A 142,772-nucleotide genomic window follows, 5' to 3' on the forward strand; every position below is an offset into this window, starting at 1 on the left:
AGTGAGAACTTTTGATTTCATTTTCTACCTGTGTAGGGAGGGGCCTGTATACCTCAAATACTCCGTCGTCCTAATTTTAAATAAGGCTTTTTTGGAAGGAAATCTTCATGAAAGCAATGAGCTCCTTGTGAGGGGACAATGCTAAAAAAATTTTTAAAAAAATGCTGAGAGAATCTGCTGTTTTATGTGCTCATTTCTTTATACAGAAGCAATGCCAGCTGCACTGAAATTTTGATTTCTTTGATGATGTCCATGGATAGCTTTCTTCCATTCCATTGAACTTAAAAAAAGTTTGTGTGAACCAGAAAATGATCTATCCAGCCAATAAGAAGGTTCTTGCTACATATTCAGATCTATTTGTCTGTTGTTCCATTTTCAGCAATTCCATTGATTTTTTTTATCCCCCAGCAGTAGCCAGGCAGCATCTTGTGCCCATTGAGCATATTCCGTTACCTTTGGGTTGCTTGGGTGGACACACTTGAAATCCTTGATACATAGAAATCCTTTATTTTTCTGTTGATGTCTATTGACAGCATTCTCTTCTAGCCCTATGAGCATTTAAAAATAGCTTCTTTATATGAACCAGTAAATGAGATCCCAACAATGAGATAGTTCATTCTATATTTTTTATATCTGTCTCTCCCTCCTTTTTTAGACACTCTTCCCTATTCCTTCCTCTCATGTGGTTGCCAGGGCTTTATTGTTAATCAGCATTCAACACAACTGAGTATGGGGTGGTTTTTGAACCCACAACTGCAAAGTCTCTAAAGGTTGCATAATCCTTGATGATGTTCGACCTGGCACACTTACGAATTTTAAAGTTAAAACAGTGAAACTAGTTTTATATTGTATTGGTTTTGATTGCACCAATGAAAGAATTCAAAAACTTTATTGACCTATAACCTGATTAGAATATGCCAGATGAGAACCAATATTGTACAGAAAGTTGTACAGAATTTACATAGAAAACTTTACAGAGCTGTACCATATACATTTTTCCATCTGAAATTTTTTTCTACATCCACTGTAAGACAGAATGCTTGACAATCTTTTCTTTAACCATCAGAGCACAATTCACAGTATGAATACATTTCCAATAAATTTAAAACCATCCCCAAACCATGCCAGATTCGTTACTTGAATATATTCAACATTAAATTCTGTACACAGAGTGAAATCTACATCAAACAACGCCCCCCCCCCCAAAGTGACAGCAGACAAAACTTAGACTTGTTTGCAGTGATTCAAGTTCCAGTCCTGAAGGATCATTGCGATGGCTTATTATATTTAAAAGCCCTATCACAGGTATATATTACAAACAGTTAAGTCAATTGTGACATTTTCAGTCTCTCCTCATGACCAAAGTCAGCAAGACTAACTTTTAGGATACAGACCAAAACCATCACAACTCAATCCCAGACTAGTGCATTTGGTAAACAAACCCATGGGTCTCTAGGAAATACAAGAAATAAAAGAATGCAGGAAAAACTGTATAGTGTTTAGAACTTTATATTACAGACCTGCATCTCTGTACATTTTTTCACAGAAGGATGATTACCTCAGACAGCCTGAGTGTGCAAATTTTTTTCCAGAATAAGAATTCCACATAGTTGCTAGATCTCTTACCTTGAGCAATATTTCCATTTCTTTTACTATGAATATTACTTTCAATATACAACTCTCCTGAGTTGTACTTCTGTAAAAGTTCTAACTTTTTAAATGTGTTAGTTCTTTGGGTACATCTTCACACCCATCATAAACAGCTTTTGACATATATCACTGCCGAGGAAAGTAAGGGGATATCACAGTCCAGGCTGGCAATAAGACTGTGTTAAAACTGGCTCTATGCTTAACACAAGCCAGGAGAGGGTGAGAGAAAAATCCACTGGAGAACTAGAGTGTTGCAAGCCTAAATTACAGTTTTAATCTGTATTGTGAACCCGTAGATGCACACTGCGGTATAAAGAAAACTTTTTTATGGACATCCAGTGCAAGTTTACTTGGTCCTTGGTTTCCTTAGCCATGCTTCTATTTCTTGGCTGTTCCCACCTCTTGATCTGGTAGCTGAGATATTTGAAAAACTACTCCAATCCGTAGAAAAAACCTTCGCAAAACAGCTCGCAGTTCAGGAATCAGATCAAATTGCATTATTTCACACAACAGAGGATAGTAAAATGATGCATGAGCTTTGAACTGTTGGGGGGGAAGAGGAAATGTGTTAGGCATCAACTTCTTGGCATGAGGAGATGCACTAAATCAGTAATTCTAGCAAGAATTAGTGAGATTAAAGACTATGCAATGGGTGTAACACAACTTCTCCAAAGTGAAAATAAAGGTAATAGTGGAACTGAAACAAGAAGGGAGGAGTCTCAAACTGGTTTTAATTTGGGTGGTTAATTCTTACTGAATAAATCCTGAAAAGATAAAAGCAATTCTATCAGTCTTTCACAGAGGTTCTTTACACTTCTTTACTCTCATTTTAAGATGAACACATAAGAACTTCTCCCAATACTCTTATTTTATTACAGTGTCCTTATGTTTCTCATCACTATCATAACCTTGCGTTTTGATGGCTTGTGGTAATTCTTAGTGCACATTTTATGTTCCTTATGAACAGGATACCAATTAACAGCCAGAATGTTGACAAATAGCAGAAGTTATGTGCTATTTTATCATTTATATCTGTGTTACATTTTCACTAGAGTTGCTGCAAAAACCTGATTTCCAGCACTGAATTGCAAAGTCCATTTTTCAGTGCCATTTCTAAAATCAGTGAAAAATGAGTCAAATGCAAAATGGGTCTGGAAAAGCTACCTAGGCAAGCTGAAATCAATCACGATGCAATCCTCCATACCAGATGAATAGCTGAAAAGGGCTTGATTAAATGTCACAAAGGCCTGAGGTTGCACATAGATCCTAAACAGTCCCTTGTATGCATCATACACTCAGGATTCTTGAACATAATGAGAACAACATTTCTCCCGGCAGCTCTAGAATCTAGAGTATTTGGGAATAATGGGAAATATATGGCCCATTTTGCCCAAGTATCCTGGATGCAATGTGCATGTGGGATAGTATATGAGGCCTACATGTATGCTTAGGTGTTCAAGAAATTTATTGGACCTCTCTGCTATCGCCATTGTCTTCAAGAAATCAAATGATCATCCAGGAGGTGGCAGGGAGGGACTGATCTATGCTGGGAAGGCAACGTCCAAACCAGTCACAAACCTCCTGATGTGGGGATCCAATCCACAATAAAACTAGGAGAACTGAGTTAATAAGCAGACTGGAGAAGGCCCACCCCTCTCTATTTCCACAAAGTGTCCCAATACAAGACCTTCAAAATTCCCTACTCATTCAGGAATCTTACTTACCCTATCATCACTTATCTTTAGGACCTTCGTTAAGAACAAAAGTAGCAGGCTAGTCCATGCTTCTCTGTGACTTTCTGATGTCAAAGTAAGGAAGTAACTGAGAGCTTCACTGCAAACACTGCAAAAAATATGTCGACAGGAGATGAAAGTTTAGCTTTGTGAACAGTTTGCTACAGAAGATGTGACTTGTATTATAGTCAGAATAAATGGTAAAAGAAGTCTATATTAGAAAAGCTGCACGTTCAAAAAGAGGATCCAAGTAGTCCCCTCCATAAAGAGACATTCAAGACAACTTCATAAGAAAACATGCTTTGTAGATTCCACATGGTTTAATTAAAGATGGGAAGTGGGTTTATTTAGTGGGCAGGTACAAAACAGCACAGCACATAACACAATCTTCATGTACTGGGATTTAAAGCAGCCACACTACGGAGCCACTGATCCTATGAAACAACTGTAATTGAATGATTTTGCAATTACATAAAATGGGTAGTTACATCTCAAAAGGGGCAGTGAGATTGAGAAAATCAGAGGGGAAATATGTGGAGAATGCTGGCAACCAAAGATTTTTAGAAATAGCTAGGTAATGGGAAACAAGAGAAGAAGCTGATTCATAGAATCACCAAAGAAACCAGCTGAATGGCAATTCCAAATCACTGCTAAGAAACAACAAAGGCTTGAACCCGGGGAAAAGCCCGTGGAAGATGACTCCCTATCTTTTCTCCCTGAAAAGCCTCTCTCAAGGGACTCCGCTGAATGGGAACGGCTTAGCCTCTGTCTGACTTTCAATTATCTCCCCACAACACAACCCACTCCATTCAGCGGGGTCCCCCAACCCTTGGGAATGGTTTTTCACAGGGATTGCCGGGAGGAAGAAGGGGGCAGGAAATTCACCTCCCCCACTCCAGCCCCTACAACCAGTACTTTTCTAGATCCAACCCAAACTCTATAATTCTTATAATTATAAGAATAACATGGAATTACAACCATAAATATATAATGCACATTATATTAGTCAAGGGAAGGTGAGAATCCAGAATAACTTCTGTGCTTGGACTACTATGGCCTCCATAATCTCCCCATGGAAGGGAGCTGAAGGGAGCACAGGCTATCTCACCTTCTAAGCACATTAGCTAGAAATTCAAATATTTATGCTACATTTATCCCTTTGATATAAATATTCAAGACATTTATATACCACAAAATTCAGCAGTGTGCTTTTTATTTAGAAAATACTATATGGGCCAACCCAGTCTACGCACAGGTCCTTACTTTAGTAGACGCCGCTGCACTTCCTCCCATGCGTCTTTACGACTTTCATCCATGTACATACGGAACAGAATGCGTAACCCACAGGCGAGGCTGCTTGTCTCCTGTTTCAACAGGTTGGGCTTAGATTTTCCTTTGAAACCTTCCAAAAAAGTATAACTATTTAGATGTAGGTAGCCGTTTCTAAAAGCCTGCTTCAGAATAATGTGCGTGGACATGAGAAAGAAAGGGATAAAAACGCTATTTATTTCATCAGGGTGCTTCCTAAACCCTAAAGGATTGGGAATAATCTTATATTGATACCCCGAGTTTTTAAAAACCACAAAAGTTTGTATCCAGTTGTGTTATTCCACTAGCACAAAGCTTCTACCACTTGTGGAAGCTCCAATGTCATCCTTGCATAAGGGTCAAAACTAATACTTTGATTCTGCTTGTGCAAGCTGTTCCACAACTCATTACTTCTTTAATCTCTGTGTTGCTTGTTTCGATAACAACTGTGCAACTGCTAGCAGAACAACACTTACTCTTGTAGTTTCTCCACTACTGTAGTGTTGGATACAACCCAAAGAGTCTTGTGGCACCTTAAAGACAAATAAATTTATCATGGCTTTCGAGGGCTATAGTCCACTTCACCCAATGCATGAAGTGGGTCAGTATATGTGTATTTGTCTGTCTAGAGAGATGGATAGACAAACACACAGAACAAACATGCATGTATTGAAAGCTTATGCCATAACAAATTTATTAGACTTTGAAATGCCAAAGGATTCTTCAGGATTTTTGCTGCTACAAACTAATAGGGCTACCTCTCTAGAAATTGTTGCTCCTTTAAAATCTTTGACCACTAACAGTAACAGGATATTGAATAATAAAGGCCAATGGCTAATCCAGAATATATGTTCCTGTAAAATCTGAGCAGAGGCAATCCTTGGGCTGTATACACTCAAAGGCATGAGTTCTAAGAGGAGCTTCACAGCTATGGCTGTAGTCAATGTTGTACTTGTTGTTTCTATGCAATGTTTCTTTTCCGCAGCCATATCAAAACACATTATTGTAACATTCATTTGAAAGCCCTTCAAAAAGACTTACCTGCTTTCCACAGAGCAGTTCTTTGCTCATTATTTGAATTGAAAGCTTTAGCAAATTTGTGAGATTCCAACAAACAATCCAGCAGCTTGAAAAGCTGCTGTGATGTTAAAAAGCAATACATTCCTTGATCTTGTGTATCCACATGAACATTAAAGTCTACTGCATCCCTCTAAAGGAAAAGAAAGGGATAAGCATTTACTATAGCAAGCCGTTTTTAGTAAAATTATGATTCCTATCAATCCCTGTCATTATCTAAGTAGCTTATAACAATGAAATGGTAAAACTGTTTACAGTTTTATCACTCTTTTTCTCTGAAGTCTCACCAGTCTGAACTATACTGTTACTTGATGTCTACCCACATTTTGTTAGATACTCAAAGCATAAGGAGTGCTTTTCACAGGTAGCCACTGCCACTTGGAAGCTGTATATGAATGACACAACCACATGGGTGGGGTTGATCATATGGGTGTTTCCCATAAATCTTTACCATTGGCTCCCATGGAGGGCATGTTGACTGGTTATAAATAGCAGAAACGAAATTCCTATCATATATAAAGCTTGAATTGGGTCTCAATAAGATAGGAATTTCCCCACAGAAAGTATAGACTTTATGAGACATACCATTAAACCCCAAATCAGAGAAGGAAAATATTTCTCCAAACATTGATACAAGCCAACTGTACTTACCTGTGCTGCAGCTAAATTCTCGGCATCTTCCTTTTTGCTAGTTGCTGGGAAGAACACAATGTTGTCGATGGTTTGAATGAGTTCCAATTGTACCACACATTTAATCAACAGAGCACCAAACAGTTTCTGATCTGGAAATTCTTTTAAAAAGGAAAACAGAAAAATAAATTTAGTAATTTGAGAAATTGTAAAAGCTTATTTATTATTTATTTATTACATTTTTATACCGCCCAATAGCTGAAGCTCTCTGGGCAGTTCACAGCTGCTATAGGTCTAAGCAAAATGTAAAAAGTATTCTGTTAAAATTATTAAGATACATACAGTGGATATATAGCAATTGTAAAGACATATTATGATATATTAAGTAACCTAAAGTATCCAATACTATCTCTTAATCATTAAACTCATCATGGGCTGCCATTTATATAACTAAACTTGAAAATTACTCAACCAAGCTGGCATCCATCTGATCTGGGCACTACTAAGCTTCACTTAAGAATTAAAGTCCAAAAAGGCATGGACTTTTTAATACACCAAGTACAAAGTTAAAAGTACCGTATTTTTTCGATTCTAAGACGCCATCGATTGTAAGACACACACTAATTTCAGTACCACCAACAGAAAAAAAGCTTTGATTCTAAGAAATAATAAACACACCCGTGATTCTAAGACGCACCCCATTTTTAGAGATGTTTATATGGGGAAAAAAGTGTGTCTTAGAATCGAAGAAATAGGGTATGATCATCTAAGAGTGTAAAACTGTGTTATGGGCAGCCTGAATGAAAAATATTCTATAGCAACCCTGCACGCATTATTATTCTCATTTTAAATGATCATGGCAATTTAAAATGAGGGGGCTATTGCACTCATGTTCTGCTTGTGGGTTCCTGGTCTACAGTAGTCGTCCACTGTGTGAACAGAATGCTTGACTAGATGGACCCTTGGTCTGATCCAGCAGGGCTCTTCTTAGGTTCTTATGGCCAAGACCCGAAAGGCTGTGAAGATACCATCTGCACTGAGATTTGGCCTTGGGCGGTATAGAGCTTCAGCTATTCGACAGTATAAAAATGTAATAAATAAATAAATAGTGTTTATTTACCCATTATCTACCCATTTTCAGACAACAGCATCTAAAAGTTATTCCCAAAGCTTCAGGGAATGTTAGGGGTGGTCTATAACACTGTATAAAGAGGTGCAGGTCAGAAAGAAAAAATGATGAAGACCTACTTCATAAAAAGAAGTGTTACGACTCAACCACACTATTTGAATCTGAGCTTACATCTATCTGTTCAGATGATTATGTTTTATCAAACACCTCTACTTATGGAACTTTCTTTCTTAAAGAAAACGCTCACTTGTTGTAGGTTTGTTTTTGCTGAGCTCCTCGCTTGCTGATGGCCCTACAATAGGCTGAAATTGACGTCTGTCTGAAGATCTTGGTAGCACAGAGTCATGGATATCTACAGATTTCTGTGATATTGAATCCTGAGAAGAGGAAACAGATGAAAAGACCTAATCATAACTAAGTGCGCATACCGTTAATTAACTAAATCAATTAACTTCAATTCTATTTCAGAACATTTATGCCTTTATTTAGTTGTATCATAAGCACACTCAACCCACCCATAAACATTATTATATTTTAGATTTACATATCAAACATGCTGGACAGAAATGCTGTTTGTTTATAAATGTATTAGATAAAGAGCCCAATAGTCTAATAGAATCCATCTACAATTTATTTATTTATTTTAAAAAAACCTGTAATACTTGTTTACAACAACAAAAATCCATCCAGAAATACCCCTCTTGTTTTTACAAAAGTACCTTTAATTCATACATTTGAAAGTATTTCCCCTGACATTTTCACTTTGCAAACATACCAACTGTTTCTCCCTTCCAGAAGATGGAGATGGAGGAGCAGTATCGCCCCCTATGGGTCGCCAAGTTAAAAGCCTTGGAAAGAGAAAAGAACATGGTTTAGTTCTGAAACAGAAGTAACATTTCAATGTTTGAAGATAAAAACAATGCTAATCCGATTGGAGTAGCATTATGAACAGAAAATGGGGCTCAAAAGTTATACAAAAGCAATTTGAACAGGGCTATGGTATAAAATGAAATTTTACCAACATGGAAATCAATTTTTTAAATCAGCACATTTTCCCATAGACTGCCTTCCCTTTCTTATTTAATTTTAAGATGCCTTTTAATAATGTGCTGCTTTTTAATAATGTATTAGTTTTATATGTTTTAATTAGTTATATGTATTTTATGGTGCTTTGCATTTGTGTTGTACCCCGCCTCGATTCAGAGAGAGAGAGAGGCAGATAATAGAATTATTATTATTATTCAGAGAACTGTGATGTCATCACAGCCTTCTCCTAGGCACAAGACAACGCCTATGATGAATGGATTAGGCAATCATACCCTATCACTCAACTCTAAAAAAAACCCCAAGGCTTAATTGGGCTATTAAGCAAAATGCTACAACTGAAAGTCACCTGCACAAATGAAACGTAAGACAAATATAGATATTCTCATATTACCACAAGGATGTACATACAAGCATTGTCCTCCTCCCAACTATTCAAAAGAGGGAAAATATCTTACGCATGGGGGATAGTGGTTTTGAAGATATCCAGCATACAGTTGCAAGTCTTATCCCAGATTTCAAGGGTAAACTTCTCACCATTTAGAATGACAACATTCTCTAAACAGTTTGTACCAGACCGTGCTAGTTGTTCATTGTCTGAAACACAAAACAAGGCATTGGTTTGTACTGCACAGAGTAAATCGTTAGCATTGTCTATTACAATTTGGTACACTCTTACCTTGCTGAACACACCAGTACAGCTGGGCAAATATATCATCCAAAAGGACACCACTAAGTACTTCCAAATACTGTGTGAATACATCACATATTGCATAAAGTGCATGATTGCAAGTTGTGGTCATCCACTCGGCTTTCTAGGAAAAAGGAAGAGGAAACTTCTCAACATCAAGGATATAGGTTAAAAGGAGGGCAACTTCTGGGGTCAGGGGCCATATTGCTCTCCTGGAACTTCCACCCCATCAAAATTGCTGCAGTGATAGCACCTTCCCCGCTCCGTGTTTTCTGAAGCAAATAAAGTGCACAGGGAGTGCATGCCTTGCTTACAAGCAGAATCGCACTGCTGGAAACACCATTTTGTTTCCAAATAAATTACGCACTCCCCACGCACCTTGTTTTCTTATACAATCGTGTGCGCGTGGGTTGCTAATGTGGCAATTTCACCTGTGTGGTCAAGGACTCTGCAAAAACAGCCATGACCTATCCCTGATCTGAAATAATACATTCCTGGGTTTAATAAATTCAAATGGTATTTCTTCAGTTCTCTGATTCAAATTGGCTTTAAGTACATTAATTCAGGTGCTTACACTGCTGTTTATTGTGCAGATGTCGACGCCATCTGTCTGACCATCACAAGTCTATCAATAAAGACTGCATGTATAAGTGCATGGATTGGTATGAAAAATAAGGGGGGAATTAAATACAGTAATGACTATTCTACAATATAGCCTGTGGGTACAGCACTTTATTTGAAGAGAACAGAAGATGCTATTAAGGTAATAAAAACAAACAAACCCATTTTGCTATATTTACCTCTGTTTGCTGTTCCGGTAACTTCATGTTGTCAAATATCCGAAAGACAATTCGAAACAAATCCTGCCACCAATGCTTTTCATAGGTATTACCATATGTTTTCATTATTTCAAACATAACAGTTAAGCCTCTGGAATAAAAAGCAAATACTAAACTAGAATTTCCCAGTGACAAGTAACATCTATTTTGAAACCTGAAGGAGCATTCTGAAAGTAATAACTTTGGGCATTCCCTTCATGGAAAAAGTAATAAAGATAGGGCAGGAATAAAAAGCCGTGATTTTAAGCAAGTACACAAATTCTACCAACGTGATCACCTTCTAAAGTTGAAAGCAAATTGTTATGAATTATTGCAAGTAAAAAGTAGTTTGCAACAGAAATCAGTTCTGCCAAACATTAGCAGTATTTTTAAAAGACTGAAAAACAGTAATTAATTTTGATTTTACTTCTTTATAAAGCAATGAATGTCCAAAAGTTCCTATTTTAACTAAAGCAAACGAAATAGGAACAGAATATTCAGTACTGAAATGCTATCTGGTGGGGTAGAGCTATGAGGCATTGTTTGTTATATTAGAAATTAAATTCTAAATGGCATTTTACTTGTTTTCCAGTATTATGGGTAACTAGAGAACTGGGAATGTGGATGAAACGTTTTGCCAACACACACACACACACACCCTATAGACACACAAATTCCATCTTTTCCTGGATACAGAGGAATACCCATCTAAAAAAGTTTCACATTTTCATTTAGAAACAGTACAAAAATAATTGACTCTATATATTATTAAAAGGGAAAGACCAAAATTTCTAAGATTTGAACCTACCAGAAAAAAAAATGCATTGCCATAGAATTGCAAGAGCTTCCTAACATACTATTAGTACAATCCAGGAAATGTTTGACACACCATAATTGAAATCTAAGGAACATAGAGTGCTTAACTTTCACTTATGTGCCATTGTCCTGATGGAACATGAGTCCATTGATTTAATGGAACATGAAAATAATCTTCTCTGGATTGTGCCCTATAACTACTGAATGTTTCACCAGGTTGTTGATGTTTGCTTCAACTACAAAAAGCAATTGTACAAATCTTCCTTGAAAACCCACACAAATAACTTGACTCCAAAACTTTACAGAATACATTTTGCCCTCCCACATAATTTTGCCACAAGGACTGCACCATTAGATATAAAGTTAGGGAGATAATGAATGTTAGTATGCAGTCTCCATTTGTACTGGAGTCTTGCATGTATCTATCCATGCATTTATACCTCCAATACAAATAGGGACTGTCCACTGTGAGTCTATACACTACTACAGCCTACAATCTGGATCAGATATTTACCACTGCAGTAGTAGAGTTCTAGTGAAGTGTGATACCACCATATGTGGTCAGATGAAACATGCATACATGCTCCTGCCCAAGTCATCCATGCTTTCCTGTAGAAAGACGTGATTCTCAGAATTGGACACGCATGTACACTCTGGGTTCAAATGATCACAGTGGGGGAAGAAGCAATCGTGGTTGCTCCCCTGGCCCTGAGCGTGCTCTGTGTGTGACTGCCATTTGCATTACTCCCCTTGCTGTAGAGTGGAGGCTGGCATGTCGTCCAAATACAGCATGGGGTGTGTGTGTGTGTGTGTGTGTGTGTGTCGTACCCACCCTACAACCCACAACATGCAGCAGAAGTTGTAGAGTGGGTATGAAGCCACTGTGGGATAGGTTTAGATGCCAAACCAAACTGTGCTGCAGTGCAGTGAATAATATAAATAGCTGTTGCGTGTGCACCCCATATGTAGACTATTGGTGGAATGGCAAACATCTCTAAACCAAAGGACTATTTATATTATATCTTGACTTTTCACTAAAACATGGCCCTCAAGGCTATCTGCAAGGCTGTGTCCAAAAGCGCAAAACTGAAGAATATAAGCCAGAGTGGTCAACTTATGGCCCTCCAGATATTTTGGCCTACAACTCCCATCAGACAACACCCATCAGACTTAGCCAGCAGAGCTAATGGTGAGGGATGAAGGGAGTTGTAGTCCAAAACATCTGGAGAGCCACAAGTTGCCCACAACTGACTTAAGCTTCAGTTGCTTTCTTGGCAGCTCCACAGTATTGTTCAGTTCATAACAGGTTCCTCAACTTGAATTAGACTGCTTACAGAGCTGGCAGCCTTCCATATTTCAAGCCCAGGAGGTGGCTTCATCAGATACCATCACAAATATTCTCTACCAGCTAAGAAAGAGGTTTTGGAACCTGTGCCAGCAGAGGGTTTTTTTGTTTTTTTAAAAAAAATATTATATAAATAATTTGAGTTTACTATCTGAAGACAGCCTTAAAATGCTGTTGCTGTGGCCAACTTTCTACAAAAGCTGCAAGAAATCCACACCGACATATCCTAGATTTGCTATGCCAGATATTTACCTCTAACAAAAACATGCATATAATATATATATTCAATGCATTTCCACAAATTTGCTAAGAGGAAAAGAAGTCCTCACAAAAAATATATGGGCCACTACTTGTTAAAAGGGCCTTCTCTGTAGCGGCACCCACCATCTGGAAAACCCTCCCTTGTGCGGTTCACGAGGTGGAAAATGTAACATCCTTTAAATGTCTCCTGAAAACACAACTTTTCACAAACACTTTCCCTGAGTTGTAACTGCTGCTGGGTTTATTTTGGATTTACATGGCACTTTTAATTTTTAAAGCTTTATATTAGAATCATAGAATAGTAGAGTTGGAAGGGGCCTATAAGGCCATCGAGTCCAACCCCCTGCTCAATGCAGGAATCCAGCCTAAAGCATACCTGACAGAGGGTTGTCCAGCTGTTTTGATTTTTTGTATTTTATGGTTTTAATTCTGAATTGCCCAGAGAGCTTCAGGTATTGTGCAGTTCAAAAAATTAATAAATAAATACATACATACATAAAAGGGCCTGCATTTTCAATGTTTCTGTTTCTTACAGAATGTTGTGTCCTGATGATTGATTGCCATCTCCCACTCATCACTTCTTTGAAGACTTACAAATGAACAGAATGTTTTAAAATATGAATTACAAATATGGATTGTTACCTGGTTCTTACATCTAATTTGCATCTATTGATGATACAGGATAGCTCAAAGAGAATTGGAAACCATCCTCTCACCCACACTCTGTCTTCTGGAGCTACATTCATATCATCACTGGTGTATTCTTTGAAAGCCTTTAGAAGTAAGCAGAAGTAGAATTAACGCAGCAGAAAACCAATATCAAATGCAATCTCTACTTTCTACTCCCAGAAAATGACCAACCCAGCTGGTACTACATAATAGTATCACATCTTCCTTCTACTGCCCAAAGAGTACCATCAAAGGAGATGGTATTCAGTAGTACTGCAGAGTAGGAACATCATGGGTATTGCCAGAGGTGCTGGATGAAAATCCTCCCTTGCTGCTTTGGTGCAAAGGCAGCCTGATCCAAAAGGCCACTGTGTACAACATAGAAGCCTCCTTCTAAGCACTGATCACTCATGCTGGATTAGTGTTCAGCCATGGAAAAATGTCCACAAATTCCCAGTGTTTGATATACTGAAGGTATGATTAGCTTTAAAGCAATTCTTCAAACAAAAGTTTCAGTACATTCACACTAGATTACCTTTTGGATTACAAAAGCCCTGTTACATGTATCTCAGAGCTCACAAGACCATTAATATCTTTAGAATGAGGTTTTATTATTTGTGGTGGTGGGGAGTGTTCCAAAAAGTCAAAGTCTCCAGAAAAACACACAATAGTTTTAGTCTTTAACAAATGGTTGCAACTGGTTCACATCAACTTCTAAAAGCATATGCTACCCCATGCACTGCTCAAATACAATTTCCACCACAACATTTAAAGTCAAGACTTGGCAGATGATGCTGTACATAAATACTAGGGCTGTTCTCCGCTTCTCTTCGGTTCGGAGAAGCAGGAGTGAGGCGGCCTGATTCGCATCCAGAAAAGGCGGAGGTGAAGAGAGTTGGGGTGCTGCGGATCGAGGCGAAGAAGATTGCCTCAATCCGGAGCGCTGGACGCAGGTAAATGGGGGGGGGGGCAGGGGACTCATTTGGCGGCGGCAGCGGCGCAGACCCTGTGGCAATGGCAATGGAGTCAGGTAAGGGGGCAGAGAGGAGGGAGGCTTACCTGCGTCTGTTGCAGGCTTCAATTGAGGCCCCGGTTGAAGCTGGAAGTGAAGGCCAAGGCCTCTTCTGGCTTCAAGCCAGGGCCTCAATTGAAGCCTGCGACGGACACAGGTAAGGGGACAGGGGGGTTGGCCTACCTGGCGCCGCCATCCATGCGGCAATGGCGGCGGCGGTGGAGCCAGGTAAGGGGGCAGGGAGGAGGGAAGCTTACCTGCGTCTGTCGCAGGCTTCAACTGAGGCCCCGGTTGAAGCTGGAAGTGAAAGCCGAGGCCTCTTCCGGCTTCAAGCTGGGGCCTCAATTGAAGACCGCGATGGACGCAGGTAAGGGGGCGGGGGGGGTTGGCCTACCTGGCACCGCCGGCGCTGCCATCCATGCAGCAACGGTGGCGGTGGAGCCAGGTAAGGGGGCAGGGAGGAGGGAGGCTTGCCTGCGTCCCCAGTATGAGCCGGGTCTCAATTGAAGCCCGCGACGACAGACACAGGTAAGGGGGTGGGGTCTGTGGCTTACCTGGCGCCGCTGCTGCCACCGCCATCCATGTGGCGACGGCGACAAAGCCGGATCTCGCTCCGCGGAACGGCGCAAAGAGGATCGGGCCCGATCCAGATTTTCCAGATCGGGCCATGAAGCGGATCGGGTGGGGGGTCCGTGCAAAGCCCTAATAAATACTACGACTTAATACCTACGAACTATACCTGAGGCCTTTCTGATACGTATTTTGCGCAATGGCGAATGAGGCGAATTGCTTCCATACTTGTGTCTGGAAAAGCTGCATTGCATGCAAATTCTGACAAGCACTTTACTGCATCCTGGAAAGAATCTATAGTTGCTGGGAAATGTTTCTCAAATACAATTGCTGGAAGAAATAATATGAATAGTTAAAAGTTTTGTCCATCAAACTGCATTAAACAATTTCTAAATTCATTTTTAAAAGGCACATGTTTTCAACCGGGAAAAATATGTTATAACATAAAAATTAACAAACAAAATAGCTAGAGAAGTGTTCTTTATTAATAAAAAAAAATTTTTAAAATTTTTTTACTCTACAATAAATTCTGAAGCTAAAAAGTAACACGAAAAAGCAATAAAGTAACATACCTCCTGGTGATATTCTATAAATTATACTTGAGTACTTACTGACAATGTGGCCTGTAGTTTGAAATGCAAGTTCCACTATGCTTTCATCCTGATCAGATGCAGCCAAATGAAATACTGAGAAAATGTTCTTCCACCCTGAGCGGATGTTTGCTGCTTGGGAATTTACCATCTGGGCTATGCAGCGGACAACCATGTCACGAATGGTTGGAGATCTATAAGAGACACAAGTTGCACAAAGAAAGAAATTAAAGGTGCAATCATATACATGTTTAGACAGGAAAAAGTCATACAACTCCCAGCAGTGTAGGAATTGTAGGACTTTTTCTGTCTAAACATGCATAGCAGTGTGGTGTAGCAGCTAAAGTGCCGGACTGAGAGTCGGGAGATCTGGGTTCTAGTCCCCACTCGGCCATGGAAACCCTCTGGGTGACTTTGGGCCAGTCAGACTCTCAGCCCAGCCTAACTCACAGGGTTGTTGTTGTGAGGATAAAATGGAGAGGATGAGGATTATGTATGCCACCATGGGTTCCTTGGAGGAAAAAAGGTGGGATATAAATGTAATAATAATAATAATAATAATAATAATAATAATAATAATAATAATAATAATACACCCACACTTTAAATTTATGCATCCAGGTGCAAGAGAATGGTTCTAAATAATTTTCATTACATATGTTTTACCTGTTTCTCTTCATGATATGTTCAAATGGTCTTAAGAAGTCCTTCTGGAATCGGAAATTAGCAAGTTCCCCTTTTTCTAAGAACTTCATTGATAACTGTCTTAAGGAGTCTACTGCAAATATAGCAACATCTTCATTGGGATTACAGCCAACCTAGCAAGCCCAAGTTTAAAAATCATATGCAATGTTAACAGTAACACACATGCGCACAAATACTATTTATATATTTTTTAAAACTATTTAGCAAAAACAGTAGGGAATTTCCTCACAATATTTAGTAGCCTAATTATTTCCCCAAAACATTTCTTGATGCCTAACCTTCAGAAACTAATTCATGGATCTTTCCCCAAATATTTGCACTTTCTAAAAATAAACAGGAAATTAATTGATTCAGCACTCCAAAATGCTAATATTAAATAATTCAACATTCAAAATGCTAATTTTAAAAACAAAGAAGAATGAAAAATAAAATTAAATCAGCTTAGTACAATACTACTTATGTACTGCATACTAGTGGAGTGTATTCTGGCAGTTCAAATACTGTTTTAGCACTACAAAACTACAACTTGCTGAGATTTGGTCCAGTGGCTTCATATTTGCTTATTTTCTATTAATACCATCCAAATAAAGGGTAAGAATTAAATAGGCATTTGTATTACATGTATTTCATGTGAAGTTTTATACTTGTTCCCATTTTGTTTTGACGAATAGCTGGTGAAGAATATGTGATTATACTCAAACATACCTTATTGAAATGATCTCCAATAACTTCCCAGATTCTAGACCACTGTAGCCTTATTCGCCCCATGTTATAGTACGAGATTTCTACTATCTTTTGCAAGCTAAACATCCGAGGATGGGTGGCAGACAGCAATTCATCCATAGACACCGCACAAAGCCATCGGACAAAATCCACTGTTAAATCCAAAGGAAATCCACTTAGTATTCTTTTTTCAAAAAAATGTTAATATATTAATTACGTAAACTGTGACTAAAACATACCAATAGCGTTTCCATCTAGCCTTGTAGATCCTGTAAATATTCTGTCAAAGACATAATTTAATAGAATTATGAAAGAATTTTTCCATGATACATTTCCTTCAATATATATCTAGATTAAAGTTAAACAGCTCTAACACTGAAAACACCCACAATATCTATCCATCTACACACACATGGCTCCCCTTGAAGACAGTCTGGAAGCTGCAGCTAATGTAGAATGCTACAGCCCAACAGCTGGTAGGAATTGTTAAAAGGGATCATATTATATCTTTTCAGAATGTATTGCACGGGATACCAGTGAGTTACTGAACCCAATGTAAAGTCTTGCTTTTAGAATATAAAGACCTTAAGTAGTTAGTAGCCAGGTACCTGAGAGAATGCTTCATCCATTACCAGCCAACTAGGGCCTTTCAATCTGCAGGAGACGCCCTCCTTGCTGTCCTCCCGCCCATCTCATAAATAAGATGAGAAAGGCAGAAACAAAAAATAGGGCATCCTCCCACCCTCCTAGGGCAGATGCAATTAGCTCCACTGTAAGTACTTTCAAATGTATGCTAGGGCACAATCTTATGGATGTTTAGAGAGGAAAAAATTGAAAACTCCCAGCATACCCTTGCCAACATGGCGGGCTGGGGAATGCTAGGAGTTGTAGGATTTTTCCTCTCTAAATAGGCATAGGATTGCAACCTATGCCTATTTATTTTTTGAAAGCATTTGGCTCCTGATGTGATGATTTTGTGTTTTTTAAAAAAGAAAAGATAGGGATCTTTTACTAGTAAAACACACGACTTACATGAAATTTGGATCTGCTATGTAACTACTTGTACCCCTTAGTCCTTTCCATCAAATGTTACTAGGGGTGATGGCATAATCCTATCTTTTCTTTCTTTTAAAGGTGCAGTCGTATGTATGTTTAGACAGAAAAAAAAGTCCTACACCTCCCAGCATTCCCCAGCCAGCAAATAAAGGGAGTTATAGGGCTTCTTTCTGTTTAAACATGCATAGGATTGAACCTTAAAATGTAAAACAAGTAACATATCTACACTGCTCTTTCAAATTTAATAGAGGCATTGATATTATCTAAGCATCAAACACAATACTGTACCTGTCTACAGCAACAACAACACTTTGCGAACTAGTTTCTCCAATAGATTCTTGAATACTTGCAATCTGCTTCCAGTCCATATTTCCGCCAACTACCAGATGCACCATTTTGGAAAGTATGGATGTGGGAGGAAAAAATAATAATTTTGAGTAAGTTAAAGTAGTCAAGTTTGTTAATGCTATTAAAAAGACGATGTTAAAAATGGCTATAATATTTTTTCTTTTTTCTAAAGCTTTTAAAACTTGATTTTGTTCTGACTTTTATACTGTTAGTTTTACTCTACCCTGTGCCTGTTTGGTGCATTCTCTTCCCCTCCTTATTGTTTTATTATGATTTTATTAGAATGTAAGCCTATGCGGCAGGGTTTTGCTATTTTACTGTTTTACTCTGTACAGCACCATGTACATTGATGGTGCTATATAAATAAATAAATAAATAATAATATTAGAACTACATGCTAAAAAGATGATGGATGCATTTGTAGATTCCCCAGCCTGTTGCTGAGACTTGCTGCCTGGAAATGCTATGAATAAAGACCAAAGTATACATGTAGTTCTTCTCCACCCAAACACTTTGGGATCATAGCTGGTGAAATGTTTATTAACAGCATATTTATTTATTTATTTATTTATTTATTACCTTTTTGTGTCTCTAGTTTGTGAAAACCCCAGTAGGAACAGGACAAATCATGGTAGCTGGTAGAGGAAGAGCAGATGGAGCAATGAGATGGTTCTCCCCAGTCTGAAATTCAACTGAAGTGACTTATGGGAGGACCCAGAGGCCACTTCCACTGCTGGGCCAACAAAACCAGCAAACAAGGCTCAGTGGCAGAGTTCAATTCCCATGTTCCATGTTTGATTCCTGGCATCTCCAAGTAGGGCAGGAAAAACTCCTACCTGAAACTCTGGGGAGCTGCTGCCAGTCAGTGTTGACAATATCGGGCTAGATGGACCAGTGGTTTGACTCAGTATATAAGGCAGCTTCCTATGTTCCTATGTCATCAGTTGGGTGAACTAGTTACTAGTTACGCTTCTTCCCAACCTGCCCAGACAGAAAGCTGGTTGGTGATGTAGAGTCTTTACAACAGTGATTAAAGAGGCTCTCCGGCTGGGTGGTTGAGGAAAAAACTGGTTGCATCCATCCACTTTTCCTAGCTTGAGGTGCTCCACCCAAGCCTACAAATTATTATTATTATTATTATTTATTTATATAGCACCATCAATTATTCACTATCATATGAAACACATGCAAAACTCATTTTATAATTTTAAAATATTGTACTGAAGTCTTCAGCATTTTGCAGAGAGCCTCATAATGCTGCTACCTAAACCCCTCCCTTACCCCACCATTCATAGCGGATTGAAGCACATGCTAGTTAAAGGATGAGGACAGTGAGAGGAAGGTAGTATAGGAGTTGGTTTCCCCTCCCCTTTTTTTTTATAGAAAAGGTGGAATGAGAAGCAAATACTCCCTTCCCCCTATGTGCAATACTATTGCAAAGTAAGATACAAATATTAAAATCATTAAGAGATCAAATCAAGAACGTAGAATTTATAAATGCTGTAATTATGACATTATTAAAAACATAGGATGTACATGGATAAAACAGCTCTCCCCCTCCCCAAATTAGTACCCTCCAATGTTTTGGACTTCAACTCCCATCAGCCCCAGCCAACATGGCCAATGGTCAGGAATGCTGGGAGTTGCAGTCTAAAACATCTGGAGAGCACCAGGTTGGTAAAAACATTACATTTGCATAATCTTCTCTCTTTGTTCTATAGAACTATCACTGACAAATCTAAGCTAAGAACAAGATAGGTACAATATTTTCCAAACAATTCCATCACCCAGTAGTTGATATTTACAGTACTCACCTAGCCCCAGACTTGCAAATTCATCTGGTGCTTGATCTTTTGTTCCTGTAAAGGAACCTTCTCGGCCTCTCATGGTCCCAGAAATGTAACGTGGCTTTACTCCAGTACCTATTAGTTGTGCCAGTTCAAGCTGACTGATGCATTTCAAAATCTTGAATTAAAAACAGAATACTACTAAATGAACTAAACCAATCCACCAAAACAGATTACGTTTTATTATAGCCTAACTGCAGTTACCCATCCAGTTTACACTCATATACCTCAAGTACAGGAGTAAAATTCACGAAATCCTTTATGTCTTTTGTGCTAGCACTGTATAATATATATTCCTAAAAACTTCAATTTTAATTTAGTTTTTACTATACATCCTTACCAATTAATTGTTTGGAAAAATATGTATGCATAATGTAAATGTATATACCAAGAATGTAAGAAAAGTCCAGTATATTATGCATATTCAGTTATTGTATAGCAATTAAAAAAATAATCTACCTCATGCCAGGAATTTCCCAAGTAATTTCCATCAGTATGAGCCACAGTAATGAGTGTTTTTATTGTGTCAATGTTCTTCTGCTTCATTTCAGTAATACCAGAACTCACTGTAAGTAAAGTAAATCTTGCTAGTGCTTGGACGTAAGCATCCCTTTCAAGCTATAGGAAGAAAAAAACAAGTATTTTTACTAAATCAGTATTTATTTGGTTCATCTGCTTGTAGAAATTGCATCCCTTCTTTTAAATACCATGGCATTGCATTGATATAGAAGCAATGAGTACTCAAACCAGTACATAAGAAAATTGGGGGGAGAAGACTCAGACTTCTTCCTTGCTGTATTCCAACACATAATAAGAACATAAAGAAGTGACATGCTAGGTCCGACCAAGGATCTATCCAGTCCAGAATTCTGTTCACACCCTGGCCAACTAGCTGTCGACAGGAAACCCACAAACAGCTTCCCAGTCAGGCTCCCAAGCAACTGGTGTACACAGGCATACTGCCTTTGTTACTGCAGGTAGCATATAGCTATCAGGACTAGTAGCCACTGATAGCCTTCTCCTCCAGAAATATCTCTAAACCCTTTTAAAGCCATTCAAATTGGTGGCCATCACTACATTTTGTGGAAGTTAATTCAATAGTTTAACTACTGTATGTGCTGTGTGAAATGTGAATGTTTTGCTCATTCTCAAACACACACACACAAACAAAAAAACAACCTGCCTGTTATATCTCCATTTTACCCACTGTACAGTATCATATGCTGAACCCCACCACTAGCCCAACATAGAACTATCACTTCATAAAAGAACCAGAAACAAGTGTCTCCTTTTATAACAAAAACATTTATGTCGAGTAGAGATCATCAGCACCAAGGTTCACAAACGATTAAGCCTGGAACCTATTCTAAAATACCAAATCTAAGCCCTGAAATAAAAAGGATGATTTCAAAATTTGTACAGAAAATAACCACAGCCACCTTCACATATCTGGGGTTTCTGCTAAAATGCTATGGCTTTCAGGCAGGTTTATATCCCTTGCAAATTAGGCAGGTTTGCACTTTTTACAAATTAAATACTGAAGTTAATGGTATCTTCCATATTGCAAAAATTAAACTGCACCTTTAATTTTTGGCAAACACATCATCATTAGCAATGTGAAGACACGGATTTCTTCAAAAGGGCCTCTCCCATTAGTTTGCAAAGACAATTATATATAATATGCGTTGAGGGAGCTTGATAAGTACTAACATATATATGACACATATACTCATTTGAATTATGAACCAATTTAAGGCAAAACGTTTATTATGGATTCCTGCATTGAGCAGGGTTGAACTCGACAGCCTTATAGGCCCCTTCCATCTCTACTTTTCTATGATTCTAACTTAATGACATAAACAGTAATCTGTAACACTTGTTTATTCTGGTATGATTCCCACTGAACTCAACAGAACATTGGAAAAAAACTGCATCGTGACCTATTACTGCGCAGTTTTTCAGTAACATAATGTAACTGATGTCCAAGCTTAATCAGTACTGATTACTCCCTAGCGCTAGCAGCTTTAGAATTCCTTACAGGCAATGTAATAAAAGATACAGTGATACATTTTACTAAGGAAGCTTTTCCTGTACCAATGCAATAAGTAAACTCGAGTTGAACTCAAAATTAAGTTTTCGAAAACACTACTTGCCATCTGTTCCATATATGAGGAACTTACTTATTTTGGTAAACTATTAATTACAAAAATGCAAAATGCTGGCATGTTGCCTGAAGACAAGCTTATTTCCACTTTGTAGTCACATGCATAAGTTAATCTCAGTTAAAGTTTGAAATCTAAAGTTATTTCCAATTTTTAAAGTTAGTTTTCACAAGAACTCCAAACTGTTGGTAAATTGCACCAGGTATTTTATTATGTAGTGCTACTACATAATGGTGTGCTTTTACAATATTCTTTGTTTCTTATGAAACCATAAAATTCAATATTACCTGGATGGTAAAAATGCAGGCTATCCTGATTGCACATCGTATGCCTTCCAGGCAAAGAGAGGCAACTTCTGTATCATCACAATCTTGTAAACCCACACTGAATGCAGCTAAGAATGGCGTCCATGCTAACTAGAATACAATATTCATGCAAACAACAGAACACATATTAAGATGCAGTACTGGTAAGTATGAACTGCATCATAAAACCAAATATAGAGACACAATTCATATGTTCATTTCTTTTAAATATTTATTAGGTCTATTTCTGTTTTCCTCCAAGAAACATGGTTACACTTGCCCTTTTATCCTCAGAACAATTCTGTGAGGTAGGCTGTCTAAAAGACAGCACTGATCCAAGGTTACCCAGTGAGCTTTGTAGCCAAGTGGGGATCTGAACCTTGGTATCCCCAGTTCTTGACCAACACTCTAATCACTACACAAATTGTAGTTTAACTTTAGGTGGTGAACATGGCTGTATTACTTTCTACAGAAGAGAAAAAAGAAGCCACAGTACATAAAATAATAGATGGTGGCTTTTACAACCATTTTATCACATACTTTACTACTGAAAGGTAAGCTCTTTCTAATTTAATCCTAGATCATCAAACTTTACTATACTGTTAAAACATTTAGGTTGGCCATATATGTGAAGGTAGTACAAGCTGTAATGCTGACAACATTAGAAAATAAAGACATCAGTTTTCAAAAATGTTTTAAAATATAAATATTTACCTACTCAAATGAAACATTTAGTGATAGTAAAAGAAAGAGATAATATTTAACAAGACGTACCTTAAACATGGGTCTTACATGCTCCAAGTGTGTTGCACTTGTGAAAGGAGCTTGAACATGACTCACAGCTTCCATCAGTGCTTTAGCTGTTTTAGCCATCTGCTCCATTTCTAAATTATAAAGCAGTCGTCTCTGCTTTTCACTAGCTACACCTGTAAGCAAGTTTTTCCTATTAATAATTCCCACCATCCATGTCTCAAAGAGAAGAAAAAACTATCTATTTTAATATATTGCATAATCATGTCCTGTATACAGGGATAATATATTGGGTAGAATCCAGTGGTGTCCCAGCTCTGGGGCTAATGACATTGTGCTAGTGTAAACCAATAATTGTACAACCTATCTAGAGCAACAGGAAAAACCACCACTTTTCTCTAGTGCGCTAGTTACTTTGGGCAGTATACAATGCTGCCCATCTGCATGCAGGGCCCACTGCCACTTTCATTCCACATGTGGTCAGCCCCGCTGATTCCATTGTGCAAGCGACACCCACTGCTTATGCAATAGAGGCTTAGCACTTCCAAGGGCAAGCCCCCAAATGAACAAAAACACCATTTCTGGATGAATGGCAGGTAGCAAAGCTCCCTTATATGAGTTCTGCTGGTCTGCCCTGTTTCAGAAACACACATTTCCATTTCCCCAGAAGCACTAAATGTGCCCATATGCAACCAGCCCTACTAATCTCCCGCAAGCAGTGGGCCCGGCTTGCAAAACACAATCGGTAGGACTGACTGCACATGTGTGGTCAATTGTTGGATTTTGCCCCTTGTGCAAGCACTGGCTTAGCGTTGCCCTATGCTAGTGCAACTTCATTGGCACTAGTGCTGGAATACCATTAGATAATATCTTCTGAAACTAATTATATTAAATGCTCTATATTTTGTTTTTCAGTTTTAACATATTCTTGAAACAAGTATTTGTGTTGCCAATAACAGAAAGAAGTTAGCTTTTAGGGATTTGTTGTCCAAATATTCATCATGGAAATAATTTATAGAGATTTGTCATCCATATTTCAGCCAAGCACGTAGATCTTTACTTAATGGAGCTTAAACACCCTTCTTAAAAAAACAAATACAGCTGAAAATAAACTAGCATTAAAGGATTAAGAAAATAATAATTTGCTACCCTGAATAACTGCCTATTCCTTTTAAATTATCAGCCCAACTTAGACTTCTTTGACATTCAAAAGAACTTGTAAAAAGAAGTGTCTCAGATTTCATGAATAGTATCAATCTAAGGAGAGGAGGAAAAGCCAAGTGGTTGAAACATGCCTTGGCAACTAGAGATTTAATGAAAAATAGTTTTAGCCCCAATAACATCATAGCTGCAATCCAAAAAGCAATACAATTTTTGCATTGGCTTCAATATGGAGTACATTTAGTAATAACTACATTGAATACATCTACTGCTACACAAATATAAAAGGTGAAACAAGTACATATTTTAGCTTTTCTTCTAAAATGAAATGTAGTGCTATTTTTGCTGTTGTAATTTCTTCATACCCACCTTTAGAGATATCTATATAAAGAGACAAATTACTGGAATGACCAGATGAATACGTATAATATAGCACTGGCAAATTACTGATACTTAAAAAATGATAATTGTAACAACTTTAGGCAGTTTTATTAATCTGTCACTATCACAAAAGAGAGAACCAGCAATTATCTTGTGAATCTGACTATGCTGTGGACACATACTTTGTTTACTTGTTTTTGTGGGTATCGTTAATTCTTTTGTTTCCTTCATTGATATCTTCTTCCCCGCTATTTCATTATAGATAGCAGATAGATATTCTTCAGGGAGATCCTTACTATCGTTGATACCTCTATTCATCTTAATATATTGCTCTTTTGTCATTTTATTCTTTACCTAGAAATTAGGAAAAACTTTTTAGTATTACCTACGGAAGCAAAATTAACGGCATTACACTAGGACTGCCTTCCCAAAGCTGGTACCCTCCTGATGCACTGGACTACAACTCCAAGCATCAGGTGCTGTAGTCCAACACATTTGGGGGGCACCAAGTTGGGGAAGTATGCAGTAGGATCTATGACTGCTAGTCAGAGTCTATTGAGAGGTCAATCACTGGTAGCTTCAAGATAAAGAAGGATACTAGCCAGTCTGTACAATCCCTCTCCTCCATTGTTCACCAGTTCTTGCCACCACAGCTTAACTTTCCTGTCAGCTTTCTACTACCATAAAGTTGACTACTCTGGTTTCTCTTCAGGTCATAAAGTCGTCTATAAAAATCAAAATTACAATGGTAGCACCCACATACTGTCATCACACGGTGCATTAGGCTAGCCTGCCATGCAGGATTCTACAAACCCAGCTCATCTATGATGTATCTGAGTAATATGCTACATTAGGGTTATCTAAGAACCAGTGTGTTTTATTATGCCGTCTCCCTTTCCAAAACCCTATAACACAATCATGTTCTGACACATCCTTTCTGTGATAAAATTTAACTCATCAGCAGACTTTATTTATTTGTTCAAGTGTTTATATCCCACCTTTCAGCCATCAAAAAAGCCCCAAAGGTAGCTTACAACATTAAAATGATACAATTCAAAAACTAAAAGACAAACAGGGAACATTAAAACAAAGCGGCACACACACCTCCAAAACAATTAGCAGGCAAGAATTTGAAGACATGGTGAAATAAGAAAGTTTAAACACCTAATTAGAAGTCGTCAATGAGAGAGCCAACTGGAATTCTCTTGGGCTAAAGTTCTAGAATTAGAGTGCTGCAACCAACTCTTAAGATACAGGAGGAAAAACTTCAAGTTCAGCAGAACTAGTTTCGCCACTCCATATTTTTAAATGTTCAGCTGTTGGACTGACCCCCATTTTAGATGAACAGGCTAAAAGTAAAGTCGAGGTAAAGTTGGCACTAGTGGCACTAGTTTGGAAAACCTCAGGGCATAATTTGGCAGATACCCTCACAAAAATTAATTATATGCCAGATGTTACAAAATATGGCTGATAATCTATCAAGAATAAGGGTAGGACTAGCTGTTATGTTGATATTAGGCCAGTGCTTTATGATCTGTCCTTATTTCCAGTCCAATTACGAGCCCAATTCAAAGTATTGGAATTAATCTTTAAGGCTAACTTGTATGAAGGAGTATCTCCTTTCATATATACCCAGATCATAAAGTCATTTTTGAACCCCTTCTCCAGGCACTCTTGCCAAGAAAGGTGATGCAGATAGCTACTAGAGAAAGGGTGTTTTCAGTGGTGGCTGTCTACATACAGAATGCCCTCTCTGGAGAGGCTTCCCTGGTACCTACTTTGTAATCTTCTTGGCACCAGGTAAGGCCTTTTTTATTTTCCCAGGATTTTAAGCATTCCAGTTGTTAAAATGATTTTGAGATCTTTGTACTGTTGCTGTCCTCTGCTGTTAGTTTTACTTTGGTTTTATTCTGCAACTGTTTAAATTGTGTTTTAGATTTTACAGTTTATTACATTGCTATATATTACAATGTTAACTTTTACTTTTCTGAACCGCCCAGATAAGTTTGACTAGTGGGTGATAAAGAAATGTAGAAAGAAAATAAAGAAATAATTAGTTCAGGTGCACCAATTCACCTTGGCACCTTATTAATTTTGCCTGTTATCTTTCAGCAAATCTAAAGCTGGCTTCTCAATTATCCACGTTCATGGTTTTCTCCCCACCCCACTCCCATTGTTGTCTTGGCTAATCTGCTTCAAATTTATGGATGCAATTGTGAAAATTCAAGGCATTAAAAAAACCTTTCAACACCTCGTAAGTCTGCAATTCCTGAGGGCAGATGACTTTGCTGTTGAAGATTAGTAGTAGTGGATGAAAATGGAGTAAAATGCCACAAGAATGGTAGTATGGATGTACTATTAGGCTTGGTTTGCATGTTAGCAACACAGTGTATGGGGTGAGTAAGGGTTGTTGTTGAATCACGGGTGGTTGTTGAATTGTGGATTAGCATTACATGCGGATCCTGCACTATGGTTTACCTATGGATTGTTAACCACAAACAACCCAGGAAGAGAGCTCATGGTTTGTGAACTCAATTCAACAACTACCCATACTCAATTCATATTCTGGGGTTTTATTACATGTGAACTAGGTCTATATGACTTGAACAGAAGGAAAAATTAAGCAATAAGTCAAAGATCGTGGAATGTGAAATTCTACACTGTGTGTTAAATTATTTTATTAAAATGGCATGAAAATTTAAGCCTCTCAAATTATAATGTCTAGCATTAAGAAGAGAATAACATACCTGTGGGCTATGGAGATCTGTTGTCAACATGATAATTGAATAAGCTAAGACATATGCAGTGTCTGCACTAGCAAAGAGAGTTTGCCTGAAACAAACAAGACAATATATAATCACTTTTCTCCATTATCTAGTTTCACAAATAGACAAAGGCAAGAAAAAGCTGCTCACCCTTGGTTACACTCTAAGTATCTAGCAGCAAATTTCTCCATTAATCTGTCAATTTTCTGAGCCTCTCCTGGCAGACGGAAGCCTTCTAAAAACATGCGTAGAGCTGAAACAAAATCCTTTGCTGAAAAGTCGTGTTGGTCCACATATGCATACATAACTTCCTTATTAAACTTATCATTGTCTCCTAGGAACTCTCCAACTTGAGTCTAAATTGAAAATAAGGACAGAAAAATCCATCAGTTCAACCCACATATAGGTATGCAAACAAAGAAAATAATCAAAATATTACTTTTAAATACTGAAAAATAGACATTGTAAACCTCTGAAACACATTGTGGCACTGGTTATCGATTGATACAATCCCCACTAAAGTATAAGAAGATTTATTAGAGCTGTTGAAATGCTTGACAGGGCAAGGAAATTGACTTTCACTTCATGAGGACAAGAAACTATAGTTAATTGCCAATATAGGGAGCAATCTTGTCCAGTTTACTGCACTCTCTTTTTTCCTCCATTGTGGGGACATTCCAATTCATGAAACGTTGCACATAATATCTGAAACAATTAGATCCTGCCACCGAATAAACCTACATCATTCTAGCTCCAAGCTCCCCTTCTCACCCATCTTTCTAGATAAGGTACCTCACCTCTAAACTTACTAAAACTTTTATTACCCAACCACCACCCCCAGAAAAAAATAAATAGTATTTGTCTTTTTCCTTTTCTTTTTTTTAAGAAAGGATCCTAGATCACTGCCCCAGAGAAATTGAATTCTGCATCCTACATAAATTATTCTCATTTTGCATTTTTAGTTACGATTCTTCTGGCCAAGGAGAGAAGAAGGAAAGGTGAGGAAGGCACTGGAGACCCTCTCCTTCATCATTTCCTAAGGCCTGCTCAGCTTCCTTCTCTTGCTTCTGAGACTCCAACAGATATTCTTCGCACATTTTAAAGCTTTCCTTTGCTGCTTTAAATGTTAGAAACTTCCTTTTTACGGAAAGGAAACTTTCAGATTCTCAGAATGCTGCTTTCCAAAGTCATTTCCATCCTTTTGCTTTTCAGTCACGTTGGGAGTTGGGGAGGATTTTACATTGCTGAAGCCAGTAAAAGCTCTACCACCAACTGTCTAGAAAGGGGAGGGGTTATAGTAGATAACACCAAGAGGCAATCTTCCTTTTATTTGCCCTGAAACCCTTGATCAGAAGGACTAAGGTGTGCATGCTGCAGATAGCCAGTGGAATTCTTCTTAGACAGCAGTCTTTTGCTCCATATGCCAAACGACTTTGGTGACTCAAGGTAGCCTCCAAAGTATTAGGAAATTTGGCATGCTCAATTTGTTTTGTCACAAGTCCCACCAGATATACAAGCCCTTGGGTGTGCCTAATGAACTCTCCGGATTATAGCCATAAGCACTTATTCCCATTACATAGCATGATCAGCACATAAAGTTAATAAGCAGTCTAGCTCGAACCACTGTAATCGTATTTATAAAGTAAATATTAAAACTACTGAAAATGAACAATAGTTTTCTTACAGAGTCTAATCTTTCTTCTTGATGCAAGAACTGGGCAATGTCTTCAGGAGTAGTACCAAGCATCCCTTGTTCTTGTAGGTACTGAATTCCTCTCTTTGGCTTCTTATTAAACCTGCATGTTAAATCTTACATTAATTAAGTACAGAAAATCACATGTACAATACATACACATCTGCATGTAGAGGGGAAATATGAACTTAGCACCATAATTTTTCCAAAAGCAGTTTTTTAAAAAACAAAATAGATTCGATAGGATCCTCTGGATTCAGCCTATCATTTGAAAAGCAAGAAACCTACCCCCAAGCAATAGTCTGGTAATAAAAGTTTCCATTTTCCTTACTGTTAAAATGTTTGAATGCATTTGTGGGGGGAAATCATGACAGGAAGTGGAAAAGGATTAATATACAGAGCTTCAAATACTATTTTGATGTCAGATCTCAATTTTTCTACCCAGAATGCCCTGTTGTTTCTTATGAAATTTTCAACACATACCTGAATAAAATCACAGTAGTGAGCCTTCCAATTTTCTTATTTAGTATACTATGCTGCTTCTCCTTGTATTTGTATGCATTGCAGAAACAGCTTCACTGGTGTTTCTATCTGTGATGAGGTGGCCGCAATGGGGAAGAGGAATCAATGGAAATTGCTTCCCCTCACTTCCTCTAGCAGAACTCTACTCATGGGAAGTCTGGATTGCTCCCATTTATAATTGGCCTGTAAGACTGCAGTTCTCGTTAGTATTGTGGAAGTGCAACTCCATTAATTATAGTGAAGTTTGCACTGCGACAAACTGCACTTTCAGCATTAGGTGCTATGGAACACTGCCAAGAAATTAAAAAAGTGGTAAATGAAAGAAGGTGGTAACTGAAGGAATGGATAAACAGAGGTCCCCTCTGCATTCTTGAATTCACCCTATGGGTAAAGCAAATACACTTACAAATCTATTCCTTGTTCTATTATTTCTTTTTGTTGCTTTAGGACCTCAAATTGCTCTGGATTGTCAGTACCAGACATCTGTGTGCTGTAGCTACCAATTCCAGATGAGGCTGTGGAGTCTAGGGAATTTAAACTTCCATATCTGTTAATTGTCTCGGGATGTTTGGTTTCAGTGCTGTCTTGCTCTGTGGGTTTCTCTTGTCCTGCACAAGGAATGCAAAGGAAAGTTACCTTTATATTCTTTAGGTTAGTATGCAAGTTACAATTCGAGACAATCTGGATCTGTGTAGAACATTGTATTACGGAATCTCTTGAAAACTCCAGATTCTATGAGTTGGATTCAGAAGTGCCCTTCTGAAACTGGAAGAGCTTTTCCCAACTTAGTGCGAGACTCTTGCATGAGAAAAGAGAATTGAATTCCGGCTTTGTACTTCTGTTAGCACAAGCCATTATGCGACCTCTCTCACACAAGGTTTTATACAATGACTTGGTTCCAAGTCCAAGTCAAGTTTATTGTAATTAGCAACCAGCCATTATATAGGGCTCAGCTACACCAAGCAGGATATTCCACTATGAAAGTGATATATAAAAAGCAGGAGCCACACTACTGCTTTATAGCAGTATTGAAGTGCACTGACAACTGTTGTGGCCCATTGACACATACCATATACAGCTTTCAAACCAGTATATCTTGCTTGGTGTGGCTCCTGCCTTTTCTATACCGCTTTCATAGTGGAATATCCTGCTTGGTGTAGATGAGCCCACAGTTTCAAAACAGAGCAGGGCCAGCACAAGAAATTTAGCAGTTCTAAAAATTTCATATCTATTAAAATCATTCAATAAAAAGCACAGCTTTTCAAGGAATGATCTTCCATTCATCTGAACTAGCAAAGGAAGGATATACATTTTCCTAATATCTGAGTAGACTTCACATTCTAAAATAAAGTGAGTGATGTTTTCTAAAATTAAAAGGTTGCAAAGACAACCTCTGGCTTCCTTGGGGATACCCTGGAGGTGCCCCGTACAGTTTGCCAAGGGAAGTACCTTTAGCCATGCCCAGGAAAAGGCTGTTCTCATCTTATTAGAGGGTAAATCAACCAGATATTTCATAAGGATACAGAAAGAAGGGTGCTAAATGCACATATAGCTTATTGGATGCGCAACTTGTGATTTCAGCCATTTGGGACTGTATTTCAATATCTTTAAGATGTTGCAACAGTGGTGACTTTGCTCCATCATAACCCAGTGACAATAAAAAGAGTGCATGTGACTTGGTTCACATGCAATAGCAGTAAATTGCAGGTTTATTAACTCATTATTTGCCATGGTGCATGCTGGCTGTGTTTTGTGGCCGTTTTGAATATTCAGCCGAGATTACTACATGATGTCCAAACTCGGACATTATAGGTTAATCATGGGTTAAACAACACACAGTTAACCTACAATTAGTAATTAGTATGATTTGCCAACATTATGTGCAAACAGCCCAAATGTCTTAAATCATGTACATTGATGGTGCTATATAAATAAATAATAATAATAATGTACTTAATTTAGATGTCTTAAATTAAGTCCATGTTGCTTGGAGTTTTCAACTAGGTTTCACAGAACAACACCCCTACCAGAATTTCTTCCATTGGTTATCTTTGGATCCAACCCTGTTATTTGCAGACTTTACACACACATGCCTAATTGAGGTAACCTTGTGGATCCAATAATTTACTTATGTCAGCAAAGTAAGGTGGCACTCTTAACAAACAGGAATATAAAGTACATCTTATTTCTGAACAACATATCATAAAGGAATACCAATATCAAAGCAACAGCTTACCTAGGGTTGTCTGAGAGTTGGGATTTACATATTGATCTTTACTCCATTCCACCATGCACTTCAATATAGATACTAAGCATTCGAGTCCCTTCTTTCTCAAACTTAACTCCTGCAAGAAGTTGTGTTTACAAAAAGATTTAGAGAAGTTGCAGTTTAACACTATACTGTTTTTACAACTGAAAACGTAAGAAGATATGCCATACTTCCTACCTGAATGTTCGTCATGCCAAGTTCCTGGCTGCCTCTTCCTTGAGCAATCTTGGACAGATCATTAACTAGTCTTTCAAATATGTTTGCAGCATTTAAATCACAATCATAGTTTACATAGATGTCCACTACACTCTGGGCGTCTGTAACCATAACAAAATTATACAATGAAGATCTTTTGTCATATGTATAGGCATAGCAACAAAAAAATTACATAAGAAAAATACTCAAACTAGCAAGATATGTGATCGTAAACCATTTTTACGCATATAGTATGCCCAATGGAGTAATACCTGCGCATATCCTTGTCAGTGTTTGTATAACCATCCATTTATGATCAAAGGAGCTAGTGGATGTTTCTAAGATATACAAAAATATCTCTTTGAAGAAAACCTAGGAAAAATGGTATAAACAGAGAAATTACTTGCATTTCAAAAAACCTGAACTTCATGAATGAACACTTTCACCCCTTATAAACCAACATTTGACTCACATAAAACTTTATACATATTTATAGAACACATATTTCTTTGGGGAAAATACTGTCTGGTAATTCATATTTTAATCTTGCAATATAAATTTACAACTTCCATAGGTTTATAGCCTGATGCCATGAAAATATCTGTTATTCTAGTCATCAGAATAACAGGCAGCCATGTGTTGTACAGTGACATTTTAATTCAAGGGAAATGATTCAGACAGAAGCTCATGATTATATATGACTATGAAGGTCACAGAGTTTAACTTTAACAGTAATTGTATTTATTCCAATTACTACTCTACCAACTCCATTAAATTGCATTTGGATGTCCTGCTAGGCAAAGTTGAAAGAAGTAAAATAATAACAACAACAAACTGGGAACTCTGGTTCTGTGTGCATGAGGGAGAAAAGGTGACAGAGGAGTGCATGGAGCTGATGCTCCTTCCCAAGTTAATACCCATTAAATGTAATGTCTGAACTGGTCCTTAAAGTGCTTTTTTCATTTGGGAAAAAAACACAGGGAAGGGTGAATTACTCAATTAAATAAAGAGGCCCTAGTTATCCCAAGCTCTGATGTCTGTGTCATTATTTCTGAGCTTCCTTCTCTGTCCGCAATGTTCTTTCGTCATCTGGCATAGCAAGCAATCTGGTTGAGACACTATGGCAGGAGTATTCTTTTTTGTTCAGGGATGCATTCCCTTGGTGGTACCAGTGATGGGCAGGGCTGAAACCAAGAGTGGGCAGGGCCGGCCTGTTGCCATGCAACGGACCCATAACTTCACACAGACCCGTAACTTGCATGTGTACACATGGAACAACTAGTGCAGATCTAAAGGGGCCTTTAACCAGAGGTGTGGTGCACACACAGCAGATTTATACACTATGCTCTCAACAAAGTTGGGAATAGCTACTTCTAAATGATGAAATTAGCTCACACATCTGTTAAAGTCCAAACCATAGACTCCCCCCCCCCCAGATGTTTGGGTGTTTATCAGAGCTAAGATAACAATGATTTTCCTTTCACAGATATTTACTTTCAAGCTGAGATTAGGGGTTGGAGCAGAATTTTTTCACCTATCCGACTGGGTAATTATCCTAAATAAGGCATTTAAAATATTGAAGTTTCCATACCTCAATTTGCATTTTCAAGTGAGTCTTAAAATTTGAAAGTAGAGTCAGGAATATAGAGAGAGAAAGTTCAAATACTTCTGGAACAGATGAGACTCCATTTTTAGACAGTGCAACACAAAGATACTGCTTAATAGCATTAATAAACATTTCATTTGTCCTGAAAACAGGCCCTGCATTCTGCAGAATGGACAGCAGCAACTGCAATGAAAGGATCTTCGATCGCAGTTCATGAGACCTAGGAGGAAATAATCACAGTTATTAGAACAGTTTGTGGTGGATTCTTCTCTTTTTAGGAAGCTGCTTATAATTTCTTTAAGCCACTGGGATACAATGGACAATAATAAATACAAAACTATAATAAATATTAAACCAACTAACAAATTATTGAGTTAAACAATAGACATTAGTTAAACTATGGACTGAACTGACTTTCCTGTGACAAGTTATTGTGTAGGACACTCTGCTTTTCATACATAACATATCAAACCAGGAATAGTAGTATAATCACTCTCATTGTTATAGACCGCATCTTGATGTTGTTGTTTTTGAGTAGTAACAATGCTCTAAATGCTAGCATGCCAGTTCCCAAAAAACTCAGTCAGCTCTCCTACTATCTTTTTTCCCCTTCTAGCTCCAAGGGGGTGGGTTCCAACCCGTTCTTTTGGATCCAATTCAGAACAATGATTTCTTACACCACCATTTTCCCTTTCATAAGTTTACACTGTTAATGTCATTTGTCCAATACACCTAACCCCCCTCTATTTTTGCCCAAATAATCTTCTAATATCCTTAAAATTAACAAGTATTTTCCAGTTATATCTATTTTGAGATAAGCGTGAAGACGCCCAGTTCCTATATTACTATATGGTAGTCCAGAGGGAAGATCTTTTTACTTGTCCCTAGTACAGGGACAATCTAGCCCCCACCCCCAAAGCCCAATTGACTTCAGAAATGGTTTCATGTGGGTGGAATGGTCTATCCAAATCTGAACTCTTCCAAATGGAATTATCCACAACCTAATTTTGTTGACTGATTATGTGGCACTAGGTTCCAGCTTTGTTGTTACAAGATTCATGACATTGGATATAAAATATTGAATTTCACAGGCAGTAGGGGGATTAGGGGAAGTGCTACTGTGCATTCAAAGTATTTCACCAATAATAATCTCAACTTACTTTGGGTCAGGTGGCCCATCCGACAGAGGCTTCATAGAGAGTTTACACAGTGACCTGAATACTAGGAAGGCATCCTTTTGTAAGATGTGGGAAAATTTAGCACCAGGGGTAGGTCCTGAAGAATTTCCAGATTCCTAAAGAAGTAAACATATTTTAATACTCCATTTAGCATTAGGAGGGGTGTACTGAATAATCTTCACCTTGTAGGAACAAGAATACAAAATAAATATCCCCTAGTAAGCAATGCAATATTTAATATCGTTTAAGGTTAGCTGTTATGATTAAGAATCACAAGCCTAATATTTTTGAAGGTAATTAGTTCAAAAAGTCAATCAGTACCACACTCTTCTATGTCTGTGATCATTCAGTTAGCAAATCAGGAAGCAATTTTGGGATTGTATGTTCCCCCACCTTGAAGCCTTTTCCCTCATGGAAAGGAATTTCTCCCTTCCCTTCTTAAACATGCTTGAGCATTTTGGTATTGTTACCATAGTTAAGGCTAACCAGCCTTTCCCTTATCCCAGGACCTGAAATCACTTCAAAATGAAGTTTCAAATCCCAAATTAAAGGAAACTATGATTAGCTTTAATTGTGGTTATTATGGGTTCTAACAGTTTACCCATGGTTTAGGAATAGAAACCAAACAATGCTTGGATATTGTCACTAATTACTGCTGTTGTAAATAGTCACCATGGTTGGTTGGTTTTTAATTTGGATATATTTAAGCTTTTATTGTTTTGTCACAGACTGCTTTTTACATTTCATGTCATTTTGACCTTTGACCTCACTTTTATATATAAAAAAATGTCTACAGCTGTGTGTGGAGGAGTGTGTGCATTTAATATAATTGGAAAAGATCTTGGAGATGCATGGGACTGATACATCTAATGAAGTGAACTCTAGCCCATAAAATCTTCTCCTATAGTAAGTCGATTAGTTTTTAAGGTGTCTCAAGACTCCGCTGGTTCTGTTGCAATAGACTTAGTTATCCCTTTGGAAGTTAAGGGACGTAAGAACATGTTCCCAGACATCCTCCTGATTTGCTAACAATGCTAGCATTACATAAATAAAATTACATCTGCAAGAGACAGATGTCCAAGAGACGTGACCCTGAATCTCAAACCACCTCTTATACAAATAATTTACTCAGAGGATAGAATCTTAGCCATAAACAGCATTAGAAGGCATATGAAAATATCTGCAGAATACCAAAAAATCTCAGAACGATAGTTTCAAACTATAATGCATTTTACAAATGTACCATATGTTATTGAAATGATTTAAGCAAAATACTTTGCTATTTTCTAGTATAAATGCCATTAACCCTTCTGAAGATGGTATCAATATTCTTAGGAAGTGCAGCTGAAAGAAAACAGATCCTTTTTCCAATATAGATGTTTGGAAGAATCTATTTTTAAATAACTAGTGGCAATGGGACTCCTTAAGGACCTTTATGAAATGCCCCGGTAAAGTCAAAGAGATACACAAGTGGCTTAGGAAGTGAACGTTTAAAATATTAGTTGCCAACTTATACAAGTTAAAATTCTTGAAATTTTAACTTTTATAAGTTAAATATCAAAAATACCAAATCCATTCTGTTGTACACTAAGAATTAGGGGTTATTCCTACACTTTATGTTGCAATATCACACATAATACTGGGCTGGGACATATCAGCAGTATTGATCATATCTTTGTATCGATTCACATACATAATTCAAAATTAAACCATCTGTACTTCAGGATAAAAGTTGCTGCATTATGCAAGCTTTGTACACAGTGTGCACAATACAATCTTTAACATACTGCAAAATACCCCAAACCACTTTAAATTGTAATTTTCCACATTTATATTCAGAAGGCATATTATGTAAGTATACATTCTTATACCTGAGTGTCATTGGAAGAGACTGATAATCTGTCATCAGGTAAAGATGGTGTATAAACAACAGAAATGGGTGTCCCTGGAATTCCATTTGCCTGGATATTTTCACTGTCACTACCATCTTCTGAAGTCCCCATTGGTCCATCTGCCATACCCTTTTCAGTGGTTCTTTCTCCTACGTCAAAAGGAAAAAAGAATCATGGCATGTAAAGAAAAATCATATGCAAAAGGAATAGTGTATTAATGTTATAAGCAATATAGGACTCCAACTATTGAATACATAGTGTCAAAAACAAGACCCAAAGATTATCAGCTTGTTGCCAAAAGTTCTTGGGGTCATGCCAGATTATAGTTAATACTATTATATTAAATTAATGTCAGGACAATAAATTTTATACACTAAAGACATGACTGTCAAAATATTATGTTCACCATAACATGATGTTCTGCGTTATGTTAGCACTTAAGAACCAAAAGATGGTTGTGATTGCGGTGTCAGGAACTCCAGGTCTTGAACCAGAAAACTACATGGAACTATAAAATGCTTTATAGTATTATTTTATTTCATTGAATTATGACTTGTACATTATTTATGACATTACTTATTGTAAAGACTTTTACAATAAATTTGACTGATTTTTCAACTGGCCCAGAAGCTAGCCATTTGTAATATTTCTCCCATCTCTAATCAAACATTTCAATGAAGTGCCACAACATATAAAGATCTCATTAAGCCTCTCAGGAGAGAAAGAAAACCTGCTGTGAAGAGCTCTCACACATACAAGGAAAAATGGGGAGCTTTAAAAAAACAGAAGTTGTCAAGTCCTGATAACTCAAAACTAGGTCAACTCATTAGCTCAAATACTGCTTAAAATGTCCCTTTTAAGTTTATCAGAAACTTGACTGCCCCAAAATAGTTTTTGGCTTGTCTTAATAGTGTAAGTACCAATTCAGCCAAAAACAGGTGATGCTGAAAGACAGAAATAAAATTCAAGCACCCTTCACCCACTCCAATTTCCATGGGATTTATTTATTTATTAAGCTATAGCCCTATAATCATGTCAGAAATGTTTAAGGAATCAACGATTACTGCAACATAAAATCAACAGCAACTGTCAGACCACTGCAGACATAACTATCTCAATCTAATAACCATGGTTTTATTAAACCTGGTTTCATTTCTTGATTTGTAAACTGTGATTAAACCATAGTTTCCCCTTTCATTACAACAGGACTCTGATTTAAGACTCTCCAAATGTGCTCTATTACAGTGCATGAGAGAGGGGAGCAGGGCATGGATGGGCACAATGCTCAGCCTTATAAACCATAGTTTACTAGTATACTACCTCCTACTACTATGTTCACCATTTCCTGGACTATACTTTGCACAACATCCTGTGCTGTTTCTTCACATTGATTGCTTTCTCCATCACACGGCCCCGCAACGTTTTTTGATAGAGCTACAAAATAAAAACAGGAAATATATTACTCAAAATTTATCAGGATTGCATTCCAGTCAACTTGATAATTCTATAAACCACAAATAACTCTTAAACAGATTATTTGATAGTCATTTCTTGTATTGACTAAATCTTTTAGCAATTACCTAAACACACTTCAAGAAAAGCAACTAAGTAAAAAGCTACTGTAACTACAAAGTACCTTTGTAAAGAAACCGTAAGTCTGGTATCAAGGCCTACTGACAAGCTGCATACTATGTTTAGCCAATTTAAATAGAAATAATCATTCCCTTAGACAGTAAGACTTCATACCCTCTTCAACCCCATTTTGACCAAAGCACCCATTATTACTTTCTGCTGCTGTTGCTTGGTCAGCTTCTGTCTGTTCATTTTCCGCACTGGAAATATCAGACCCATTTTCTGCTTCTATATCTTCTTGAAGGCTCTTGTTTACATCATTTGTATGATGGTCCAAGTCCCCTTCATGATCCTGGGATAACTGATCAACAGTCTGCTCTGAAAGATGTCTCAGTTGAGGCGATTCAGCCTCGTGATGGCTTAAGGGTGACTGCTGCAGATGGTGCTGCTGCCGATGCCTCTCTTTCTCCATTTGCTTGGCTTCTTGAAGCTAGGAACAAATTGAGTATGTCTAAATTAGCCATTAAAGAAAACCTGTTATGGCAGAACAACTGTGCCTACTACTTTACACATCAGAGAGTAGCAACCACAAATACCCATATGTTTTAACCCATATCTTTTTAATTTGGCTTTTTAAATTTTTGTTATGGCGTTTAAGTGTGTTTTTAATGCTTTATTATACGTTATTTGCTTATGATTTGTGTTTTCTACATTTTTGGGAAACCATTTTTGTTGGTTTGATGGCAAAGAAATGTAAATAAATAAATAAAAGATATGTAATTCAGGAAATGGTTCAGCTGTTAGTGTTCCGCTCAATGCCCTTTTATATGTAAAGTCTATATGTTAAATTATGTGATAATAGCTTTTCTGGGTGCTTAGTTCCTCATGTCTTTTTCAGTGAGTGCTATATGAAATGAAAGAACTTGGACAGAGGCTGGCAAACCAATCAAAATGTTGCAGAGGAATACTAGAGATTACAGAAGCATTTAAATCATTCTTAATATCAAATGTAATGATACTTACTGCTTGGTTTTCCATACGTGCAAATATAACATTCAACATTTGTGTGAGAGTGGCCTTGGCTGTGGTTTGATTTATGAGATTTTTGCTTGCAAGGTAGATATTGTAACATGTTCTTACAGCTTGCAGAACGGTCCCTTCATGAATCTCTATATGTTGAGATGTTACTGCTGTTAGTAGAGCCTAAAATATATATATACACATATATATAATGTCAGAACTACTGTCATTAACTACTCAAAAATACTCTACATGCATCTCATTTTTATATGCACTTATCACATGCTCTGGACTATGTGTATACAATGTTAGGATACTAGCGGCAATTCCACTGGCAGACTGCTGTCATGCCATCATCATATACATGCACAAATAATGGCCTGGTTTGCACAATTATCGAAGCCCACCAGCCATGGTGGGTTGCAGTGCATGCTGGTGGCCATTTTTAATATTTAAACCATGGCAGACACCACAGCTTATTGTGATGTCCAAAACCAGCAAGGGTGGGTTGTTGGAGTGGTTAACAAATCACCCACATCCCTAAAATAGCCCATGGCTCATGGGTGGTTTGTTAGCCACACTAACATCATACCACCACCGGGTTCAAAATTCAAGATAAGCCATGGTAACCACCGATGGCTTGAATATTCAAAATAAGCCATGGTAGGCTACAGTGATCATGTGAACCAGATAGGAGCTGTATAGAATGCTCACAAAGTTTTGGTTTGTTTATCCTTAGCCCATATCACATTTCAATGGGGCCTTGGTACATAAGGTAACACACACACTGTTCTCTTCCTGCCAATGCACTTGGCTAGTGATATGGTTTTATATTTAATTATTTTAGTCATTAAAGATTTATCCCAGTATTTCCATTGAATAATAAAAAAAGAGTACAGCTATTAAAAGAAGATATCAACAACCAAAAAAGTTAAATACTATGTTCCAGACAAATTGGAAAATTTATGGCTTGAACAAGTAAATCAAGGCATAGAACATCAAAACAAACTTTACTGAATGACTGCACAGGTATTTCAGTTATACAAACCTTTTTCAGTTCAGATAAATTGTTCAAGTATAGTATTTTTTCCTGGTCAACTCGAACATTCTAGTGGCACCCATTTCAAACATGCAATCATTTGCAATGAAAGGTTCCAGTCAATAAACTTTCTTTTCACTGACATCTGACTTCCAATTACAGGTCAGTTCCAAAACAGTTCCCCTCGACCCATTGTTAACCTTACAAAGACATTTTCAGTCTCCGTGTGAAGTTCCTCACTCTGAACACATGACAAGCTTTGTCAATTTGAAATGCATCAGTCATTTGATAAGAGGAGAAGGAAAGGGATTCTTGGAATTAATCCCCTCATCTTCCAACCAGGTGAATGTTTATGATAGAGTTGACAGCTACTGTAATCTTTCTGCTGGTCCACATGCAGTGTAGTAACACCAAACTTTCTAGATAGGGTCCAAAAACATTTGTTTATTTTCACTCTATTCCAGTTCACTGTAAATTCAGTTCTTGATCAATCTGTTTGAGTCAGAGGGCACTGTCTTGTGCCTGCAACACATTTCAAAAGCAAATTCTGTGCTTACTTCAAAGTCTGATAGATATCACTCTGTTGCCATCAATTACCTTTATAATTTGTAGCTGAACCCCTTCATCTGTCTGAGGACCTTGAAAGCAGCCACATATTGTTTCAATAATTCTATCAATCAATTTTTTCCCAGGAGCTGTACTATCTGGAGCATTGCCAGTCAAATGTCCATAGGCTATAAGTTTCTGGGAGTAAAACAAACGGATAATACATTAACACACTATATCTTGTACCTGCGGTCATGTTAATTCTCATCTAAAGTGCAAGGCGGGTAAGCATCTAAGATGAAGGGGAAAAAAACCAAAAAACAAAAAGGGGGAAGCGTGTCAGGATGCTGTATTAATTTTTTTACAATAAATTTGTCCATAGCATCCTGAGACGTTTCGCCCATTTTTTTAAAAAAAAATCTCATCTAAAATATCCTATTGAAGCAAAATTTAAACTTTGTTTTTAAACTTGTGATAAATTAGTTATGAAAGAAAAATCAGAGCCAAGTACGAACTAGTAAGATGTTGATATATTTCCATCTGTTCAGTTCACGGTAATAATCTTTTCCCATGACATCTGAATTGGAGTAACCGAGGGAAACCATTATTCATAGTTTGTGTCCAAATGAGAATCACAAACTCTAGTTTGAAACAGGTTTCTGATGATGGTTTGTAGTTAAACCTATTGCTAAAGCTAACCATAGTTTGCCTTATCAGAGAAAAGCTGTTGTTACCACAAACCATGAAGTACAGGAAAGCACTGGTGTGTAGGAGGGAAGGTAGGAACATATGTATGAGGGAAGAAGGGAATGCATCTGCAGCATGTTCCTAAAATGTTTTTGGGACTTCTAAAAATAAATCATAAGCAACAAAAGCACTTGTTTCCAGAATGGGGCAGGTCAACGGAACTCGCAGAACGGAGCTCCACTGACCAGCCCCAATTTGGAAATGGGCATTTCCGTTTGTTTCCAGGGATATTTCCAGGGATGTGCCATAGCCCCATTGTGCAAGCGGTGGGTCCCAAGAAGCACAACTGAACCTGCAGAGGCAGAGCAGTCCCATTGGGTACCGCCCTATGTCTTAGCTGTGTCATAAAAACCAGGCTACTGAGAATCCCAACTCTGGGCAGTATCCTATATTTCTGCTATGCCTCTGCTAGTTCTGTTGCACTGGTGGAGCAGATCAGCAGCACAACAGGAACTAGCAGTTCCTGAAATAAGCATGGAAAATTGGAAATGCTCATTTTCAGAATGGGGAAGGTCAGTGTAACTCTCTTCTGTAAGCTCTGCTGACCTGACCAGTTCCAGTAACAAGTGTTGCTGCTTATTTCCGGTTGTTTCAGGAACTGCTAGTTCCTGTTGCGCTACTGGTCCGTTCCACTAGCAAGGAGGCAGTATAGGATACTGCCCTATATCACCCAATAAGAGTTCGCAAAATGTTCTATTTTTAACAAAACTTTTTTCCAAGCTGAAATGTTATGAAACGTCTTAAACCACATTGATGTACCATGTTAAAATAAATAAATAAAATCTAAGAATGCAACTGCCTTCTTTCCTTCCTTAAGATAAAGATACCAAAATAGTAAGTTAATGACATGTAATTCAATACAAACCTGCAAACAATCTAACGATGTACTAACAATTCTGGGACACTTGGACTGGCATGCCAGTTCAAACGGTAAGAAGTACTTGTCTGCCTCGATAAAGCTTGTCTTTGATTTCACTGGTGGAAGAGTGCTTGAACCAGGCTTTGCTTCTCCATGTGGAGGACTGAATAGGATGAATAGTGTCAATAGCAAACAGTTCAAAATGAACACAGAAGTATCTACAGTTGATCACCACATATTTACTTTGTATTCACTTTTGCATATTAAGTTAAACGTTTGCCTTATCTATTAAAACTGATGTTTAAATAAAGACAGAAAGTAGTGAAAGTCAAGTAATGTACAAAGGCATAAGTAGCGCTTTGCGATCAACACAGCAACAATTATTAATTTTACTAGCCCTCTGAAGAAAATCAAGTATTAATGGAATCAGCTAATTAGTTGGTTGGCTGTGCATGCTAGTTTGGATACAGAACAGGGTTTGTCCCCAGTATGGATAAAGAGCAAACACCACCATTATTTTGTATATGGATGCCTCTTAAGATGGACTTAAGATACATAGCATCACTACTTGGGAGAGTGAGAGTGTGGACAGATATATACATGCAGGTGCACAAATATGAGGGAAATGTCACATTTATCTGGTTCGCTGTAAAAATAAGTATTTTGGCAAATATAAATATTGTGTGAGTTTTCCGCAGCAACAATACCTATTGGTATCAGAAGATCCACTTCTTACTATGAGTGAGTCAGGGATCGGCAGAAAGCAGATTTCCAGATGTTTTGGACTTCAACTACCAGCATTCCTGACTACTGGCCAAGTTGGCAGGGCCTTCTTGGAGTTAAAATCTCAAATATATGGAGATCTACTTTCTGCTCATTTCTGATTTAAACGTACACACAGAAGTGACTCTACTAGGTTTCTTTCATCAAGCAAGTCCACATTAAAAAAAGAGTATGCCCATTCTTCGTTCTTTGCATTTCCCTTTGCTTTTTAATCATGCTTCATTAATTGTGGAGAAATTGGTTTAAAAATGTGTTCTTCCCACTGTGTGTTCAAAAGTCTAATGTTTCTTCACTAGGAAGTTCACTGATTCATAGCATGCTGACACTTTCCATTTTTTATTTACTGTAATTTAAAGCCAAAGTGATTAGAATGAGAAAATGGCACTCAGAAAATGTAAGTAACTAAAATACATTTCCCCCTCGTGTTTGTATACTGTATTGACACCCTCAACTTACAGCATGTCTGTATGTGAGGTTTCTGCACTCCAGGAATGTCAATTTAATGCTAGCCAGGTAGATGGGGAAGCCTCACCTTAAAAAGGTGTAATGAACAGCCAACCTAACTGCTGTCTGCTGGGTACATACAATGCAACTAATAGTAATAGGTGAAAGCTATTAATGCTCAATAAAGAAAAGAAGTACCTTTGTTTTCCAGTTTCTGCTTTTATTTCCTCTGGAAAAACAAACAAATAAAAATCTGTTTTACAAGAATTACAAGAATATTAACATAAGGTAAATTTCATATTTAACATAATTTTGTTTTAAGCATTTACCAATATAATTCTACATTTTGAATGTTGCTTAACAGCCTCAGAACGCGAGGATCACTTTTCTACCCACTAATGCACCACAGTATGATTCTGGCCATTCAGAATGTACTTTAAAACATCATATTTGTACTCTTAAGTACTCTTTAAAAAACTGCCTCCCTGCTTACTGACAATAAATGTGGATTGAACCCTGGCGGATCATAAAGATGGAAAACCATCTTTACTTTGAATATGGCAAGTGTGCCAATAACTAATCCATATTACATTATTTTGATGGTGTTTTTTAAGAAAACTGGTCCAGTAGGAGAATAAGTAGATGGGTTTTCCATCTTAGTGTTCCACAATCTCTATAATTAAGTGCATTAAACATTGTGTTTATGAATAAAGAATACTCATAACACAATAAAGATGATCTTGAACAAATATTACCTTTTACACCCACACACTACCCACACAGTTCTTGCCATTCCCATAAGCAGGTATTACACTGAGAAGTTTGTATTCTTCCCCATTTATTAACAATAAGCTTGAAGGTTTGAAGCAACTTTCAGCTCATTAGTGCTGCCAATTTCAGGGTCGTTGGAATTATGACTGAATCTTATATAGACTTCCCAGCTTCTAATAGAACTTGTCTCCAATTGCAAAAACAATTGTTAAAATTGCCAAATATTTATCCTATTGGGTCAAATAATTATAGCAAGCAACTGACTTACCTGCTCAATTATCGAATTTACAAATAAAGCATAGTTTAAGATACAATTCATCCAGAGGAAAGTTTTACTATTGGTTTAATCCTTTCAATGTATTCTAGAAGCCTAGAAACCCATATCGCTCTGCACTTCATACTTAAATAAGCTGAGAATTCTAGGTGATATGATTTACAACAACCTTCCCCAACCTGGTGTCCTCCAAATGTGTTGATCTACATTTCCCAGTATCCCCCCAGCCAGCAGGGAGTTTCTGGGAATTGAAGTCCAACACATCTGGATAACACCATGGTTGGGGAAGGCTGCTTTGCAAATCCCACTTTAAAATGCAAATCATCAGCAGGGTCCTCTATAAATTTAAAAAATATATACTGCAAGTTTTCTTTAGGAAACTCCCACGTCTCCAAAGATGGAACATCAGCTACATCCTCATCGCTGTTAATTTCATGCTCAGGAACATTATATGATTAACTGCCAAGGGAATGTAGATTACGAACACAACAATAAGATTTGTTCTTCAATTAAATGTCAAAAAATCTTAGATCTTTAATAAGGTTCCATCACAAACATAAATCATTCTTCGTGACTGGATTCACCTAATGAACATGATAATGATGTATACAGATTTGTCACATAAATAAATCATTTGTTAACTGCATAAGTCAAGCATGGTTTGAAACTTTCATCCTATCAGGAACTCTAGGGGTTGAAACAGGAATCCCTGGGCAGAGCAGGGCCACTAATCTAATGAGCTACTTAGGACTATATGTTTTCAGGTGTCAGAGCCATTTGGGGCATAGAAGAGAATAGTGATGTGTGACATTGGCCTTTCCAAAGGGCAGGAACCAATGAATCCACAGGATTGGCCAAACTACTATAAACACAAAGAGCCTGAACTTCTACCCTGGTCTAGTCAGGAGAGCAACATCTTCTGCCAGCAGCACTTCAGGCTACAGTTCCACTCATAGCTGCTCTGTGGGGTTCTGAAGAAAGAACAAAATAGTAAGGACTACAACAACAGAACCAACAGTCCTGATCTAAATTCTAGAGCAAATCATAGAATCATAGAATCATAGAATAGCAGAGTTGGAAGGGGCCTACAAGGCCATCGAGTCCAACCCCCTGCTCAATGCAGGAATCCACCCTAAAGCATCCCTGACAGATGGTTGTCCAGCTGCCTCTTGAATGCCTCTAGTGTGGGAGAGCCCACAACCTCCCTAGGTAGCTGATTCCACTGTCGCGCTGCTCTAACAGTCAGGAAGTTTTTCCTGATGTCCAGCCGGAATCTGGCTTCCTTTAACTTGAGCCCGTTATTCCGTGTCCTGCACTCTGGGAGGATCGAGAAGAGATCCTGGCCCTCCTCTGTGTGACAACCTTTTAAGTATTTGAAGAGTGCTATCATGTCTCCCCTCAATCTTCTCTTCTCCAGGCTAAACATGCCCAGTTCTTTCAGTCTCTCTTCATAGGGCTTTGTTTCCAGACCCCTGATCATCCTGGTTGCCCTCTTCTGAACACGCTGATGCTCCCACTGTCAGCAGTGGGAGCATCATCTTGTGAATGGAGCATTGTTGCAGTCTACTTCTTCATGGTTGCATGGAGCGACATTTCAGCATCAGTCATTTTAACACAAGAAATGACTAGCTCCTCATACATGCTGATCAAAAGCTTGATGCAGCTATATTTTGAGATAATTCCTGCAAGGAAATTGAAAAGGTCAGTTCTTTTAATCAATTCTTTAGAAGCTGTGCCACTTGGTAGGTAGCTGTGCTGCGGGTGTCACTGTCTCCCAATTATGTCTTTCTTCACTTGCATATTTTGCTTCAGATTGTCTTTGTGATACATGATGTCAATTCATTTGATAAGGAATTCAATCTAGCATACTTTGGAAATGTTTAAGCAATACCAGAACTGAATGTATTCACCAAGGTAGAACCATCAATAGCTACTGCTTCATACCCAAGACAAGTTTTGATCCATTTATCCATAAAAAACAGACACAATTCATAAGGCCAGACTTGTAGTACATCCAAGTTCTCCAAATGCTGAAATAAATGGCAGACATAAATGCTTTTTGTGTCTGAAGAAGTCTTCGAGATCTCCTGGATGAGCAACCAACAGTCTTGAGAACAGATTCAAGTCATTCTTCAATGCAATGTTGTTTTCATTTAGTACAGAAGCAGCAACTGCTTTTATTTTTCAAATACCAGAAAAATGTATTAATCCTAATTGGTGTGGCTCAGGACTATTAAAAACAGTGACCATAGTGCTATCAAATTTAATTTAAATTTAGGTGGAAGATTGCCAAGGAACTCCAACACAGTTACATTTGACTTCAAAAAAGGGTACTTCTCAAAAATGAGGAAACTGGTAAAATAGTAAGCAGAAAGACGTAGTCAAGAGTGTTAAATCTCTCCAAAATGATTGGAAGTTACTCAAAAGCACAATAACAGAAGCTCAGCTTCAATGTAAGTATAATGCAAGTCTGGTTCCTGACTTGGAGCTGAGCAGAAGCAGGGAAGAACAGCTGGCCCAGCTCAAGTATGAGCTATAAAAGTAAGCCAGATTCCCAGGGAGCGAGCGAACAGGAAGAGCAAACAGGAAGAGCAAACAGGAGTTTGACAGGGGGAGTGTAGGGGAAGAGGAGACCAAGGAAAGGGGAAGAAGAGAAGCCTCAAGGAAACCCAGGAGGCTGCCAATTCAAAGAGGCCGTGTGCTTGCCATGTGCTCCTGAGTGCTGAGTGAGAGGGTCGGTGTGGATAGTTGCAGCAGGAGCTGAAGGGGGAGTGGCCTGATTGTCAGTTAGACTCAGCAATCAGGGCCTAATTGCTGTTGATTGTTGTTGGCCTTTCAGTGACCTCATTCTGGTTCCTGACTGAGCAGAAGCAGGGAAGAGCAGCTGGCCCAGCTCAAGTAGGAGCTATAAAAGTAAGCCAGATTCCCTGGGAGCGAGCAAACAGGAAGAGCAGTTTGACAGGGGGAGTTCGGCAGGGGAGGCCTCTTAAAATAATAATAATAATAATAAAATAAAATAAAAAATAAAAGAGGTGGGAAAAACAAAGAAAAGCATAAAGAGAAAAAAAAAACCCACAAAACCACCACCAAACAAACAAACAAACAAACAAAAAACCCAAAAAATTACTTTCCCTTAAGACATACTCATATAGTTGTGTACCTTCAGAGAGGACACAACAAAGCAAAGGCAATTCTACTATAATCAAAAAGGGAAAAAACCAAAGCAGAAATCAACAATATGGATGGAAAGGAGTCCCTAGAGGTGGTGACCTGCAAAGGGTGTGCAATGTTCGTGTTTCTGCCTGAGCTCAACATGGCGTATACCTGCAACAAGTGCAAGCTGGTGGCACTTTTGGAAGAAAAAGTGAGAGGACTTGAGCAGCGAGTGTCCACCCTCCAAGGAATAAGAGAAGTCGAGGAGTTCTTAGACCGAACGGTGGAACTGCAACAGCAACAAGAAGCACATGAGATTGAAGAACAACAGCCAGCTGAAGCAGAAGTGGAGTATGCTGAGGGGAGGAAAGCCAATGAAGAGGAAACTCCCTGGAAAAGAGTGACAGTTAGGAGAGGAGGAATTAGAGGGCGTTCTGCACCGGTGGGGCCATTGGAGTTAAGCAACCACTTTCAGCTTCTAGAGAATGAGACTGAAGGACAGTTTGCAGAGAAGGAAGTACAGGAGACACCATGCAACAGTGACCAAGAGGCAGAAGGTAGGTCAACCAAGAAGAAGAGAAGAGTAGTCGTTGTGGGAGACTCCCTGCTGCGTGGGATTGAAACCCAAGTATGTCGTGAAGACCCATGGACTCGCCAGGTGTGCTGTCTCCCTGGAGCACAGATTAGAGATGTGACTGAAGGGTTACCGAAGCTCATAAAGCCCACGGACACATACCCCTTTCTTCTCATCCATGCGGGAACAAATGATGTCGCCAAGCAGAGCTACGAAGAAATCATTTCAGACTTTGAAGTTCTGGGAAGGAAACTGAAGAACTTTGGGGCCCAGGTAGTTTTCTCATCCATCCTCCCGGTTCTTGGAAGAGGATTAGAAAGAGAAAGAGAAATACTCCGGATGAATGACTGGCTTCGAAGGTGGTGCCGTCGTGAGAGTTTTGGATTCTGGGACCATGGGCTATGCTACTTGGAACATGGACTGTTGGCAAGGGATGGGTTGCACCTCACAAGGGCTGGAAAGAATGAGTTCGGCCACAGCATGAAGAACTTCATCAGGAGGGCTTTAAACTGAATCTTACGGGGGTGGGAGACGTAAATTTTGAGGCAACAATGGATGAAGGCCAATGCACCACAGTACAGAGAACAGCTCCAAGAGTGTCCCAAAATAGTGTCTGCAACAAGGTAGGAACAAAGCCAGACTATAAATCACATGGTCTTCGATGTCTATATACTAATGCCCAGAGCATGGGAAACAAACAGAATGAACTTGAACTCTTATTACATGAAGGCAAATACGACTTGATAGGTATAACTGAAACTTGGTGGGATGACTCCCATGACTGGAATATAGCAATTGAAGGATATAACTTGTTCAAAAAGAACAGAAGAAATAGAAAGGGAGGTGGAGTTGTACTATATGTTAAAAATACCTATCCCTGCACAGAAATACAGGCGGATGAGACTGGGAGCCCCGTCGAGAGCGTCTGGATTAAAATAAATGGGGCTAGGAATAAAACGAATATGATAATCGGAGTCTACTACCGACCACCCAATCAAGGAGAAGACGAGGACGAAACTTTTGAGAAACAAATTGCCAGTGTTTCAAGGAAGTGTAATGTAGTAGTGATGGGGGACTTCAATTACCCTGATATCTGTTGGGAGACCATTACTGCCAAAAGCGGCCCTTCCAAGAAATTCCTGACATGTATGGGTGATAACTTTCTCCTACAGAAAGTGGTGGAAGGAACTAGAGGATCGGCAATCCTTGACTTGATATTGACCAATAGGGATGACTTAGTGGATAAAGTGGCAGTTACGGGAACTCTGGGGGAAAGTGACCATGTCATACTTGAATTCTTGATTATGAAGGAGACAAAAGTCGAGTATAGCCATACACGTATTCTGGATTTTAGGAAAGCTGATTTTAATAAACTCAGAACTATAATAAGTAAGGTCCCATGGCAAGGGTGCCTAATGAGAAAAGGAGTGCAGGATGGGTGGGAGTATTTAAAAAAGGAAATTTTAAAGGCACAGTTACAAACAATTCCAACAAGGAGAAAAGATAGAAGACAACAGAGGAAACCAATGTGGCTCCACAAAAAGCTTAGAGATGACCTGAAAACAAAAAGGGATACATATAGGAAGTGGAAGGAAGGCCAGGCTACAAAAGAAGAGTACAGACAAGTGGCGCAGAAGTGCCGAAATGGCGTCAGGAAGGCTAAAGCTGTGAATGAGCTGAGATTAGCGAGGGATGCTAAAAGCAATAAAAAGGCTTTCTTCAGATACGTGAGTAGTAAAAGACAGAGGAAAGAAATGGTGGTTCAACTGCTTAATGAGGATGGCAAATTGATAACAGACGACAAAGAAAAGGCTGAAGTGCTCAATTCCTACTTTGCCTCGGCCTTCTCCCAAAAGCGGGTCTATGACTCCCCTGGAAAAAGTGAAGCAGAAGTTGAGGGGGCAAGATTGCAGTTTGAGATTGATAAACAAATGGTCAAAGAACACCTAATTTCCTTGAATGAGTTTAAATCTCCGGGGCCCGATGAACTGCATCCTAGAGTAATGAAGGAGCTAGCAGAAGAACTCTCAGAACCTTTGTCTATTATCTTTGCAAAATCATGGAAGACGGGTGAGGTGCCAGACGACTGGAGGAGGGCTAACGTTGTCCCTATCTTCAAAAAGGGCAAAAAGGAGGAACCTGGGAACTACAGACCAGTCAGTCTGACATCCATCCCTGGGAAAATTCTGGAGCAGATTATAAAGAAGTCAATCTGTAAATACCTTGAAATCAATGCAGTGATTACTAGAAGCCAACATGGATTTGTCAGGAACAAATCCTGTCAGACTAATTTGATCTCATTTTTTGATAGGATAACCTCCCTTGTGGACTGTGGGAATGCTGTAGACGTCATATATCTTGACTTCAGCAAAGCTTTTGACAAAATAACCACATGACATTCTGATTAACAAACTAGCTAAAATTGGGCTAGATGGAACAACTATTAGGTGGATTCACAGTTGGCTACAGAATCGGACTCAAAGAGTACTTATCAATGGAACCTTCTCAAACTGGGGAGAGGCAACGAGTGGGGTGCCGCAGGGCTCAGTCCTGGGCCCAGTGCTCTTCAACATTTTTAGTAATGATTTGGACGAGGAGGTGCAGGGAATGCTGATCAAATTTGCAGATGACACAAAATTGGGTGGGATAGCTAATACCCTGGAAGACAGAAACAAACTTCAAAGTGATCTTGATAGGCTGGAGTGCTGGGCTGAAAACAACAGAATGAAATTTAATAGGGATAAATGCCAAGTTCTACATCTAGGGAATAGAAACCAAATGCACAGTTACAAGATGGGGGACACTTGGCTCAGCAATACTACAAACGAGAAAGATCTTGGAATTATTGTAGATCACAAGCTGAATATGAGCCAACAGTGCGATATGGCTGCAAGAAAGGCAAATGCTATTTTGGGCTGCATTAATAGAAGTATAGCTTCCAAATCACGTGAGGTACTGGTTCCTCTCTATTCGGCCCTGGTTAGGCCTCATCTAGAGTATTGCGTCCAGTTCTGGGCTCCACAATTCAAGAAGGACGCAGACAAGCTGGAGCGTGTTCAGAAGAGGGCAACCAGGATGGTCAGAGGTCTAGAAACAAAGCCCTATGAAGAGAGACTGAAAGAACTGGGCATGTTTAGCCTGGAGAAGAGAAGATTGAGGGGAGACATGATAGCACTCTTCAAATACTTAAAAGGTTGTCACACAGAGGAGGGCCAGGATCTCTTCTCGATCCTCCCAGAGTGCAGGACACGGAATAACGGGCTCAAGTTAAAGGAAGCCAGATTCCGGCTGGACATCAGGAAAAACTTCCTGACTGTTAGAGCAGTGCGACGGTGGAATCAGTTACCTAGGGAGGTTGTGGGCTCTCCCACACTAGAGGCCTTCAAGAGGCAGCTGGACAACCATCTGTCAGGGATGCTTTAGGGTGGATTCCTGCATTGAGCAGGAGGTTGGACTCGATGGCCTTGTAGGCCCCTTCCAACTCTGCTATTCTATGATTCTATGATTCTATGAAAGATAGCATCAAATCCAAGAGGTCACCAACACGGTTAATGAGTGTCAAGAAACCTATTAGAGAAAAGAAGGTTTCATTCAGAAACTGGAAGCCTTGCCTAAATGAGAACAAAAAGGAACACAAAAGGCATGGATTTATCCGTTTATTGGAGTGTCTCTGTGTGTGTGTGTGTGTGTGTGTGTGTGTGTGTGTGTGTGTGTGTGTGTATATAGGCTGGAGGAGCTCCTTACACAGAGTCAGGAGCAGCCTAGGATCAAGCCAACAGCGTTCCTACCAAGAGCACACCAAAAAAGGATGAGTACAAGTATGAAGTCCCAGGGCAACCTGAGGTCTATGCCAGCAAGGATCAAGCAAAGAGTACAGCACCAGGCAAGGAATAGTCCAAATGCAAAGTCACTAGCCAATCCAGGATCTACTCACAGGAAGTCCAGTAGAGGGCATACTAGGTAATGAGAGTCAATAGGAAAGGGACAAGGATTGGTGTAAACACTTTGTTCCAGCTCTCCTCCCTGGTACAAAGTGGCTTATATACTGAAGCTTTCAGAGCCCTATCCAGGGCTCACCTGCAGAGCATCTGGAAGAAGACTGCTGGAAGAAGTCCTCTTTGTGAGGATTGCCCTGCACTCACAAGGAGCCATCCTCTATAATCTGACACTTCTCTTACAGTGATTGCTCTGACTTGCCCCTTGGGATATTTCAGCTCTCAGCAGCTAAAAGGTCACTCAGCCTTTGCCTCAGAGATAAAGCTACCCTCCTTTTCCGGGGATGTGGGCATCTCCCCTTAGGGTTCCTGCTCTGCCTTCCGGTCTCTTGCACTGGGCTGCTTCTCAATGCAGTTTGTCTCCAAGAGCTTTAGCTCCTCCTCTGAAGAGGATTCCTCCAGCAGGGGCATGGCAGGCTCATGGAGGATAAAACTATGAATGCCTAATTCATAATCATGATCACTATATTTTCCTTCCATGCTTCTGTATACCAGTTGCTGGGGAACACGAGCAGGTATGTGTGTGTTACTGCACTCACTTCCTGCTTGTGAGCTTCTCACAGACAGCTAGCTGGCCATATTTATTTATTTATTTATTTATTTACTACATTTTTATACCGCCCAATAGCCGAAGCTCTCTGGGCGGTTCACAAAAATTAAAACCACAGTAAAACACCCAACAGGTTAAAACACAATTATGAAATACAATATAAAAAGCGCAACCAGGATAAAACCACACAGCAAAGTTGATATAAGATTAAAATACAGAGTTAAAACAGTAAAATTTAAATTTAAGTTAAAATTAAGTGTTAAAATACTGAGTGAATAAAAAGGTCTTCAGCTGGCGACGAAAGCAGTACAGTGTAGGCGCCAGGCGGACCTCTCTGGGGAGCTCGTTCCACAACCGGGGTGCCACAGCGGAGAAAGCCCTCCTCCTAGTAGCCACCTGCCTCACTTCCTTTGGCTTTTGGTCTCATTCAACATTGCTCTTATGTTCTTATGATTGTGTGTGCTTTGGATTATAATTTATGCCCTGTTTACAAATAAACAGAGATAAATCCTGGATTCAGCATTGCTCATGGATAGACAGGTGATAGCCATGGCCAGGAATGCTTTTGCTTAACTTTAGATGGTATGGCAGTTGCATCTTTTCTGGAGAAGGCAAATCTGTAACACAGTCTATCTGGGATGGTTACATCCCATAACATGCTTCACTTAAGGCTGTCTTAAAAATGTGTCCAGAAACTTCAATGGAATGAATGGAGCAGCTAGGCTGCTTGTGGGAGCTCATTTCTATGGTATTATAACCAATATTATAACAATTCACTGCCTCCCCAATCTAGTTCCAACTCCAATTCCATGTGCTGGTTTTGACCTTTAAAGCCCTAGGTTTGGGACCTAGATATCTAAAGAGATGCCTCTTCCCATATGAACCTACATATAAACTTCAGTTTTCAGGGAATGCCCTACTCTGTGTTCTACTACTATATAAATTGAGATTTAGTAGGGGTGTGGGGCGGGGCTCTCACTGCTGTGGCTCACTCCAGGGAAGACCTTGCCCTGGGAGAACTGGTTGAGCTTGCTATGTAATTTTCAGGTGCCAGAGAAAAACACTTAGATGCATACTTCTGAAGTTGTTATCAGATAATTGTTGCAGATATTTAATCTGGTTTTTCACTTTTTTATTATTCTATTGGTATTATTTTATAATAATTGTTAGTCTCTATAGAGGTACTTTTTTAGGATGGAAATGTCGGATATAAATATTTTACTAAATATTAATATATGGATTTTCTATGGATAATCACCTAAAAAATACAATTTTAAAACTCCCCAATTTGACTGGCATTGTATCCATTCATTACATAACATTTCTAAACTGCATTTTAGGGGGGAAATGGAATATTTTCTGCAGAAATTTATAGTAGAGGAAAGGTTTACACACACCACATCACTGGTACAAAACAATATGTTTGTGGACATGGTGCTTTAAAGAATAACTATACAAAAACTTCTCAGAATGGTGACATATCCATTTACAAATCCATTTACTACACGTTAGCACTGTTAGGGTGCAATTCTATGCATCTTTGGGCAGAAAAAAGTTCTATAATTCACAGCATTCTCCAGTCTGCAATGCACCCTTAATCGTGCAACAAAAAGATGGTTTGGGTCATGTTTAAATTTTGCTACACCCCAAGAAGTGAACGTGTTGCTTAAATCTTCTAACTAAATGTTCAGTATGACTAAATTCACCCCTATCATAGCACAGCACAGCATAAAATTTAGAATAAACTGAAGACAGGCATTTCCTCATTGTTGGCAGTCATCTTTTGTACTCTCTTGTTGACAGGATTTCTTGTGAAATTATTTTCTCTGATTAGTTTAAATGTTTGACACTACTTAGCTGCTTCATAAATGGGAAAATGGAATTTGAGTAATATTTTTGTTTGATACAATATTATATGTCAAATTTCCATGCAGAAGTCGGAGTAAGAAAGAACGGGGCCTTGGTTAAGTTTTTGCTGCAGCCGGAATATTGTTGTTTGCTCCCTGCCAAAACAGCATAGTGGTCATTTTTGAAAGACACTGGCTGGGTTCACACAATACACTAACCCACCATGGGTTATTGTGTTGTCTGAACACAGGCATTTTCTGCAGGATGGGTGAATGTGCTATCTGAATGCAGCATGTTTTCCACAGGGTGGGTTACTGTGTTGTCTGAATACAGCTGGTTTTTCATAGGATGACTTGTTTATCATGCAGTGCGGTTTTTCTTGAACAAACCACCATGAGAACCCATGGCTTGTTGTTGAGATGTTCAGTATGGTTAACACTGCATGGTTAATGAGCAACTCCATGGAAAATGCGCTGTTTTCAGACAACATGGTACCCACTCTGCAGAAAAAGCACTGCATTAAGACAACATAACCCACAGTTCAACAACCTACAATGAGTGGATTAGCATATTGTATGAACCCTTCAACTCCCTACCACCATTGTCATCTCCACACATTAACCAACTGAGCATCTGAGTTGTTCATCCTCCAACAACCCAAAGTTCTGGTTTTAAACATCATGATAAACAACCCAAGCATAGAGCATCCCTGGGGTGTTTATCACAGTGGGAGCGGATGAGTGTCAGGAAACAGCACTCACAATCATTCCCATTCATCCACTCAACAATCCATGGCTTGTTAACTATGGAATGTTAAGACATGTGAACCGGGCCAATATTTAGAATGCCAGAAGTGAGGAGCCAGCAGGAGAAGCAACAAAATCAAACCCACAGAAACAGCAGCTGCGGCAGAAGAAATTCAGCAGCCCCCCAGCCAAAAACCTCAAACAAAATATCTCCTTATTGTATTAGCATGCAAAAAAACTAATTTTTTAAAAAAACCTATAGCACAAAGAGCTGTATCAGTGAGTGATTTCATACAGCCTCAAGTATATGCTGGAACCTATGTGACCCTGATTCACACAATTCCTTATGCTGCAGAAGTTAAGCAGCATACAAGATGCAGCAGACATGTCATCACTTCTTATGAACTCTACTTATGGTTCAAGGATCAGGGCTATTCATGGCTTGAGGACTGTCAGAGGACACATATAATTTAGGATAAGGGACTGGGGATTGCCCCAAATAAACTCTTTCCATAGTACATGTGTTCTAATCAAGCAAAACTCAATTTCATCAGAATTATCTTCCAGTAAATGATACTGGTCAAGTGCAAAAAGCATATGTTCCGAGAACAAGCTTTGTCAGCCTGAACAACAAAGGCCTTCATGACAAAATGCACAAACCTGCTTTGCACGAAAATCAACTAGCAAAGTAACCTGGTGTAAAGAGATAGTGGGTTAAACACAAAGAACATATAAGGATGCCATTTGCATCCTAAAGACAAGAAAACATGACAAAAATGTGTATCCCACCTTTTTAATTAAAAAATGGTATTGAACACTGGTTGGGATGCAAATAGCCATGCAGAACACTAGGATTTTCCAGCCCACCCCTTCCCACTGCACCCCCTTGAGATCGTGAACAAAAAACAAAGAAATAACTTGAAAGAATAAAAACTAGAAAGAAGATTTAAGAATAAAGATAGAATAAAAATGCCAAACTACAAAAAAACACAAGCGAATTTATGGGAAGCTTCCCTGAAGAGGCTGCCACTATGGCGGTCGAAAGAGAACTGAGGAATTTGTCGGGAACCATTGGGACATGCACAGTTGATGGTGGTGAAGGAATTCCTGCCTAAAAAACGCCATTAGCTATAGAAGTTTCCTAAAATGAGGCTCCGCGTAAGTGCAGAGCCCATTTGTGTGATGCACAGAAACCACAAAGAACCTATGTGTCAGAATATTCTCTGAAATAGCATATGATGGGACACAGAGCGTTCTAGCTGCCAGATGGGGTGGGGATGAAATTAGCAGAAATTGACAATCTCCCCTTCCTCTCATGCAGTGAGTATTTGGATCTAATCTGTCATTACAGGCAATGCATGCTTAATTTTTATCTGGGAATATAGGAATTGTGGTCATCCTCACTGGTGCAGTTAGGTAAACTTAGACCTCTGGACTTAATAGTCCTATGGAGGCCCTTCTTTAGGTGGCACTGCACAATTATTTCACTTACTTCAAAATGTGGTATGTCATCCATTCTGCATTCAGATGCCCTTTTGCTCATAGAGCTGAGTGGGACCCTGGACTTCAAGCCCTACATTCCAGCCATCATCCTCTTCAACTAATTAAAGTTTGGCATAAAGAACTATTTTTATAATTCATTTTGGATGTCTGTCACACCTCCTAATGTGCAAAACATCATTGTCTAAGAACGTGTTAATGATTTTAAACAAGTTGAATTCACGCAGCAAAGTTTGTTTTCAGTTAATTGCCGTAGCTTTCCCCCTATTCAATAAATGAAACTGGTGTCTCAGGCTCATATTTGGAGGGATTAAATCCAAGTTCAGGAAACATGTTCCAAGAGCTTTCATCCATAAATAGCCTCATCCGGTCATAAACAACTACCTGTATAATTATTTTCTATTTGACAAGTCATAAGTTGCTACATCACTCTCTAATAGCAATCTCAGGTGGTGAGTGTTGACAGGACTAGAGCCAAAACAGGCTGCTGAGAAACAAAAAAGAAGTATCAACATGCTCAGAGGAACCCTGAGATTTATAGAAGTACAACAAATATTTTAAAAAGGAAAACATATACAGGCAGGGCCGGTGCTACCATTAGGCCAACTAGGCAGCTGCCTAGGGCGCAGATCTCAGAGGGGCACGGTACTGACCTTTATGGGTCACAGTTTTATACAAATTAGCTGTTTTAAGAAAAAACATAATAAAAGGAAAATATAATAGTTCAGAAACTCTTCTTAAACAGCTGTAACAAAGTTGGCAATTTGGGGGGCGGGCGGGGCAAGTAGCTCGCCTTGCCTAGGGCACAAAATAGTCTGGTACTGGCACTGTATACAGGCAAACACCCACTGACACAACCCAAGCCTATCCCTTTCCAAAACAAATTCAGAAGAAAAAAGCAACCTCAATCTGTGTCTCAAGTGCTAAGGAAACAATTCACAGATCAGTGCTATAATCCCAACAAATTCAACATAAGAATTTCAAACTGAGAAAGCAAGGTTAAGTCTATAAACGAATGCTTGACGCAATGATTCTTTGGCTAGCTTATCTCTCTCGATCTACCAACAAAGAGGTAAAAGTTCTTTTTTTCTTATCTTTGTACCTAATTCATTTCCAAGTGATGTGCAGAACCTTTGTGGGGAGGTTAATAAGGTGCCAGCAGCAGTTATTGGAGGCAATATGGTAAGGACAGATCCCGAATGAGAAATTCACATGCTCACCAATAAAAGCACAAAAATAAGCAGTGTTTCTAACCACAGTGGAGCTGACGAAATAAGAGATTGCTGTTCTAGTAACCATTTTAACTGTGGCTGAAACTACACATTCCATGATGTGTTCCATATTTTCCTTCTGTGTGGGTCTTTTTAACCCCTAAAACTAAAATCACCTTAGGTGGATGAGTAGATGCTGTTTATCCCTATCCCCCTCAGATACTTTTTAGTTCAAAACCATGCTCCGTGATGTGCTTTTGCAGTGGCGAGTAGGGACATACCTGCCCCTCTCTGAGTGGAAAAAATCAGCATAGGACACTGACAGTGATGTTTAACTGAAAAAAATACAAGAGGAGAAAAGGCTAAGCAGCTTCTCTCTACCTATACAGCCTACATTTGTCTTTGGGGGGAAATGTAATGCTTAGATGGCACCAAAAATTGAAGGTTATTTTCTGTATGTTGAGTAGCAGAGGAAGCATCTGAAGGTTTTGGGATTTGTGTGTGTGTGGGGGGGGGTTTCTTTAAAAGGCCCTTTGGCTCCCTATACTGTTATCAAAGGAGAGTGAAGCCAGATTTTGAGAAAAGGAGGGGAAATGACTCTTTGGGTTCAGCATTTATTCAAGGACCAATAGGCCGTTATGTCCTCCTAGTTAAATTAAATGACTCCTTAACTAACAATGGTTCTCCCAAACCAATAACATACAAAGTGTTCAAATAATTGCTTCATGAACTACACTGCAGAAACAAGATATCAAGACTGGCGACAAGCTAGATGGCTTAATGAAATTAGCAAATTATCCAACAATGAATTTTAAAATGCAACACTAATAATTCGCCACTTCATAGTAATAACACATTTCCTGCACAGAGACTGTAGGAACCTACATATCAGGAAAACTCATGTATACCATGTCTGAAAACAGCACATGTGCTTTGCAGTAATCGCAAATGCTTGGATATTATAAATTATAACAGCAAAACAAACACTTGACCATTTTCAAACATAAGCAGTTCTTGTGCGATTTGTCTACACTAAGATCATCACCATGTAGGAAAATGACATCCATGAATAGCCCTCAGGGAGAAACAAAGTAAATGACACAGATCAGGACACTGAAATTAGAAGGTACACTACTCCAAACTCAAGGAAGGCCAAAGGTGACACAAGCAAGTATGAAACAGGATCCTTAAGCCCCAATATCTAAATGCAGTGATGTATGAAGATAATGACATTCTAAAGGTGAGGCCACATCTAGAATGGTATGACTAGATTTCCCCCCAAACAAAAACGTTTTTCATTGCTGAACCTTTTTTTTTTAAAAAAAGATGAGATTTCTGAAGTTTAATGGGAAGTAACTTGAAACCAACATGCATATGCCTAAAAAAAACCCAGCGAAACTTTAAAAGGGCATGATCTATAAACCATTTATATATTCCCTCTATAGTTCACACTTGTCCTTTTCTTTGCAACATTATCAAAATAAAATATGCTATACTGAGGTATTTCCCAGCATTGACTCTTTATGGTCAGTGCACTCCATATTCTAGTTTTACAGTTCATTAAAAAACAAAAGACAACAGTTAAAGCAAAACAGATTAGATTTAATATATGCAGCTTGAAAGAGGACTAGCTACTGGCACTCTCCAATACTTGTATATAAATTAGCTATTACTGAATTAGGTTATTTCATATTTTAGCTTACCCCACAAAGAATTTGGAGTAATGCCACATCAAAGGGGTATAAACATACACTGTAGGAGAGACTTCACCTAATCACAAGCTGAATATGAGCCAGCAGTGAAGTGTGGCTGCTAAAAAATGCAGTTTTGAGCTGCATTAACAGAAGTATAATTTCCACATCTGGAGTACACTGCCTATGACTGGGTGCCATCTTTTAAGAAGAACAATGACAAACTGGAGCATGTCCAGAGAAAGGTGCCAGGATGGTGAGAGTCTGGAGACTAAGTCTTATAAGGTACAGTTGAAAGAGCTGGGTATGTTTAACTTGGAGAAGCGAAGATTAAGGGAAAACATTACACCTGTCTTCAGTTATCTGAAGGGCTATCACACATAAGGAAGAGACTTATTCTGTGTTGCTCCCAAGTATAGGACTAGATCAATCAGTGGAAACAGTTGAGAAGAGAATTCAGATTAAACATTAGGAAAAACTACCTACAGGTAAGAGTGGTTTGATAGTAGAATGGACTGACTTGGGAGGTGGTGAATTCCTCTTTGCTCAAGGTATTTAAGCAAAGCCTAGATGGCCACCCATTAGGGATGCTGTAGTTGCATCCTGCATTGTTGATGCTGCATTGAGTAGGGGGTTGGATTACATGCCCACCAAGGTTGCTTCCAACTCTATTATTATATGCAAACCCCCTCCCTCAGTACCACATATGTGCAGTGTTTTATTTCCCCCATTAATGTGAATTGTTGAAACAGGTTCAAAAAGGGCAACCAAAATAATAAAGAATCTGCAGCAATTTCCTTATGAGAAGTAATGTGGAGTGGAATTCTCCCCTCCCCCCGGTATTTTTACACAGAAAATTTTCCATTTTATAAGTTCATTGGTCACAATGAATGGATGTTAAATGCAAATACAAATTAGACAAGCTTGGCAGTTTTAAAGTTGTAGCTTGTAGTTGGCAGCATATCATGCACAGTTCTTTGGGTTAATAAAATGTATTAGTATGTCAACAATTTACCTTTCCTTTTTCCTTAAATTTTAAAAAATGTAAGGGAAGTACATCATATTGTTCTTAAAGTTTTACTAGTATTTAAATACAAAATATTCTGCATAACATTTAAATCACACTAGAATCTGTCTAGATAGCAGTTTCTGGGAACTGAGGTTGAACTACTGGCTCTGAGAAATTGCTTGCCCCAGCTTCTCCCCTGCCTCCTCTTTGCTGGTGTGGTTCCTCTCTGTGCCGGCTCCTTCTCCCTGCTTGGGAACGGAGCGTGGAGGGATGAAACGGGAACGTACCCAGGGGCAGGGATGGGAGGAGGCTGTGGAAGCTCCTTTATACAGCTTATGTGCCACATGGCCTCCCCACCTCATGCTCCGAAGTTCCCCAGGTAGACGCTCAAAGTCCAGTGTCTAGTGAAAACTTCAGGATGGAGAGATCCCTTCCATGTTTCATCTGCCCTGCATTGGATAGTGGTTAGCCTCTACATTACAACTATCCTGATAGGATTGCGCCCTAAGTGTGGTTTCATTTCTCCCCTCAGATATTTCAGGTCAAATACTTGCGGCGTATTGGGACAAAAAAATAACATGGAGTACATTTTTTAAGCTTCATTGTTTACTACATGCAAGTAAATAAACATTCTAAGTTAGATTATACTCAGGCATTAGAACATTTTCTGAAGCAAATTATGCTATGCAAATTAACATAACTTACACAGGAAATTAACCCAATGCAAATTAATATATCATCTGTATAGAAATCTTTTCAAAAAATTCCCAACTCAGAATTTTCCAGAAAACCAACAGCACTATCTATGAGGAAAGTTTACCAAATCTGGGGCTCTTTAGCTTAGAAAAAGCGTGAGTATAGGGAGACATGACAAAGGTGAATAAAGTTATGCGTGGTATGGATAATTGTTCTCCCTCTCTCATAATACTAGAATCTAGAGTTATTCCATGAAGCTGATTGGTAGGTGATTCAGGACAGATAAAAGGAAGTACTTCACATAGTGCATAGTAAAAAATGAAATTTGCTACCACAAGTTCTGGTGATGGTCATCAACTTAATGAATTAAAAGGAAATAAGACAAATCCATGTCATGATGGCTATATAGAACCTCCAGTATCAGAGGCGCTATGCCTCTGTATACCAGTTGCTGGAAAACATGATCAGGGGATGCTGTTGCACTCATGTCCTGCTTGTGGACTTCCCACGGGCAACTGGTTGGCCACCGGGTGAGCAGAACGTTTGAAAAGGCTTTGGTCAGATACAGCATGGCTCTTCTTATGTTATTAATTAGGGTCAAACTAATCCCAACACTATTTTAATGAAACCTTCAAATTGGAAAGAAGGAGAGGAGATTGAAATACTACATAATTATTGATACCTTGATTGTAAGATAGAAGAAAATATGGAGTATGAAGTAGCATAGATAAGGGGGAAGTGTTTAAGTAACACAATAGTTACTTTATGGTGAGGCAGCATTATTCTTATTTATTTAATTAATTTATATACTGCCGATTAGCCAGAGTTCTCTGGCTAATGGTTCACAAAAATCACAAAAGGTAGTATAAAAACTTTAATATACAAAATTTTTGAAGAATTGAAGCAGCTAAAAACAGTTACAATTTATTTATTTGTGGTATTTATACACTGCTGAATATATTAAAATCTGTCAGAGGTACACAATATTAAAATACATTAATATTTTATTATATTAATATTTATAATATTAAAAACATAATACTAAAAACCATGACATTAAAACAACTGCAATAAAAGTTATTTAAGGAGCAGCAAAATGGAAGCAGCATGATTAGTTTACTTACAATGAGATGCCGGGACCTGATAAAACTGACATTTCCCATCAAATGCCATCAGTAGAGGACAGTCTTAACCTGAACTAGAAAAGATGCCAATATTGGCACCAGGCAGACCTCAGTGGAGAGATCATTCCACAGTCGGGGACTACCACTGAGAGGGCCTTCTCCCTTGTTGCCACCCTCAAAGCCTCCCTTGGTGGAGGGCCTCAGATGCTGACTGTAGTGTACAAGTAGGTTCGTTTCAGGAAAGGTGCTCCATCAGGTGATGTTATAAACCATTCAGGCTATTTTTATTTTATTTTTTGGTAATATTCTTGCCTCCAAGAGGTGTTTAGTTGAAAGAAAATAGTATGAGTAAGGAATTAGAGGTATCTGTTAAAACCCAAAGAGATTAATCTTGGAAATCATTACACATTACCTGTACTATAAAACCTTATATCATTACACGTTTTTATATTAAATTTGAGCTATTGTAAGACACACATTTCCCCCCAATTATGACTAAGGGTGCAATCCTTAACCCACTTACTAAGTTCTTGTGTGACGTACTCCTGAGTAAACATGCACAGACTTACATTGTATGTTGGGAAACTATTTGACTACAATATCTAATTAGTAAAGTGCTTTTAACAAGCACTGAAGATTAAAAATATGTACACAGTGTCTACCAGAGTTTAGTAGCTTCTGTTAAGAATCTCAAGGACACATTTTTATCTTACATTTAACGTCATAATTAGGTTCTCTGGGCTGATGCAATACCCAACCCCAAAACCAGAAAATATATGCAATTGTGGAAGATTTGCCTCTGTCTTGTGTGCTATGGCCCTTTCCACATAAATACTGCATATACCAAGGATATTACTGTTCAGGGATTGATAGGGCCACAATATCCGAAGAACACTGTTAGCATGTCCCTGCATCCCCCCATAGAAAGCATGTGTACATTTGTATTATAATACATACTGCAATGATTATGCACCATATGCTAAAGCAATGGTCAGTAAAAATGCCTAAGAGCCCATGACCCTAAGGTACTGTCTATTGATAGACTTCTGCCTATTCAAAGCCTCGCCAACAAGAGTTAGGTGGGGCAGGAGGAAGATGGAGACTTTCACAGCCTCCGCATCCTCCATTTAACTTTTTTTCCAGCTATATGGGCCTCTCAGCCTATTTAGCTTGTTTACCAGAGGCTCCTGGATCAAAAAGATCCATTCCTCTCCTACTCCTTCCTTGCCCACTGTCCTGACCCTTTTTACCCTCTGTGACCACAGAGAAGAAGCCGTCACAGAGATTCTGTGTGTGTGTGTGTGTGTGTGTGTGTGTGTGTGTGTGTGTGTGTGAGAGAGAGAGAGAGAGAGAGAGAGAGAGAGAGAGAGAGAGAGAGAGAGAGAGAGAGAGAGAGAACTGGATCTCTTTCTCTGCAGTCTTAGCTGTATCTATGACTACGGAGGAGACCTGCACCACCCTATGGCTCCCTGGTATCATCAGCATACTGGTAAACCCGAAAACTCTGGACAAACTCAGTGGTTTCATGTATATGTTAAATAACATGGGGGATAAGATGGAAGCCTGATAGACAACCTAGGACAACAGCCACAGCATTGAACAGGAATCTCCCAGCACCACCTTCTGAGATTGCCCCTCCAAGGAGTATTGGGACCACTGTATAACAGTGCCTCCCAGTCTCACCTCAGAAGGATACCATGGTTTATCCCGCCGTAAAGTTCAGCAAAACTAACAGAGACACATTTCTGCTGTCCAGTTCCTGGCATAGATCATGCATCAAGGTGATTAAAACAGTCTCTGTCCCATAATCAGGCTTGAATCCAGATTCAAATAGATCTAGATAATCTGTCCTATCTAGAAATCACTGGAGCTGAGAAGCCACCACATGCTCTAGCACCTTGCCCAGAGACTGTCTGGAAATTATCAAGTATAGTGACATTCAGAGAGGGTTGTTTTATTAAATATACAAAGGTCTTACCACCACCTCCTTTAGTCAAGACAAAATCAGACCTTGCTGTAAAGGAGAGAAAGCCCTTTCACACGTGTCGGACAAACGAACCTCTGCAAATAATGGTGTTCTCAAAAGGTTCTCTCCTGAGGACCTTAATATCCCAACACAAGAAGCTCCTTATATAATCAGGTCCTAAATTGTTTAGGGCTCTAAAGGTTAAAACCAGCACCTTATATTGTACAAAGAAAGCATTTGGCAACCAGTGCTGGTTTTTCAGGACAGGTGAAATACGGTCCATTGCCACAAGATGACAAGTCACCACTGCTGTTTGGTGCCAAAAATGAAAATTTGTAGAAGAGAGATGCAAATCATTAATGCAAAAAGGGTTAAGGTTAAGCCTTTTCTTCCTCAGAATTTTTGCTGCTAATGTTGATGAGAATACTACAAAATGATGGAGCTGTGCTAGGGTTGCCCCATGAAGCTCATGTTTTCAAGACAGATGTACAAAGGCTTAGTGATGTCACTAGGAATGATACAACCAAAGTTATACATTTTTATTTCAACAAGAGAGTTTTATAGTTGCTACCAGAACATAGTACTGAACTTGTTTAATTTAGAACAGCCTTTCCCAACCTGGTGCCTTCCAGATGCATTAGATGGCAACTTCTAGCATGGAAATGGCCATGCTGGCTGAGGATGGATAGAGTTGTAGTCCAACACACCAGGGGGGGCACTAGGTTGGGAAAGGTTGATTTAGAATACTACTAATGCTCTCATGACAATTGGGGGTGGGGGTGGGGGAGCCTCTATAAAAAAACAAACCAGTAGTCAAAGTTAAATTATTTTTCTCTACATTAGCCATACTGGTGATTTCTTCTAGGAAAACCAGTCTATTGCCTTCACCTTGTACTCAAAATACATCTGTAGTTTTAAAGCAGAACTAGGACAAGACAGACTAATAAAGGCAATTTACCATTGGAAATAATTACTAAGAATATGTGGACTCTCAATCAGTTGACATCTTCAACTCAAGATGAAGATTTGCTAATGAAGATTTGCTAACTTGATTTAGTGACCCTGATGAAATATTACCTGTATGAAACTGTATAGTCATTTTCTGAGTTCAACTGAAAAAGCCAGCCTTTCAAAGGTTGCTCTGCATATCCTGTACCAGACACCCACCCTATAGCACAGCAGCCATCGGCTTCAGAAAACTCTATTTTGTTGTTCTCACATCCAGATGAGAAGGATGGCATACAGCTGCAATAGTACTGTGCTGCATATCCCCAGCAGAAGATTAGTAACAATGTTATCCCAGTTGCCAAGCCCTGCTTACCTTCTTCTGACTGGAGAAGGAGGAGGAGAGAGTATTTCCAGTTGACTTTATAAAGAATTATGGCAGATGTGAATGCATAAAATCTTAAGTGGAGCCATGTGGGATCAAACCAAGGATCTATCTAGTCCAGCACTCAGTTCACACTGTGGCCAAACAGCAGGACACGGGTGCAACAGCACCCTTCTGTCAATGTTCCCCAGCAACTGGTGTATATAGGCTTACTGCCTTTGATACTGGAGGTAGCAGTTCTATGACTTCTGGCTTTTATCTCTTTTAAGGCAAAAGGACAGAGTTGAAAGCATAGCCACTACGGCAAACACTATTTAATCCAGGCCAGAGAATAATGTTGCACTCTGTTGATAATAGAAGGACAGGCATATGCCTTTTGCCATCTGGTTGCTTACCCAGGGGCAATTGCTACTTGCTCCAAGCAAATAAAAAACTACATGGACGTTTCAAACAGTATTTCTTTAATTGAATAGGAAAGCAGAACACTTCTTCAATTTTATTTGTTTATTATATTTTAATCTGCCAAATAATCTGTACAAATGTTTAGCAGGATATGATTGAATACATGAAGGATCCTCAAGTCATAGATAAGAAAACCTTCATATTCCTGCCAGCACTATAAACTAAAGCCTCTTTTCAATATTGGTGTGTGTTTCTCACAGATAAAGTATTTTTAAACATCTGAAAGCATGAATTATCACTAGACTTTAGGTTATTACATGAGAAGCCTGTCACATGGTACTTACTACTACTTGAACTGGTCACACAAATTAACACGACAAATAATATGCCACTATGATGTTAAACTATTGCTTTAGCAAGGATTCCATACCAAAACCAAACTGATTCACAAGTTCATTTAAGACAAAAAACAAACAAACACACCAGTTCTTGGACTTTTTTTCAAAGTGGGTTGACATTTTCTTAGTGAATCCAGTCTGGCATGAACACATTGTAGAAAAAATAATTTCAAAACTGATTTAGGACATGGATGGATAAGTGAAACAATAGCCTCACAGACCTATATATTAGATTTGAAAATGTCCATTCATAAACCACAGTTCAATGAATAACATGGATAACACATGGTTGCAAAATTACATAAAATTATACATGACAGTAAATTAGTATTCTGACCAGCATGGACAAAACAACAATATATACTCTCAGTACATTAACACAAAGTGATTTTAATTTATTTAACTGTTTTTATACTGTTGTATACTGTTGTTTTTATGTTTTTGATGGTTTTAAATTTTGTATACTTTTTAATGGTCACTGTTTTAAACGTTTGTAAACCACCCAGAGAGCTTTGGCTATGGGGCGGTATATAAATGTAATAAAATAAATAAATATTGACTGAATGTTTTCTTTATACATAAGCTGTGTGAATAGAACTTGATATTAACTTATTGCTGCAACTGTATATGGCAAAATAATGAGACTGAAGACAAACCTTTGAATACATATGCAGCATTTTTAAAGCTGTAGCAGAATTATATTTACAAAGGTGTATATTTATCAGCTAATGTTTAAAATCAGAACAGAGCAGAACCTGTGTTACTGAATCATTTAACCAAATTCTAACTTCATATTATGTATTAATATGATACGAAACACAGATTGACTCCAATGATTTCAGGTCTTACGGATCCTCCACCTTTATGGGCCTGTGGGCACATTTGGAAATTATTGTCATGGACATCACCACAAAATGGCTGCTATTTGTGGGGGAGGAATCATAGTTAGTCACAGGTAATCACTATTCTTATCCTGATCATTTTCGATGGGCAAAAATAACTCAAACATTATTTCCATAGCCAATGAGCATATAATCAACCTAGAATATTTTGCATCTATCTACTCTCCAATATATTTAATTAATTTATTCAATCTATATCCTGCCTTTCCAAATTAAATGGTGCTCAAGTTGATTAACAATAAAATAGATATTAAAACATAATGTAGAAAACAAATTAATTAAAAAACAATAAAAGAAATAAACAGTACTCAGCCAGTTAAAACCAAATTCAGCTTGCCTGAATAAAACATATTTGCCTTTCGGCAATCTAGTCTCCCTCGGCAGGAAGTTCCAGTGGCTAGGAGTGGCCACTGAGAAGGCCCTCTCAGGCATCCAACATGCCTCTGATAGCAGTGGGACTGGAAGAAAATCCTCCCCAACAGATCTTACAGCCTGGGCAGGTTCACATGACAGAATGCAGTCTTCCTGATAACCTGTTCCCAACCCATACAGAACTTTATAGGTCACAACCAGGACACTGAATTGTGCCCAGAAACAGATTGGCTGCCAGTGAAGGTGTTGTAACAAGGGAGTCATATGATCCTAGTAACCAGCTCCAGACAACAGTCTGGCTGTAGCATTCTGGACCAGCTAAAGTTTTTGAACAGTTTTCAAAAGTAGCCCAATGTACACGTTACATTAGCCCAAACAAGCATGTGTCACTGTGGTCATATCAGACATCTCCAGGAATGGGTGCAATTGGCACACTAGCCTCAGTTGTGCAAACCCATTCCTATCCACCACTGAAACCTGGGCATCCAGGTTCAGGACTGAATCCAAGAGTACATCCAAACTGCTAACTGGAGTCTTCAAAAGGAATGTAACCCATCCAACACAGGTTGAATCTCTATTCCCTGATCTGCCCTTCAACTAACCAGGAGCATCACTGTCTTGTCTGGATTAGGCTTCAATTCAGTTCGCACTAATCTGGTCAATTACTGACTTAGAACTCAATCAGCTTCCTTGGATTTAGATAGAAAGGAGCATTGTCATCAATGTACCAGTGGCTCTAAACCCCAAAACTCTGGATAACCTCACCAGTGGTTTTGTGTGGGGAACATAATGGGACCCTGAGGGACACCAAAGGCCAACAGCCAGGATATCAGACAAGAGTCCTTCAGCAACACCTTAAGAAATAGCCCTTTCAAAAAGAACCAGAGACACGCTAGAACAGGATGTCTGAAGGGTCCTTAGGTTTGATTTTAAAAGTTGAAAAATCAACTACTAGGAGGATTGATCTCTCCTCATAAGGTAAGAATGAAAATAGAGCAAAGGCAAAAGAGATTGTTGCAGCAGCAGGAAATAAATGCTGTTAAAATCTGCGATATTAACTAAGGAAAGGAAGTGTGAAATTCAGGATGATTCATTGTAGCAAACTGAAAAAACTTTTCCTGTGCAAACTTCATTTAAATGAGACAGACTTGCATGACAGCAAGACCTACAGCACTCTGACAACTCCTTTACTTTATTAATGCAGTACTGAAAAGGAAGCCCTCCCATGTTACATGAAGAGGTTGTTAAGCATTGGAGGGTATGTGGGGGGAAAGGTGTTCAGAGGATTATGAGCACAGTCCAAGACTGCAGAAGGAAAGCACAGAAGAGCAGCATACATGGGGGTGGGGGAGAATGCAGTGACTGGGAAAGGCCAAGTTTAGAAATACAACCAAACAGGATTTAGGAATCAGGACTAGGTCTTGGATCCTGAGCACCTTCCACTTACTTTTGTCATTAAACATTATTGCCAACATAGGTTAAAATGTAACTAGCTATGCTTCCAAACTTCCTTAGAGAACCATATTTAAACATAGTTTTTTCAGAAGTACACCTGGTTTCATTTTAATCTGGATTAGCAATAATCACACATTAACACCAAAACTGCAGTGAGGACGATGGGTGGGAGGGGAGACACAGGGAGGCTCAAAGACAAGTAGAGACTGGGTTCAGACTATTGCGGAGGCAAAAGAACCCATTCATGGGTTTCCCCACCCCTGCATATGAAGGTCGTGTGGCTGCACTTTGCACAATTACCTGTGACGCAGTGTGGTTTTCCATGTTGTCCAAACCCAGCATGCGGCATGGCTCCTTACCCACCCTACAACCAACAACAGGGGAAGAACCCACAATGGGTTCTTTTGCTCTCACAATCGTCCAAACATGACTTAAGTATTGCACAGTCTTATTGCATATGAAATGTTACATTATCAAATGTAACAAAGAAAGGTTAATATTGAACAACCTGGAGGCATCAAAACAGGGAATGAAATATCCACATTAACGTGGTTGGTGCATTTCATATAGCAACCTTTTGTAAGGCATCAATAGAAAACAGTATTAATGGCTCTACTGCATGAAAACTCTGGTTTGTTTTAGTTGTGCTATTTGCACAGCCCTTGGCATTCAATGAATGAATTTCAAGAAAACAAAAGGAACATTGAAGGCAAATACAGAGCAAATACAGACCTCATGTAATTAGAATTAGATAGTACATCTTGGATTTCATTTATCTAATAATTTCACCAGCACAAGGAAGAAAAATTAAGGTTATAATCTTAAACAGGCTTACCAGTAAGTAAGCTTAATTGAATACAGTAGGACTTACTTCTGAGTAAACATGCAAAGGTCTTCACTGTGTACTATCAGAAAAGGAGAGTTGTTGGTCGACACTAGTTGACACATATACCACAGTCATGAGTTGAAAAAAATGCATGATAGCATTTCTTAAAGTTCAAACTAATTTTACGAATAAACTGAAAAGTGATACTTCTAATGAGATATACATTGAAAATCTAGAATGACTTCATTTTTTTCTACTTATGTAGTCTCTTCTACACCACAGTTTCTCAAGTTTTCTACCCTCAGGCTCCCCTTGAGAAAGCTGAAAATGACTGAGGCCCACCAATCACAAAATGGAAGTGCTGGAGCACAGCCAGCCGCAAAATGGTGGCAGATGTAAGCAGAGTCTGGCATTATCGGCTGGCAATTGTTGACATAATCTTATGTTGATACATACATCCTCTTTGAACATTGCTAAGTTCCCCCCCCCCAAAAAAGGGATTTCTGGTAGCAGGGTGTTCCATAATTCAGTTTTTCTCATGTTAAGTGTAGATATTGGCTATAGACATATTTACCATCAGTCTCCCCATAACAGGGAGAACTGATGATCAAGAGGCTCTAAGTGGAGGATTCTTCATTTCATGGTGTTTTCCTCCATCTCCACATACATCTCAAAGTATCCTTACTCATTATTATTATTATTTATTTATATAGCACCATCAATGTACATGGTGCTGTACAGAGTAAAACAGTAAATAGCAATCCTATGCATGTTTAGACAGTCCTACAACTCCCAGCTATGCTGGCTAGGGAATGCAGGGAGTTGTTGGACTTTTTTCTGTCTATTCATAAATAGGATTTCAGCTTTATTATTATTTATAAAGCGCCATCAATTTTCATGGTGCTGTACAGTGCAAACTTGCAATGATTTCTGTTATGTCATCTCCTGCCATTACCCTTCTCCTTTCACACTTAACTTGTAACCTATCATCCCACACTGTGAATTTCTTTCATTCTCTTGCTGGAGGAACTGAGTGCACTGCAGCACTGAGGCCCACCTGAAAGTGGGCTGCGGTCCACTGGTGCTCCCTGGCCCAGTGAAAAATGCTGATGTACACTATTTTAAAAAAAATGATACAGCACTTTTTCATTGAATTAGAGCTAGATGTTTTCCCTGTTCAAGTGTGCTAATAAATCATAACATGTACAGCAGAAATCAAAATGGGATTCTCTGAGCATTTTTCAGAAATTAAGCATGTGTATATTTTAACAATTATTACTAACTAGAGGTGCTCTAAGATACTGTTCTATGTATATGCATGCTCTATCAACCTAATTAAAAATCATAGTCAATTTCAAGCCCTTATTCCCATATCTCTAAGACTTGCTTATGTCCATCAGTCAGATTTTGTTTAAACAGCAGTAGGTCCTACATGAGATCCACATAGAGAACAAAACTTTAAACCACAGAGCAGTCCCAAGATGTCAGTGCAGTTCTGTGTAAGAACAATGTCTCTATGTACAGATGAACTACAAAAGGTTCTTGATCTGGTGAACAATTACACTGTCACCTAGCGGCAGCCAAGATTCCATCAGGCTGCAGAGCAGAGAGAGAGAGAGAGAGGGAGAATAGAAGCAGTGCCTGCCTATTCATTCACCTCTACTGAGAAACCAGCTGCCTGAGGCCCCTGCTCAACTGTCACCTAAAAGCAGCCATTCTATCAGGCTATCTTCACTATGTGTGTGTATTATGTCTTTTAGACAATAAGCCTTAGGACAAGGACTGTCCTACTGTTGATATTTGTAATCTACCCTGGGAGCTTTCTGGGGATACAAAGAAGGGTAAAAATACTTTTAATAATATAGCAACTATACAATTGAGATTTGGTCCTGACTGGAACTTCTTAGATACAAATAAATACTATATTATTGCTTCATGGTTTCTCTTACTGTTCTTAAATATATTATTGCTGATCAAATAAGAAGTAAAGGCAAATCTACAGGGCAAAGTAAAGGTCCATTATCAATAAAGGTTCATTATTCATTGCTTTCTTCGTCAAGCCTTACATCTGGCCAAGATTAATCCTCTTATGTTAATGGCATTGCTGTGAGCCCCAACAGAACTTTGAAGTATTTGTAAAACTATTTTAACAAACTTCAACCACTTTCAGAAGGGGTAGCCATGCTTTTCTGTAGCAGCAAAAAAAGCAAAACAAAAACAGAATAGTCTTGTGTCACCTTAAAAACTAATTTATTATGGTATAAACTTTTATAGGGTACACTTGATCAGACGCAAGTGGACTCCAGACCACAAAAGCTTGTATCATAATAAACATTTATCTATTTGAATTACTTCATACTCCATGTACTACTCAAGAATTATGGGGTCAGTTGTCCTGTAGTTTTATCCCTCCTGATTGCAGCCACCACCTTTTCAAGGATTGAAAAATTACATTTGACTTAGTAAACTATCCAATCTACCCCTATTGAAATGAATGCGAAAGTGAACTACCAAATTCCTAACTTGACTGAGGTCCATTCTATCCCCAGAAACTTCTCAAAATAGGGCTGAGGAAACCTTAGAACTTTGCCTGTATCATAATTCCATTTTATACCACTTCAAGAGCACTGGACTACATTTGTTCCAGTTTTGTATTTACTTCCCTGTACATTCCTACGTGTACAAGAAATAAAATCCAGACTGCAGCAATCTATTGGAGACAGGTATAAATTTTACCCTGGGAATTGAAGCCAATTTGGAGCAGAATTATCTTGACACAAACTTAATACATTTATGGAGCAATCCTATGCATGTTTATGCCAGTGGGGCATAGTGGCTAAAGTGTTGGACTAGGAGTCAGGAGATCTGGATTCTAGTCTTCACTTGGCCATGGAAACCCACTGGGTGACTTTGGGCCAGTCACAGACTCTCAGCCCAACCTACCTCACAGGGTTGTTGTTGCTGTGAGGATAAAATGGAGAGAAGGAAAATTATGTAGGCCGCCTTGGGTTCCTTGGAGAAAAAAAGGTGCAATATAAATGCAGTAATAAAATAAATGTTTAGACACGAATTATCTTGACACAATTTAATACATTTAGGGAGCAATCCTATGCATGTTTAGACAGTCCTACAACTCCCAGCTATGCTGGCTAGGGAATGCAGGGAGTTGTTGGACTTTTTTCTGTCTATTCATAAATAGGATTTCAGCTTTATTATTATTTATAAAGCGCCATCAATTTTCATGGTGCTGTACAGTGCAAACTTGCAATGATTTCTGTTATGTTTTTAGGGGAAGGAACTACTGGTGTATAATTGGACCCCCTTCATAATGAGCCCAGTATTTTACCTACACATTTTTTTTTTTTTTTGCTTTCCCTTTCTGTTAACATTGTGAGATCCAATGCATATTTTGTTAGATATAACAAAGTATTTACTTCCCCGTATTTACATGACACTATGTTCTTTTAAACAAATATAGGGTCAACTCAGTCCAGGGATGTATTCCTTGTCTGCCCTCATCATATCAGAATTCTGCATCATATGCCACCTAATCACTTTTCATTTCAGTATGTCCTTGCTCTAATAGTGTGATTCAATTGGCCTTTGAAAACGACTTCAGTGGGGAAGGATTCAGTCTATTTCTAATAACCTGGGTGAAGAGTTCACCTTGTGAATGTAATTCCCATATTTCTTTTCATTCTGGCTTAAATAACTGCAAAACATGAAAGAAACCCACGCTGCTCCCAGCAGATTTTTTTTTTATACTATGTACACAGATGTACTATAAAAGATTCCTTGTACCACTGCATCCCTCCCTGCCGTTGTTCCTCTGCTCTACACAACAGCCTCTCAATTCAAAGAACAGGCATCAATTTTAAATGTTGCCAGGGTGTCACTATCCCTTGTTTTCCATCATCCGCCTTTCTTCAGCTTCCGTTCTCTGCTCCTCTCCTCCCCCCACCCCACTTGCCCGTCACCTGCTCCCTCCCAGGCGCCCTTGTTCTTCCAGGTCAGCTCTCTACACACCTTCTTTGCCTATTCATCCAGGGTGTGTTTGTGCGCGAGGGAGGCGGCAGCGGCGAAAGAAAGCCATGTCAAGGCAACTGACTAAATTGCATTGTCAACAGGGGGGGGGGGGGGCAGAGAAGCTCGCTCGCTCGCTCTCACGCACACGCTCCTTTTCGTTCATCAAAACCCACACGCACAACTCCTTGTCAAGACTAACGTAAAACACACAGACGGCCTCTTTTGGTTCCCTAATCTCTCGCATCGCCACCTCCACCTCCATACCCCAACGCCTTTGCCGGATCACAAAGGCCTGTCTCATGCACCGGCAATGCCAGGGGCTGCTCGTCCTTTCCGCTCCTCACCAAGCCTACTCGAAACCGGGTCCACCAGGCACCTTTGTCGCCCCGCTCCACGCACACACCCAACCTGAAAGACCCTCATTATTGCCTTCTCTCTCGCTTTTTCCTCCCCTGTCATTTCCTATTCCCACAATGACAGCCGCCCCAATCAATCCCAAGGCCTGGCCTGCTTTCCCCGCTGCAGGTGCCTCAGTTTCCCTAGCCTTCGCCTCCATTCCCCCCCCTTCCCCAAATTTACCTAGAGCCACCTCGCAGGCTTTGCGCAGCTGGGAATGATGCGCCTTCTTCACCTCCTTGTCGGCCAGGATCTTCTCCAAGGCCCGGGTCAGGAACATGTTTTTCGTCTTCTTCCCCTCATACATGGGGACGCGAGGAAAGTGAGGGGGAAGGAAGGTGCGAGCGGGCGGGCGGTGGGGAGACTCTCTTTCTCTCTCTCGGCCGCGCCACCGGCTGACAACCGAAGCAGCTTCCCGTGAAATTGCTTCCCGGTTTGAACGCGACTGAGGTTAGGATCGGACAGGGCGGCTACTGCGGCCCCCTTGCTCGTCGCCGGGGAAGAAGGAACCGGCTCTCCTGGGAACCTCGAGCCCTCAGCTCCGGAGCTGCCCACTCGCCTCAGCCTCCATTAGCAGCGGCTTTGGCAGCGGCAGCAATAGCGGCGGGAGCCTCCTGTTCTCGCCATGTTGGAAGGAAACGACGTCAAGGCCGCGGCCCGAGTGGCTGCAGAGGAGGAAACGGCAGCGGCGCTGGCGGTAGCTGCTGCTGTTGCTGCTCCAAGTCCGGGCGGAGGCGCAGCCGCAGGGAGGGACCGAACAGAACAGCAACACCAGCCGCGCTAGCGAGGTTGAGCTGGGACTGGCTGCCGGCCCCGCGCAACAGGTGTGAGGAGGGGAGGGGCCTGGTCTTGTTCTTCTTCGGAGAGGAATGGGGAAGAGGCTGAGCGGCGCAGAGGTACTGAGTGGAAACAGAGCCCGCCCGCCTGCCGCTGCCGCTGCCGCCTCCTCCTCCTCCTCCGCTGGTTCACCCGCCTCCCGTGTTTGTACGTGAGAGCTTCTCCCTCCTTTCCCCTGCCACATTTGATTTCTCCTCAGATGCTTCCCGGTGATGGCAGAGACTCCATCCGGCCAGCCCAGGAAGCTGGCCCGGTCCGTAGGTTCTCTCAGACTCAAGAAGGGAAACAAGCGGAGCCCCGCCCCTTTTCCATGCCTCCTTCCAGGCAAGGCAACTATGGCTCTGTGATGAGGAGGAGGCATAAGAATTGATCGACACGCTGGAATCTGTTCGTTTAGGACTCAGGCTCGCCAAGGCCTGATTTTCTCTGCCATTATCTATGGCCATTAAATTAACATAGCAAAGCTAGGAAGGGTGTGCTGTGGTTAAGTACTACTACTGTGAATAACTACTTGCTTATCTTCTATATGTTTGAGTATTGCATAGAAATGTCACAGACTGCATTTCTGTAGGCCCTGCATTGTTGTGTGTGTATTGACACACACACTCCCCCTTAAGTGTGTTGTAATTTCAAGACAAAGAGATTGTGACAAAAACATTTGTGGGACACAATCCACTTCATCAGTGTTTATTTTATGTATATAAAGTTTCAGTGTTTATTTTATGTATATCACATATACAGACACTCTTCAGACAACTGATGGTGGGCTCTAGTCCACAAAGATTTATGTCACAATTACTGTCTTTGTCGTCAATACACCTTTTCCTTTTTCCTTTAACATGGCTCCCCCTCAGGAATTTGTTACTTGAAAGAAAGTTACTTTACTTCCAAGTAAGTATGGTTTGAGAATGCAGTCAAGAATGCATGAAGACATCATCTGTTCTAAAGCTATTAAATCTCATGCCTGGCCATAATGACCCTTCCTCTGCTTGAGCCTCCCCAAGGGTAATTAAGATTAAACAAATCTGAGATAAAAACATTTGGCAGCAGAACACTTATTTTCTGCTTAGCCTCAAGATGAAAGCAGTTCAAAGAGAGCAGAGCCTCACCAGATGAGAAGAACACTGAAGAACTTAAAAGCCTGTGAAAGTAAGGAGTGTCCAGTTGGCACTAGCAACCATACAGGGTGAACGGGCCAAAAGAAGTGAACCCAAGTGATAAAACATGTTTTTTAAAAATAAACTGTTCAATCCCTGGCATCTCCATTTAAAAGAATTGTGTAGTAGGAGATGGGAAACACCCTCTAAGTTGTGTAAGAGTTGCTGTGAGTAAGAGCGGACTATGTCAGGCTAGATTGACAAATAGTCCGTCTTGGCATAAGGCATAGTGTGCTCCATACTCCATAGTAAGTTGTGAGATTGCTATTTTGGGCCCTGTGGGTCCTTTCACAAGTACACATGGGAGGAGATCATGATGACTCTCCAGACTCAAGCTGTTCTCTGAAATATTAATAATTTTAAGGGTACAATCCCATGCATATTTAGGCAGAAAAAAAAGGCTGGCTGGGGAATGTTGGAAGTTGTAGGACTTGTTTCTGATTAAACATGCATAGGATTGCACCCAAAAATGAATATTCGGTAGCAATTATATAAATAGCAACATATTTTTGAAACTTACCTTAAAAAGCTGTATTGTTTGTAGTCTGAAGAGGGTTTTTACAACTATCTGTTTTCAAATAATGGTATCGATGGTTCAGATAGCTAAAAATAATGTAATATAATAAGAGCTAACAATCCTGGAAATATGACAGATGTATTACATTATTTACTGGTTTGTACTGTAAGGTTCCTCAGGAAAGTTTTTTAAAAATCTTGCATATTATCTATGATGTTCTCCAGAAGGAGGGCTCAAAAATGATACCCGCTCAAAGTAAATAAGGTATTTACAATTCATAGAGATTTGGGTGTTTGTTTGTTTTTTACACTGGTATCCTTTAAGATCACAGAATTAAAAACATATCTTTAATTGACTTAAAAGGAGCAATGTATATGACCTGCTGGCTTTAACGCCTAAGTAACTTTTTGTGCAGGATTTCTCAGTGACTGTGTTCAGACGATGACCTGTGGTGGCCATCGGTACTATATTGCATATGCAGACTATGAGTTGTGCAAGTGTTGATTAACCCTCACATAACCCATACTTACAGGGTTCACACAACATGACAACCGCTGAGCAGCAGTTGCAAATTCAAAATGGTGACTGCATTCACCCCACACGTGCTGTAGTCTCACTGTGGGTTAAACAACCCATGATGGGTTGTAGTATCCTGTAAACTGCCCCACTGATTCGTGAAAGTACAATGACTTGACAAACTGTGATAATATGAATAACCCTAAGGTTTGCCCAGATCCAATGAGCAAGAATAAAGGAGTCCTACCTATTTTAAAGATTGATCTCCACCAAGGGGAATATATTTCCTAAACTAGTTTAGATGGCAAGCCAAAAATAAATTCTATATTCTATTCCTATAAGCCGATAGGTTAAAATGATTATGAGCAAAGATAACTATTATTAAATTCATATAAAAGTCACTTGAAATCAAGCTGTACATACACATACCGTGTTTTTTCGATTCTAAGATGCACTTTTTTCCCATATAAACATCTCTAAAAATGGGGTGCGTCTTAGAATCGTGGGTCATTTATTATTTCTTAGAATCAAAGCTTTTTTTCTGTTGGTGGTACTGAAATTAGTGTGCGTCTTACAATCGATTGCGTCTTAGAATTGAAGAAATACGGTAGTTTGCTTTCCTGTTCAACTAGGGGTGAATGCACAGTGAATTGGCAGTCAGACCAAGGGAAGGTGAAGGCAATGCTTCTCTGGGTTTGAAGACATTGGGCCAGTTCACTGTTATGAATATGCAACTGTGGCTTATCAGGTCTGCAAACTCAGCCAGAGAGGGTTATTTGGGGGTTAAATAACCCTCGAATAACCCTGACCATGGATTATGTGAGGGTTGTTTAGCCCTCGAATATCCTTCCCTGCCATGTTTGCATGATATGACAAGCCAGTGTGGTTCTGGGTGACTTCAGCTTTCATGCTGAGGCTGTCTCTGAAGGTCCAGCTCAGGACTTTATGGCCTCCATGACAGCCATGGGGCTGTCTCAGTTTGTCATTACCCAACACATGAAGCAGGGCATACCCTTGATTTGGCTTTTGCTCCAAGTGGTGAATTGAGTAATCTGAAAATTTGGGGGGTGGGTGAGTTTCCAAGTAACCCCATTGTCATGGTCGGATCACTTCCTAGTGAGATTTGAAGTCTTGGTGTTACTTCCTTCCTGCAGGGGTAGGGGACCTATTTGGATGGTCCTCCCCAGGAGACTGATGGAATCTGATGGATTTTTTAATGCTCTTGGGGATTTTCCAGTGGAGAGAGCTGGCGATCCAGCTGAGGCCCTAGCATCACTATGGAACAGTAAGATATATGGCAGGCCATTGACTTGATTGCACCTGAGTGTCCTCTCAGGTGCTGTGGAGCCTGGTATACTCCCTGGTATACTGGGGAGCTGTGGACAATGAAACAGGCTGAACGTCAGCTAGAGCATAAATGGCGCAAGACTCGAAGCGAAGATAACCGACCGAGCTCCAGAGCACATAATCGTGCATACTGTTCGCGTCCTCAAGTAGCTGTCCAGCAGAGCTCTTTCAAGTAGTCCAGGCATTGTTAACACTCTCCACAGAGAATAGAGCCCTGGTTCCCTCAAGGACCCGCTGTGGCATTTTTACATCTCACTTTGAGGACAAAATTGCTTATTTCTGCGGCAAACTTGATGCTGTTATTAGCACAATTCCAGTCGAGGTTTCTGATACCACCATCTGACCAATTTTGTGGGATCAGTTCCAGCTGCTGCGGCCTGATGATGTTGACAAGGTGCTTGCAACAGTGCAACCAACCACATACCCTCTCGATCCTTTCCTGGCTAATAAAAACTAGCTAAGGGGGTTTGACTGGGTGGATCCACGGTGTGGAGAATGCTTCTCTACAGGAGGGGGTGGTCCCTGCTGTCCTTGAAGAGGCGGTAGTGCGACCACTCCTGAAGAACCCACTCTGGACCCAATGGTATTAGACAACTATCACCCAGTTGTAGATACCAATTTCTTAGAGAAGGTATTGGAGAGGGTTGTGTCGGAACAACTGCAGGCACTCTTGGAGAACACTGATTATCTAGACCCATTTCAGTCTGGGTTTCGACCTGGTTATGGGATTGAATCTGCCTTGGTTGCCCTGATGGATGACCTTTATTGAGAGAGAGAGAGAGAGAGAGAGAGAGAGAGAGAGAGAGACAGGGGGAGTGCAACCCTGTTAATTCTGCTCAATCTCTCATTGGCTTTTGATACCATCGACTGTGGTATCCTCCTCAATTAACTTTGTGGGATGGGCATTGGAAGCACTGTGTTACGGGGGTTTCAGTCCTACCTGCAAGGTTGATTTCAGAGAGTAAAATTGGGTGATCATTTCTCACCCCCTTGGCAATTAAGCTGTGGGGTACCACAGGGGACCATCTTGTCCCCAGTGTTGTTTAACATCTATATGAAGCCTTTGGGGGTGGTCATTAGGGAATTTGGAGCAAAATGCCATCAGTATGCTGATGACACACAGCTCTATCTCCCTGTGACATCTGAATCAGGAGAGGCTGTGCAAGTCCTAGATCAGTACCTAAACTCAGTAATAGGCTGGATGAGGGCCAACAAACTGAAGATGAATCCTGGCAAGACCAAAGCCCTATGGGTGAGTGGTTCCCTAGTCTGGGAAATAGGCTCATTGCCTGTTCTGGATGGGGTTACACTCCCTCTAAAATATCAGGTTTGTAGTTTGGGGGTACTCCTAGATCCATAATTGTTGCTGGAGGCCCAAGTGGCCGCAGTGGCTCAGAGTGTCTTTTACCAACTTCATCTGGCTCGCCAGCTACAGCCTCTTCTGGACAGGGATAGCTTGGCCACAGTGGTACAGGCATTAGTAACCTCAAGACTGGATTACTGCAATGCGCTCTATGTGGGGCTGCCCTTAAGCCTGCTCCGGAAGCTGGAGCTAGTGCAGAACGCAGCAGCTAGGCTGTTGTCAGGAGCTGCTTCTTTTCGGCATATAACTCTTGCTGAGGGAATTGTACTGGCTACCGGGCCAGGTTTAAGGTGTTGGTACTAGTGTACAAAGCCCTAAAGAACTTGGGACCAGCATATCTGAGAGACTTGCCTGATCACTGAGGTCATCAGAAGGCATGCTTCTGGTGGTTCCATATGGACCTGCAGCCCAACTGGAATCCACCAGGAGAAGAGCCTTTAGTGTGGTGGCCCCTTCTCTGTGGAACTCTGCCCCTGGAGGTCAGGTAGGTGCCAACACTAGGCTGCTTCTGGCACTTCCTGAAAACAACTCTGTTTCGAGAAGCCTTCTTCAACTGACTAGCCACTGTTTTTCTGGTTCCTTTCTTTTTAAATTGAACAATTTTAATTTGTTTTTTAAATCTTCTTTCTTTTACTGTTTATACCTATGTTTACTGCTCTGATAATTGAGTGGTATATAAATATTGTGAATTATTATAATATATAATTTATTTATTTATTTATTTTATTTATTACATTTCTATACCGCCCAATAGCCGAAGCTCTCTGGGTGGTTCACAGAAATTAAAATCATAGTAAGACAACCAACAGGTTAAAAGCACAAATACACAATACAATATAAAAAGCACAACCAGAATAAAAACAATACAACAATATAAACAAAGCACCATATAAATTAATTATGGGGCATGTCTACACTAGTCCTTATCCCGGGGATCATCCCTGTGCATCCACATGACGCACATGGGATCCCAGGGGCGGGGAGGGATGATCCCTCCATTTCCCCGGGATAAATGGGATGGCTTTTAGCCTGATTCTTTCCATGGTCTTGGGATCATTCCAAGACCACAGGAATTGTGGGCGCCCATCTTGGCTTCATCCTGCCTCTTCGTGAGTAAACACGAGGAGGCAGGAACTGGGCACAAAGCTCTTCAGGCGCTCTGTGCCCATCAGGGGTGGAAGGGAGTGGGTGCTTTTTTTTATGTAACTCACTTTTCGTTGGAGCGCATGTGCACTCATCCGTCTGTAAAAAAGAAAAAGGCGGGCATGACATCCCTCCTTCCTCCCAGGATGTTGCGCACGTTTTTGGACAAAGGGGAAGATCTCGTGATCACAAGATTGCAAGATCCTCCCCCCTCCCTGCCCTGGTCTAGACATGCCCTAAGACAGAAGTAAAATCAAGAACAGTATTAAACAGTTTAAAAAGCAACACTAAGAAAAACTAATTGAAAAAGACGTCATCACAGCTCATTGGAAAGCAAGCAGCAATGGGGCAAGACAGGTTTCCTTCAGCAGGACATTGTTATCTTGGTATCATTATAGAAAACTAGTTTTAACCTATAACTATTTTAAAACTTACAGAACTGGGTAAAACTTTTACAGTTTTACCCAGTAAGTTACTTACTTACCCTGTGCCTGTTTGGTGCATTCTCTTCCCCTCCTTATTGTTTTATTATGATTTTATTAGAATGTAAGCCTATGCGGCAGGGTCTTGCTATTTACTGTTTTACTCTGTACAGCACCATGTACATTGATGGTGCTATATAAATAATAATAATAATAATAATAATAATAATAATAATAATAATAATAATAATAATAAATAAATAATTGGGAGTCCATCAAATGAGCATTTTATTGCACGCTCATCACTGGGCACTCACAGATTTTCACAGATCTCTCTTACAATGTTACCTGCCGCCCACCCCTTCTAGCCTTCGTGCAACAACAAAAAAATACCCCAGTAAGTCTGACTTATTTTTAAAGATGGAAGCCGCCATTATCTCCTGCTGTGTGTGCAGGATAAGTAGCAGTATCAAAACAGCCCACTGAATGGGCCACGTGCAAGTTGTTTACTTCCTCTTTCAAAAGAGGAAATAATGAGGGACAAATGTGCAGGGGGAGAAGCGATGGTAAGCAAACATGATTTTTCCCCTGTATGATGATGCTCTGGGTGTCCTTGCAAGACAACTACTGCATTTCCACTCAAGCGTCAGCTGGATGTGGCATACGTATTCCAGAACATGGTCTGAAGGAACAAGGAAGGAACTTTGCTGAAGCTAAGCAGGCCTACGTGTAGTCAATGTCTGAAGGGAATACATCTGGGAATCGTATATATGTCACCTTGTATTTCGCGGAAGAAAAGTGGTAAAGAAATGAAATTACATGGAATAAAATAAACACAGAATCAGAAAGGGAGTTAGCTAAACAACTTTACTACTGGTGCTAAAGGAAAGGAAAGGAACCTCTTGTGCAAGCACTTGAGTCATTACTGACTGCTAGAGGGACGCCTGCTTTTGCTGACGTTTTCTTGGCAGACTTTGTAGTGGGGTGGTTTGCCATTGCCTTCCCCAGTCGCAGTTACCTTTCCCCCAGCTAGCTGGGTAATTTTACTGACCTCGGAAGGAAGGCTGAGTCGACCTGAGCCGGTTGCCTGAGAACCAGCTTCCACTGGGATCAAACTCAGGCCATGGGGAGAGTTTCGGCTGCAGTAACTGCCGCTTACCTCTCTGTGCCACACAAGGCTCTAACAGAGGTGCTAAACCCTCTGTTAAACTCACTGCCACCTCTTAAAACATTCTTTTTCCAGGGGCTCTTACTTTTGCAGGCTCAGTGAGAATAATTGCAATTATTCTCAGTTGCAATCCCTTGAAAAATCACAGCAGCATGGATACTCTGAAATTCTATGCACACCTACTTGAGAGTAAGTCCCACTAAATCCTTATGATATACTTCCAAGTAAACATGCATGCGATTGGGCTACGTGTTGGATAAAGCTGAAAACAAAGACAGGTAGCTTGGAGTCTACCACTGTTTATGTCAAATATTATCAGGCAAAATTCTGCAATTTTGTACTAATTCAAAAAAGATTGCCTTCTGATATGTTAGTTTTTGGCAGCAGTGCTGAGGGACATGATACATTATCAGCAAAAATCACACAAACAAAAAAACATAGATTTGTAACCAACTTCACAGTTGTCTCTGGGCTCTATTTAACACATTATGTCCACGATAAGTTTGAAATGATGGCTGTTCAATTTAATTATCCCATTACACTTTAAATAATTTTGAATCCTGAAGAGGAAACTAGGATTTTATATACTGGCACAAAGCACTTCTGAAGATTTCTGTAGCTGATGTGACGTGATCAGAATAAAATATATGGATGTTTCATAGAGTGGAAACTGGTTATGATGAAAACTGGTGGCTTAAAGAAAAGGGGGGGAAATCAAATAATATTGCATGCTTAATAACCACCCACTTAGCTTTTTATATGTGTAAATATACTTTGAGGGAGGGGGGAAGCCTCTACTTCTGTTCAAAGTATTTTCAAGTTGATCTTGATAACCTGCTAACATAGCAAATGAAGAATTAAAATAATAAGGATAAATGAAAAATTAGTACAAGAAATATTTTTCCCCTTTTATTTTTGGATTATAAAAGACGGATAACAAGAATGGTTGTGGCTGTTCATCCCTGTGGGCATTTTAATATCTGTGTTGAAAAGCTCAGACAGAGAGGTCAAAAAGTCATGGGAATTAAGGTGGGAAGCAATGAGACTGGAAAAATAACCACTTTTAACTGCCAAGAAGGGATCTTTGGATCTGTGTGATTCTTTCCTCCAGCAAGACCATCTACTTATTATTTCCTGTCAAAAATGCAATAACTGATATTTCAGCCTACCCATTATAATGGGTTGCATTGGAAGAATGAAGTGTTTTAAGTATGAATAACACAGGAGGTAAAATTGTATGGAAACGAGTGCTACTCTTGTCTAAAAAGAGATAATACAGAGTCACAGACATAACTCATTGAAGCACGTGAGCCATCTATTTACCAAATGCATAACCATTTAAAAATCATTTTGGAAGAGCTATTTGTTTTCTTGACAAATGTGTGATAGTTATGCAAGTAATATGCCTGGTGTTGCATCTCAGTCCCTCAGAAATGAATATGAAATTTGTCTTGGTACACTAGAGGAAAGCTACATTGGAGGAATTTCCAAGTAGACTATATTGCTATAGTCCAAGCATGTTAGGAGAATGGAGCAGAAGATTGGTGGTAACTGGGGGGCTAGCAAACTCTGGCCTGGAAAGATATAAGGGAAGAAAATAGCTATATCTGCAAGTTTACATGTTCAGAATCCTGGGTAGTATCCAATATAAATCCCACATAAAGTAGAACTATGACTAAGTTCCCATTTATTTCGGTGGGTCTATTCTATGTAAGACTAAAATTGGATACTATCCCCTGAGATATATTTTGTGAATGATGCCTTGTCATTGTTTACTTGATTAAGTGCAGCTCTGTAGCAAACTGATGCTTGTGGAGTCCAGCTATTTAATCTTTCTATGCTAGTTGCCAGAGGACTGGCCTGTTGAATCATGACCTTGGACCCACAAAGGCAGGAGAAGCCCATGCTTGTGAGAGAGGAGCATTTAAGTTTGGAAAGTGAGAAGCTCATTCTGTTCCAGGCAAGCGACATGTTGCCAGGGCTGGTCTTGCCGTGGAGCAAGGTGGTGACCTACTTGGGGGATGGGGGGGGGGGGGAGTGATGAAGACAGAAAATGCATCTGAATGGTGTAGCAAGACCTTTTCTTGTAAATGGTGTGTGTGTGTGTGTGTGTGTGTGTGTGTGTGTGTGTGTGTGTTTGTGTTTGTGTTTGTAATATTCAGTGGTGAACCCTAGCAACTTGTGATGGGCCACAGGAAAGATCTTTGTGGGCTGCCCACATCTGTTTTAAAGTGACAGCCCAAGCAGGGTGGGTGGGTGCCATTTGGGCTCTGCTTCAAACAGTAAAATGTCTTGGACCAGCATTATAGAGAGTGGAATGGAAGGGACAGAGGATTGGAAAGGTTCAGATAAGGGCTCATCAATGGTCTTTTGTTTGGGAACCCACAGAAATCAGTACCCAGCCCTTGCTCATATTTGTAGGTTTATTGGATTTCAGGAAAGAAAACCAGAAAACATCAGCCCAAGCATTTAAGAACAATACCCAAAGTGACAGCAGCAGTAGCAATGTTCAGTATCAGTTACTGCAAGATAATCATGGCATTTCTTTTTGATCAAGTTCTGTCACCAGTTAACTTTGGCTTGTTTGGGCACACTTTATTTGGTCCAGTTAACAAAGGGACAAATTAGACATACAGACATAGCTGAGATAATAAATTGGCCACAACTCAATTGGCTTTCACTTGAATAGGCTTGGTGGCAGCATAGGGCATGGATCCTGTCATCAGCCAGCCAGCCTGCCTGCTGTCTGATTCCCCCTTCCTGGCTCATATACCAGGAGCACCAGTGGTGAATGGCAGGTCTAGAGGCACACCATAGTGTGGACACAGTGCATAGTTAAACTATGGAATTCAATACCACAGGATGTAGTGATGACCACCAATTTGGATGGCTTTAAAAGGGGGTTAGATAAATTCCCAGAGAAGAAGGCTATCAATGGCTACTAGTCCTGATAGCTATGCACTGTCTTCAGTAGCAGAGGCAGTAAGCCTATGTATACTAGGTGCTGGGGAACATGAGTGGAAGGATGCTGTCTGTAGGTTCCTGGTCAACAGCTGGTTGGCCACTATGTGAACAGAATGCTGGACAAAATGAACCCTTGGTCTGATCCAGCATGGCTCTTCTTACGTTCTTACACATCCACAAATAATTTACTGATACTCCAGATCAAGTTATTTACAGTGGAGTTAATCTAATGGGGAATTTTACTTGCAGTTGGTATGCAAGTAAAATTCCTTCCCAGCCCCGTTAAGTGGCAATTACATTTGCCACAGCAAGACATCTTACTACCTGGAATGGGTGGGTGGGAAAGTCAGCATCTGCAATCCTGGAGCAGCGTGGGAGGCCTGCTTTTAGGGGCCTCAGGTTGAACTGGAGTGAGAAGAAAGAGAGATCTCACTCCGGTGTTTCTACTCCTTTGGCCCCAGCCCTATCAAGCCCATCAGAGCACCGATTGGCTCAGCTGTCCTCTCTCTGGGAAGGCGCAGAGGTTGCGGCTGTGCAGCTACTCCTTGCTAGCCTTTCCTCCCTTCACTGCCGGTTTGCGCGCCCCACAAATCATAGCTCCACAGTAAGAGGGAAACTTGGCTTGCTAAAAAATATCTGTAAAGTTTTGTCATATTAAGGGAGTAACTAATGGCAGCATTTGTTTCTGCACAAGATTTTGTAAACCCACCTATACTTCTTTCTTTTTACCAAATGATCATAAAGCACTGCAGAAGTGCCAATGATGCGTGTTTTGCCGTTGATGCTCTCTCCTTTATGATGACATGGAGGGTTCACCAGGACATCCTGGCATATTATTGTGTAATACATGTGTGGTCAGAAATTTCCTTACTGGTAACCAATAGCATTAAACAATATCTGAACAAGCGGCTGGAATAAGAGGCAGAAACTTGATTATGTGGTTTATGATTACTTTGGCATCAAATAAATATGTCTGGTAAATATTTCCCAGCTCCCATATATTAATCTGAAATGGATTTTGAGAAGGAAAGAGGTTGGATGGTTGGTTGGTATGACATCTGGATAAAAAAATCTGGGTGGGCTGAACTTTTTGTGGACGAGAAGTTGGAGGCCCTAGCTATTCTGCTTCCAGCTTTATGATTCTGTGAAAATCTGTACGCCACCCTGAGATCCTACTGATATAGAGTGGGATACAAATGTTTTAATAAACAAATTAATAAAATAAAAGTAAACATGTTAGGAGACACTAGCTATTATTGTTGTTGTTGCTGGGATCAAAGCAACAACAATATTGAAGAGATCTTTCTGAAAACGTTGAGGATTTATGTCCATGTAAGATTTGTCCCAACGCCTTAGTTACTCTTTCACCAGTTCTTTAATTTTCTAGTAGTTTCCACCGTATGTGTTTCATGGAACTGGTACTATATAGATTCATTCATCCCAGTTTATTTATTTGCTGAACAAGTGTTATGGACAATTGAATTAAATGATAATAGGAATGGATCCAACATGAACAGGAACACTAAACAATAAATTTATGTTTCTTATTCATTTATGTTTATTGATGACCATACATAAATATCTAAAGAAATATTTTTTTATTATTATCTTAAGTTGAGAGGCAACTTTGAGATTGAATGCCTCTGGATATATTCTTACAGTCATAGAATTGGGAGGTATCTAAGTCCAGTTAGCATAGCCCTTCTTTCAAAGTCAGGCTTATTCTACTTATCACCCGGCATAGATCCAGTTCAAAATATTACTTTATTTGGAATTATTACATAAATGTTTTCATATAGCTAAATCATTATTTACATTACCAACACTGTGTTTTATAGCAGAAAGTAATCTGAGTTTTAATAATGAGTATATTTAATTAATTGTTTGTGTCAGTTTGCAGTATATAGGTTTACTCTCTGCACACTCCCATTTTATTCAGAACTAGCAAACAGATCCAGCCCCACACAAATGGATAGCTCTTACATTGATACAGTGTGAAGGCTACAAGAAAACTTACTTGAACCTTCCCTGTCTCAGTGAAGCTATGACTGTTGGTTCCCTAGGTATGATCCCTGCCATGGTGCACCCCTCTATCCCCCTGAGGGAAAGGTGTTCCCACTCCATACCCCTGATGGGGCGGTACCCCAAAGCATGGGGAAGGCATATAGTGGTGTCCCTTGGCCAACTAATCTCCCCTGGCTTCAATCTGTATGGACAGCAAAGCTATGAGTTGCTTAGGGAAGTCTGCTCCTAGTAGCAACTTGAACTTCATGGACACATTTAAATGAATTAATACATTTTATAAACCGCCCAGAACCGCCCAGAGAGCTTCGGCTATTGGGCGGTATAGAAATGTAATAAATAAATAAATAAATAAATAAATAAATAAATAAATAAATAAATAAATAAAACAAGCTACTGAGGTGCCCGCTCGTAGGATTTACTTAATATGCATACCAAGTTTCAGGTATTTAGGGTTCATGATTTTGGAGCTATGGTGGTGACGAACAGACACACATTCCCTGTTCTTCATTCCAAGTAATATAATACTTGGAAGTTTAAAGCCCTAAATGGCTTGGGACCTCAATACTTGAGGGAGTGCCCTTCTTATATATGCCTGCCCAAGACTTGAGATCTGTTGGAGGAGCCCTTCTCCACATCCCACCAGCACAACACATATGCTATGATGGGACAAGGGAGACGGCTTTCTCTGTTTTGGCATCCTGACTGTGGAATGCCCTCCCCTTGGAGGCCCGACTGGCGCCAATGCTGATTTTATTCCAGCACCAAGTGAAAGCATATCTTTTTAACAAAGCTTTTAATGGTTAAATTCACCAAGATGGCACACAGTTTTAACTTTTAAAATTGTTTTTAAATTATATATTGTTTCAACTTGGTTCATGGTTTAATTTGTTTTTAGCTGTGTATATTTATTGTTTTATACTGTATGCTTTTATCTGTACACTGCCCTGAGATCTTAATGATATAGGGCGGGATACAAATGTTTTAAATAAAATAAATAAATAAATACTTGGAAGTGCTTTTCTATTTGTTGTTTTTCCACATTCATAGTGTTTCATCTTTATTTATTTTTCTGAAGAATTATTCTGTTCTGAAAATGGAATTTTATTTTTTGAAAGAATTGTTTGTGTCTCTTTTCGTTGGTCATACCAGTTATACAAAGTATTTACAAGGAAATTCATGTTTTAGTCTGAAAGTGAACAAAGCAAACAAAACCTGGCTAAAATCTTGGGCCAGATCTACACCAAGCAGTATATAACAGTTTGAAAACAGTATATGTAATGTGTCCTGGGCCTGAACAGTTGTCAAAACCATTATAAACTGTTATAAAGCAATAGTGTAGATCCTGCCTTGGTTTGTATGAAAATATGCAGAAAGTTCCCACATGTGTTACAGGGATCACTACTGCTGCTGCTGCTTATACATTCTTTTAAAATGTATAAAAGTACAATCTATACCCATCTTCCTACGCAGGTTATTGCTGACATGCAATTCCTTTTGATTGCACCTTGATATTTTTAGATTCAGGGACGTGAACAATGAGGCCCAGAGTTCTCTGTTCATTAGCTCTCAGCAGCCCCTATTGAGGAAAAAAAGCTCTATTTCTGTCATCTGTAGTCCACCGGGGGTGGGGGACATACTATATGTCACATCTGCATTGCTCAGGTGGTGCCTATTACTTCTGAAAGGATTGTCTATTGCTTTGAATCTCTGCTTTCCCACTATACAAAATATAGAAGGAGGGAAATCCGAGTATGAATGTAGCCTCGGGATATGGCTTTTTGACAAGAAGTACTGTTTGTGCACTAGTGGGACATGCAAACCATTAGATAATGGATTGTTTGTGCTAATGCACATCAGATCACACAGCATTACATTAAATCCTCCATTTACCTTTTATTCTTTAAAAATAATACTGTTGTATATTTAAGAAGTGAACATGCTGCTAATGAGGTTGCTTTCAAGTCAGATCTATTTTGTAAGCATGAACAACCTGACCAAATGCTGCTGCTTAGAACTATCCTCGGGGTTTTGCTTTTTAAATTTCTTTGCAAAATATCATTATCATCATGAAATTATTATGAGTGGTAACTAACCATCTCCCCTTACCTTAAAAAGGTTTACTTTTTGTTCTGTGCATCTCTCATGTTGCTCACATGTAAAAATGATTATGCTATATTTGTTTGCCAACAGTTGTCTTTAAATCTTTGATGTTCAAATGACTTTCAAGTCTGCAAGCCCTTTTTGTTCTGTCAGGCCAGACTCCTATAACCAAGCTGAGAATGAGCTGAGACTAGCGAAGGATGCTAAAAGCAATAAAAAGGCTTTCTTCAGATATGTGAATAGTAAAAGACAGAGGAAAGAAATGGAGGTTCAACTGCTTAATGAGGATGACAAATTGATAAAAGATGACAAAACAAACAAACAAAACAAAACCCAACAACCACTGAAGTGCTCAATTCCTGCTTTGGCTCAGTACAAGTTGAAGGGGCAGGATTGCAGTTTGAGATTGATAAACAAATGGTCAAGAAACACCTAATTTCTTTGAACGAGTTCAAATCTCCAGGGCCTGATGAGCTGCATCCTAGAGTAATAAAGGAGCTGGCGGAAGAATCACTGTCTATTATCTTTGCGAAATCATGGAAGTTGGGTGAGGTACCAGACAACTGGAGGAAGGCTAACGTCCCTATCTTCAAAAAGAAGGAGCCTGGGAACTACAGTCTAGTCAGTTTGACATCCATCCCTGGGAAATTTTTGGAGCAGATTATAAAGAAGTCAATCTTAAAACACCTTGACAAAAATGAAGTGGTTACTAGAAGCCAGCATGGATTTGTGAAGAAGAAATCCTGTCAGACTAATCTGATCTCATTTTTTGATCGGGTAACCTCCCTTGTGGACCGTGGGAATGCTGTGGATATAATATATCTTGACTTCAGCAAAGCTTTTGACAAAGTACCCCATGATATTCTGATTAACAAACTAGCTAAAAGTGGGCTAGATGGAATAACTATTAGATGGATCCACATTTGGCTACAGAATCAGACTAAAAGAGTGCTAATCAATGGTACCTTCTCAAACTAGGGGGAGATAACGGGTGGGGTACTGCAGGGCTGAGTCCTGGGCCCAGTGCTCTTCAACATTTTTATTAAGGATTTGGATGAGGAGATGCAGGGAATACTTATCAGATTTGCATATGACACAAAATTGGGTGGGATAGCTAATACCCTGGAAGACAGAAACAAACTTCAAAGTGATCTTGATAGGCTGGAGTGCTGGGCTGAAAACAACAGAATAAAATTAATAGGGAAAAATGCCAAGTTCTACACCTAGGAAAAAGAAACCAAATGCACAGTTACAAGATGGGGGATATTTGGCTCAGTAAAACTACAAATGAGAAGGATCTTGGAATTGTTGTAGACCACAAGCTGAATATGAGCCAAAAGTGTGATGTGGCTGCAAAAAAAGCAAATGCTATTTTGGGCTGCATTAATAGAAGTATAGCCTCCAAATCACACAAGGTACTGTTTCCCCTCTATTCGGCCCTAGTTAGGCCTCATCTTGAGTATTGTGTCCAGTTCTGGGCACCACACGTCAAGAAGGATGCAGAGAAGCTGGAGGGGGTTCAGAGGAGGACAACAAGGATGATCAGGGGTCTGGAAACAAAGGCCTATGAGGAGAGACTGAAAGAACTGGGCATGTTTAGTTTGGTAGGGTGACCAACTGTCAGGATTTCCCCGGATTTGTCCTGGTTTTTTTTCTTTCCATGGTGTCAAGGGGGATTTTCTATAATTTTCAATAATGTCCTAGAATGACACACCTTCCTCTTTAAGGCTGCCATTAGCATGGCAGGAGTGAATGCCATGCTTTCTTGAGGCACATCATTCCCCCACCCCGAGCTCCAATTGAGGTCTTAAAGGGGAAAGTGGGTCATTCGTGGACATTATAGAAAAGGCCCTAATTGGAGTGGATGGTGGTGGTACAGAATGAAATCCTTTCCCCTCCTCCACTCCAGTCGGGTTCTTTAAGGTGGCGGGGGAATAACGTACTTTCTGCAGGACTCAGAAAGCTGCTTCCCCACACACACACTAGGTGTCCTCTTTTTTGGTTTCCCAAATATGGTCACCCTAACCTAGCAGGCTGCAAGGGAAAGGGACAGGTAGCTCATCACTGGTCTGAACTATTTGCCAGAAGGCTTTTGAAATGAAGGGTGCAATGCAAGGCATGTTTAGACAGAAAAAAGTCCTACAACTCACCGCATGGCTGGCTGGAGAATGCTGTGAATTGTAGGACTTTTTTCCTGTCTTAACGTGCATAAGATTGAGCCCTAAGCCAAGGTCTGCAGGTTGCCCACCGTGGTCTAAGGCTACCTAGGTTAGGGGTGCAGTGATATTTGAACCAGGACCTTTCTCAGCCTAACCATTACACCACCTCTGAGTAAGCAATTAAGGGAACTTTGGGAGGTTGTGGGCTAAGCATTTAGTAATATAAGCAAGAACACACCAAGGCTTAGCCGTGGCTCCTTAGTTTCAGTTTAGGGCCAGAGTTCAGCCCTAGAACACACATGTGAGAAATCCTGACTAATCCCCACATACTTGAGATTTTAAAAGCAGAGCTTTCATTCGAGGACAAATGACATGCCATGTGAATTAAGCCCTAGCACCAATCATTTTTAAAAAAATGAATAAAGAAGATGCAAAGTATTGTGGGATTTTTGAGCCAGTTATTAAATTTAGTGAGTTTATAACATTTCTGTATAGCTTCACCCAACCAAAAAGAGCCCCAAAGAGATTTACAAATACAAACAAACACAAATATAATACAATACATAACAACATCCATTTAAACCATTCAAATTTACAAGAGTATCAAGGGTGACCAACTGTCAGGATTTCCCCGGATTTGTCCTGGTTTTTGTTCTTTCCATAGTGTCAGGGGGGATTTTCTATAATTTTCAATAATGTCCTGGAATGGCACACCTTCCCCTTTAAGGCTGACATTAGCATGGCAGGAGGGAATGACATGCTTTCTTGAGGCACATCATTCCCCCACCCCGAGCTCCAATTGAGGTCTTAAAGGGGAAAGTGGGTCATTCGTGGACATTATAGAAAAGGCCCCAATTGGAGTGGATGGTGGTGGTGCAGAATGAAATCCCTTCCCCTTCTCCACTCCAATCGGGTTCTTTAAGGTGGCGGGGAATAACGTACTTTTTGCAGGACTCAGAAAGTTGCTTCCCCACACACACACTAGGTGTCCTCTTTTTTGGTTTCCCAAATATGGTCACCCTATAGTTTGGAGAAGAGAAGACTGAGCGGAGACATGATCACACTCTTCAAATACTTGAAAGGTTGCCACACAGAGGAGGGCCAGGATCTCTTCTTGATCATCCCAGAATGCAGGACACAGGAAGCCAGATTCCGGCTGCACATCAGGAAAAACTAGAACCAATTGCCTAGGGAGGTTGTGGGTTTCCCACACTAGAGGCATTCAAGAGGCAGCTGGACATCCATCTGCCAGGGATGCTTTAGGTAGATTCCTGCATTGAGCAGGGGGTTGGGCTCAATGGCTCTTACAGCTCTACTATTCTATGATTCTATGAAATCATTTCCACTGAGGTATTGAGTTTTCCGTTTTAACACATTTAACATTCACACCTCCGGATTCCAAAATTCATATATTATTAAATATTACTTAATAAGGGTGCAAATCAGCTACAGTTAAGGTCTACAATCTACCAATGACTTCTGAGAGAGCAGGGGGCAAAACCCCACACATGCCTTCTTCTCCCTGAAAGTAAAATACAATAATAACAAATCAAATTTATTTATTTATTTATTTAGAGTATTTTTATCCCACACCTCAGCCAAGACAGTCCCTACCCTCAGGCTTGCATTCTAAAATGTAAATAACCATTGTTATTCTAAAATGTAAATAACCATGTAAAAGTAAGTAAATAACCATCAATTGGTTGCCTTTTCATGACACCCCAAATCAGCTGCCTGAAAATGGCTGCTGCACTTTGCCTAATGGTAGTGCTATTCCTGAAATAGAGCATTGTTCTTTATTCTCTAATTTAACTCACTGGGATTTAACCACTACAATTTGGTTGGAAGTTAACTTTTCATCCTTCACTAATTAGCTCTGTGCTTATACTTAATAAATGTGATACATTTATTAAGTATAAGTTAATAAGTTAAGGCAAATCTCAATTTATTTTGAATCAATGCCATTTAAAAATCTCAGTTTAGTTTGATTGAAAATGTTTATATAGAATATTTATATTTAATCAGAATCTATCAGCGTTTAAAAAAATCACTTAGGAGGTCTTCATCAACTTGAACTTATGATGAAGTTGGAGTAAAAGTGAGTGAATTAATTCATCAATAAACCTGCCAGGTTGATGGTCTAGAGGAGAGTAGTAGTGTAAACAAGGAAGTACTTGAGGTCCATGGCCAGAGGCAAAACTCTGTTGCATGAATTATTGCCTAGAGTTGTTGCAAGAATTTAAGTCACCAGATCTATTAAACATCTAGTTACCTTTCATAGACACCCATCCAGAAGCATCTGTCGGCAGCCTGGGAATATCCTCATATCCTGGATGATTTCTAGAGTTCTTGTTGTGGCTTGGTAGGTCCTAGGTCACAGTAGACTGCTCATATCAAGGCTTCCCCAAATATCAGAAGGCATTTTGGTTGGCAACAAGTAGTCTCTTACTAAAACTTCTGATGCCACTGTTTTGAACTTTTCTCCATGAGGAGAGTGAAAAGAGACATAGCAAAGAACACGGGCATATTTTCTCTTTGCAGGCTTAAACTTCAGCCTAGTGGCCAGTAGCTGGATGATAGGTGAGTGCATTAGTTAAGCACTACAGAATGACATCATAAAGGTGTTCTCCGTGTGGGTGGGGGTGTATCAGGGGGGCTCTCTGGAGTAGACATTGGGAAAGGTGGGAATTCTCACCCACTTTGTGGAACCTTTGCAGTTAGAAAAGTTGGTTTGGAGTGGTCTGGGTGCTTTCTAAGGCAAGGTAGGCAACCCCAGGAGGTCCATTTTCATACCCTGGACTCCCCCCACCCAGTGCTGAAAAAAGGGGCTAAAGGAAATAGAGCATTAAATTATGGTTAGATAAATCTCTACTTATTGCTGTTCAACAAAGACAATTTTTCATTTGGTAAGAAAATCTTTGGCTAGGGATTCCCCTGATAAGAGCATCCTAGTGGATGCAAGAACTATTGGTACTTGCTGTATACAGATGTGAAAGATGCCAAAGGATGTGTCAGCAGATGTTTGGTTAATACTAAGATCATTGGGTGGTGGTGGTAAAGAGATCTAGGAGCACGAAGATCTAGAGCACGAAGAGGGGTGCAGCCCGTTGCAAAGGGATTATAACAGGGCTTGGCATTGATAGTGCACGTCCTGAACAGAAAAGGGACTGAAAATTATTTTCAGAGTTAAACTTGACAATGAAAAAGAAGAGGCCAGAGTAGAAGTAACATGCTAGCAATGACAGAGGCAATTTAGTCCTGCAAGTAACTCACAGCTGCATATTATAGCAGACTAAGGGATGCATTTCTTGTATTTAAAAAGTGTGCAGCCAGGCATTATCAAGGAACATTAGGTATCCTATCAGCCAAGTCATGAATCTGTGCTTTTCAATTGTAGAATATAGACACTTAGAGCAGTCTACTTGCCATTAACAACTGTATGATTTGCCAATGAAGTGTTACACTTGTACCATTACATAACACATCATACAGTACACATTGTGCAAAGAGACATCTTGTCTCTGTGTGAACGAGTCTGCGTAGGTATGTGAGAAAGGTCACATATTTATAACAGGTTCAAGATTTTAAAATCATTGAAGGTTAAGATTATTATTGCAGCATTTAAATTTCCTTGTTAGCTGTGCCTTTTGAAGGGGATGAGATAGAGAGAGAGAAAACAGAAGTAGAACACAGCTCTGGGTAAATTAATTTTACACTGATGTTCAGTTACAATGTTTCTTGCTGATATTTCTAAGGAATAACGACATTTCTCATGCAATAGCCCAATCTTATAAGTACAAAAGTCCTAATAGCTGAGAACAGCTATGTCCCTTTGTTTTGCATTGCCATGCCCATTGTTACTACCACTCCTGTTGATATGCAGACTGCTGTAGCAATGATTTATTCATCCTTTGCATGGCCTATATATAATCATAGAATCATAGAATCGCAGAGTTGGAAGGGGCCTACAAGGCCATCGAGTCCAACCCCTTGCTCAATGCAGGAATCCACCCTAAAGCATCCCCGACAGATGCTTGTCCAGCTGCCTCTTGAAGGCCTCTAGTGTGGGAGAGGCCACAACCTCCCTAGGTAACTGATTCCACCGTCGCACTGCTCTAATAGTCAGGAAGTTTTCCTGATGTCCAGCCGGAATCTGGCTTCCTTTAACATGAGTCCATTATTCTGTGTCTTGCACTCTGGGAGGATCGAGAAGAGATCCTGGCCCTCCTCTGTGTGACAACCTTTTAAGTATTTGAAGAGTGCTCTCATGTCTCTCCTCAATCTTCTCTTCTCCAGGCTAAACATGCCCAGTTCTTTCAGTCTCTCTTCATAGGGCTTTGTTTCCAGACCCCTGATCATCCTGGTTGTCCTCCTCTGAACACGCTCCAGCTTGTCTGCGTCCTTCTTGAATTGTGGAGCCCAGAACTGGACGCAATACTCTAGATGAGGCCTAACCAGGGCCGAATAGAGAGGAACCAGTACCTCACGTGATTTGGAGGCTATACTTCTATTAGTGCAGCCCAAAATAGCATTGGCCTTTCTTGCAGTCATATCGCACTGTTGGCTCCTATTCAGCTTGCAATCTACAACAATTCCAAGATCCTTCTCGTTTGTAGTATTGCTGAGCCAAGTATCCCCCATCTTGTAACTGTGCATTTGGTTTCTATTTCCTAAATGTAGAACTTGGCATTTATCCCTATTAAATTTCATTCTGTTGTTTTCAGCCCAGCACTCCAGCCTATCAAGATCACTTTGAAGTTTGTTTCTGTCTTCCAGGGTATTAGCTATCCCACCCAATTTTGTGTCATCTGCAAATTTGATGAGCGTTCCCTGCAACTCCTCATCTAAATCATTAATAAAAATGTTGAAGAGCACTGGTCCCAGGACTGAGTTCTGCGGTACCCCACTCGTTGCCTCTCTCCAGTTTGAGAAGGTTCCATTGATAAGTACTCTTGGAGTCCGATTCTGTAGCCAACTGTGAATCCACCTAATAGTTGTTCCATCTAGCCCACTTTTAGCTAGTTTGTTAATCAGAATGTCATGTGGTACTTTATCAAAAGCTTTGCTGAAGTCAAGATATATGACATCCTCAGCGTTCCCACGGTCCACAAGGGAGGTTACCTTATCAAAAAATGAGATCAAATTTGTCTGACAGGACTTGTTCTTGACAAATCCATGTTGGCTTCTAGTGATCACCGCATTGATTTCAAGGTGTTTACAGATTGACTTCTTTATAATCTGCTCCAGAATTTTCCCAGGGATGGATGTCAGACTGACTGGTCTGTAGTTCCCAGGTTCTTCCTTTTTGCCCTTTTTGAAGATAGGGACAACGTTAGCCCGCCTCCAGTCGTCCGGCACCTCACCTGTCTTCCATGATTTTGCAAAGATAATAGACAAAGGTTCTGAGAGTTCTTCCGCTAGCTCCTTCATTACTCTTGGATGCAGTTCATTGGGCCCTGGGGATTTGAACTCATTCAAGGAAATTAGGTGTTCTTTGACCATTTGTTTATCAATCTCAAACTGTAATCCTGCACCCTCAACTTCTGCTTCACTTTTTCCAGGGGAGTCATAGACCCGCTTTTGGGAGAAGACTGAGGCGAAGTAGGAATTGAGCTCTTCAGCCTTTTCTTTGTCATTTGTTATCAATTTGCCATCCTCATTAAGCAGTTGAGCCACCATTTCTTTCCTCTGTCTTTTACTACTCACATATCTGAAGAAAGCCTTTTTATTGCTTTTAGCATCCCTCGTTAATCTCAGCTCATTCTGAGCTTTAGCCTTCCTGACGCCATTTTGGCATTTCTGCGCCACTTGTCTGTACCCTTCTGTTGTAGCCTGGCCTTCCTTCCACTTCCTATATGTGTCCCTTTTTGTTTTCAGGTCATCTCTAAGCTTTTTGTGGAGCCACATTGGTTTCCTCTGTTGTCTTCTATCTTTTCTCCTTATTGGAATTGTTTGTAACTGTGCCTTTAAAATTTCCTTTTTTAAATACTTCCACCCATCCTGCACTCCTTTTCTCATTAGGCTCATATGCCATATGACCTTACTTATCATAGTTCTGAGTTTATTAAAATCAGCTTTCCTAAAATCCAGAGTACGTGTATGGCTACACTAAACTTTTGTCTCTTTCATAATCAAGAATTCAAGTATGATGTGGTCGCTTTCTCCCAGAGTTCCCGTAACTGCCACTTTATCCACTAAGTCATCCCCATTGGTCAATATCAAGTCAAGGATTGCCGATCCTCTAGTTCCTTCCACCACTTTCTGTAGGAGAAAGTTATCACCCACACATGTCAGGAATTTCTTGGAAGGGCCACTTTTGGCAGTATTGGTCTCCCAACAGATATCAGGGCAATTGAAGTCCCCCATCACTACTACATCACACTTCCTTGAAACACTGGCAATTTGTTTCTCAAAAGTTTCATCCTCGGCTTCTCCTTGATTGGGTGGTCGGTAGTAGACTCCGATTATCATGTTCTTTTTATTCCTTGCCCCATTTATTTTAATCCAGATGCTCTCGATGGGGCTCCCAGTCTGATCCGCCTGTATTTCTGTGCAGGGATAGGTATTTTTAACATATAGTGCAACTCCACCTCCCTTTCTATTTCTTCTGTTCTTTTTGAACAAGTTATATCCTTCAATTGCTATATTCCAGTCATGGGAGTCATCCCACCAAGTTTCAGTTATACCTATCAAGTCGTATTTGCCTTCATGTAATAAGAGTTCAAGTTTGTTCTGTTTGTTTCCCATGCTCTGGGCATTAGTATATAGACATATATACTAATTAGTATATAGACGTATATACTTTCAGTGGTGCTTACAACAGCTCTGTTGGTGGGATAGATGGAGAATATGCAGAGCTGGAGATAGCTCAATATGTTGTATATGCATTGAAAGATTTAGAATAGGAAAGACTACTAAACAGCTGTAGGTAATTTTCTACACTGGTGTTCTGTAAGATGGGGCTTTCTCTGTTTTTAAATCATTTTCTACAGTGTTGGGGTTCCCTTTTCTAAACTAATAACAAGACAGGGTCCATGTCAGTGCATTTGGTTATTTTTACTCCTCAAAATCAGTTAATTCCCCGCCGCACCCCAATGGAAACAGTGTATTAGGTGGCATGGCTTAGAATGAAAATTGGAATAAAAACACAATAGTCTTGAAAAATGGATAAGCTGGATATTTATCCATCTCATATTCTCCATGACAGGACTAGGAAACATGGTGCTCTTTGACACTTTTTTGCTGCCTGCCTATATATTTATAGATAATGTGATTCAGCAAGCCATGTAAGAATTGTCATCAGCTCTCATGCCTTGTAAGGTGGCCAACCTGTCTTTAAAAAAACAAAAAAACAAAAACACACACATTTGGGTACTGGGTATTCTTCAAAACAAAGTGAGGTGGGAAGGGCCATAGCTCAGTGTGGTAGAGCTCATGCTTTACATGCAGAAGGTCTCCAGTTCAATCACTGGCTTCTCCAGGTAGGATGAGGAAAAGAATCCTGCCTGAAACCCTTGAGAGCAGCTGCCAATCAATGTTGACAATACTGGGCTAGATGGACCAAGGGTCTGATTCAGAATAAGGCAGCTCCCTATGTTCCAATGAGGGTCTCTAGCTGCTCCAATATTTTTCCTCCCAATGAAGTCTCTGGGGTATATGTGGGGCTCAGAGACATTCTTGGGAATTGAAGATGGCAGGTGGCCAAAGGCTGCAGTGTGCCCATTTTGTGGCTGTGCCCAGGACAGCTTCTCAAATTGCCAAGGTTGCCAGCCCCTGCTCTGTTGCATTCTTTGTATATACTTCAGAATACGATGATCTGTAATTATCATTTAAACCTAATAACACTTCTGCCTGCTTGAGACACACAATTATTTTTGCTTAGGAATAAAATAAGGTTCCACTCATTCATCAATTAAACCAATTCATAGACTACAGATTAGAAATTGGACATATACTGAAGTGTAGTACTTTAAAAAGAAAAAGCAGTGGTATATCATATGGTCAAATGGTCTAAGCATTGTCTTCTTTAATGTAATTCTATCTATCTATCTATCCATCTATCTATCTATCCATTCATAAACACCAGCCATAGAACTACAGACTTTTAATTGATAACATACATGAGGTATGCATATCATTGTTAATGTTGCCCAATGAGGACTTCTTTTGTCATATGCAAGGACAAATCTGTGTACCTCAATGGGATTCTTTCAATTACCAGTTTAATACATTATTCATTAGTAGAGTCTCTGATGTCTTCATGGAGGGATGCCTCATCCAATAGGTGACTTGGCGTCTTTCACCCAGGGGAGATACTCTGCAAAGGGCTGCAATGTGAAGACTGCAGGATTGTTCAGCCTGACTGCTCAATTTCTGCCAGTCAAGAAGAACAAGGAAGAGGCCTGCTGGTCCAAAGATTAATCTACCAATTGAATAGAAAAGTGCAGGTATGCCCCAGTTCAGAATTATTATCTACCCCCCCCCCAAGTTTTAACATACATAATCCAAGCTGTGTGCTACAGGTGGCTTGAAGAAAAAAAGTACTTTTTATCTGCTCCATCTCTAACGGGCCACTTCTTAAGAAAAAGGGGCCTGCTATACTTACCTATGTTTTTGTAACTGATGTGCTTTACATGTGATTGCCTACAATGAAGGGAGATGGCTATCCAAACAGAGCTGAGCAGTCCCAGCTGCTATTGACCTAGGAACTTTTACCAATAAACTTCTGCCATGTTGAAATGGCATTTGGAGAGGGACTGCTGGTCTGCCAGGCCGAGCATTTCCACCTACATAACTTGGAATCTTCAACAAGTGTTAAATGCTGCTGCTTAGCTCCAGACAAGTAGAGAGGGCATGGCTATGGTTGCCAAGAGAGCATGTTTCCATACCATCTGTATTTTGCCAGGGAATGTAGGCTACTCTAGAGAGCCAGTGTGGTGTAGTGGCTAAAGTATTGGACTGGAGCCAGGAGACCCGGGTTCTAGGCCCCACTTCGCCATTGAAACCCACTGAGTGACTTCGGGCCAGTCACAGCCTCTCAGCCCAACCTACCTCACAGGGTTGTTGTTGTGAGGATAAAAATGGAGACGAGAAGGACTATGTACATGTCCTTGGCGGGGGGGGGGGGAAAGGCAGGATATAAATGCAATAATACATTTTAAAAAATAAAGCATAGCAGGTTGCAATCATTTATTGACATGTGAAAAAGAAGTGTTACCCATCTTCTATTCAGCAAGCCCAGGACCTGGAGCAAAGTGTCCCACTCTCCACTGTGTTCCAATCTAATTAGGTCACATAATATTCTTTTTGAATTGGCTTTGAAAGTATTTGGTAAAGGGTCCTAGAGTGATAGCAGAGTGTGTGTGTTTATGCTCATCTCTCTCTCTCTTCATTGTAAAGATCACCATACAGGAAGCCCTGTGAAACCCACTGTAGAAACAATATCAGGACCCATTAAGATTAAGGACCCTGCATTGCTTTTCTTCTCTGCAGTTACAGCAGGAAAACCAAACTCTATCCATATGTGCCTTCATATGGCCATCTGGTCAGCCTTGCCTATGTGAGGTTAGAATATCATCTGCAAGAAGCATGGCCTTTCCTTGTATTGGCCTAACACTTTGGAATTTCTGAAGGTGTGGAGTTGCTCTTTTCACTTTTCCAAAAGGTTGTAGAACTTATTTTAGTAAGTTTTTGATGGCTGTTGTTAGGTTTTTTTCTTATGAAATTGCTGTTTTCATCTGTTGTAAGCTGCTATAAGCACAGAAAATGCAGGGCAGGTAGGTAGGTAGAAATATACACAGGGATACTCACACATGCACACAAATATATGAGACAAGCCAGCATGTACAGGCAAAGGAGAATGTAGAATCTTCTAGCTGCTAGTCAATATGATGGCTATAAATCTCTTCCCAGACCAAATAAATCAATTGCTTAGATCCAGAGATGAAACCAAGGTTATCAAGAAAGTACATTTTATTAACTCACTGGAGCACAGCATGGATCTAGTTGAAGATGCTCCTGATGGTCTAGAGGAAGGTGAAAGCCTTTGGTGGAGTGAAGTCCCCCCCCCTCCCGACCCAGTGTAGTACCCAAAACTGCAACAAATGGAGGACTTGGGTATGAACAAGTGAAACTTTGCAATGTCCGGATAAGGGGTGGAACAGCTTTTAAAATGAGACTGATATCCTTGAAATGTGTGATTTCCAGGGCAAACATGGCTTGGATCCAAAGCACCTCTTAGGGGAAACGGTCACCAATTTCTCCTGATCTTTCCCCTAGTTGTATCCCTTGCACCTTATGACAGACTGTTCTGAAGGGAGCCCCAACTCTCAGGAATGGCTTGGGGAAAATCAATGGACTGCAGTGGGAAGACAGGTGGAAATGCCTTCACGCATTCACAGAACACCCCCATATGGCATCCTCAGTCATTCATTTTCATTGGTTATTTAAAACACGCCACTTCTCACAGGCCTTGGTCTTTTTGATGTTCTTGAGACCTTTGAGTCTTCTCTTTTATTAGAACAGTCTATTGTATTCATGAACAATTTGCTGATTTGAATTTTTAAGGGTTTAAATAATATTTTATTAGTGTTTCTATTTTTCTTTGTTAGCCACTTTTGTGATTTATTATGAAGAGCGGTATATAAATTCAATAAATAAAAATAATAAAAATAATGTAGAACTTTGCAATCAAGCCCATATCTGTCACTGTTTATGGAGTTTCATGAAATCTTTGCAAATTCCATATGATAGTTAAGTGTGAGGTAATTGCACTGTTTTAGAAACCTGATGTCAAGAATTTACCTTGCCTTATTCTTGTACATTTTGGAAGCAAGGATCCTTAGCGTCTCTGTGCCAGCTTTGAGGGGGAAGAAGAAGGGTGGGGAGTGAAGTTTCCTGGCTATGATGTCATCACCAGGGCTCCAACCTCACAGCCAGGAAGCAAACAATTCTGTGCACACCCACACCCACAATTCTGTCTAGGGGGCATAGGATTTCTCTCTTACAAGTAGTGTGTTTTGTATCCATCATCCATAACTGGATAACATTGTACTTGAAGTGAGAGTCAGGAGACCGGCCTGCTGAGATGGGGTGAACTGAAAGTCTGTAGATTAATTTGAGAGCAGTGGTTGTACACTGTTTTAAATATGTGTGTGTGTGTGTGTGTGTGTGTGTGTGTGTGTGTGTGAGAGAGAGAGAGAGAGAGAGAGAGAGAGAGAGAGAGAGAGAGAGAGAGAGAGATCACGAATGTGTATTAATCTCTATAGATAAGTAATCTTTATTATTCAGGATCCAGAACCTAAATATTTAACAGGAGGATAAAAATAATGGTAAAAAAATGTAAATGGAAAACCTTTGCACTTTCAATGTTTCAATTTGTGCATTCCTGTACAATGATATACTTGTGCTAAGTACCTATTATTTTAAAATATAGACACCAGTAAAGAGAGATCCAAACAGAAACACACAAACACATCTTACATGTGTAGAAGACATGTGTGTATGTATCACACAAAACACATACTGCGTCCATTAATATTTTATCCAACAAGAAGTTGACTTTTTAAGCCCTTCCTCTCTTGTGCGAGAATGCCTGCAGAAAGCTTATCCACTGTGTGGAGAAGCTATCACATTATTCTTGCTGGAATGGAGATTGTAGAAGTATCCCACACAAAAATGCAGTTGGACCATATTTTGTTAGATTGGGCAGAAAAGCCTAAAGGCTGCTACTTGTACTGTTGCTGATTGATTCTACGCTGGGATTCCTAATACTGTATTCTGATATATATGTATCAAGCTACAGTGTCATACTTTTAGGACACAAGTGCACCATTCAGTTGATATTGTCATCTAAAGCTTTCTTAGAGAATTGAACGAATGCTGTGCTGTGGCTTAATTTAGTTCACTGGTTTCCAACCAAATGCCAACACAGTCTGATGTACCTCAGCCAGCCTCACAACAGATGTAAATATACAATCACTGAAGCAAAGCGTTAAAAGCCATCCTGTCAAGGCTATATTGTTGAAAGAGGATAGTGGATAAAACTATTTTTTTCAGCTTTTACTTCTCATAGAGAGAACAGGGGTCTCAATCCAGAAATTGGACCATATATAAATAATGCAGATGATATACCAAGTTAAACATTTCTGAAGCCGATTTCTATTAATCCCCTTTGGCCTAAGGTTGCAAAACAGATTGGTTTTAAACTTTTGGGGCATTTTTGTATTTCTCCATACCCCACAATTCCTAAGTGTATTTCGTTTCCACTGATAATCCAATAAGGAGTGTGTTGAATCTGTTTTACAAACTTAGGCCAAAGGGGATGAATAGAAATCAGCTTCAGAAATGAGTTTTTCTTTCCCATCAAGCATAGCAGAATGTGCACAATCTAGTGTTGTGCTCAAGGGTCTCTGGACTTAGGTCAGAAATCCATGTACAAGTTGGCCAGCTGAAAGCAAAGTGTTTTCAGTCTCCACCACAAATCTTGCACCCATGCTGTTGGGACTATCTGCACACAACAGCCAAATGCTTCCCATGTCTTGTTGGATTAAGGTTCTTATCTATATGATATCTGGCATGAATGATGGTCCTGAACATATTGTGTTATATGATGGCTTAGCCTCAGTTATCCATGCTCTGTGGTAATGTGATCTGTGTGGGGCTGGCATTAAAGACAGTCCAGAAGCTGCAACTAATTCAGAATGCTGCTGCTGCTACTACATTAACTATTAGGGACCAGGAGGCGAGATCATATTATGCCTGGTCTGAAATAACAGTTTTGGCTCCTTGTCCATGGCCAAGCTCAGATCAAATTGATGACACTTACCTTTAAAGATCTATATGGCTTGGAACCTAGTTATCTGTCAGACCATCTTCTTCCTTACTAAGCCATCCATGCACTGAGAAGGCTTTCTTCTTCAAGGGAAAGAGTGATCTATATCAGGAGCACTGGAGGAGGGGATGGAGAGATGGCTCCCCAGTCCCACTCCCACAGATACGCATGCAGACCACCCTTTCCCCACTGGAAAGAGCAGTTCCTATCAAGATCTCTGGGGGAGGGGGAGTGTATATGTGTGCATCTGTTCAGCCCACCAACTCCCAATCCCCAAAAGTGTGTGCCCATGGGCAATGGCATAAAGGCAGGTTTATTCTACAGATCGCCTCTCTCAGGTTATGCTGCTACCTCCACCTGCTAGTAAATTCGTTGCAAAACTATCATGGGAATTTACACTAGAGTGAAGGGCTATATGTCTAATTATGACGTAAATGAAATAGCTTCCCTAGGCATTATTCTCCCACAATCTGGTCACAAGAAAATATAATCAATAATGAATAATTACATCAGGTGCAATAAGCTAGTGTCAGCTCAGGGTTTATAACAGTGTATTCCTATACTTATGATTGGAATGTTCCTCCTTCGTGCTTTTGCAGTTTGAGACAGGACAGAAGGAACATGGAGAAGTTATCCCTATCTGTTCTCCATGTATTTTTTTTCCTGTGAGTTTTATGCATGGGTCTTACCAGAGATTTTTCCGCATAATAAGCACTTTATTCTATTGTCGTTAAAGTTAATGATACTGACGCTGGAGGTGGGAAATGGAGGAGCTTTATTATCTCCAAAGAGAGATTATTTAACTTATGTTGCACACATTGGAGCTATACCCAGGGCTGTGTGTATTCTGTTCTTTAAAAATTAATTTTGTGCCAAGGTTAACTCAGATTTTCTCTTCTTCAACCAAGCTGATATCCATGGCTTGTATAAATTATGCAACCTAAGCCAAATTGAATAGGCATGGCTATTTTACATAATTTGTTCTGCTTCAGCTACTTATGAGCTGGAGCAAAGACCTACTTGGGACACGGAAGCTCTGCCTCTGCTTCCCACTGGAAAACTGGCTTTGTTCCTCTGTTTTCATCCCCAGTTCCTGCCTGTACAGATATTTTGAAACCCCAAACTGAGTTTTCCACTCATGTGTTACAACCCCAGGATAGACACAGCCCAGAATAAGTCTCACATTCTACAACAACACCTATATGTAGAATGCACGCCACATTATTCTTCTATGAGCTCCACCAGTTGGACACATTCTAGACTTCATTCACTTGACACTGTCTATGTAATAAAGCAATAATAATTAAAAAAAATAGCTATGGACCTCAGCTGTAATCCCTAGTAGCACTTCTTGAGTAGGTGCATGGTTATATTTTTAACAGCCAGCATGGTCTCTGTACAAGTTGGCTTGATTAGGGTCTCCGGCAATAAAAATCCAAAATGTCCTGTATCACGCAGCTCAAATGCAAACGCATAGGGGATACCGTTTTTGTAAGCCCAGTCCATAGAACTGCCAGAACTCACATCTGGGAAAGGAAAAACAAAAGGTGGAAGTGATGCATCTGAAATAATATGGTAGTATGATACAATTGTAGTTTAAGTTGTTTTACTAAACAAGATTGAAGCAGCACAGTGTCATCAACGCCAGAGATGTGAGGGACAAACAAGTTTTGCAAGTTTCATTAATCCCATACACACACTCCAGGTCTATATGTATGTTTGGTATAGTGTAGCAGTGGATGTAACTCAAATAGCATTGTGGCTCAAAAGGGACAGATCCATCCTCTTGTGCAAAGTGTAGGTTTTAATTCACTTCCAAGAACCAAGACAGGTTTGTGCTGGCAGAGCTGTTTCTATCTAGTTAAAACATCCTCAGACTGGCATCTCTTCTCCATCCATTTTCGTACAGCTTAATATCTTACATGATGCTATAGTGGTACAGACAGTTCCCAACAATGTAACTATGATCTGACCACATCTCTACTGCTACAGTGACTCACAGGACCAGCTTGAAGTAATCAATTTTAATTCCAAGGAAGATCTAAGTATTACGCAATGGAAAATAAAAGAGTGTGGCTAACATTCTTTACTGTCTCCTTTCACAATGGTTTCAACTTGCCAGGTAAGACTATACAGGGAAGTTTATTTTGTAAGTTCAGGCCTGAGGAAAGGAAACAGAAAACTCTTTCCACGACTTGCTAATAGTGCAATTGTAGGCATGTTCTATTTAGAAGTAAATCCTATTTATTATAGCCTTAATCAGACCTTTTGCATAGACGTGGGTTAACTCTGTGTTCAGAGACTGTGTTCAGCTTGTGGGAGGCCCCTCCAAAACCTAACCCCTACACACCCATAACCAATGAATGCATAAAATACTATTTCTATTTGTTGCTAAGCACACTTTCCCAGCAGCAACCTGGATCCTTGGCTATACATGAGTGCAAAATACTGTATGAAGGGCCTCATGTAGAGCACCACTTGTCATTCAGAGGATAATTACAACTTGAACACTCCTGCTATACTCTTTATTCAATATATTAATATGTGATATATGTGGCATCTGGCAATCTGACAATGATGTGCAAGTGGACTGTGTGGTTAGGAACAGCAGGAGAAAGCACAGCATTATAGGCTGAAAAGGTCCTTAACCAACCATAGATGGGCATTTTTAAAAAAACCAAAAAACTATTCTACCATCCACTCCTTTTAGTTCGTTAGGGAAGGAACTGTCCACATATGCTTTGGTAATATGTCAAAATAATTTTAGTCCAATAAGGCATCTTTAAAGTGAAGAACAGCATTATCTGCATGCTTATCTACACCTTCATTTTAAAACACCCAGTCAATATTCAGTCTTCTGACATTCCGAACAGATCAAACTAAACTAGTGCATCATGTGTCCCTCTGCTATATATAAAGCTGCTGAATTTCTTTTGTCTTTCAAACTTGTCTGGAGAGTTCCATTCAAGCTCTGATAGTTATTGAAAACCCAGACTTTAAAGATTCCATACTCCACTGGGAAGAATATGCTTTTTAAATACTCTTTAAAATACTTCTATATTGAAGAGAGTTTTGCTTTTTATCATCTTCAAAACGATTATGCGCTCAACCCAGAATATAAAAAGAACATAGCCCAGAGTCTGAAGGAACACTTGTTACATTAATATTCTCTACAAATATATGAGAGAAAACTAAGAAACTCTTGCAAGCACAAAATGCATATGCCCTGATTATCAAAGGAGATCCATCCAAGGAAGTAATGTTTCATACATGTAATGGACACAGATTAAAATATGTGTATGGATGCCACATTTGCATGTAATGGTCAACCAGGATTCCTGACTAATCCTGGCTTACCATAAATAGGTTGCAAGCTAATGCCCGGTCTGTTTGCACCTGCTCTGTTCCTCTGCTAGCACCTATCCAGCTTTGTCTTATCAGGGGAGATGAAGACTTCTTGGCCAGAACACAAGAAGTACTTCTGGAAAGACAACTGGGGAAAACCCAGCAAAGCCATGATCCCATCCCATGAGATCATCTGGCCCATGGAGGGGTTGGTGCGAATCATTTGCCTACTCAATCAAATAAGTTTCCCCACCACTGATATAGAATAAACAGTAGGAAGAACTTCCGAATTGTATGAGCTGTCCAACAGTGGAACAAACTGCCTTGGAAGATGGTGAACTTGCCTTCATTAGAGGTGTTTAAGCAGAAGCTGTGTGGCCATTTACCAGGGATTCTGTAGTGGATTTCCTGCATTCGGAAGGAGTTATAATAGAAGATATTGAGCTCCTTCCAACTCTATGAAACCAGGAAGCGATAGCTGTGCATTACATCCAAACATGGAATCCAGGTTGGTTGCTTCCAAACAAGCCAGGATTCATAAGCCAACAACAAACCCTGGCTTCTTCCTGGTTTGTTTTGGAGCAACAAGCTAGTATCCCAGGTTCAGACATAATTTGCGCTATCACACCCTGTTTAGTTTACTTACTCATGTGAGTTTGAAGGCCAAAGTAGAAATGTCCACTCTAAACCAGGATTAGCCAGAAACCTATTTACTGTTATGTGCAAACACAGCCATTGTGACGCTCATTTAGGCCCCACTGAATTATCCAGATGTGTCTTTTGATGTGTATGGGGATAGAGATTTCCATCTGCATTTGTCGGTCATTAACTTGCAACTGGTTGCCTGTGACTTGAGTGAGATCGAGACCTCTGTCTGAATAATTCTCTATCAATTATCTCAACTGAATAATTCCTCAGTCCATTTTGAAGATCCTCTTATATTGTTTTACATTCAGTTCTGTCTTCTTGATGTTGTACTCTTCAACAAGCAATTTATTTTTTTGCTAGCCTTAGAATCAATCCATTGCACCAATAATTAGTATAGCAAGAAGACTTGGGCTGGACAGTTAGGCTGTTTAAATCCCACAAGTCTTTGGTGGAATCCAAAGCACTGTAGGCAGAGGTCTGTTCGCTCATGGTGCCTTTTCAGTTCTCCCTTCCAGTGGCAGCCCCGTCTGGCTGGGTTCTAAATAGTGTAATTTCAGCAGCCTATAATCTGCAGGACTGCAGGCTTTAAAACATCCCCTCTTTTGCCTTTAATCTCCAAAATGGTTTGCTTGCCTTATTATAGGAGAACCAAAATCAACACAGTACACGAAAAGAAAGAGCTGGTTGGCTTGAGAAACTTACACAAAGTGCTGGAGGCAGGACCGTATTGGTACCTTATCCCATAAACTGACTGCAAGGCATTTACAGCATTAAAAGCTGCAGATTCCTGGGAGGGGAACAAAAAATGCCCCCCGAAAGAAAAGAAAAAAGCACATTAATATTTTATTTCATTTGAAATTTCACATAACATAGAATGACTTGGGACAATGTCTCAAACTTTTTTTAATGTCTTTTTATCTTTTCAAACCTTACTTTACTGTCTTCACCCCCACCCCCATGCAGGAATAATCGATTCCATAGGTGAGCAGGCAGATATCCTTGCCTCCCTGCACTGAGAGAGGGACTCCAACATTGCCATTAAGGAAGGTATAGATCAGAGCATCTCTAACCCCACATCCAAAAACCATGTAGAAGCAGGTCTGCTTAAGCTCCCTTTTTCTCAGATCACATAGTGAAGACAAGGAAGTGATCCCTGCAAATCCAATGCTGGTCAGTGAGGGTCCTCTTCCAGGGTGCGTTCAATCCACCCACGGCATGGTTAGAAAGAGAATACAAATTGTTGCCTGTGGAGGCAGTCTCATAATGCGGAGTGTGTATCCCCCCTTGGAAGGGAAGGCATGAAGTCCCAAGGAGGGATAAGATCCTGAATCAAGGAGGGATAAGATCCTGAATCAGACGTTATCTGATTCAGGATCTTATCCCTCCTTGGGACTTCATGCCTTCCCTTCCAAGGGGGGATACACACTCCGCATTATGAGACTGCCTCCACAGGCAACAATTTGTATTCAGCACATGCTATGCTTCCAAGTACAAAACACTCATACATGTAATTTAAAACACTCAGAAGTGGATCACCAATAAGAACACAAGACAATACATGCTGGATTGGACCAAAGGTCCATCTAGTCCAGCACTCTATTCACTCATTGGCCAACCAGCTGCCTCAGGGAAACCCACAAGCAGGACAGGAGTACAACAGCTCAAGTTCCCCATCAACTGCTGTACATAGACATAATGCTTCTGATACCGGTCCTGCCTTTAAGCCTTTCTTTGTTGCCACTTTTGTACATTCTAAAGGTACATACAGAGAATGTTACAGCTGAGCACCCTTCACATTTGATGGGGTATGCATGTTTATTTTTGTTTTCAGGTGTCTTGCCCTTACTGATAATGGAGTAGCATTCAAAATGTTTACAATGGATAAATGCAACTGTTTTGAAAAAGAAGTATTTACTTCACCAAATCTCTGCTACAGGTGTGATTTTTGTGACATGCCTTAAGCGTTGGTGTTTTTACAGTTTCCAGCAGCAGAGCAATTTGTAGTATATGTGGTTTTATGATAGCTATCTTATTGCATTATGCTATCATTATATATAAAAAAACCTTTTTAAAAAATATAGTTAATGCTTAGTGTATTGGCGCTGGTCTAAAAATTACACCTGAGATACGCAAACACTATACAAAGTGACTTTTTTTGGTTTCTCAATTACATGTACTACCCTACTCATTATCATTGACTCCCCTAGTATACTCATTGCATTTGCTGCATTCTTTTTAAAAACAGCACTGTGGTCAACTTGTAAATTCAAGTTGCCAGTAACATTAGCAAAATCTTAACATGTTCTGTAAAAAGCTGGCAATATAAAATGATTACTGTGTTTCATTGGTAATTACTACAAGGTGAACTCCAATGGATCTCAATGTATTTTCAAATGTCTCTTGAGAATATACTTTCACTCGCATCCAGCTAGTTCCAGTTCCAGTATGACAAGGCTGGAAACAAGTAAACACTCAGTCTATCGGCTTATTAAATTTAAAGGGTTTCCAATACCTGAATTAAGGAATATGGAAAAGAAAGGGACTTCCCTCGACAAGAGCCACTCAATATAAAGAAATACCCCTGGATTATATTTCACAGCTACAACAGCCAGTCCATGACAAGAATCAATGTTCAAAGTAAGTAATTATGCTGTTACAGATGAGGGAACTCCCAAGATTTTACTTCAATATTGCTGTATGCCAAATCAGAGAAGAAATACAGAGTCCCTGGATGTGCTGACAGTTTACATCTGCTGAGGAGCTGGCTGTAGCAATTGTGAGACAGTTCAGCTCATAATGGGCAGAAGTGAGGGGAATTTTGATTACGTAGCTAGTTTAAGGTGTTGAATTACTTGCCACAAGGAGAAGATACCTGGTAGCTCTGTCACAACTGTTATTAAGCTGTCCTAATATCTCTTTCAGTGCATTATGGTCTCCTCTCTGAAATTTTGTTGTCTCACCTTTGTCACCTAATTTATCCAGCACTCTGCTGCCAAAATCATTCTCTTTTCTTGTCACTTTGATCACTTGACACCTCTCCTTAAGTCCCTACACTGGCTTCCTGACTGATCCCAGATTAACACAAGCTCCTTTTCCTTACTTTCAAGCCCTCTATGATTTTAACTCTGATTCTCTCACCACTCTTATATCCTGATACATCCCTGCTCATGATCTTTGCTCCTCAACTGTTGGGACTGACCAAACCACTCACCCACTCCTCTTTCTGGAAATTCCTTTTTAACAAAGAACTTAGCCAGACAATGCGAGACACCAATCTGCATTTGCAGAACCCTTCCAGGCTATCTCAGTTTATGTAAAGGAGGTGCTGTAGAAATCACCTGGTGGATGCATAACTAGGTCCTCCTAGGCTATTGATTGGTCATTTTGAAATTTCTCTGCCTGGGAGCTGCCTGTGTCTGAGAAGGAAACTTCCTTTGTTTTTTGGGGTGACTGGCAAAAAGTTAAGGCAAATCTTTTCCACACTTTGACATCCCAGTGTACTCCACCTCTTAGCACACTGCTTTGGTGAGTCCCTCTTAGAATCCTGATAAGTGGGTGCTAGTGAATTTATTCAATGTTCCATTTTATTATAAAATTACTTGACTCTTTTTGGCCTTTTTTTCTGCCTAGTTCTTTACTAGATATATTGACTTGAAAACTGGAGTTGATTTGTCTTGCTAAGCCTGGAGTTGGCTTTACACACGTGCTGGACTGCTCGGCAAACATGCTAACCTGGTTGTTAGGGAGGTTAAAAGAAACTCTGGGAAAGGGGCCCATCCTCCATATATCAAAACCATAAGCCTGGATTCCCATGTGTTCAGGTTACGAGTTATTAAATATTGATGTTCAACGAGATTGAGGTATTAAATGTTAATATTCAATTAGTTATACATGGGTGGTAGTAGCCTATCCCTGAGGAAAACAGACAAAGGGTGTCTTGCAGCCGGTCCTACCCCACAGAGCTGGCCATGTAGACACAGCAGCTTGTTACAGCTTTGCCTCAAAAGACTCTGCCTGCTCTGTATGCTTGGATCTTGTTCCTTTTGCTGCTCGGTATGCTTGGACCTTCCTCCCAGAACATCTGCACCTTTCTAACTTCATTCAAATCCCTCTTCAAAAGCCACCTTTTCCATCAAGCCTTTGTGGCTCAGCCCCACTTGTCCCATGCCCTACTGTAACTTACTGAGCAATCCTATACATATCTACTCAGAACAATATCTCACTGAATTCAATAGGGCTTAACCACAGGTAAATAGGTATAGGAGCTCAAGCCTAAGCACATCCAACTGAAACTGCATATTGCTACCCTGTTTACTCCTGCTTCCCCTTCCTCGATACTGAATTTTAGACTCTAAGGTCATCAGGTCAGGAGCCTGGCTTCTTGTCCTCTGTGAAGTGTGATGCAGGTTCTAGGCTTCTAAATGGAGTTTTGCCTGCAGTTGTACATCTGTTAGTTTTGTTGTGGATGAAGTCACCAGCTTTTGTATACTCAGTATTGCTGAACTAAATGTAGAAGCTGGTTTCTACTTTGCTGCATTCCCAGGACGTGTGTGTGTGTGTGTGTGTGTGTGTGTGTGTGTGTGTGAAGAGAGAGAGAGAGAGAGAGAGAGAGAGAGAGAGAGAGAGAGAGAGAGAGAGAGAGAGAGAGACTCTTGAGCTGCTGACTGGTTGAGGAAATGGCCTAAAGAAGCATGATGCAAGCCACTGAATTTCAGGTCTGGGATGGATCAGTGTCCAGAGGAAAAACAGTTTGGGAGCTAAGCTGCTTAGTAGGATATTGATATAACTAATAAAAACAAAAACTTGTTTTTGGCTGGCACCCAAAACTCTTGCTTTGTGAAAACCCTTTTTTAATTCTACATTTAATAGACAGAAATTACTTTCTATTTGCGTTAGCCTCTGGGGTCATCAATGCTGTAGATTCCATCTTAACAGATCCTGTCCCATATATCAGTAGTAGGATAAGGGATGGTTAGAAGTTCCAAGCCCACCCTTCTGTGACATTGCTCTAAATCCTTTGACTATAGTTACTGAAGAAAAAAATGTGAATAAATAAAATAACAACCTCCCTAAAGATTGAAATAGCCTACACAAGCACTTGTCTGCACTGGAAAACACAGTCTAAGACAAGACGTAAATATGGGGAGTTGTATATCCCTTTCTCCAGTTTCAAAGCCCTAAATAATTTAACACCCTAATCCAAAGAGTGACTGGCAGCACAGTTCTGTGTAGTAAGCTGGACAGAAGCCTGTTTGCCTTCAGCTCAGGAATTATTAAAGAGTCCCCTCATTTCTGAATACTAAAGCCCATGGAAAAGCTTTCATCTGCTGGCCAATCTCAACATGTGAAATAAATCTGAGGGACTTGTGAAGTCAGCCCCCAGGGAAGGAAAATTCTTTGTGATTCTGTGTTGCAGCTCAGTGCATATGTACAATAAGCTAAAATCCCATCTTACAGGGTTGTGCAAGGCATGGGTAAAAATACCCTTCTTCCATTTCTGTGCAAATGTGTTGTCCTTGGCAGCTGTGAATTTGTTATTTGTGCAAGTGTTCTCCTTTGCACATGATGGCTTGTGACCTCTCATCACTATTCTCCATCATATTTCCTTCTTCCTCTCCATACAGTTGCAGAGTGACAAGGCCTTGTGATGTCTTCTCTTATTGCGCCTTGTATGTTCCTGGTGATGTGCTGTGATTGCTTCTGGACAGTAAGGTGCTCAGAGTTTAATAGTACATAGGGAATCCACTGGTGAACGTACTGTTTGTTCAGGTGAACCCCTTCCCTTTTTTTTGAGCCTGGACAAGAACGGGACCTTGTGCTGAATTTTTGAAAGGTCTGAAAGCAGTGAGAAATGGCTCACTGATTTATTTTTATATTATTATTAATACAGTAGTATTATTTAAATAAAGAAACATAAAATATATCAATCTATTTCCAGAAGGGTATGATCAAATGCCAACTAAATCAAAATTAAGCACAATCCTTTGTCCAGGTCAACGTATTACATTATACAGTTCCATCTTATTTTAGTCGACCATTATTCAATTTTATACTGCGCCTAAGACTTCTTTATGTTCCTATAATTATTTGTAATTCAGCTCTCACTTCTTTCTGATCCTTTCCAAAATTGAGGAATCCCCTTCCCCACTCCAGGCTCAGGAATAGGGTGGGGAAAACTTGCTGACCTAGAGCTGAGCCCTGGGACATCTTGAAAAATGTTGAGAACTTTTGCTGCTTTCTGATACTTTCCAAAGGGGGTGTCTAAACACCACCGCTTCACATGCAGAGTCCCTCAAAACCCCGCAGCATCGCAGCTGCGAAGTGGAATTGAGAAAGCTAGACAGCAGGAGGAAGCGCAGGCTATCTGGCCATGAAAATCCTCAGTGCTGGTGGCCATTTGGCTTGCCAAGCCCACCCCCTGCCCTGCATTCCTGGGCTTACCCTGCTCTGGGATCTACCCCTAGGAATGGCCCCAAAACCAAAGCCACCAGAGACAGATGAAAGAAACAACATGGTGGCATCAGAGCAATTGGAAAAGTCAAGGTAAAAGGACACCACGAAAAAGCACATTTTGGGGGCAAAAGCCCGATGTGGCTGCGTCATATAAACAATGTAGTGCCACTGCACAGCCACTACGGAGTGTATAAACACCCTCACTGTCAGCACAAGATCCCCCCTCAATGACTTCTCCAGGCTTGGAAAACAGTACAAAGAACACAAGCTCCTGCTGGTTCTCATCTTGCAGTTGGGAAGGAGGTCAGGGGGCTCTGGCTGGCTACAAACCCTAGCATGCTATCACAATCAAGCCCCCCTTCCTGCTCAGCAGAGAGTCATGATCAGTAGTGAAATACTGATATTATTTGTTGTAATACAAATTGTATTTACAACTACGCATTTATTTCAGAATAAATTAGAAGGAAATTGACTACAACTAGAATATAGATTCCTACCCCGCATCCAATTTATATCATAATGGTTTCCCCCGAGGAAGAATATTTTTTAAAAGGTGTTGGGAAATTAGAATGTCAATACATCAGTAAACCTGTCTTGTACCATTAGTTTTCCCTCTTTTTTCTTTAATTACTTTCCAAAAAAATAGAGAATGAGTCACTTAGCAATATTTCTCAATCCTAACAAGCTACTAGTACCATACCACTACAAAAGTTAGTGATTTTCTTTATGTAAAACCTATAGTGAGCTTACAATCATCGTTGGAGTGGTTCACATGTCACCATGGTTTAGTGGTTCATAGACAAACCTTTAATGAGCAAAGTGTTGACCTTGTGTGCTCCACCCTCCCCTCCCCTTTAATTCACAAACTCTGGTTAATCAAACAAGCTATCTAAAGAACCCATGGTTTGAATTTAGCTTTTTTAGAAACAGACCAGACTTCTTTTTAAACCAGTCTCTGGTTTGTATGTAATGACAAGCCAGCTTTTGTGCAGAGTGAAACTAAACTCTGCTGAAGTCCTTCTCCTGGTTTTACAGGGAAAAGAGAGCAAACAGGAAAGTACGTGGAACAGAAGCTTTGCTCAGTCTTGTTCTAGCTCACATGTAGTGCTAAACTATGGTTTAGTGTTCTGTGCAAATCAGCTCATTGATAGATGTAAACACAAATATTTTTTGTGGGGAACTAAGAATTACAAAAAGGTTGCAAAGCAAAAGTGTCCTAAAGAACCCATTGATCTTTCTAGGCTCATATATTTAATATTGTGAAAATCAATTATGTCAGAGTTTTATATATTTAATAGAGTAGCCAAGGTATCAAGTTTCTGAACTACAAAACAAAAGGTTCTGCTTGGTATTTGACTTAATATTTCTGATTGATAAAACGCATATTTATGTCTAGGAGTGACATTTACACTTAAGTTCTCAAAATTACAAGCTCATTACAGTCACTAATATCTACCTCTGCAGTAGGTAAGTATGATATGCATTCTTGGGGCACCTTGGCCATTATGCAGGAAAAGAGGCTGGTGGGCTTCCTCTTTCTCATCCCACCTGTCCTTTCTAATTTAGAAGTCCAGCTGGGAATATAACAAATATTGCCAAACCCATATAAATTTTGTCCACATTCACTAAATATTTTCAACTCCATTCCTAGAACCCATCAATTTGCACTACTTCTTCACGTCCCTCAAATAAAGAGTATTTGATGTCTGGAAGAGACTATCACACTGTAGTCATTAAAGCACATATTTGCTCTGAAGATTATTTAGCTGATACTGCCATGTGATTTTCAACATCTGAGGCAGGCTGAACTTCAAATCTCTGTGTAAAGAACTGCACATGGAGAAGAAAGCATTCCCTCATTCTGGAAAGCAGTATGGAATTCTGCATTACTAGGAGATTCAAGATATACATTTCTCTAAATTAAAAGAGCAAAAGTGGTATGCAAACATTCAAAATTCTTCAAGTTCTGTACTTACCACACAGCTGAAATTTGGGATAGTTGCATACTTGTAAGAGTATGGATACAACAACATTTGTGCATATGCATGGAAAGACAAGTAGGCTTTTATTTGTTTCCGGTGTTTGCGAAGGAAGTGAGCAACAGCCTTCACTTCAGGCTCAGATTCTGGGAAAGGACCGCAGTATGTGTCATCGCAGGGGTGGATGGAAGCACCTTCATCTATGCATTGAAAAGAAAAGGAATGATGACGCACACAAAATTAAACTGAGACTTAAAATATGCATGGGCACAAGCCAGGAAAATGGTCTACAGAGAGTGTGCTGGTGGGACTTTGTTTTGTCAATATGTTTATGGTAGACAGAAATAATCTTGCTTGTACCAAAGAGGGATAGCAACGATCCCACACTGTACAGAAGATGCCTTTAATTGGACCAATTGTGATGGCAAGGTACAATGGTCAATTTTAGTGGCATAAGTTTGTTTGTTTTATCCATTAGGGTAATGTATTCTGCATGTCAGTACTTGTTATTCTCTTAACATAGTTGCTTAAATTAATGCCTGAAATCTTTATTCGACTGGCTTCAGTACGTCAAAATATTCATGTACATCAAAAGAACAAAAGTGGACGGACCTCTCCTTTGATTCTGCATGTCTCTTCTTATGGATGTTATGAAAACAGGAATGCAGATGTCATGCTTCCCAATGACTAACCGTGGTTTAGTGATCAGAAAGTTTACCTGCTTTTTGATCAGGAGTTTAGGAATGTCCTTAACCAGGGTTAGAAATAGTCAAGTGTATTATACACTGGCTGTGAAACTGGCTTGTGTTTCACATGAGAAATATGTATTTTCAGCAGTTCTGAATAGTAATGAGCCCTTCTGCATTTCTTTTGTCACAAGGGGCTTATTAAAAACTCTTTTTCAAAAATATTATTTGCATAATAAGTACCTTCAACATTAAGAGGATGAGAACCAGCACTGCATGATGATCCTTAATAATATGAGGTATAATAGGATTATATAATTCACTTGACAGATAAGTAGTAACTAAGCAGCACTTACTATAATCAGAGGGAAAACTCTGGCAATGCAATCTGTGGTAAGTCATGAGGATTTCTCTTCAGGCCTATCAACAAGAATTTGCAAAGTGGACATAGAATCATAAAATAGTAGAGTTGGAAAGGGCCTATAAGGCCATCGAGTCCAACCCCCTGTTTAATGAAGGAATCGACCTTAAACTGTCCCTGATAGATGGCTGTCCAGCTGCCTCTTGAATGCCTCTAGTGTGGGAGAGCCCACAACCTCCCTAGCTAATTGGTTCCATTGTTGTGCTGCTCCAACAGTCAGAAAGATTTTCCTGATGTGCAGCTGCAATCTGGCTTCCTGGAACTTGACCCATTATTCCGTGTCCTGAATTCTGGGATGATTGAGAAGAGATCCTGGCCCTCCTCTGTGTGACAACCTTTCGAGTATTTGAAGAGTGCTATCATGTTGCCCCTCAGTCTTCTCTTCTCCAGACTAAACATGCCCAGTTCTTTCAGTCTCTCCTCATAGGGCTTTGTTTCCAGACCCCTGATCATCCTTGTTGCCCTCCAATGAACCCCCTCCAGCTTGTTTGCATCCTTCTTGAAGTGTGGTGCCCAGAACTGGACACAATACTCAAGATGAGGCCTAACTAGGGCCAAATAGAGGGGAACCAGTACCGTGTGTGATTTGGAGGCTATACTTCTATTAATGCAGCCCAAAATAGCATTTGCTTTTTTTGCAGCCACATCACACTGTTGGCTCATATTCAGCTTGTGATTTACAACAATTCCAAGATCCTTCTCATTTGAAGTATTACTGAGCCAACTATCCCCCATCTTGTAACTGTGCATTTGGTTTCTTTTTCCTAGGTGTAGAACTTGGCATTTATGTCTGTTAAATTCCATTCTGTTGTTTTCAGCCCAGAGCTCCAGCCTATCAAGATCACTTTGAAGTTTTTTTCTGTCTCCCATTGTATTAGCTATCCCACCCAATTTTGTGTCATCTACAAATTTGATAAGCATTCCCTGCACTTCCTCATCCAATTCATTAACAATAATGTTGAAGAGCACTGGGTCCAAGACTCAGCCCTGCAGTACCCCACCTGTTACCTACCCCCAGTTTGAGAAGGTACCATTGATTAGTACTCTTTTAGTCTGATTCTGTAGCCAACTGTGGCTCCACCTAATAGTTGTTCCATCTAGCCCACTTTTAGCTAGTTTACTGATCAGAATGTCATGGGGTACTTTGTCAAAAGCTTTGCTGAAGTCAAGATATATTATGTCCACAACATTCCCACAGTCCACAAGGGAGGTTACCCGATCAAAGAATGAGGTTAGTCTGGTAGGATTTGTTCTTATCAATTTGTGGGTAGGGAAGTGCAGATAGTACACTACCTACTGAACAGAAAGTTGCCAAGCCATCAAACCCTGTTTTAATGTCTTGTCTTTTAATGCCATCTTCCACTGGTTTTCAGACATCCTAGCTCAGGTAACTCTTTCCGGAAATGGCTCTTTACAGCCGCTGTTGTTTGTAACAGTAGATCTATGATAATAGAGAACCCCCATCTTCCTTAAAAATGGTGGCTCTCATGCAGGATGGGCAGCTGCTGGGTGTGAGTGGATGGGTCAGGTAAATTCTGGTGGCTCAGGGAGGCAGTGGCTCACTATTGTCCCAGATTGGGCCAAAGTGCTACGAAGTGCTTTGGATTGATCCACATTCGGACCGAAGTGGTCTGAATTGGCCCACTTCAGTTCAGGATTCAGATCCAGAATCAAAGCAGTGCACAGCCCTAGTTGTACGTTACACCTGTTCAACTAGCCTGAAACTATCAACTTGGTCTGGCAGCAGTTTTTCAGAATCTCTGGCAGAGGGTTCCCACCATATTGCTACCTGAATTGTTTAATGGAGATGCAAGGATCAAACCAGGGATCTTCTTCTTTCAAAGCTTGTGATAAGAACATAAGAAGCACCATGGTGGATAAGACTAAGGGTTCATCTAGTCCAGTGTTCTGTTCACACAGTACACAGTAATCCAAATGTGGTCACACCATAGATTTGTATAAGGGCAGTATGATGTTGGCAATTTCATTTTGAATTCCTTTTCTAATTATGCCTAACATGGAATTTTCCACAGCAGCTGCACACTGGGTTGACATTTTTATCAAGCTGTTCACCACAACCCCAAGATTTCCTTCTTGGTCAGTCACCTCTAGCTCAGATCCCCTCAGTGTATATATGAAATTGGGAATTTTTGCCCCAACGTGCATCACTTACAGTGATATACCACTGAGTTATGACTCCCCACTGCCCCGCTTCCAAATATAGGCAGTTTAGATTGTAATCTAATGCTGCTTATGTTCAGTAAGTCATAATATCAGAGATTCAATTAATTAAGTAACTCCATCCCATGTGAACCATGGGCTGCAAAGTCAAATGTGGGCATATTTCTTGCATTCCATACAGAATAAAAAGCAGCAAGAGGTGAACATTACATCAAGGTGCTGATGCCAGAAGAGAAGGGAAACAGAGTTGACACAGAAATGTTGCCTTGAAGAAAAAGTCGAGCTCCTTCAATGCCAAATACGGGCAGACAAAATGCAAAAAATAGGATTCATGCTCAAAACATACCTGCCCTCAGGCACCTGTTAAGCATTTCAAGGCCTGAAAACTGGGTATGGAACTAAGACATCTCCATGAGAACAGTGAGTGAAGGTTTCTAAAACAGGTCAAGATAATATAAACTATGATTTCCCTGTTCGTTTCCCCCCCCCACCCACCATCTCACTGAGAAAAGCAATGTAAGATGACAAATGTTCAAGGGATTCAGAGCAAAAGCTTCCCGAGCTCCAATTCTGTCATTGTTGTTGGTTTGCTTCTTGTCCTTGAGCAAATATATGGCCGTGCTGTGCCTTCTTTTTGTGTCTGAAAAACCATTTACATCAATTCTGTAAAGGGACTGTTGTAAGGATCAGCTCATTGGAAGATGGTCTGTTCAGGAAAAAAAATGCACGTGGGAGAATCATCTGAGCAGAGCAGCATGAACATGTGTCCTGATGGTGTGAAAGGTAAAAATGACTGAATGGGGGAATGAATTCCCAACCTGGGCTGGAAACCTTTGATGTAATAACGAGGAATCTATAGTCAAAAGAGACATGTATTCTTCATGTTTTTAAAAGACAACTGAGTTTGAGGTTTAAAGAATTCACTCATTTCATTCTCGTCTGCTTTGTGCAATAGAGGATAAAGGCTGAAATCCTACAGTCCCTGGTCCAGGGGACATAGGCTGTTTTGGATCCCCCCCCTGCAAGGGCAAAGGGTCTGGCAGTGGACAAGGTGGTTCTTCGGCTTTTGGATCCCCATCCACCAGTGGGATTTCTTTGCGAAGGAATGAAACAGATCAGAAGCATTGGGATAGATTCACTGGACAAGGCAACTGCTGGGTGGAGGATCTCATTTTTTTAGGCTACAATATGAATTAATTCATCATAAATTAGAGTCGGAGTATTGCAGCCAAAAGACAGAACTAAGAATCAGGAGACCCACCCAGCTTGAATTGTGCCTCTGCCACGAACTCAGCAGCAGGCGCAGGCATTTTTCAGCCATGAAAAATATTTGCAAATATGTTGTAACTTGTTAATTTCGGACCTTCCATCTATACTGTGAAAGCCACACAATGTTGGGCATAGAGGAAAACAGATCAGAGACTAAGGGAGCAATCCTGTTGCCCCTAGACAATGTCTGAAGGGTCAGAGGATACTTCGGATTACCGGCTGTGAGCAAAGAGACAGCATTCTGACCTTTGAAGCTGGGAATCAGGGATTCCCCCCCTCCCCAGGCGCTGCAGAAAGAATTGTGCTGGCTCCTCTCTGAGGTTAGCAATGCAACCTTGGAAAGGGGGGCGTTTTGGTGGTTTGGGAGGGGAGGAGACTGGAGAGGCCAGGATATGAGCTACCCTGGGGCTTCTCCAGTTTCTTTCCCAACCCCTCTGAAATGCTTTTGGAAGTCAGACAAAAAGGCCCAAGTAGCGAAAGTGAAGGAAGGAAGGATGGGGAGGCAAAGATTGCCTTCTGCTACTCGAACCCCCCCTACGTAAGATGCTCATAAGCCTCTGAGTTCAGGAGCTTATGCGTATCAAGGCTGCCCTAATAGCACAATCCTATATACATGTACTTTTAAGTAAGGCCTATTGAATTTAGTGGGACTTACTCCCAGATACATGCGTGTAGGATTGCAGTCTAAGTGGCAGGGGGTAGAACCAGCACCCAATCTCTGAACTAAGACTCAGGAGGGGGAAATATAGCAAAACGTATACTAAAACTAAAAAAGAAATAAATTCAATCTTGGCATAATTCTAATGGAATAATCAGATCTCCAACCATATATATTCAGTATAATTTGTACCACTATTTAATACCCTGAACAAAAAAAGTTGTTAAATAGCTTGCTGCTTAAATTCAGGTTTCTTCTAGACTTACCACACCATTTCACTTTCCAGTTACGATTAGCATCTACGCCATGGCAGCGGAACCTTGAATTCTTTGATCTTGTTTTTCTCCAAAATCGATCCTATCCACACATTTTTAGAGCATGAAAATACAACATATATGTAGGTAAAACAGCATCACATGAACATAACAAATCCTTGTATTCCATGAAATGTTTTAATGTTTTTTCAAGAACATATTCTTAAATATTTGACTGGATTATATGAATAAAAATAATATGAATAAAAATAAAGATATACTAATACCTTAAAGTTGAAAAAAATACTTACATGGGTCCAGCTAAAATGGTATCCATCCACATTAAAAATAGGCATGATGTAGAAATACAGTTGATTTAGCATTTTTCTCATGGCTGGGTCACTTTGATATGTCCGGAGAGCCTATGAAGGGATACAAAACAGGTGAAGTCATGTTTGACATTAATTTAAATCATCATCATCATCAAAAAACGATTTTGTCTTACTCGTATATAACCTCTCCTATCACTCTCTAAAAGTATTTTCAGGATTATCCTTGGTTGTTGTTTTGTAAGGGTGCAAGTTGTAGGTTTAGAGTGCAGCTTTTAACACAAAAACAGAACAAGGGAAAAGACTAACCTTCCTTCCCACATTCGCTACCCTTATGGGGTCCCTTGTGCCTGCTTTTGGGAAAGAAAGAGATGTGAGCAGTCCCAGGCATGGGATTTCTCGATGTGAGTTGAACATGCCCTTCAAGTCATGTCTAATTTATCCTCCTTCATGGAGAAGTCCATGATGGCAATATCTAACCTCCAGTTTAAGAGGCAATATGCCTCTCAATACCCATTGCTGAGGAGCTACAATGAAAATAAGCTATTTGCCTTCATGTCCTGCTTGTAGGCATCCAGTCATTGATTATGTGAAACTGGATGCCGGACTAGATGGACATTTGGTTTGATCCACCAGGGCTCTTCTTATGTTCTTATGATCCTCATGACTTGATATTCACATTGCCTTTTCTCTAAGAGGTTTGTCATGCCTTTAGGATAGGTGATTAGCTTAGGATCCTGAGGATAATTTACAAGAGCAATAGCAGAGCTTTGGCAACCCATGCACTGGTGTGTTGAATAGCAAGGCAAAGTCAAACCAGGCAGGGTCTTTCAGGACCTTGGCCAGCTCTGAGCTAGCTGAGACTTACGCCTCATCTACACCAAGCAGGATATTGCACTATGAAAGTGGTATGAACATGGTATATAAAAGGCAGGAGCCACACCAAGCAGGATATAGTGGTATGAAAGCGGCATATGGTATGTGCCAATGGGGCCCAATAGTTGTTAGTGCACTTCGAAACTGCTATAAAACAATAGTGTGGCTCCTGCCTTTTATATGTATTTTATCATTTATTGTTGTTCCCTGCCTTGATCAAAATGGAGAGGCAGGTAAGAAATAAATAATAATAATAATAATAATAATAATAATAATAATAATAATAATAATATACTGCTTTCATAGTGCAATATCCTGCTTGGTGTAGATGAGGCCTAAGTCAAAGTGAGCTGTTGACTCAGTAACAGTCAAAGGCTTATAAAGACCAGTAGCTCAAAAAATGCAGCTAGCTCCACCCCCTCAGAGAAGTATTTCTTAAAGGGCTACTGACTGATTGGTAGCCGTAGTCTCCTACATTGTGGGGATGGTGAAGGCTATAATGAGGAGTGTGCTGTGCCTCTGAGGAGCCAGGTAGAAGCACGTCCTCTGGCCTGGAAGGCCCTGATAGAGCAGGAGTTGGGTTAATGGAGGAGTCTCCTTTGCCTTTGAATCCTAATCAGAGTCAAGGCTGGGGAACATGACAACAGGTTTGGTGGTGTGATTTATTACCATTCCAGCCCCATGAACCCCTGCTTCCTCTTTTCATATATTACTGCAAGGGTATTGAAGCTCTTACTGCCAGTAACCAAATGGTTAAATGGCATTTCAACTTTTTTGAATGGAGAAAAATGCACAATAGCTGAGTAACCACCACATAATCAGCAGTCCGAGGAAAGGGATGAGGTGAGGAAGAGGGGTATGAACATCTGGGAAACCCCCGGGGGCCAGATTGGGAACCATAGAGGTCCACATTTGGCCCATGGGCCTGAGGTTTGGTGCCCCTGTGTTACTGGGGCAGATCTACACCAAGCAGGATAACACTATGAAAGCAGTTTGAAAACTGTATATGGACAGTGTCACGGGTCCAAATAGTTGTCAGTGCACTTCAGCACCGTTATAAAGCAGTAATGTAGATCCTGCCTGGAACATCATGGAACCAGAACAACTGGAAGCAGCTCCCAAACCACTAACCCAAGTGGCCTATGTCAACACATAAAATAATAGTAAGATCAACATTTAGGAGCACTGTTAACAAGCTGCAGACAGCTTCGTCTACTGCAGACTACTGAGTCTGAACGTCAGTGTGAGTTGAGGATGCTGAACTGATTCTTTATGGCATACAGGAATATATTTTCCTCATAACAATTCCCATTTGCAAGTTTAAATATGGCAAAGAATATTAAAATCTTAATGGATTCAGAGGTGTCTATGCCCTGCTGATTAATAATTTCACAGGAGTCTGATTTGGTGAGTGTTCTTTGACAATTCTCTCTCCATGCAGAAGCTGCTGCAGTGACGTTTTTCTTTATCGGGTTTATCAAACTGCATTTGTGTTAGTGGTTTTGTTCTTATTCCAAATTAAATTTAGTTCTATTTTCTCAAATTTGTTGCAGTTGAAACTGAAAATACATCGAAACAACATTTTAAACATCTTTAATCTTTTAAAAAAACCCACATAGTGCCACCTGTTGCATAAAAACAGTTATTGTTTTTTACCTTTGTTGCAGCAAGGTTAGCGATAGCTAAGAAATGGAAAGCCTGCATTGAACTTTCTACTGGCAGTTACAGCACACTGCACTCCCAGAGAAATGGAGACAGCAACTGTGTTCATTCAAAGGGAATACAGAGATGGACCCGGAGACGGGGAGAAAAAAGGTACAGTTTTATTTCATTTGGTACCAGGAACAGAGCTCATCTGAAACCTCCAGCAACTGACAGAACTTTATGGAAAGATGACCTAAATTAATGACTCAGTTCATAGACTTGATAATGTGTGACCATCTGGACTGCTGGTTTGTTATTCTCACTCATTCAATTATTATTTTGTAGATCTCCCTGCTATATTACTTGTTGTGCTGTTCTCAAATAAAAAACCCTAAAAAAAACACCAAGCAAATAAACAAAAACCATGCCCCCCCTCTCCCCCAACGGCATAGGAAAGCAAAGGTGACTGCCATAGCTATTTACAAGAACAGACTTGGCATGCCTCATTGTGGTGACAGCAAGGTACTGCAATCCACCTTTTAAGAACATGCATAACAAACAAACAATTGAGAAGCACAGTAGGTATTTATATATTTATTACATTTTTAGCAGCCCATCCTTTCTCTAAGGATGTCAGCTCTTCCGTCCCTTCCATATGATCCTTCCAACAACCCTGTAAGGTAGATTAAGCTGCAAGATCATGTTTGGCTCACGGTCCAGTGAGCATCAAAGCTGAGTAGAGATTTGAACCTAGGTGTCCCTACTTCAAACACTCTAACTACTCTGAGAAGGACTAGAAAGTCTGTAAATCTAGTCTCTCCCGCTAGGCAGGATTCCTCCACACCTCAAAACTGCTTACTTTATCGGGGAACTCCTTTCTAGCCAACAAATCTTTCTTTGTCCCAGATAAGATACTAATGTTGAAAAAAGCAAGCTCTTAATAGCAGATTCACTGGTTATCTTTCCTGTGAGAGCAGTCAATGCATGCTGATGAAATTTTTTGGACAATATTTGGTCTATTACACTTGGACCTTCTGAGGCTAACTCGAAATTTCCTGTTATTTGGGGGAACATCTTTTACATAGACAATGAGTATCTGTAAAGCAGTGTGTGCTAAGGCATACTTCCGGAGGAAAAAATAATATCTGGTGTGATTAATCAGTGGTCTAAATCAAGCACCGAAAATGAAACAAATCTCAAGTACATGCTAAACATACATCACTCTCCTTTGAGCACAATTTTGCCAGCAAACAAGAGTTTAGGATGGGATGTAACAGCTGCTGTGCCAACACAACTATCTGCTTTGTTAGGAATGCTATAACAAAGCAAAGATCTATCTAAACCATCACTTCATTTTAAAGAGTAGCCAACCACATGCTCCTGGTATCAGAAATATAGTGCTTAATATATTGGCCTTTATACATGATCAATAGCCACTTACAGACCTATCCTCCATTATTCTATTAATAGGAACTTATCTAAAAAGCAATGCAGGACAATCCTTTTGTCTAACACTTGGAAATATTGATGCCGCGGGGTGGGGTGGGGTAGATGTGTTTGTGTTAGGCAGTGGGGGGGGGCAGCATTCAATGTTTTTGGAAGGAGTTTCTGTTCATGGAAGAAGTGTTGAGAGCACAACTCTGCTTAATGTCATCCTGCTCCCCACCCAGACTATCGTGCATCCCCAAATGATGCATGAATTAAAATGATGAGGGTGGGGATCTGGGTGTAAAGGAACTTTCTGTAGTTCCATTGCCATGGACCTATCACTTAATTGTAGGATTTTGGCCTACTGGAGCTTTGAGCCTCCACATAATCGTGTCTCTGATGACCTACATTTTTATTTAAGTAGGTCTTTGGCCCATACACTAACTTCTATATATGTTGAAATAGATTTTAACTGGTTGTTTTTATTGATTTTAATAATTTTACCTGCCTTGAGTTTATGGGGCTTTTTGTATTTTATTACTGTTTGATTATATTTTCTTTTCTTTTTTATTATTGTTAGCTGTGTTGAGCACCAATTGGTGGAAAGGTGGAATACAAATGTAATAAATAAATAAATAAATAAATAAAAAAGGGGATTCAGAAATGAAAGTGATTTGTGCTTCTACAATCTCTGCATTGTCCAATTCAGACCAATCAATAGAATAAAGAAGATGCATTTCATACATTCCTTTGAAAGCTCGTGACAAAAGTCAAAGAATAGATTCTTGGTGAGAAATGCCTTGATCTGTGTCACCTTCTGAATATTACCAAGTCAAATACTGAATCAAGAGTCATGACAGTAGAGCTATACACAAGGTCATTTCATCAGTATGGGTCTAAGCCAGGGTTGACAGCACTTTAAGCTGCTAGCAATGCTTTTTCTAAGACTGAAAGAAGTTTGAGAATACTCTGACTTCAACATGTCACTGACAGATGTGATACCTAAATTCTAATTATCCATTACAAATGGATACCAGAAATGAGTTCAGCCCTGCCATGACAACATATTGCATATACTGGATAAAAAGTTTCCGAATTCCAAAATACTGTAGGAAAGTCAATCCTTACTTCTTTCACAAACCACTGGCAAAAGGCTGGACCGATCCATTCTCTTGCGTGGATTCCACAGTCTATCCAGACAGCTTTCTTGTAAACCCGTGATCTTTTGCCTAGCTGCAATAGTAAATATGCATTAGCAAGAATAAGAAACATCGGCCAGCATCAAAAGAGCTGTGTAGGTGTAAAGATGATGTGCCAGTGCAATTTTGTACTTTTTTTGTACTTTTTCTGTGAACATCTCACCACCATAAATGGTTTCCTGATAGTTACACAAAAGCAATTTACCATTCAGTAAGTAGGGACACTGTTAGAGGAGAAACAAATTTAAATCACCCATTGGGCCTTTGGAAATAATTTCACAGTCCTATCGATCTGGGCCTTTGGATCTTATAAAGTACAAACTGATTCCCCTTCATAATACTTTCAAAAGAAATATACATCTCTAATTTCTATGGAAGTTTTTTTTAAAAGAACCATTCAAAGAAATAAAACACAGATGTTCGCATATGTTGCCAAGATTGAAAGCTAGGAAGGAGACTGGGGCTGATAAATATATACATACACACCGAGAGAGACATATAGCAAATAAAGAATTTTTGCAATGGCACTTAAGAGTGGAGTTAGAACTATTTTAACATTTTGCCAAAAGATGCAGCTGATGTATAGCAGAGCAGTAAATGGATCATGGAATAATTAGGAAGTTTCCAGAGAATTAAAGCAAGTCTTTTCATAACTTGACATCACCACCACCCACATCAAGAGTTGCTAAATAATGTCTCTGGACAGCAGTCTGCAGGGCTTCGTAGCATTCTGTAGAAGCAGCACTTCTACTGTAGCAATGAACAGGAATTGGTTCTTCGAATTGGTTCTTGTGCAACTGCTACTCACAGGTCAGCAAGGAATGAGCCAGCCTGGACAGCAGCAGGAAGGGGTCCAGCAAGCCAGGGGATGATTGTAATGAGTGGGCAAACAATCTGAACCAGTTTGATTAGACTCAGCAGGATCTTCGACATTACGTGTGTGTGTGTGTGTGTGTGTGTGTGTGTGTGTGTGTGTGTGTGTGTAAAGGGCAAGAAGTCTAGGGAGCTTCCTTATGCTGAGTCAGAACTTTGGTCCATCCAGCCCCAGTATTGTTGACACTGACTGGCAACAGCTCTCCCACGTTTCAAGCAGGATTCTTTCCTAGCCCTACCTGGAGATTCTGGGGATTGAACCTGGCACCTTCTGCATGCAAAGCAGGTCTGCTACCACTGAGCTATGGCCCCTATCATATAGAAGTAATCCCAATGTTCTTTATGAAATAGAGATATTTTATGAAATAAAGAACGTGGTTGCTGAATGCTGAATGAATGCTGAAAAAGCCAACAGACCAAAGAATTCCAGGATCTAGGAAAAAGATTACTCATATTTCACCAAGGGATCAAACAATGTAAAAGACATACCTATAAGAAGCTCCTTCTGCCCTTGGCCTGATTCTAACTTTGAGATGGGGGAGTAGCTGCCACCAAAGTGCATTTCTACATGAGGGTTTTATCCCACACTTTTATTGCGGCTTCTGCTTCCAGATTCTTTGTGGGATTAAGATTGGCTCCTTTACATGTGCTTCTTTTTTTTTTTATAGGGTTTCTTTCTCTGCCTTTCTGTATGTTTCATCATACAACCACTAGATGGAACTGTGGTATAGCAGAATCACACAATTAAACACTATAAATATACTGTCATTCATAAAAAAATGCCTCCATCTAAAAAAAAGAAAAACTCACCTGTGGTGGTGGTTGCAATGTATGGGAGAGGCCCTGAAGGATGGCGACATTGTGTAAAGGACCCACAAACTACCAAGACTGAGCAATCATGAGCACATAATAAAAGCCTCATGTAGAAAAGTTCAAAAGCTTTCTCCGCTGTGGCACCCCGGTTGTGGAATGAGCTCCCCAGAGAGGTCCGCCTGGCACCTACACTGTACTCCTTTCGTCGCCAGCTGAAGACCTTTTTATTCACTCAGTATTTTAACACTTAATTTTAACTTAAATTTAAATTATACTGTTTTAACTCTGTATTTTAACCTTATATCAATTTTGCTGCGTGGTTTTATCCTGGTTGTGCTTTTTATATTGCATTTTGTATTTGTGTTTTTAACTTGTTGGTTGTTTTATGAAAAATGTAATAAATAAATAAATAAATAGTGTTGCTGTTTGGGTAAATCTCCACGCAGTGCTGTAATGAATTGCGGAGTAAGTCCCCATACTACTACCAGCAGCCCATACTAAAGCAGTTATTACAGTAACATATTATGGGGCCACCTGCCATTTAAAATATAGACAATGAAAGACTACATACGTGATCTTGTTTCTAGGCAGATATTTCCCTACCCATTCATACTGATATATTCTCATGATTTTACTAATATGTTATCAAGTACAATTTACCTTTAGCACAAAAAGTGGTCTGCCTTCATATGACTTGCCCACACAGAACATGTGAACAAGATCTGAACGAGTTTTGTTCAGATGAAACATCCAACTTTGAATCTGAAAAAAGTGAAAATAAAAAGAAGCAGGTTGTGTGAATTCATTTGAATCATTTTTCTTCAGCAGAAATATCAAATATGGCAATGAAATACTAGCACAATATGCTGGAGACTAAGAATGTCTTAGAGAATTTTTTATTGTCTCTTACAGAGTTTCTTATCCTATGCATTTTTGGGAAACCTTATTACAAAGGTTCTTATAAAAACAAAACAAAAAGCAATACAAGCAATACTTCTCCCTGGCTTCTTATTTAAGGATAAAAAAATGCACTTGCAAATATGTGAAATGCCATTTTAACATCACATACTTCTTCCAATGAATGATATATTTCATAGCTGTATCCTGGTAAGGATCTACGATTCCTGGATGACCTTGAACCACTTTGCTTTTCTACTGCTTTTTGCAGATCAGATATGAGGACTCTGCATCAAAAGAAAGCAACTTCAATAAATGCAGAACAGTAAAAAGCACACAGAAAAATAATATTGTGTCATCCCATTTTAATTGTAACCTCCAATTCACAGCTTACGAAACATTGATTTAAACAGGTTTAGGCTGCAATCTTACTGATGCTTACATGGGAGTAAGCCCCATTGAACTTATACAAGTTTACTTCAGAGTAAACTTGTATAAGCTTGCTCTGCATGGAACTATTTGTATCATTTGAATAAGCCTGCCAAAAATGGCTATCAGAGCACTCTGGTATATTATAACAGTCTGTCAAAGAAGCCAGTTATTTTGAAATATACCAGTACTATGAAAAATGCAGGAAACATGTTTTTAAGAGAATGAAATAACATAATGTAAAGAAATTAACCAGTGTTTAAAAGGACATTTTGATATGTATTTATTTTGATATGTATTTAAATTATACCTTAATGAAATAATTATCTTCCATTTTACTGCTGGATCCTGTTTACATTCATACTTCTGATAGTTATTGTAAAAATAATAGAAATTTAATCCTTTTTAAAAAAAAAATCTGGAAAGCATTCTTACTTGAACCTTTACAAAATGCAAGTGGGCTTGCTCAATAATTTTTCACATTCCGTCCATAAGAACTAGCTTTTCTATTCAGGTTCAGCTAAATCTAGCCAAATTTGCTAACAGTCAGGTCACAGGACTTGCATTTCAGTCTTTATGATGGGATATATAAATGATGATGGTAGCATAATGTTACAAAACACAACATTCTGTGGACTTGCAGGCGGATAGGCAGGCACAAATTTTAAGAACTGGAATACAAAGCACTTAAGTTTGCTGTTAACATCTACAAGAATTGTAGTCCTTTATTTATAAATCAAGCCCATGCTTACATATTTTGCTGAACGACCCTTGAATATTTGGGATACAATAGAAAGAAATTAATAGCACAAAGGAAGCCTTAAGAAGTAGCTTAATAACGTTTTGTGAGTTTCACTTATTGTGTTCACAAATGCCATTTTGTTCAACCATCTTTGCTATACAAAAAAGTTTGAGTATATAATGGCAGGGCTCATTGACAAATACACCGACCCACACCCATGAACATGTCACCCACCCACGAACATGTCAGGATTCAGAGCTCAAAGTTTGTGGACTATGGCTACAGCTAGACCTAAGGTTTATCCTGAGTTCACCCCTGCCTGACCACTGGATCTCCTGTGTGTCACCTAGATGAACAGGTTTGACCCCTGGACAATCCTGGGATAAACCTTAGGTCTAGCTATGGCCTATGACACCTGTTTCCATTAAGAATATTCTGCCACTTACTTGCACATAGGGTACTTCTAGCTATGACTTGATTCACAAATAATAGCTTTAGCATAGAAATACCATAAATAAATAATAAAAATAAAAATGCTAACCCATGGTTTATTTAACCCATGGTTAATGAATGGTTTGTTGTCTACCCAGGATTTGTCTGGCACACGATCAAGCAAGTCATGGTTTGCTCTCTCAGTCCCTGGATTTTTTGTTACCCTCTTCATTGGCCTGCTCTTTCTCTATATCCCAAATGCCTTTGCAGAATTGTAGTGCCGGCATGTAGAGCAGCTGAGTGTATATATATATATATATATATATATATATATATATATATATATATATTTACTACTCTTGCCCACTGCTTCTGTAATCTGATGAAACAACAATTGAACAACCCACAATTCTGGGTTCACACAAAACAACAACCCATGGTTTTAACAACCTGAGTTCACAAGCCAACAATAAACCATGGGTTCTCTATCTGGGTTGTTCATATTTAACAAATCAAGGTTTGTTAGCATGGCTGCATCTGCACATCACAACAACCCAGAATTCATCAACCCATTGGTTAAATAAACCATGGGTTAGCATTACCAGGTCTCTATGACATATTTAAACAATCTGCTATATTTTAAAACAACAGCATTTTCCAAATAATTGGCATGCCTATTCCAATACACCTTGAGTATAAAAAAGTCCAATTAGATAAGGTTATTTACTGAACCAAATTTCCTTGACAGACAAATTCTTAACTATAAAATTATCCTCTCGACCTGAGAGAGAAATCTGACAAATGCTGTTTAGCTCATTCCACATTGTTTTAAAAATTTGTGATGTGGAGTGACAAGTGCAATTCCTACTGAGTAAAGAGAGAAGCACAGGAAATTACAACAATAATGGAATCGTGTCTTGTATGGACCTATTTTGTACCAGGAAATTGACTAATGTATTTCAACATATAATTTAAAGGGATGTGGGTGCTTCCATCTACAGCATACTTACACATAATACTCAAGTACAAATTAAGCAGCCTGTAGAACTAGTGCCAATAATTGCCCTTTATTTAACAAATCAACCAGGCCAGCATGCACTAAGCAGACACTAGTCTCCATTCTAAAGGAGAGTATTTAATTAAACTGTCTGCCTGTGTGATCTCTTACAGGCTTCCATTCAAATAACTGTTTTCTGGCGAATTCTAGTACTCTGAAGCCACTATAATTAAAAAGGCACGATAATAAACTGAATATATTTTCAAATGATGTAACAGATGTAAACCATGACACAATGCAACCGGTGGACTTTCAGGTATGAAAATCCGAATCTATGCTTACGTATACTGGATGTTTGCTTGTTGCAAGTAGGGTAGAAGAATTTGCGAACTGTTCCTTGATACACGAACATCTGTAACTGCACCCTTGGAAATGTAGGAGATGCTGCCAGGCTGCCACAGATCCACCTGTAGTGCAGGAACCAACCTGTAATTCATATTTATTCAGTCTACATTGCGAACATCCATAAAGTTATTACATAGAAGATCATATTCCATTTATGTACTATAATAACATGGCAGAGAACATTCCTGAACTAGTACTGAATAGTGCGTGGGTACCTGCAGCCTGAGAAAAGTTCACAGTTTGAATGTTAGGAGGAAAGAATCCCATTGTTAACACTAAAAATAAATCCTGAAATAGATGAAATAGAATTGCTTCAGCCCACTCTTTCGTCTTACCATGTACAAAAACATTATGCTGAAATGTGTCACATGAACAAGTGCCTCAAACCTAGGATTTCTTTGTGATAATTTAGTTTTCGACTCACATGCATTCTTGATCTCTCTATATTTAAGCAGATTTACAGTGCTATCTTATATTTATCTACTCAGAATTAAGCCTGATTGAATTCCCAGGTAAGTGTGTATAGTATAGGATTGCAGCTTCAGGTTCTGAAACTTATTTGCAAAAATAACTTCAAAGAAAAGATGTGTATGCTGCTGTATTAAGCAGGTGTCCAAAAATGAAAACCTAAAAAACAAACTCTAAAGCAATTACTCTTAACCGCTATGTGTTTACCCTAATCAAGCAGGGATTAAGTGTATTTTCTATCTTCAATTTCCTATTGTCAGAACATTTCCTGACAATGCTTCAAAGCATCACATAGTCTCTCAAAATTATATGAGAGGTAGTCAGTAACTGTCACTTTCAGACTTTATTTTTATGAAGGAATCTGAATAATCAGAAAGCATTTCAGATACATCAACACATCCCTCGCAGAAGTGTCATGCAAGGCTCAAAGGCGCATTGGAAAAAGGTGGTGCAAAATGTAATACATTTTAGGCAAGGAATAAACGCTATCAGTGGCGCAGTCCAAGCCCTTACTGCTTAGAAACTTCTGAACTCGGAGGCATATGAGTTTCCTGTGCCCTGCTGAGCTGAAGCTGACAAGGCAGGAGGAACAGTGGAGGTGATCTTCACCTCCCCATCCTCTGATCTCCTGTATTTTTGCTAGAAGGGTTTTTCCACCTGCCTAGCAAGGGTATTTCAAATGGGGAGGGAAGGAGGCTGGGCTCGTATCCTGGGCTTTCCAGTCTCCTGTCCTCCCCACCCACTGAAACGCTGCTTTCCTGAGGCTCCGAAGTTCTCTCCTCGCCAGCTGCGAGAGGGAGGGGCCTGGGGTCAGATCTGCGACTCCCCATTCTGAGGTCGGACCGCTGTCTCCAAAACCGTAGGGGTTTTACAAGCTAAGATAGAAACTTAGAAAATGAAACTGAGATCACAAAATCACTTAGAAAAATAAAAGAGGGTTAACAATACCTTCCTGACGGGCAGTATTAAAATCTGTTTTCCCATGAACATATGTAATAATTAATCGAAGCAGAAAAAACACAGGATATGAACTCAAGTCAGTGGAACTCTTCCAGGATATTATTATTATTATTATTATTATTATTATTATTATTATTATAAACCTTTCTCATTAAAAAAAAGACTGAAGGCAACTTACAGCAAAAAATAAATCACACAAAAATACTAAGCAGTTAAAACAGCAGAAAACAATTATAGAAGAAAATCTTAATCTGGCACCAAAGAGAAGATAATGTTGGCAGAAGTGGACCTCACTGGAGAAAACATTCCACAGTTGGGGAGCCACCACTAAAAAGGCCCTCCTCCTTGTTGCCACAATGTTCATTGCAGTTTTTTGGGGAAAACCACGGAACTACTAGCCAGCATACACCAGTCGGAACTAGATCTAAAAGCACAGCATATGTTGACATATGACAGGAACTGAACCCTTCCTTGGCTCTTATTTCACCTTTAAAGTTACTTTTCAAAAGTCATTTTTAAAAGACATTCTGGTCAGATACCTTCACTAGGAGAAAAAATGGCTACCCCTCCCAAACATTTCAAGGACAACCCATAGTTAAACCATAGTACAGAATTTGTATGTAACAATCCACAATTCAATGACAACCCATGATTCAATGACAAGCTATACTTGACCCGTACTCTGGGTTGTCATTATATGTAAACCAGTCTGTTGACAGCAGCAATTTACTTGAGAGATCTCTAACATAATCTGAAAAACTACCCATTGCAGCTCTCTCTCTGGCACTGAAGTGCATTTATTTAAGAAAAAGAAGGAGCAGAATTGCATCGTTTAAGGGACTTCCAGCAACTTTGGAATTGCTATGGACTCTGTGGCTTTGAAAGAGTAGGACACCTACCTAACATAATTATTTAAACTCTACCAACCATGCCTGCTAGACAGGTAAATATAATATCTCAATGATGACTGTTTTGTTGGTTAAGAGGAATGAGAAAGTAAACTTTAGTTTTAATAAGAACATGCTAGCCACGATTTTTATTATTCGTCTAATCCTAATTGTATTGCACATAGTGATATATTTTGCTTGTTTCATAATTGCAAACCTTTGTTATTCTCTAATATGGGTTGAGCAATAAATACATATTTTGTGCTACCACTTTGTGTTATCTGGCTTGAGGGATGTTCCAGGGATGCTCCCCATAAATTAATTCTTGAAGTCCAGAACACTCAGATGGGATTTATACATCTGTTGCTGAGTCAAGTCTATTCAAAGCTTTCTCTCTTGGTCAAGTGAGTCACAGACACACCTGTTCAGGTAAGGAAAACAAGCTGTCTGGCTGGAGCAGGAATGTTTCACTTGTCTTAGTATAGATATGAATAAGGCACTGCAGAGACCACATAGTTTTATAGAAAAAAATAGTTTTGCAAATTTGCCGAGAGACAGTATGCAGTCTTGATGGAAAGACTACGATGTTGCAGACAAAGCAATCAAAATAAACCTTTCATGGACTTCCACTTGTAAACAAGTTCACTCTTGGAAAGATTCTCAACTTTATTATACTCCTTTCAAATTTATTTGCTTTTTTACTTGAGAAAGAGAGAATGTTGGTAATATGACAGGTGATTTATATTTACAACATGAGCCAGAAGCATGTAGGGCTTCTTAAAACATGTCTGCATTCTCATGTCTCAAATGTTACCACGAAGGCTAACATAATGGCATATATAATTAAAGTAATTTCTATGTTATTGCTATCCTCCAGCTCTTTAGCTCTTGTGCTTATCATCTTTGCTATGCTGATAGATTTGTAGAGGCAGAAATATGTGTTTGTTTGGAATGGCACTTGGGGGCATGAGTGGCTGTGGAATGCTGGTTGTTGTAGGGTTTTTCTGTCTAAACGTGCACCACATTGTTCCCTAAATGGACTATTGAGAAGGTCATGGGTGGTGGAGGCTATGACCAGGTTTGCCCAACACACCAACTCAATATCTAAACCCAGTGCAGTTACTGCAGCGCGGCTTATATTTTTCACGAACAAGCCACCCTGAGAATCCATGCTTGTTGTGGGATTTGTGCAGGGTGGCTTGTTTTCAGGATGATGTCCAAACCCGTCAGAAAGGGTTCTGCATGGCTTATTTGAAAGGACTACAGAGGTACTTGGGCAAGAGAAGCAAAAAATCTGACTGATCCTTGTAGTGCCCTCCACACACTCTCCTTTGCCCCTCCTCGTCCAGCTCCCCCCTCCTCCAGCTTGGCACTTCATCTCTTTGTGAACCGAGTTAGCACAGCTATGCGTGATTGACTTAGCTCTGGGTAAGCTCACTCTCTTCCAATTCAGGACCATGGCAATTTTGGAGGGGGTATTTAAGCTTCTCCTCCTCCTCCTGTTTTCTTGCTGAAATTCTCCCTTTCCCCAGCAGGGAATGGTTAAAAAGTTCTTTGGTTTTTTAAAAAAATATTCCTGGTCTCCCTCTGTGTGTGCGTGTGTGCGCATGTAATTTCAGCATATAAACAGGAGGGGGGAATATAAATCCTCACTTTGAAATGGTGCTTACTCAGAGAAAGAAAACAAATAAAACCCTCATACACCTCATCTTAAAAATTAAAGTAAGTCCTTCTCCCCCACTCCACTCTCAACTTCAACTTCAACTTCTTCTTCTTCTTCTTCTGGCCCTCCTCTGTGTGACAACCTTTTAAGTATTTGAAGAGTGCTATCATGTCTCCCCCTCAATCTTCTCTTCTCCGGGCTAAACATGCCCAGTTCTTTCAGTCTCTTTTCATAGGGCTTTGTTTCCAGACCCCTGATCATCCTGGTTGCCCTCCTCTGAACACGCTCCAGCTTACATGAGAAATATTTCTAGAAAAGTATTGCAAGCATTCTTTACAGGAAATCTATCATGGCTGAACATCAGGGCCAGCCCATGACATTTTCCTACCTGAGGCAATGAATAAGATGGCACCTCTTACCCATTCCATGCAGAAGCTGACTGGATTGGCAGTTGAATCATACTTCAATAGTGGCCACAAGATAGCACCCATCACTACATATGAAGGTATCAGGCTGGTTTAGGGGTGCAGGACAGGCTGCAAGACTCACACAGTTCTGTCCTCCAAGACAGGGGAATGGCTGGGAGACTCAGGAGGAATAGCTAGAGGATTGCCACCGCTGCCCCCAACCTCACTCTGCCTAATAGTAGGGCTGGCCCCGCTATGCACAGGTACTGCTCATAAAAATGCTATGACGCTCCAAATTTTTGTTCCTTAAAAAGTATTATAATAAACTTAGAGACGTGTTTAATACACCACTAGACAAATGTTGTAGAATCATGGGAATAATTCAGAGCTCAAGTGGCCTATAGAACTTGGCCTCTTTTGCTTTTCTTGGCCTCTTTTGTTTCCAAAAGGCCTATCTCTGTACTCTATATATTGTGCATTAAACACAAAAATATGTGGAGAGGGACAAATAGTCAAACGTGGTACAAGGCAGCTTCCTAAGCTAGGGATTCCTATCAATCAAGCTTCCTTGTTATGTTAGTCATTTTTTGATTAGTTAAAGACTAGAATTATATGACCAGCCAGAAACTCTCGTTACTCCAAATATAGTCAGCTCTTGTATCTTCACTAGACAGCATATAGGCAAATGATCCTTTATATCATTGGGCCTTCTCTGCTGTGGCACCCCGGCTGTGGAATGAGCTCCCTAAGGAGGTTCGCTTGGCACCTACATTATATGCTTTTAGACGCCAGGTGAAGACCTTTTTATTCTCCCAACATTTTAACAATCTATAAATTTTAAATAACATGGTTTTAAATTTGTAATTTTGCATTGCTGCTGTTTTTATCTGGTTGAGCTTTTATATTGTATTTTATATTATGGTTTTATACTGTTGTTTTATACTTTGAATGGTTTTAATTTTTGTGAACCGCCCAGAGAGCTCCGGCTATTGGGCAGTATAGAAATGTAATAAATAAATAAATAAATAAATACCAAATCTTCTGGTGACTGGCAGCCGACTCTGCTCAGCCCATGACCCAGACCCCAGCAACTCCAAGCATCACAAAGAACAAACTCACCTTAAGTTGTTGAGAAAGCATTTTCAACGTCTCTGCTTCTTTGTCATTCTCTGGAACAACCCGGATCACCTTATCCCTGTTAAAGAACATTGAAATGAAGCCCTTAAGATACTTTTCAACAAGGAAAATTAATAGGGAAAGAAATGTAACCTTAAGACAAACATAAAATAACTATGGCTTACATATGTAGCAGGACAGATTGAACAATGGAAATCCTTTTTTTATGATGATGATGATGATGATTAAAGCAGTTATACCAACATGAATAAATTAATTAGCTTCACGTTGACACTGAAAAAACAGGCAAAACAGACCCTGTTTTTGTTTACATTTAGGAACTTAGGAATGTAAGAAGCTGCCCATAGGTGTGCACAGCACACTTCATTAGGGTGAGCTCCCAGGGATTATTATTTTTTAAACACAAACATTTATTGAATACTCAATAAGGACAATAATATAATAAGGACATTATTTTTATTCATTTATTAAACACTGCAGACACTGAAGTTGTACTCCACATTTGGCTTGCCTGACCATGGGAAGGCTGTTGCAGGTGGGGGGCGGGGATGAGCCCCAGTGGAGCTTTGTAGTGACCCTGGCTGGAGGAGGGGCTTATGAGGCAATATTAGCCTTCGGGGCCCTCCTCCTGGCCTATTTGATGCATGACTCCTGGCAGAGAGGCTCCCAGCAGAGCAATTCCTTTTTGCTCCTGCTGCCAGGAGCAACGATGCTCTCTCAGACATAGCAGTTCTTCAGTGCAGTGGCAGGGCAGCCAGAGGACTATTCCTGCTGCATCTGGATCCCCCTCTGATCCCTACTCAATGGTCCCCCTCAATTCATCACTCATTGCTTGAGACATTAGAGTGTGCCTGGGCACATCTGGCACACCCCTTGTGCATGCCTATGAAGCTGCTTTATACTGAGTTGGACCATTGGTTCATCTAGCCCACTGACTGGCAGCAGCTGTCCAGGGTTTCAGGCAGGTGTTTTTCCTACCCTGCTTGGAGATACCAGGGATCAAACCTGAAAACTTCTGCATGTGCCCTACCACTGAACTTCAGCCCCTTCCCATTGTTGGCACACTTCCTATTTGGACTAGACTTTCCCCAAGTATTAATGCTCTTTCTAAGCCTGGTATGTTTCAGTGTGTTCCTCTGCTATGACTCTCAGCTTTGTTCCTTGGTTCTGACTCATTGGCTGGGTTCACACAACACATTAACCCAGCTGAGTGTGGATTATTGTTGAATCGTGGTTTGTTTATTGAACCATGGGTTAGCGTGTTGTCTGAACCCAGGACATTTTCTGAAGGGTGGCTTGTTAACCATGGAGTGTGGCTTCTTTTTCTCGAACAAGCCATAGATTGTTGTTGGGCTGTTCAGTGTGGTTAACAAGCCACACTGCATGATTAACACTGACAGTGGGTGATGATCTAGTAATCTCATTTCCTGGATACACACATTATATGGAGGCTGAACATAATATAATAAATTTTTATCTGTATCTAAATAGCAATCATCTAAACAGGAAATGAAAAACAGCCTGCAATAACGAGTATGTATAGCTCATCTCTGTTGCTTTGACTTAGCATCTATGTTATGTTCATTGTGAGTATAGACTTGATCAAGAAGACATCAAAATGTTGTATGATTGTTTTTTTAATAGATGGACGGATTAACATATTGCTGGGAAATGTCTCTAGCTTTAGCTATGCAGGCAAAGCAGTTTAACATGCAACGTCTTGACACTTGTGCCAAAAATGGGTAATCCATTGGTTACTGAAAAGCTCAGCTATGTTGGTTTCTACCCATCGTTTTCAAGCATCATCTTAGCACCTAAAGAATGTAAGAAGAGCCATGCTGGATCTGACCAAGGGTCCATCTAGTCCAGCATACTGTTCACACAGTGGCCAACTATCTGTTGACTGAGAACCCACAAGCAGGACATGAGTGCAACAGCAATCTCCCGCTCATGTTCCCTAGCAACTGGTGTACATAGAAATACCTCCTCTGAGACTGGACGTAGCACGTACCATCAGGACTGGTAGCCATTGATAGCCTTCTCCTCTAGGAATTTATCCAACCCCCCCCCTTTAAAGCCATCCAAATCTGTGGGTATCCCTATGTTTTGTGGTAACAAATGCCATAGTTTATTATTATTATTATTATTATTATTATTATTATTTATTATTATTTATTTATTTATATAGCACCATCAATGTACATGGTGCTGTACAGATTACACAGTAAATAGCAAGACCCTGCCGCATAGGCTTACAATCTAATAAAGTTGTAGTAAACAATAAGGAGGGAAAGAGAATGCAAACAGGCACAGGGAAGTGTAAAAAGGCACCGGGTAGGGTGAGGCTAACAGTATAGAGTCAGAACAAACTCAACATTTAAAAGCTATAGGGAAAAGAAAAGTTTTTAGCTGAGTTTTAAAAGCTGTGATTGAGTTGGTAGTTCTCAAGTGTTCTGGAAGAGCGTTCCAGGCGTAAGGGGCAGCAGAAGAAAAAGGACGAAGCCGAGTAAGGGAAGTGGAGGTCCTTGGGCAGGCGAGAAGCATGTGAAGAAGTACTTCCTTTTATCTGTCCTGAATCTCTTATCAATCAGCTTTATGGGATGATCCCAGGTTCTA

At 39.8% G+C, this 142,772-nt stretch overlaps 2 protein-coding genes across 2 annotated transcripts; both read right to left on the minus strand.

The window, feature by feature from the left end:
• Positions 1-870: 870 nt before the first annotated feature.
• Positions 871-75,465, minus strand: ARFGEF1 (ADP ribosylation factor guanine nucleotide exchange factor 1). The gene is made up of 39 exons (XM_063130814.1): positions 75,310-75,465; positions 44,110-44,140; positions 42,691-42,847; positions 41,130-41,276; positions 39,497-39,676; positions 38,687-38,963; positions 38,222-38,335; positions 36,881-37,050; positions 34,992-35,125; positions 33,817-34,051; positions 32,498-32,597; positions 32,208-32,347; positions 31,998-32,106; positions 30,168-30,369; positions 29,231-29,342; positions 27,697-27,902; positions 27,529-27,613; positions 24,964-25,135; positions 23,264-23,415; positions 22,472-22,600; positions 20,482-20,640; positions 19,990-20,140; positions 18,116-18,206; positions 17,011-17,051; positions 16,754-16,923; positions 16,010-16,161; positions 15,365-15,537; positions 14,923-15,083; positions 13,145-13,275; positions 10,063-10,192; positions 9,251-9,386; positions 9,030-9,168; positions 8,303-8,375; positions 7,775-7,904; positions 6,420-6,559; positions 5,733-5,901; positions 4,647-4,785; positions 3,375-3,492; positions 871-2,193 (listed from the first exon to the last, which is right to left on the minus strand). Exons 1-39 carry the CDS (start codon positions 75,431-75,433, stop codon positions 2,029-2,031), a joined length of 5,544 nt encoding a protein of 1,847 aa, XP_062986884.1. The 5' UTR covers positions 75,434-75,465; the 3' UTR covers positions 871-2,028.
• Positions 75,466-106,754: 31,289 nt separating this feature from the next.
• Positions 106,755-140,209, minus strand: CPA6 (carboxypeptidase A6). The gene is made up of 10 exons (XM_063129864.1): positions 140,139-140,209; positions 134,572-134,696; positions 131,802-131,916; positions 131,393-131,494; positions 128,976-129,080; positions 123,882-123,992; positions 123,583-123,673; positions 118,099-118,301; positions 110,372-110,456; positions 106,755-107,202 (listed from the first exon to the last, which is right to left on the minus strand). The coding sequence occupies exons 1-10, from the start codon at positions 140,157-140,159 to the stop codon at positions 107,015-107,017; spliced, it is 1,146 nt and encodes a 381-aa protein (XP_062985934.1). The 5' UTR covers positions 140,160-140,209; the 3' UTR covers positions 106,755-107,014.
• Between the last annotated feature and the right edge of the window lie 2,563 nt (positions 140,210-142,772).

The sequence above is a fragment of the Elgaria multicarinata genome, chromosome 7 (assembly GCF_023053635.1).
Source record: "Elgaria multicarinata webbii isolate HBS135686 ecotype San Diego chromosome 7, rElgMul1.1.pri, whole genome shotgun sequence".
Taxonomy (NCBI): Eukaryota; Metazoa; Chordata; class Lepidosauria; order Squamata; family Anguidae; genus Elgaria; species Elgaria multicarinata.

What these genes read in the sequence shown, in the direction of transcription:
- ARFGEF1 (XM_063130814.1), bottom strand. Translation starts at nt 75,433, where the DNA reads ATGTATGAGGGGAAGAAGACGAAAAACATGTTCCTGACCCGGGCCTTG. An exon ending in ATGTAAGACCCATGTTTAAG is followed by an intron (nt 22,601 to 23,263) that starts GTACGTCTTGTT and finishes ATTGTATTCTAG; the next exon opens with TTAGCATGGACGCCATTCTT. An exon ending in CTGGAAGGGAGAAACAGTTG is followed by an intron (nt 7,905 to 8,302) that starts GTATGTTTGCAA and finishes TCCTCTTCTCAG; the next exon opens with GATTCAATATCACAGAAATC.
- CPA6 (XM_063129864.1), bottom strand. Translation starts at nt 140,159, where the DNA reads ATGCTTTCTCAACAACTTAAG. An exon ending in TGCTTTCTCAACAACTTAAG is followed by an intron (nt 134,697 to 140,138) that starts GTGAGTTTGTTC and finishes CCTGCACTACAG; the next exon opens with GTGGATCTGTGGCAGCCTGG. An exon ending in TCCCAAATTTCAGCTGTGTG is followed by an intron (nt 110,457 to 118,098) that starts GTAAGTACAGAA and finishes TTCCCCTCCCAG; the next exon opens with GAATCTGCAGCTTTTAATGC.